Raw genomic sequence first — 144,179 nt, 5'->3', positions numbered from 1 at the left:
AAATTGTGTGCCTTTGTTTATTTATGGTGTATGCATCTAATTGAGTGATACATGAAAGTTTTGAAATGTTAAGAATCCACAACATTTTGAAGTGTCAATAATTGAAAGATACATTGCAAGAGAAAACATTGAATTTTGTACAAAGTACTTGTCAAAAGTGAGACATGTATGGCTTGCTAAGTATCGTCACTAAGGAAGACAAATAGGTAAGGGTACCTGAGGTAAAAATGTTAAGAGCATAGATTGAGAGGATTTGTTACAAAAACATTTATATTCTTCTATAATATTGATGATGTTCAACCTTGTTTATTTGCTTATAAAAACAGTCAAGCAAAAAAAAAAAAAAACCTCGAATGAACAAAAAATGATTGTTAAATGAGTACAAGACTTTCTTATTTGATATGATATGTTGAAACGAATACCACATGGTCAAAACTTTCAGATGATATGTTGGAGTGAATATAATATCAATAATTTTTACTTTTATACAAAGTTCCAAGATGATAAGAGTTCAATGCAAAATAGTGGTGTTATGAAAGTGATTGAGCCCATGCATTTTTATAATTCAAAAGATAAATATCTTGGAATGACATCCTTTTTCTTATTTTGGAGCAATTGAAGAGATTTGAAAGGCTAACTACACTAAATTTAGATTTTTCATTTTCAAATGTAACTGGGTTGACAATAGTAGTATTATTCAAACAAATGAATTAGTATTTACATTAGTCGATCTTAAGAAACTTAGTTATAAGAATAAACCATTTATCATGATAAGTCAAACAAAACAAGTTTTCTATGTCATTGATCTTGCTAACAATAGTTGATTAGCAATGCTTTATGGGAAATCAATCCCTGATATTGATAAGATTTAAGATTCAAATATTCAAGTATTTGAGAATCCTTTTTTTTTTTTTTTTAAATAAGCCCATTTCAAATTATGAAAATGAAGTAAGTGATGTATATGTCACATGTAATGATCATGAAGGGATATGAGACAATAATGAAAACTGACAAATTAAAAGTTAAATTTTATTATATTTTATTATTTAGATAATTAAATTGAGAATTTTTAAGTATATGGATGTAGTAAGGTCATTATTCTAACCAAGGAATAAGATGACTTAGAGATGCCTATAAATGATCAAATTTAGCAAAGTATCATGATATATATATTTGTTATTCCCTCTAACTTTTTTATTTAATTTGGAACTAAATAAAGTAAATTTATTATTCTTTGTTGTTGCTTATGTATAACTTTCTTAACATTGACTTCTTTAAGAGTAAGTGATAATCATTTGCAAGAAAACTTTCAAGGGTCTTTAAGACACAATTGACTTCCAAATATATTTTTGAAAGTAAAAAAGATGTGTCTCCTTGTCAAAAATATCAATTAATTGATAAGGAGCCATGACAAAAGTTTGTTGAGAGTGGACTTGATCTTGCATTTTAGGTTAGTTGAATTTTTAAAAAAGAAAACATCAGTGTTATTTTCTCTGTATGGTAATTCACTATTTTAAATAATTCATTTCACTTTATTTATCAATAATATGAGAAAAAGAAAAAAGAACAATCAATTCAAGTACAAAATTGCTACCTTTCATTAATTGTTTTGTAGAAGCTATAAGTTGCTTGAGGAGAGGATATTACAAAAGAAGGTCAAAGTACTTCAAGAGGCCTCTCATTCGTTATCTCTTTATTGTTGTTTCTCCTTTATCACCACTTACATGTCACAAGAAATGGAATAAAGTGTGTCTTAGGAAACTAGGAGAGTACAAATTAGATTAAAGTTGTGTTGTTGGTGACCAAATTATAATTATTTATTAAATAGTATTAAATAGTCTATTTAGTTTTATTTAATATTATTTTTTAATTGTTTATATTTTGTTCAATTCCTTAATAGAATAAAGTTCATAGGAAATCTTTACACTTGTTGGATGTCAGAACATTTTGTATACAACTATTGGATGACTCAAGCACACAAGTCATGTTCTTGATGCAGGATGGAGTGTGGACATTCAAGAATACTTTAGGTGAAGTACACCTGATGAATCATATTATGATAACATTTTAGTATTCTTAGCATTACGTCTTAACATTATTTCTATGATTACTTCACTGTTTTAGGCTAGATTAATTATTTGAGTCCAATTTGTGTTTTAATTAGTAATTCTACCTATTTCTTACATTTTAGTACTTTTGAGGCTTTTCTGCCTAAATGAGGTGATTTGAGAAACAAATTCTCAATATAAGATCATTAGAAAACAAATTACCTATTTGAGGTAGAAATAATTAAGTGTCATAAAAAGTATTGCTGACACATTTTAATTTGTTAGTGTCGGTTTAATAAATGGCGACACAAATTTTTTAAATACCAAAATAAGTGTTGGATAGATAAAAACTGACACTCCTCTTCTTGCTGCCTTATGTCACTTGTGTCGTCAAACAACAATACAACACACATAAGTGTTGGCTAATGTTAATTCAACACTTGTTTAGCAAAGCAGTGTACCAGCGTCCGAGTCCTATGATGTAGGAATTGCTTCATTCTTTTAATTGTGCGGATCGTTCTTAGAGAAATACCAATCACCGATCTTTGATTCCTTGATAAAAAATGCAACCACACAACAAATTTCAAAGAAGAAGTGGAAGAAGAATAAGATGGATATTGGCGCCATTATCAAAGGGAGATAAGCCATAAGATCTTCACCATGATGGAAGGATCCACCAATAAGAAGTAAACTTAAGGTCTCTACCAAGATCACTTGAGAGAAAAAGGAGTTTCTCAAAACTCACTAGATTTCTTCAAATCTAAAAAATGAACCAAAGTTACCAAAATACAAAGGGAAAGTGCCTTATATACGCAACAAGCTACACTAGCTATTGGGCTAGGCCCACTACACAAGAAAGCAAAAAGTCCAAAGTTACATAATACACTATGAAACCTAAGAATCATGAATAATACATGAGAAATGGGAATAAATCTTCAAAGTGTGGCCTTTGGGCTTGGGCCCAAGGTGACTCACTAGGCCCACAAGCTTGCCTAGGGCTTCTTTGGTCTTCTTAACCCTTGACCTAGTCATAGGGCCTTGAAGTCCCTCCAAAGCATCCTCCCCTTGGCTTAAGCTCTCCAAGGTAGTGAGGTCCTCATCATCCTAGGTGCTATAATGCTGAGCCAAGCAGTTCAGAATGTTTTCCTACTGGCTTCTTTGAAGCTCATATTTACCTCTAGGTATGACACCATTATGAGGATGTGGGACATGGAGGATGGGTTGTCAATTGCATTATCATGATCCCTTGGCTGCACCATTCGTGTCGTTGTAGCAAATAGAAAACTGCTTGTAACACCTTTTTAGTACTAACGCACTACACTACTAAGCATCATAAAGTACAACAACATTACACACACACACACACACACACACACACACACACACATATATATATATATATATATATATTAAGCCATCACCATAAGGACGCTATTTAACATGCTCGGTTTCTCCATTATAGAGGAATCATCTTCAGTTTCTCCATAACTTATAAACATAAACATATATAGGCACATTTTGAGAGGGTGTAAATACTATTTCTCTCTTTCTCATCTCAAAATTATTCATGTTAATTCAACATCAAACCCAATCAAAATAATTGGAGACCATCAATCAATATCAATATCAGCAATAAGGAAATAACAACTCAACATATAATCCTTTCAATCATTCCAGACACCTGAAATTCTCACTCATTTCAAATGAGTTTTTGCAATGTCTACTTCCCTTTTTCACATACCATTCCAAATATAAGGAGGAATATAAATTCGTATCAAAGGAGTAAAATAAAGCAACTATTATCACATGAATTTAAAATCGGAATCTGGATGCATAAACGTATAATTATAGAAAAAAAAAATAAGTGTATCATCCAAACTAACTGTTCCAGAAGTGAGTATAGTGACAAAACAACCCTAACATGTATGGTATTCCAAAATAAATAAAATAAGTTCGTCTTATGAGTAGTGTCAAACCATGACTATGCAAACAAGTCCATACATAAAATTCCAAGGGAAGAGAATCCTGGCTAGGGTCAGATTCCATCCCATCGAAAAAAGTTGAGTCGTTCACTGGCTGATGTCAAGGAGAAGGTGGTAGATCATCATCGTTGTTGTTAATCCATTCGATGGTAGGGGGTGGTGAAAGGTGTTGTGTAAAAGGTCTGGCTTCGCCTGAAAGGGGAATGAGAATTCTCAAAGAACAGCGGGGTACTGGTCAAATGGAGGGCTCAACAACTCTGATGTCCTTCCACTCAGGTTTAGGAGTAGAATCAGGGTGAGAGGTGGATGGAGGTTCAAACTGATAGGGGCTTTACCTTTATCAAGATTCTTGGGAGGTCTAAGAGGTGATGTTTGGCTTGGTGGTGTTGCTGGAGAAGTGGTAGGGGAAAGTATATGGTGATGCATCTATCATCTAGTAGGGGTACAGAGATGTCGGCAAAAAAAACAGTACCCCTAGTATGGCTTCTAGCCATCATCGATGATGAGTCCCATACTCAAGCTGCTTATTCCGTGAAAAGCAAAGCGACGAGTCAGTGGATCGCAAGTTCATGTCTCTTTCTCCTCGTGGTCCACTCCCCAAATCGTTGCTCGTTAAGGGTCCTCTGTCATACAATCATGCAGAACACACAAAAGAAATACAAGAGAAGAAAAACACAGCAAGAAGGGTGAGTCCATTACAAAAAAATAAATCATTAGCAAGGACAAAGATAAACGCAAGAAAAGAGTTAAAAAGAAATATTCATCCCAAGGTCATGCATTAAGATATCACACAAACATGTTGCAATTAATTTGTAAAGTCAACCAAATTCACTAAATGAAATATATATGCCACTCAGAAAATTTACACTCCCTCTTAGTTCCAATGTCCCTCTGATGAACCCACATTTTACAGATATTTTGTTTATTTTTTTATAGATTTCTAATAGAAAAATAGGCTTAGAAATTATAAATAGTATAAAAATCTCATTTAGGTCAAATATTATAGCATTCTTAATTTTTTTTTAATTTATGCTGATTTTTGTAAATATTTCTTGCAATTTTACTCATTTAAATAATTGTGCAGGAAATTCTAGACAAATTCTGTGAATTTTTGACTCTTTGGAAAATATAAAGCGAGAGTAATCACTCTCGTGAACCATAGTGATCACTCTAGAGAGCGAATTTCAAAGGACAGTCCAGAGTAACCGCTTTCAAAAGCAATAGTGATCACTCCAAAGCCAAAGGAAGCACCCAAATCTGCGCATGTTTACTCTCGTAAGTGATAGTAAACACTCCATATAGCTCTAGAGTTGAGGACCATGCGCGTGTTTACTCTTGTGAATGATAGTAATTATTATGCTCAAGAGTGTTTACTGTCGTGAACGAGAGTAATTACTCTGAAGGCATCAACTTTACTATTAGTATATTTTTACCATTTAGGATTAGGAACTTTTTGCAGAACCTTTTACTTTAGATTTTTTAGGATACTTTTGGAGAGTCTAGGTCGGCCTTGGGTGACAGTCAATGATCCAACGTAGGGTTTGAATTCCATTTCTTCTTCACTTTTCTTTAATTTTTCATCTTAATGTTATTGATTTCTCTTTACTTTCATTTTGTAGTTATGAGACCCATCCTCATGGAGGGCTAAACCTTTTGTAATATCTAGTGAGTTCACTTAGATTCTTGAATTCCTGGTTTTGAATATTAATATAATTCCTTTTCTTTCAAGAATATCTTCTTCCTAATCTATTAAATTGAATTAATGGTTGAATGAGGGAGACATTACTTAATTAACCCTAATTCATGTTAATGAGACTCTAAACTTGAATTGCTTAATTCTGGGTTTATTTCTAAGATTGTGTAATCTTGGGATGAGAGATTGGAGTCCATTGAATTGCTTAATTCGTATGGGAGCATAAAGTTGATTTTCGCTTGTTAAATTAACCTAATTTTGAGAGGAGAGGAAGAGTATTAAATCTTGAGAGGAATATGGATAGAATCTACATAAATGAACTAAGAGTTACTACATTTTATTGATTAAACTTTACAATTTAATTTTCTGCTTGAATCATTTGCACTCTAAATCATAAATCCCTTCTTTTTACTTACTTTCTAAATACATTGCACATTATATGTTTGATATTTGGTTACTCATCCAATGATTCATTAGAGACAACCTAAGTTAGCACCTTAGTATTACATTAATTTGTGTTTATATTTTGATGAGGATTCGCGACAAATCTTTTGATCATCACCCTCCAATCAAGGTAGTCAGAGATTCTCATTCCTTACTAACACAATATACCGTTCATATTCATTTAACCATTATTTTTCAGGAATGAGGCTACCATGATACTCAATAATGGGTGGTCGCGTCAAGATTAGGAAGGTTAGCTTGGCGACGTGACCTAGCCGAGGTGCGCTACTCCACGCCATTGGGTCATCCCTTCCTTCATTACCCCCAAGGCTCTTTCCTAAGCTTGGACACAGACATTTCTTAGTTGTGCCATACTGTTACCTTGACTTCCTTTTTTCCCTTCAATGCATGATGCACATGAATGATTAAATAGGTACATCCACAAACATTACTTATCATCAACTAAATTCATCATTCTCAAATTACAACATTCAGGTTTCAAACAGAACACAATGTTATGCAGTCATTGTTACAAGTTCGGTTAACACTTTCCTTTATAGATTATGAATTAGGTCCTAAACAAATAGGAAGCACATAACAGTTCTGTTACCCATATTAAAGGTGAAAACATTATGTAATTCTTGGTCTGAAATATATACACCTATGACATATTCAAAGATGGATGGCTATGCGTTTTACATAATTCTTATAAAAAGGAAAATAGTAATGAGACAATAAGGATGCACGTAATTACCGAACGAAAAATGCACATTTCAACTAGGTAATTATCAAAAATATCTACACAGGACAATCGTGTGTTCAACCCTACGTTTATTTGATTTTAACCAAAGGTAATGAAAATCAGCACCCAAGTACACAACAAAATATTTGAAAACTCAAGGTCTAAAGTAGAATTAATTTTAGAGGAACATATTATTCATTTTCGATAAAAAGGGGTTTAAAAGAAAACAAGTTCTCCCTCAGATTTTATCTAGTTACCCTAACATCATCATAGGACAGTAACTTCTTTATCAAGAAAGATTTTCACATTACAACCCATTGCTAACTTAATCAAACTAATCATCATGCATATTTATTAATTAAAAATTTGTGCTTTAGTCTCCAAGGCGTAAAATGAAAAGAAAATAAATGAGGTTCATGAAAAATAACATCCAACATGGTTCTGGTTACCCCTTACACCTAACAAGAAAACACGTTCACACAAGAAATACAAAAATAATAGGACATCAGTAACATGCAAATGAACTTCACCCATAATCACATTCATGCAAGTCATAAAATATCATTCAACGATTTTGTTTAGATAGAAATGTTAAAAAATGAAGAAAAAATAATTTTGCATGTAGTTTTTAACACATGGATGAAATAAAGAGGAAATAGCACATGCAACAACCAACAACACATATTCAAACACAAACACATGGACTCTTTTTACCTTAATAGATACGTGAATGAAAAAAAAAGTTGGAAAGTTGCCCTTGCTGCTTGAAATGGAATGTCCAAGGTGCAGGCCACAGTAGACGGTGTCACAATCGAAAATGAAAGGTGAGACTATGTAGCACAGAGGGGATTTTTTGTATCTCTTAGTTTCTTTAGTTTGCTCGTGGTAATGGTGTAGTGTTTGCGAAAGAATAGAAAACAAGAGAGGAGAGGGTTTATATATATGGGCGAGTAAAAGTGTAGGTGTGGGGGAGGATGAAAGGTGTCAGTCTGGGAGCATTCATAACCGTTCACTTCAACAAGGTGTCATAACCATAGCAGCCATCCATGAGGAGCTAATTCACACTCCTTCCTCCCTATCCACTAAGTGTTTAAATGTGCATGACCCTACGCTTGCCTTTGCTTTGCCTCCTAAGGGTTGTGCCTCCTTTTGCTATTTGTGCCATGCAGAGTGCCATTATCATGAGCATTAAATGTGGAGTAAATAGAAAAGGTTGGAAGGGCGAGAATAAAGGCTAAACATAAGTCTCCAAAAACAAATCACTCAGGAAAAATCTGAATGGTTGGCTCAGGCGTTTAGGGTGCTCATTAAATATAGGTCGGCTGGAATTGATTTATTTTAGGAGGGAAATCATTACGTGGCCCTTTGCAATTTTCTTGGAATTTGAATGTAGGTGGAAAGAAAATTAAGTGGAATTTAATGACAGGATTAATGGGGGCAATTGAAGGGTTTTTCGGTTAGGTGTATTAATGCATAGGTATTGGGGGCAATTTCAATAAATCACCACGTAAATGGTGTCAATTTATGGCAAAAATGGCTAATCATAATGGGGTGTCTAAGAACAAGTAAAATATGTATTTAATACAACATTTAATGTAGGCAATAAAGACCATAATTAAAATCATTAAGGCTGGCGTCTCTCCCTATCTAAGGTATAAATGCATTTTTGGCTGCAGCATTTAAGATGGTGTGAGGCAATAGTAATTTGTCTCTTGGGATTTCACATGCGAGGTATGATATGGAAAGGGAATAAATACCAAAGAAATAAATTGTTGGTAAGCCCAAAGGTCACGCTAAACCTAATGGTATTTGAAGGATTGGACTCCTAGTGTGCATGGAAAGTGTGAAAATGAAAAGATTCTAAATCATTATTACTAAACTTGAATGGGTTCACAAGACATTAATAATAGAAAGAGAATGTGAATAAATGCTAAGAGAGAAAGGCAAGAGTCACACATGCAAGTCCTTTTTAAATAATGAATAACCTCCCCTTTCTCTCCCTAGTCTTAGTTCCTATCAAGGTAATGGAAGTAGATAGGCCAAGATCATTACAATGTAATTTGTCTTACTCTTCTAGGTTTTCTTAGAAAATTTTCCCCCACGTGATTATGAAAAGTCATACATAAAGGAGAGAGAGCACACAAATATAAATAAGGCACAAAATTTTGTTCCTTTCTTAGGTGTACATAAAATATTATCATACCATTGTATAGAATCTAATTAACTTAAGACAACAAAAACTTTCTATTACAATCTAAGATGCAAACAAAAATCAATTTCAAAAGAAGGAAAATGAAATGATAAATAAGAAACACGCAAAAATAACACAACCTATAACAAGAATCAAATTAGGGTAAAAGAGAAATGGAAAAGAGACACAAATTAATGGTAGGTGATTTGCGAAAGCTGACTGAATTTGGGGATGTTATACTACTAGTTGTCAGTGGTACTAATATATTCATTCATTGTTGGAAGGCTGTTGAATGACTGTCCTATTTGAGCTTAAAGGCTCCTAAAACCAGAATACTGAGTCTAAACTTTGGGCATATGAAACTCCAATCACTTCACTTGCTTTAGATATTTAACTAGGATTTATAGTGGTTAAGATGTGTTTGTTTAGGAAACTAATAATGGAACTTTAAAAATCATTGTTCAAAATGTTCATGTTGGTAATACTTATGATTTGGCACAGAGAGATATGGAGACTTCCTTTTTACTGGAGGTGAAGACGGTGCAATACTCATATATAAGATTGTAAATATGGCTACAAAATCGCAGCTCTCCGTTTCAAGTTTTTTTCAATTTTTTAATTATACAAGTATCGTATTAATATTAACCGATTCTTATGTGTGTCGTGTTGTTGTTTGATGACACAATTGACACGGGGCAGTGAGAAGAAGAGTGTGAGTTTTTATTCATTCGACACTATTATTTTTATATTTAAAAAATTTGTGTCGCCACATGTTAACAAAAAATTAAAATGTGTTAGCAATACCTTTTACGACACTTATTTATTTTTACCCCAGGTAATTTGTTTTCCAATGATCTTATATTGAGAATTTGTTTCTCAAATCACTCTATTTAGGCCAAAAAAAAAAAAAAAGCCTACTTTTGACCTTCGCTTGCTATTTTGGTCATAACTTTTGATTCAAGTGGAGTGTTTCATTAATTCTTGTTATGTTAGAAAGCTAATTTAAAGAGTTTTGATTTGACTCCTTATTTGTCAATTTGGAGTTCTAAGCTGAAAATTATTGGTATTTGAAGTTTACCTCTAGATGGTGTTCGAGAATTATGAAAATTAAGTGTCTATTAGTAATTTGTAATTAGGATTTGGGTATAATTAGACTTTGTAACTCATTTTAATTTTTGAACTTATTAGCTTACTTATAGTTTAGGGTTAGTCTCTATAAAAGAAGAAGGAGTTAAAGGAATTACATATCTTTTTTACTTTCTTATTTTTTATGTTTTTGTCATTCTTTCAATTTGGGGTTAATTTGAGTTCTTTTTTGGTTTATTCACTCCTTTCTTGCAAGTTTGTTTTAGTTTTTCCGTTATCATTGCCCTTAAACTTGCAATTTTGTTTATAATTTTGATGGAGGAGTGCTTTCATAGATTGATCTATGAATTCGATCCAGAAAAGCGATGAGATAACATTTTCTATTTTAATCTATTTCAAAACTTTATTTCTGACCTTCTCAATTTTGTCACAAATACTTTTAATTTAGTTTCAGATTGCATTGATATGATTTCAAATAATTCTTGCATGTGAAATTCTTTACTCGTGCAATATTAAAATATTTGTTTACGTAGTTCAGATTAAGAAGAATCATATCATATTGATTGGAGATGCGTGTTCTTTAATTTGAGTTCACGAATTGAATTGAGATTTATTTTTGAACCAAGTTTATTTTACGAACTAGAAATTTTAGGTCAATTGCTTTTAATTTATTGAATTTTTTTATATTTTAGTTTCTTGATTGCATTGTTACTTGTATTTAAATTTTTACCTAATTTCATGTGTTTCATTTTTAGCATTTGTAACTGAGTTATTCGAGAGAATAACCTAGGTTTTTATTAGTTACTGCATTTTAATTGCTTTTTATTTGACCAAGTACAATATTGATCAACACTTCAAAAGAAAGGAGTAGTTACAAGGGAATATTTGAAAGACATTAGAGAAGAAATTAAATATTATTTGAGAGCTGAAATTAGATAAAAACTTCTCTCATTGGGTTTCTCTCAAGGGAACACAAATCCCTCTCCTTGTGTTTCCTAAACCTCTTATTCTAAAGAGCGTGTCAATATCAAAAGGAGTTGTACCCTTGTTGCGATGCTTCTGAGGATGATCCTAATTAGTGTAAATGGTATATAGAGGGTCCTATATGAGCTAATGACATATGACACAATACATAACTTGGGTCCAACCATACACCATTAGAAAATATATTATAGTTTGCTTATAGTAGTGGTTGAATCAATTAGAAATGTTATTGTTCTTGTCCCTTGTGCCAACTGAGGATGTTCAGACGGTATGAGGAGCCCTCAATCATTTTATTTTATGACCTAATCAACTTATTAATTTGCTAATAATTAGGTATACTTTACTCAAATGATGTTTTACATCTTAATTATATTTAATTTATATATTAATATTTCCAAATTATGTAGGATATTAGTGAAATTACAAAGAATGATACAGTACATAACTTGGGTCAAACCATACACCATTAAAAAATAGATAGTTTGCTTAGAGTAGTGGATCAGTTGAGGATGTTATTGTTCTTGTCCTTGTGCCAACTAAGGAGGTTCGGACAATGGGAAAAGTTCTGAATCATTTTATTTTATGCCCTAAACAACTTATTTAATTTCCTACTAATTAAGTACACTTTACTTTAGTGATGTATTACATGTCAATTATATTTAATTTAATATGTATTAATATTCTCAAATTATGTAAGATATTAGTGAAACTACAAAGGATGATACAATAAATAACTTGGATCTAACCATCCACCATTAGAAACTAGATAATGGTTTGCTTAGAGTAGTGGTTAATGAGTTGAAGATGTTATTGTTATTGTCCTTGTGCCATCTAAGGAGCTTCGGACAGTAGGAGAAACCTTCAATCATTTTATTTTTATAGCCTAAATAACTTATTTAATTTGTTATTGTTCAGGTACACTTTATTTCAATAATGTATTACATCTCAATTATATTTAATTTAATATGTATTAATATTCTCAAAATATGTTAGATACTAGTGAAATTATAAAGGATGCTCCTCATGAGTTAAAAGAGTCAGAAGCTGATGTACTTGAATGTTTATGTATATTGCCGATGAAACTAGATAAGACAACATTTGTAACTACAATTGGATGGTGAAATTCTAGGCAAGGAAAATCTAATTTCATTGTATTTGGCACAAAAGTTATAGAGCTTACAAAGGGTGGGGAGATGCTTTGTATTTCAGTACTTTCAATGTAAGTTTATTACTTTTTACAAATGAGTAAATTAAAAGTTCAAATATTGACACTTCATAATTCTTCATGAATGACGGACTATTGTAATCAATCAAAATATAAGAAATTAAAATATAGTACTAGGTAAAATCAACTTAGATTGTGCTCCTAGGAATCATTGATTAATTGATTTAATATCAAACACATGGTATGCACTATGTTCAGAACAGGGGGGTTGGTTGCGGTTTTAAGATTCTTGATTATTCAAAAAGTAGAAATTCAAAATTAGAAAAGTGAATTAACAAATTAGATCAATCCCTAATTCATCCACAATTGATTTATCAATACTTAACAAGAAACAAATCCTAATTCACTTAAATATTTGAGTTAATAAGAACAAGCATCAATTAACTTTTAATATCACATGCAAGATTAAGCAACTTCCAAGAACTCTAATCTTTGTCTATTGGAATTAAGCAAACTTTGAATCTGATTCAGAATTAAGCAAACTAAATCATGAATCATTTGTTAAGAAGAGAATATGAATTAAATTAAGTAAACAATCCTTATTCAAATCCAAACTCAAAATTGAAGAAATTAGGGAAAATATAATCTATGCAACAAGAAATTTGAATACACAATTGATGAATCCACATTTTACTAAATTTTTATACATCATTTATTACTTTTTATAGAAAAGAATAGACTTAGATAGTGTAAATAAGATGAATATTTCAATTAGGCTAAATAATAAGGTTTCTTAGTTTTTGGTTAATTTACATTGATTTATATAGTTTATTTTACATGTTTTGATCATTTGAATAATGTGGCAGGAATCCCCAAGCTTATTTTGAAGAATTATTGGATGTTGAGGAATTTGAGGTGAAAGTAACTACTTTCAAGATTGATAATGACAACTACAACAAGCCACTTCCAGCAAAGGGACCAAAGTGATCACTTTCAAAGCTTAAAGTGACAACTACAGCAGCCTAGAATCCACTAAACCTGCGCGTGGTTATAATGAAAGTTCATAGTAATCACTTTAGAGCATGCAGAATTAAAGGTGTTGTGCGTAGTTACTATCAAAGTTCATAGTGACAACTCCAGAGAGTCCAAAATGTCCCAGTGCTGCACGTGGTTACTATGAAATTTCATAGTAATCACTTCAGAAAGGCAAAATCCAACTGATGCTGCGCGTGTTTACTATGAAAGAATGAAAGTAATTACTTTGGAGGGCGCCAGCTTTAGTATAAATAGAATTTTACCAAATTAGGGTAGGGAGTTCTTACACTTTTTGAACCTTTTATCTTCTTTACTAAATTTAGGACATTTTCCATAACTTAGGGCAACCTTGGGTGACAGCCAAGGGTCCAACTTAGGGTTTGGTTTCTCATTTTTTCTTGCTTTTACATTAATGTTAATGAGTTTTTTGCATTTCCTAACTGTGTTTTTGACCCCCATTTCCATGGAGGGCTAAATTTTGTGTAATCCTTAGTAAGTTCACACGGATTCTTAAGTTCCTTGATTTTAATGATAATATAATTTCTTTCTTCTCATGAATTACTTCTTCCTTGTCTCTTGAATTGAATTAATTGTGAATGAGGGGGATATTGTTTAATTAACCCTAATTCATTTTAAGGAGATTCTAAACTAGGGATTGCTTAATCCTAGGTTTAATTCTAACGTTGCGTAACTTTGGGATGAGAGATTAGAGCCTAGCAAATTGCGTAATTTCATTAGGACAATAAGGTTGATTTTCACTTGTTAAATGAACCTAATTCGTGGCAGAGAGGATGAATGTTAAATCTTGAGTGGAATGAGGATAAAATCTTTGTGGATGAACTAAGGATTGTTGTTTTCTATTGTTTGAATTAATTAAACTTGTTTGCTCGTTGCTCTTTATGTTGATTTGAAACCACGAAACTCTCCATTTTAATGTTTGTTTAATTAATGCCTTCAACATGTTTAATGAAGATTAACAGCCAATGTTCACGGGAGACAATCTAGGGTAACCCTAGTACTACATTAATTTGTTTAAATTTTGATGAGGATTTGCGACAAATCTTTTAAACACAACATGAGAAAGCTCGATCATCAAATTGGCGCCGTTGACGGGGAACACTGGTGTTGATTTTTCATAAACATGTTATTTACTCTGTTTTCATTTTCATTTTCTGCATGTTTAGTGAATTCTCTTTTTCATAAACATGTTAAAGTAGAGATATCTTGCATTTAGGTACAACCAATTGTTGTTTTCTGCATTTTGTGAATTCTGATTTCTGCACTTTAGTTTGCTGCACTGCATTTTCGTTTGCTGCACTATACTTTATTTTTGCTGCATACTTCTGTAGAATTTGTGCTTGTGTGTTGCATATTTTTGTTCCATAGTTTGCAATTTCTTTTTGTTTTTGCTGTTTGGTATTAATGCTTTATTTTACTGCACTTAGATGTTAGTTTTTCTGCATAATTGTCATCTAAAATTTTCTGCATTTTTTTTACTGCTTCATTAGTTTACTTCTTTTCAATTTTCCATAGCTAATTTCTAATGAATGACCAGATTAAATTCGGGAGATTTATATCTTCCAGATACTGAAATTGATAGGACATTCCATAGGAATCGTAGGAACCTTAATAGACAAAACTCTGCACATACTGAGGAACCATCTTCACCATCTTCTCCATCTTCCATATATTATTCTCTGCATTCTTTAAATTATGAACATTTAGAAATGGCAGAAAATGACCTGACACTTAAGGAGCTTGTCGCGCCGGACGTGACTTACCAGACTTTGTGTATCCAATACCCGGATGTGGATGCCCCTTTTGTTCTTAAAACTGGCCTAATCCATCTTTTTCCTAAATTTCATGGTCTTGCAGGTGAAGATCCACATAAACACCTCAAGGAATTTCATATTGTTTGCTCTACAATGAGACCACAAGGTGTGCCTGAAGAGCATGTGAAATTGAAGGCTTTTCCGTTCTCTCTTATGGATTTGGCTAAAGATTGGCTGTATTATCTTCCACCCGGCTCTATTACAAGTTGGGACACCCTTAAGAGATTGTTTCTGGAAAACATTTTCCCTGCCTCAAGGGCTGCCTCAATAAGAAAGGAAATATGTGGTATTAGGCAGCTGGAAAGGGAAAGTTTGTATGACTATTGGGAGCGTTTCAAGAGACTTTGTGCTAGTTGCCCTATCATCAGATAAGTAACCAGCTCCTAATCCAATACTTCTATGAGGGCTTACACCCAATGGATAGGAGCATGATCGACACAGCTAGCGGAGGAGCCCTAGTTGAGAAGACTCCCGCTGGCGCTAGAAACCTCATTGAGAATATGGCAGCTAACTCTCAACAGTTTGCTACATGGCAAAACTCTATCATGTCTGGGAGTGTTAATGAAATTCAAACTTCAGATTCACACAAGCTGGAGCATAAGCTAGATGAGTTGGCTTCTATGGTAAAACAGTTAGCATCCATCCAAAAGAATTCTACTGCATATACACCTCCACCTCCATCCGTTCCAGCCATGCTTTGAGGGATTTGTTCATCTACGGATCACTTCATTAATAGTTGCCCCACATTGCAAGAAACTGAATCTTCGGAAGGTAATCCTCAAGCTTATGCTGCTAATATTTTTGCTAATAAATTTCCTTTTCAGCAGCCGCAGCAACAACAAAGTTGGGATTTATCTTCTAATAGATATAATCCCGGTTGGAGGAACCATCCTAACTTAAGGTGGGGAGGAAATGCACAGTATCAAGGCTCTAGCCAACCAACCAACAACCATTTCCAACCGCATCAAGTTGGACAAAGCAAGCCACATTCAGCCCAACAACATCACCATCCATCATCTTCATCTCAGCAGCACCATCAAGCATCTTCTTCACTAGCTCCTGCACCTCAAAAGAGTGAGTCATCCTTGGAAGACCTTGTGAAGCAACTCACTGTCAATAATCTCAATTTCCAGCAACAGAGTCAGGCTTTCCAACAATAGACTCAAGCAAGTACTAAGACCTTGGAGAATCAAATGGGTCAACTTGCTTCATCCCTGAATCAACTTCAATCTCAAGGTTCAGGCAATCTCCCTGCACAAACTGTAACAAACCCAAAGAATGTGAGTGCCATTACCTTGAGATCGGGTAAGGTGATGCAAGAGCCAGAAATGCCTAAGGAGAAGGATCCTAGTTGCATTCTAGCTGCAGAAGATGAAGGAGGAGAGGTTGAGAGCCAAGAGCAGCCTGCACCTATGCCTACACCATGTCAACCAAAAGTGGTAGACAAAGAAGAGAGGTCTATTCTTATTCCTTTCCCCCAAAGAATGGTTCAGCCCAGCAAGAAGCAAGAAGAGGTTGACAAAGAAATTTTGGATACTTTCAGAAAGGTTGAAGTTAATATCCCCTTGTTAGATGCTATCAAGCAAATCCCAAAGTACGCCAAATTGCTTAGGACTTGTGCACTCATAGAAGGCGGCTAAAGGATAATGAAAGAGTGAACATGGGGAGGAATGTATCAGCCCTCTTTGAGAGGCAGAAAACTTCCATGCCTGAGAAATGCAAAGATCCAGGGACGTTTACTATTCCCTGCATTATAGGCAACAATATGATAGATAATGCCATGCTTGATTTGGTGTAACTATTAATGTTATGCCTTTATCTATCTTCACATCTTTGTCTCTTGGACCATTGCAACCCATAGGTGTCATCATCCAGATAGTAAATAGGAGCACCACTAATCCAGCCGACCTTGTGAAGGATGTTCTAGTGAGAGTGAATGACTTGATCTTTCCTGCTGACTTCTACATCTTGGACATGCAAGAAGAAGAGTCAATAAAAGGAGCTGCACCAATCATCTTGGAGCGGCCATTCTTGAAGACGGCCAGGACCAAAATTGATGTGCAAGCTGGAACTCTCACTATGGAGTTTGGAGAGAGCGTAGTTCGCTTCAACATACTAGATGCTATGAAGCACTCACCTGAGGAGCATTCAGTTTTCCACATTGATGTTCTTGATAGCTTGATAGATGATAGTTTTGTTGAATTTTTAGGAGACTCTTTCTTTGATTTTTCTGATTGTGTAAATACCATAGATACTAAAATTTGTGAATATTGTACTAATTCATCTTTGTGTGATATTTGTATTGCTGATTTTCTGGATTTAGATTCTGTAACTTCTGACATTCATGACATTGAAAAATCAAAAGGGATAGAATGTGGTTCATTTAGTACAACAAGTATAATTGAGTCTAACCCTTATGGTTTAATTGTTGCAGAAATCATTTCAAATGAAAGTGCTAAAGCACTACCGTCAGTTGAGCAGCTTCCCACCTTGGAGCTTAAACCCTTGCTGGAGCATTTAAATACGCTTATTTGGAAGCAGGTGAGAAGCTCCTTGTGATCATATCCGCTGAGCATGATGAGGACCAAGAGTAGCAGTTGCTCGATGTGATTTGAAAGCATAGAAGGGCTATTGGATGGACCTTGGCTGACATCTCTGGAATCAGCCCTTCCCTGTGCATGCACTGGATTTTGTTGGAAGAAGGATCCAAGCCAGTGAGACAGCCCCAGAGGAGGGTAATTCTGATCATATTGGAGGTGGTGAAGAAGGAGATCACCAAGCTACTGCAGGCAGGCATCATTTACCCGATATCAGATAGCACAATCCAATGCAGGTGGTGTCCAAAAGGTCAGGGATTATAGTGGTGAAGACTCAGAAGGATGAGCTCTTGTCCACTAGAGTGCAGAACAACTAGAGAGTCTGCATTGATTATAGGAGGCTCAACCAGGCGACCAGGAAAGACCAATTTTCTCTACCTTTCATTGATCAGATGCTGGAGCGCCTGTTAGGTAAGTCTCACTATTGCTTCCTAAATGGATTCTCTGGTTATTTTCAAATATGCATAGCTCCTGAGGATCAGGAGAAGACCACTTCTACATGTTCATTCGGTACATTTGCATATAGGAGAATGTCACTCGGGCTTTGCAATGCTCCCGGTACATTTCAAAGATGCATGTTGAGCATATTTTCTAATTTGGTTGAGCATTGTATTGAAGTCTTCATGGATGACTTCACTGTATATGGGTCATCATTTTCTGCATATTTAGGAAACTTGGATAGAGTTTTACAAAGATGTATAAAGACTAACCTTGTTCTGAACTTTGAGAAATGCCATTTTATGGTTAGGTAGGGGGTAGTCTTAGGTCATATAATATCTGAGAAGGGAATTGAGGTAGATCCTGCTAAGCTTAATGTCATTTCACAGCTTTCTTACCCCTCTTGTGTGTTCGAGGTGCGTGCATTTCTTGGCCATGCAGGTTTCTACATACGCTTTATCAAGAATTTTTCCAAGATAGCCCTTCCTCTCTCCAAGTTACTGCAGAAAGATATTGATTTTGAGTTTGGAGCCAAGTGCAAAGAGGCGTTTGATTGCCTAAAGATAGCCTTGACCACAACCCCCATCATTCAGCCACCAAACTAGACACTTCCATTTGAGCTCATGTGTGATGCATCCAATTTTGCTATGGGTGTTGTCTTAGCACAGCGGTTTGGTAAGGATCCACATGTCATTTATTATGCATCTAGGACTTTGGATCCTGCACAGTGTAACTATACCACAACTGAAAAGGAACTATTGGTCATAGTATTTACTTTAGATAAATTTAGATCATATATGCTAGGGTCAAAAGTTGTGGTGTTTACTGATCATTCTGCTCTTAAGTTCCTTTTGAAAAAGACAGATTCAAAGCCAAGGCTAATAAGGTGGATGCTTCTACTTCAAGAATTTGATGTAGAGATAAAGGATAGAAGTGGAGCACAAAATTTGGTGGCAGATCATTTGAGCAGGATAGAGGGAGTCCCTGAACTCACTCCTCTAAAAGATGATTTCCCTGATGAGCAACTATTAGAGTTGTGTACTTCAAAGTTGCCTTGGTTTGCTAATATTGTAAACTTTTTAGTTGCAGGAGTTTTTCCAGCAAATGCACCAAGGAGTAAAAGGGAAAAGATCAAGAATGATGCCAAGCATTACCTCTGGAATGACCCCTTTTTGTGGAAGTTCTGTAGTGATCAAGTGATTAGGAGGTGCATTCCTGAGGAAGAAACTGCATCAGTTTTGCAATTCTGCCATGCATCCAAGGTAGGAGGCCACCTTGGCCCCCAAAGGACTGCAAGGAAAGTACTGGATGCGGGTTTTTATTGGCCTACAATCTTTAAGGACTCTTGGCAAGTGTGCTCTACATGTGAGAGATGCCAAAGAACTGGAAGGGTAATCATCTTGAAGCATGAAATGTCTCAACAATCCATTTTATAATGTGCTGTATTCGACGTTTGGGGTATAGACTTCATGGGTCCTTTCACTCCTTCCTTTGGTTTCTTATATATTTTGCTTGCTGTGGGCTATGTCTCTAAGTGGGTAGAGGCTAAGCCCACAAGAACTAATGATTCAAGAGTGGTTGCAAATTTTGTGCGTACTAATTTGTTTTGTAGGTTTGGAGTACCTTAAGCTTTGATCAGTGAACAGGTACCCACTTCTGCAATAGAACCATTAAGACTCTACTGAGAAAGTATAGAGTAGTGCACAAAGTATCTACACCTTATCACCCTCAAACCAATGGGCAGGCTGAGCTCTTCAACAGAGAAATTAAGAAGATTTTGGAAATGATTGTTCAGCCAAATAGGAAATATTAGAGCAAGTGTCTTGATGATGCTCTTTGGGATCGAACAACATACAAGGCTCCTTTGGGAATGTCACCTTACAGAATTGTCTATGGAAAAGCCTGCCACCTCCCAGTAGAAGTAGAACATCGTGCTTATTGGACAGTGCAAGCCTGCAATATGGACATAGACAAAGCTGGAGAACAAAGGAAATTGTACTTGCAAGAATTAGAAGAACTTTGCCTTGAATCATATGAAAACTCTAAAATTTATAAGGAGAAAACAAAGGCCTTTCATTATGGAAAAATAGCAAGGAAAGAGTTTTTCATAGGTCAAAAGGTTATGCTGTTCAATTCCCGTTTGAAACTCATGCCTAGAATACTAAGATCTAAGTGGATCGGACCTTTCATTGTGACTTCCATTTCTCCCTATGGAGCAGTGGAAGTAAAAAGTAAATCGACAAACAAGGTTTTTAAAGTAAATAGCCATTGCCTAAAGCCTTTCCATGGGAATCCTATACTTGAGGCTAATGTGGAGGAAGTTTTCCTAGAGCAACCTCCAGCTGTTCTTGATTCTTTAGTTATTTTGGAGTGAGAGCTCCATAAAACGTCAAGCTAGTGACGTTAAAGAAGCACTTTATGAGAGGCAACTCAGTTTTTATAGCACTTTCTAGTTTTCTTTTGATTTTAATAAGCATTCTTTTATTTGAGCTGTGTTACTAGTCATGTTGTTTAGTTCATGCTGCATAAACATTTTGTTCAACACTTGACTCATTATTTGATTGATGATTTGTTCATAATTTTTGTGGAGGAAAAATTGCTTTATTTGGATTCAATTTATGCATATATTCATGGAAGTCCAATTAGAGAGGGAGGAATAATCATTTCCATGGTACCAAGCATTCACTTTAGAAAGAATTTTGAAGTTTTCCATAAAGGTAATCACTTTCCCAAGCCATAGTGGTCACTTTCCACCAAGGTATGTGACTTTACTCTCTGTAGTTCTCACTTTCAATTTTCATAGTGACCACTTTGAAGGCTTTTAAATTCATTGGTTTGCGCATAACTACTATGAAAGTTCATAGTAGTCACGCGCAGCACTCTGGGAATTACACATGAAGGGCGCCTCTGTAGTGGTCACTTTGAACTTTCATAGTAACCACTACAGAAACTATTTTTGAACATTTGATGCGCGTAGTTACTATGAAAGTTCATAGTAACCACGCGCAACCTCTTTTGAAATAACTGAGAAAGGCGCCTCTGGAGTGATTATTATGATTCTTGAGAGTAACCACGCCCAACATTTTCATATAAATAGGGCTCCTTTCACATTCACTCTCACTCTTCATTTTTGAGAAATTTTCACTCTTCTTCAAATTTCCTGAGCACCTATTCCCTCGAATTTAATTCCTTGCATTTGAACGTTACTTTCCTGCACTTTTGCACTTGATTTGAACTCCAATCCAGGTAATTTCCTCTTCCTTACTCTCTGCGTTAGGGTTCTTCGTTTTTCAATTGGGGATTTTTTATTAGAACCAATTTTAGTTGAAATTACTGGTTAGAATCAGTTTCTGCAGGGATAATTATATGATTTTAAGTTAGTGGGGTAATTAATTTGATTCTGTGTGTGCAAATTGACATGCTTGAATCCTAGGGTAGCTACTTTCATAATTCGTAGTGATTACTTTGTATGTAATGCTGAAATTTTGTTTCCCCTAGGTTTGTTTTTGTCTGGAATGTGATTTCTATGCATTGAAATTCCAATTCTCATGATTAGAAATCAATTTTCATTTTTCTTTGTGAATTTGAAGTGTTTTTGCTCTAGAGTAGTCACTATCAACATTCATAGTAACCACTCTCTATGAATATATTGTGTTCTGTTCATTTCATACACTCATTGCTGATCTGATTCAGTTGCACTACCATCTAATTACATTTTCACTCACTCCTTGTTTTGAATTCTAGAAAGTGATTTGAAATTAGACCTATATTACTGCACATGCTTTTTACCTTAGCTGATCTAGTTGAATTCATCCTATGCATAGTTGTTCTCTACACATTACATGTCACAGATTGATTCAGAAGTTGGTAATTAGTTTGTTGGATCCAAATGCACTCTGTGTTTAAATTTTACATTAACTACTATCAAATGAACCTCTTTTTCAGACCATGATTCAATATATGACACATGCATTTTGGCATTTTAAACACATAAATTATAGATTTCATTTTGAAATTGTTTTTGCTGTCATAGTAATTACCTGCCAACACATAGTAATCACTTTGGGCTGAAAACTATTTTCTTCTACACTGGACCTAATTTGTTGCTTGAACTTGCAAGTGTTATGTGTCTACATGATATTTTCATGCTGCTAAGCTTCACTGAAATCATAGTGGCCACTTTTATCATTTCAATATTGCACAAACTGGCATAATTCACTTCATAGTGACCACTCTACATGTGCCTAACTGTCTGTTCTTTCACTGTCAGAGTAGTTACTATCAACTAGCTAGTAGTTACTTTTGTATGCAGAACTACTTTGATTTGCCTCAATTTTCTTTGATTCATGCACACTTGTTGTGAAATTATGCCCATTCCATTACCTCTGCATTCTGTCATACTTTATTGCCAAAGTAACTATTTTTATTCATCATAGTAGCTACTTTCTTCTGCAACAGTGCTGTAAATTACTTTCATTTTCTCTTTTTCATTTACAAATGGTGTGAAATTCTTGCTACATGGTTAATTCTGCACTTCACTCATTTATCCCTTTTTCTATGTGTAGATTAATGGCAAACACTCCTAGAAAGAATGCACCCAGGGCAAAGAGGGCCAAGACAGCAGCTGCTTCTTCCTCCAGGCCTCAGCATGCCCATGATCCCAGATTTAGGTCCCTGGATCACGAGAATTTCTTCAAAGAAAATATTCTTAGGTGACACATCGTGCAGGACAGGAATTTCGACCTGCAAAAAGGGACCTACCCCCAATTTGAGCAGGAAATCCAAAAAAAGGGGTGGGATTTGTTCACCACATGTGTTGGGTATGGGTGGAAGGACATCACCCAGGAGTTCTATGCCAATGCCTTCAGGGTTAAGGGAGATAATTTCCCCTACAGGCACTCCATGGTAAGAGGCAAGGTGATAGACTTCAACCTTGCCAACATCCAGAGGATCCTCAACATTCCTCTTCCTGAAAAAAGGCCTGGACAGCTGGACTACACTACTTTCAGCTACTTGGAGGAGAAGGACTACAAGCCAATCCTTCAAGCAATATGCAAGGCTAGAGAGAACTGGGAATTTGACATGAAGCTTCAGCCCAAGAATTTGACTACAAAGCACCTCCTTCCACCTGCCAAAGTCTGGAGCATCTTCATCCTGAGCTCCTTCATGCCAGTCATGCATTCATCTACCCTGATAGTGAAAAGAGCAGAGCTAGTTTATGCTATCATGACAGGGATGCGCATCCATGTTGGCGATGTTATTAGCAATGCCATCATGGAGATCCTAGCTAGGAAGAAAGATTATATGAGCTTTCCCTCCATCATCACTATGCTCTGCCAGGATGCTGGAGTTGACTTTGGGGAATATCCGCAGAAAATCAGAGCAGCTCCCTGCATCACTACAACTATGGTGAAGGAACTGTTTAAAGCTAAGATGAGCTCAGCCCTAGAGATGCCTCCCCAAGCTGCAAGAAAGAAAGGCTTCCCTTCCAACATGAAGGACCAGCTGAAGGAAATAGCTCTGCGACAAGATGCTATACATGCTGGTCAGAAGGCTGCTCTGACCCTCACAGAGACTATATTGGTCAACATAAGGAAGAAGGTGGGGATGACTGCTGAACAAATCTACTATGCCCCCACTTTCTCAGCCCTTTTATCTCAGAGAAGCTGTTCAGAATGATCTTCCGCCTTTCACCTACAGCAGAAGAGGAGGAGGAAGAGGAAGATAGCAGCTCAGAGGAGGAGCAAGTACCAGACCCAGCAGCAGCAGAGAAGGAGCAAGATGATAAGGACACCGACATTGATGCAGCTGATGATGACCTCTCTTCCAACTCTGATGAGGATGCAATTTAGCTTAAAATTTCTATTTTTGTTATTTATTTAACCTTCTCTTTCATTGTACATATTTTCTCTGCTAATTTCCCTGTAATTAGTACACTTTTCCATTTATTTTCCCTGCCTTTAATTTTCCTTATTGCTTCTACTCTAAACAACAACTTAAGTCTTTTATGTTGTATATATATATTATCTGAGTTTGAGTTATTTTGTTCTTCTGGTGCTGAATTTATTGTCTCTTTGTGCAGAGAATGCCCTCAGTTCCATCAAGAGGAGCATCAATTTTTTTTGCCCAATTAGTTAAGACACTATCATTCATGAAAGGGAAGGTGAAGTTCATTGCCTCTATTTTATATACTCTTAACCTCATTTTTCCTGCACCATTATACATCAAAATACAAAAATAATTCTTTGTTCTTTCTCTTGTTCATTGAATTTAATTCTGTAATTCCAATTCTAGACTCTTACTGCAATTTTCATTCAATTCATGAACACACTCTACTTTTGTAAATAATTTTCTCTCCATGCCATGCTGAATATCTTTTCTTGCAAGGTGAATTCTCCTCACATGATGTTAAGTAGTTATCACCATTTTAACCATGGTAGAGAATTGAGCTCCTAATTTCCTTTCTGTGTGTATATTCCATGTAATTTTGCATCCATCCTCTAGAACTTGCCCTGCTTCTTAGTTGAATATGCATTATGCAATTTTTATCTAGATGATTGAGGCCTCCTTTACACACACATACACTCATTGTTGCCCACCCTTGCTACTTATTGTATTACATCACTGTCTTTTGCCAAACTTAGTTTGCCAAAACATTTTTTTCTCCCATCAAGAACGTATTTCTTTTGAGTAACATCAAGAGTGAATGCAAATACTAAGTTAAGGGTGTTGATTTTGACGGTAGTTGCTTGAGGACAAGCAACCTCTCAAGTTTGGGGTGGTGGACATCATACATGTTATTAATACATGTAAAAAAAAAAAAGAATGGTTGCCAAAGTCCAAGAAATCATAAAAGAACGAATGAAAAAGAAAAATAAAATAAAACAGAGCAAGGCCCAAGAGATTGAAGAGATCTTCACATAATGAAAAATGATGAAAAACAAGGTAAAAAAAATGCTTGAACCTCTTAAGCTACCTCATTTGATGCATTTCATTCTAATTGTTGTATTCACTCACTCGAAAGGATTCCCCTATCTTGAAAACCCACTTGAGCTTTTGACCCTCCTTGATCAAATTGAACCTTACCTATCTCTATTTATGACCAACCAAGTCCTTTTGATAGGTAAATCATTGTATTCAGGCCAAGGAGATTGAGAATATGGGCAAGCATATGGTAAGGTAGAGCAATTTGCATGTATTGAGGGAAAATACCTAGCCTGCAACACTGATGAGTGAAGAGTGAAACACCACCTTGTGAGCTAGATAATTTCTTTGCATTGTGTAAAGTATGATGAACCTTGTTGAATTTTTGTTTCACTTGTATGGGACTTTGCATAAAATTAATTGATATGAGTGTGCTTTCTTTGTTGAATGACTCCATGATTTTGAAATGGAGGAAGTGTATATTAGAGTTGAAAGATTGGAACAGAAAAATTTTGAGAAATTTTTTTTGGATAAGTCCAGCTCTTTTTACTTAAGTCCTTGAATTTTGGTTTGCTTGAGGACAAGCAAAAGTTTAAGTTTGGGGTTGTGATGAATCCACATTTTACTAAATTTTTATACATCATTTATTACTTTTTATAGAAAAGAATAGACTTAGATAGTGTAAATAAGATGAATATTCTAATTAGGCTAAATAATATAGGTTTCTTAGTTTTTGGTTAATTTACATTTATTTATATAGTTTATTTTACATGTTTTGATCATTTGAATAATGTGGCAGGAATCCCCAAGCTTATTTTAAAGAATTATTGGATTTTGAGGAATTTAAGGTGAAAGTAACTACTTTCAAGATTGATAGTGACAAGTACAGCAAGTCACTTCCAGCAAAGGGATCACTTCACTTTCAAAGCTTAAAGTGACAACCACAGCAGCCCAAAATCCACTAAACCTGCGCATGGTTACTATGAAAGTTCATAGTAATCACTTCAGAGCATGTAGAATTAAAGGTGCTGCGCGTAGTCACTATCAAAGTTCATAGTGACAACTCCAGAGAGTCCAAAATGTCCCAGTGCTGCGCATGGTTACTATGAACTTTCATAGTAATCACTCCAGAAAGGCAAAACCCAACTGATGTTGCGTGTGTTTACTATGAAAGAATAAAAGTAATTACTTTGGAGGTCGCCAGCTTTAGTATAAATAGATTTTTACCAAATTAGGGTAGGGAGTTCTTACACTTTTTGAACCTTTTATCTTCTTTACTAAATTTAGGACATTTTCTAGAGATTAGGGCAACCTTGGGTGACAGCCAAGGGTCCAACCTAGGGTTTGGTTTCTCATTTTCTCTTGCTTTTACATTAATGTTAATGAGTTTTCTGCATTTCCTAACTGTGTTTTTGACCCTCATTTCCATGGAGGGCTAAATTTTGTATAATCCTTAGTAAGTTCACATGAATTCTTGAGTTTCTTGATTTTAATGATAATATAATTTCTTTCTTCTCATGAATTACTTCTTCTTTGTCTCTTGAATTGAATTAATAGTAAATGAGGGAGATATTGCTTAATTAACCCTAATTCATTTTAAGGAGGTTCTAAACTAGGGATTGCTTAATCCTAGGTTTAATTCTAAGGTTGCGTAACTTTAGGATGAGAGATTAGAGCCTAGCAAATTGTGTAATTTCGTTAGGACAATAAGGTTGATTTTCGCTTGTTAAATTAACCTAATTCATGGGAGAGAGGATGAATGTTAAATCTTAAGTGGAATGAGGATAGAATCTTTGTAGATGAACTAAGGATTGTTGTTTTCTATTGTTTGAATTAATTAAACTTGTTTACTCATTGCTCTTTATTTTGATTTGAAACCACGAAACCCCCCATTTTAATTGTTTGTTCAATTAATGTCTTCAACATGTTTAATGAAGATTAATAGCCAATGTTCACGGGAGACAATCTAAGGTAACCCTAGTACTACATTAATTTGTTTAAATTTTGATTAGTATTTGCGACAAATTTTTTAAACACAACATGAGAAAGCTTGATCATCAACAATATACCCGAAACTTCAAGAATCAATGTAGATTACACTGGGAATCAATCTCTGATTCTTAGCTTTCCATGGAGGTAGAATATGAAATTACAAAAAAAACAATATTCAAAAACCAAAAAAATAGAGAAGAGAAATGAAAAGAAATGAGAACCCTAAGATCGAGCCTTGGAAATCGCTCCCAAAGCACTTTATCTGGTCCTCTAAAAGTTTAGAAATGAAAATTATAAAAAATGACAAAAAGATCCCAAAATTCTGGTTGAAGATCTATTTATATTATTTTTCCACCTTTTTAGTGTTTTATCACTATCAGCATAGAAAGTAACCACGCGCACTCTGCATTGTTACTATCAGTGCAGAAAGGAGCCATAGCCATTTTTCGTGACAGGACTTTGCACTCTCACTTTGGATAGTGAAAGGAGCGAAGCGCACTGCGTATTATCACTATGAGTGATGAAAGTGATAACGTGCATCTTTACTCTTTGAAGGGTGTTTTTCAAACGCTCACTATAGACGTTGATAGTGCCAACACATAGTTACATTCAGTGGGAAGCTTTTTGGAATATTCATTATGGACATTGATAATGTCAACGCACAGCTACGTTCTTTCAAAAATGGCTTTAGAGTTATTATTTCCTATAAAAAAAAGTGATCATTTTCATTTAGCTCTTCTTGTGACAACTTTATTTCCATGAATTATTGCTCAAAATTCCCTACACAATCATTTTAATCAACAAAATTACAAAAGAGACCCATAAAATCTACACAATTTGAACTATTTTAAAGAAATTGAATCTATATGTAAAATTGACATTTTGATGGAATTCACACCTCTGTCTATTTTTTGGTCAAAAATTTGCTAAAAAGCTAACTAAAATATCAACAAAATATGGATTCGTCAGTGAGCATTTTACAGGTAACTAGATCAACTTTCCACTTTAAATAGAGTTGTTTATTTGTATAGATTCCTTGACCTTGTTCACATTTAGAGAATAAGCTTGTTTGTTATATCTCACAAGGAATAAGCTTGAAGTTATCTAGACATACATTAGAGAAGACTGTGTAAACATGGAAAGGAGTGCTACCTTGCACAATTTCATTATGTAAGTTTTTTCTTTGTAAATTTGGTTTCACTTTCCCTAACGGTCGAACCAATTTGTAGAAGCCATTAATAATTATTGATACTATGTGTGAGATATAACAAAGTCATTTTTCTCTGCTCGTTATAAAATAAACCTAAAAAAAATATAAAATGCATTATTGATGTGTAAGTAGTTTATTAATTTTTGTTATAAATTATTTTACCTATCATATGTATTAATTATTCACTTAACATGAATATTTCTCTTCATTATAAATGCATGTAATATCTTGGATGGTAAGCACTCAACATGAAAGAAGCATAAATAGATCTATCCACTTATATTTGTAACAGTCCAGTAACTTATTTGGGACTGACGACTGTCCCCACAAACCAACACGAGACTTTTTAGTGTGCTTTGTCCTCACTCGCACACTTCCCAGGAACTTCTCAGAAGGTCACCCATCCGATAATTGCTCCACGTTAAGCACGCTTAACTTTGGAGTTCTTAAGTGATAGGCCATCGAAAAGTAAATGTATTTTGTTAATATAGGTAGTCCTAATCAATTCCTTTAAGCTATCCTTAATTGTATACACAGTCTCTGGATCCCCCTCTCATTCCGATGTAAGTTCGATTCATTCATGTGCCCCTTACCGCTGGAAGCCTGCCAAGTAGTCACTCCTTGTCCGTGTCACATTGCACCGACGATCACTCCCTACCGTCGCCTAGTGTCTGGGTGTCACATACCCACCAGCTTCTGCCTGGTTCGTCCTCGAACCACACCGTACTGGGAGAGAGGCCTGCTCTGATACCATTATTGTAACACCTTAAATTTAATTTCAATTTAATAAGAATTTCACAAATTCAAATAACCAATTTTCATAAAATACTTCAAAATAAGGGAAGGGTTACAAATTAATATCAAATGACTGCTACAAGACTAGTTTAGTTACAACAAATTTTAAAATAAAAACTAAGTCCTATAACAGTCCATCCATCCCTTCACTGAGTCCGGTGCTGATCGTCTTGATTACCTGAAAAATGAATGTAAGGGTGAGTAATCTACACTACCTAAAATACACAATCAACATAGAGTCTCATCTCCAGAACCTTTCCAATACATTCAACAAACACAATCACAGGTAGCAACTCACATCCATAAGTACAAAACACAAATCCATGCATACGCATACCAACCACACTCACTATAGTACTATGATCACAGATTTACACCATGAATGGTCGTCAGTTACCCCGCCTCACGGACACCACGTGGGCAGTCACGGGTCGCTCAGCAAGGATAATGGTCAGAGGTCTACTCAGGAAGAGAGTGTGTGGCCCATGGTGCACCCGTTCCGCAGTCGGTGTCACCACCACTCCCTCTTCCCCAAGGTATTCCTACCGTCCTCATCTTCCAATTAATATTACAAAATTAGGGCAGTCTCGCTGCAGCGAGATTCTGTAGAAATCAGAGTGCAGTTTTCTCTGATTTTTTTGCTGTAGCGATAGGGCGTGTCGCTACAGCGAGATATCTCGCTGTAGCGAGAGTGTCGTGACCAAAAAAGGATTTGAAGGGATTAGGGTTTGGGGAGAGTTATTTCTCCCTCTCCCTTCGAAATTCCTTTGATCCTCTCGTTTCCAAAGCCCTATTTAACCGATTAATTGGCTCCAAAACCGTTTGGGAGCTTGATTGAAGGTTGAATTCGTGTGGGGAACGCTTGGAGGTAAGTTTTAATGGTTAGGGTTTTCTATTTTTCATCCCCTTTCTCTGTTTTCGTGGTTCCTCTGGTTCTTATGGAGTTTCTCCATGTGTTTAGGACAAAATTCGTAAAGGGAGCACTTCTTGGTGGATTTAGCGCGTGGAACGTCAATCCAAGGTAAAGGGGCTCTATCCTACTCTTTTGTGCAATGAATTGTTGTTATTTTGCTTAATATTGTGTTGTGGCTGAGTTAGGGGTAGAAAATTGCTGAGAAATGTAATGTGGGCCATGTGTCGTGATATGTGAACATTATGTATGTTGACTTGAACTTGATGGATGTGGATTGTATGTAAATGTTGCATGATAGATGAATATTGGCTATGTGCCATGTGATGTGAAATGAATATGGGCCTAGTGCCGTGTATTTGAACGCAATGTGGGCCGTGTGCCATGTGTAAGCATGATCATTGCATGCGTGAATGAAATATATGTGTGAAAGGGTGTATTAGTGCCATTGTTATGTGTTGTGAATGGTTCAGCGATACACTAAAGGTGTGGAAGATGAGGACGGTAGGAATACCTTGGGGAAGAGGGAGTGGTGGTGACACCGACTGCGGAACGGGTGCACCATGGGCCACACACTCTCTTCCTGACTAGACCTCTAACCACTATCCTCGCTGAGTGACCCGTGATTGTCCACGTGGTATCCATGAGGCAGGGATAACCGGCGACCATTCATGGTGTAAATTTGTGATCACAGTACAATAGTGAGTGTGGCTGGTATGCGTATGCATGGATTTGTGTTTTATACTTATGGATGTGAGTTGCTACCTGTGATTGTGTTTGTTGAATGTATTGGAAAGGTTCTAGAGGTGAGACTCTATGTTGATTGTGTGTTTTAGGTAGTGTAGATTACTCACCCTTACATTCATTTTTCAGGTAATCAAGACGATCAGCACCAGACTCAGTGAAGGGATGGATGGACTGTTATAGGACTTAGTTTTTATTTTAAAATTTGTTGTAACTAAACTAGTCTTGTAGCAGTCATTTGATATTAATTTGTAACCCTTCCCTTATTTTGAAGTATTTTATGAAAATTGGTTATTTGAATTTGTGAAATTCTTATTAAATTGAAATTAAATTTAAGGTGTTACAATAATGGTATCAGACCTCTCTCCCAATACGGTGTGGTTCGAGGACGAACCACGCAGAAGCTGGTGGGCATGTGATACCCAGGCGCTAGGCGAGGGCGGGGAGTGATCGTCGGTGCAATGTGGCACGGACAAGGAGCGGCTACTTGGCAGGCTTTCGGCAGTAAGGGGCACATGAATGAATCAAACTTACATCGGAATGAGAGGAGGATCTAGAGACTGTGGATACAGTTAAGGATAACTTAAAGGAATTGATTAGGACTACTTATACTAACAAAATGCATTTATTTTTCAGTGGCCTTCTGGGATGTTCTCGGGAAGTGTGCGAGTGAAGACAAAACACACTAAAAAGTTTCGTGTTGGTTTGTGAGGATAGTCCCAAATAAGTTGTCGGGTTATTACAATATGTGCTTTTAACTATAAATTCAATACTTAATATTTTTCTTTTTAAAGTACTTATTAGAATCTAATGTTCAATTTTTGTTATTTTTTTTTACTAGTCACACAAATCAAAGGGGAGTTGGGAGTGCAAATATTTAGTGATAAGCATATGCTCCTAGTCATCATAACAATCATTATTGATTCATGAACTTTAATACTTATATTATTATCACATATGTTGATATATATATATATATATATATATATATATATAAAGTTATAAATATTTAAAGATGTTGATCCATTATTTGAATAGGAATTTAGGACGTTCGAAGATGTTGAAAAAAAATTATTTTAGATATTACTTACTCTTGAAGTATTTTGGAATGTGCACAATATATTTACATGTATAAGATATAGTTAGTTATTTTTTTGCAAGATTTTTAGTTTTAAACTGCTTTTAGTATAAGACATAATTACAATAGGAATTTTTATTTTATTTTATACAAATTTTAAATATTTTTACAAGATTTTTGGTTATAAATTAATATTATATGTTCTAAACTATGTCTAAATGTCTCTGTCTTTATATCTCTATCTATGAAGGTTTGTTATAATGTAAAAAGAATCACATTAAAAAAAATTATAGCAATTATATTATAATTGATGTATAAAGTTACTTTTAAAATCAATTAAGAAAGAAATTAATCTAATATATAACTTACTACATCAGTTGTATGATAACCAATGTAAAAACATTGACTATTTAGATTGGTTATAATACAATAAATTATAAAACATACACTTTATATATTGGTTAAGTGTAGAGGTAATGTGAAAAATATACACTTTTTATATGGGTTTCATTGTCAATGATGTAAAAATTACTTTTTTAATACTTTTACATCACTTGTTTAACCAATGTAAAATATCTCAACTTATTATACTGCCTACATTTATATTGATTGGAGAATCAATGTAAAAAATTGTTTCTAAATATTGAAAAAGCCTTTTGTGCACCAGTGAAACTTGATTAATGAAATATATTTTTGGTTTAATTACATATTTTTATTTTTATACTTTAATATATGTATGATTTTAGTCTCTTTAATTTTAATTGCTCACATTTAGTCTTTTAATTTTTAAATATTTAAATTAAATGTACGTATGATATTTTGTTGATGTACAAATAAATAAAGAGAAATATACAAACTATTTTAATTAAAGTACAAAACAAATTAGAAAATATAATAAAAATTCTATTTTTAAGGTGAAAGGCTTAATTTGAGCATTTGAAAATTAGAAAAACTTACTAAATAGTTAAGATTAGAGGAATCAAAATTACACATACATTAAAGTATAAAAAAATAACTAAATTCATAATTTTTTAAAAGGAAGATGCTTATAAAAGTAAGACAATATAAAATAAATTTATAATTTTAAAAATCATTTTAAATAATGTGTTCATATGATGCATAAATATGTAAGTTGTAACATTTTAAGTTTACAATATTAAGGAAAAAAAAATCAATGAAATGAATTTAAATTTATATACTTGAATCTTAATCAAAGAGCCTTTGAATTTATTTTACATTATTTTTTTATGAATTGATTGTTGTTATGGTTATTAATGAAACTCTTTAAGTTTTAGTTTTACTGTTTTGTTTACAATGTTAGATTAATTTCTTGTAAAAATTATTTAATTAATAATTTTTTTAAAAGAATTATGAATATTGTATATCAAACAATTGAAGTTTGATTTTATTGTTTTTGATTTTTTTTTATGTGCTTAAGTTCCTGGCTTTTTACTGAGATAAAATATATAATTGTCATAAACTTTGTGAGTTAAAATTTATAAAAAAAATGTGTAAAATTGTTATAAACTCAAGTAAAGGTATTCTGTAGCATGCAGATGTTCTTGATATGTAACATGTTTGCCTACGGCCAAATAAGATGAAGAAAATATTTAAATTTAATTATTAAATAAATTAATATAATAAAAAATATTTATAAAAAAGTTAATAATAACCATACCACTTTCTTTTCATAAATTGTACTTGATGATTCTTTAATAAATCAATAACTTTTGTTATTCTGAGTCATTTAAATATTTTTCTTAAATCTTGACAAATTTTAATTATCTTAAATATTTTTCTTAGTTGTACTATGTGACTTAATTAGCAATACAAATGAATGAAAAGTTATGCAATAGTGAATACAAAGATTTAACCATAGATTTTGCTCTAAAATCAAAGTTTATCCTAAAAATCATAAAATACTTATAAGAAATTTGAGATGAAGAGAAATGAATGGTAAATCTAGATTCTAAGCTAAAGAAACTTATTTCGAATCGTCTAGAATGAACATACAATCTCATATCTGAAGAGAAATATAAGTTTAAGAGGGTTTAATATGAGAGAAAATGTTATTTAATAGCCTTGGGTCTCTCTAGAACCTTTGAAAAGTGTAAAGAATAAAAATTTCGTGCAAAATCCCCTATTATAGTCAAAATTTTGAAAAAAAAAAATTAGATATTGTTCACACCCGACTTTACTGTTTACATTTTTTTTAATAATTTCAAACTCTATCTAAATTTATTCCAATACCAAATAATCCTTCAATTAACATTTAATAAGTACAAAATATTAGACATTGCTCAAAAAGAGTTTTTTATAAAACTTTTGTTGGTCCCTTGGATTGTATCCTATTATGAGTTTATCAAAAACACATCGTTGTTTGTCCAATAAAATGTCCAAGGTGTTTTTACCAAAGGTAAACTTTGCAAGAGTATTTTTCAAATCATTTATTTCCTTTTTAGATTCATTAGACGATAAACATGAATAAATTTAAATAGCATTTTCATAAAATAAGCATTTAGTACATGATGAATTTGTATCAATTAATCATAGAGTTTCATTTTCAATTTTGAGTTCTTCTAGTTATTTATTTAATTTTGAAATTTCTTTTTCTAAGATTAAAATTGTTTTCTTGGAGAATGATACTAATTTTGCAAGTTCAATGGATTTTATGCAAATAATTGAATGCGTCTTGAAATTCATCAAAAGAAGGAGATGATTCATACTTAGAGGATGTTACCCCTTTATCGCTTTAATAATCTTTAGCCATGAGACTTAGATTTGTAATTTCATCTTTTGAATCATTCGATGAGTCCATATCATTTTCTTCCCATGTCACATATTTCTTCTTTGCTTTCTTATCTTTGAAGGATTTCTTGCCAAGTTTTTCCATTTTCTTTTTGTAGGTAGGGCAATCTATTTTCATGTGTCCTAGTTGATTACATTCATAGTATCTTGGGATTGAGGAAGATTCTTCGTACTTTTTGAAGTTTTTCTCAGGGATGAAATTTAACTTTCTTTGATTCCTTTTTTTCTTTAGAAATCCACTAAATCTTTTATAAAAAGGCTAAGGCCTCATCATTATCATCCATGCTTTCTTGTTCATCATTGTCTTCATCATCACTTTCTTTGTGTGTTGAAAAAGAGATTTTAAGGGTAGTTCCTTTCTTCTTTTTGTCATTCTCTTTGTGTTGATTGGGTATTGTAAGTTCCAATTCATATTCTTGAAGTTTTTTGAAGAGAGTAACAAGAGACATGTTGGCCAAATCTTTTGATTCTACAATAGCCATTACTTTTGGTTGCCATTGCCTGTTCAAACATCTCAAGACTTTGTTAATAATATCCTCATTTTGAATTTTTTTTTCCCAAAGAGGCAAGATGATTAATAATACGAGTAAATCTCTTCCGCATGTCTTAAATATTCTCATTATGATTCATCCTAAAGAGTTCGTATTCATGTGTGAGTGTGTTTAATCTAGATCTCTTGACTTCACTAGTTCTTTTATGAGTGACTTCTAAGGTATCCCACATTTCTTTTGCACTTTTACAGCTTGATACTCTAAAGTACTCATCAATCCCTAAAGCAAAGGTGATTATGTTTTTGGCTTTCAAGTTATATTGAACTCTCTTTTTATCATTATCACTTCACTCATTTCTAGGCTCATCAATTTTCTTATCCCCTACAATTTTTGTGGGAGTGAAAGAACCATTTTCTACAGCATCCCATATATCTATATCTATGGCTTCTATGAAGATTTGCATGTGAGTCTTCTAGTAATGATAACCATCACCATTAAATATAGGAGGCCTATTTATGGAGGTTCCTTTAGGAAAGAAAGAGTTTGATGAGACCATAATTTATTTTCTTAAAGCTTTTAAGCCTTGTAAAATAATCAAGCTCTAATACCACTTGTTATTCAAGTGGCCTCAATGAACTAAAGAGGGGAGGGGGTAAATTGAGTTTATAAACTTTTTCTTGAATTTCACAATCTAAAATATTTTCTTTTTAAAAATTTAACTCAAAAGCTTAACTTAATTGATGAAGATACAAGAGATATAAGAGTCTATTAATGTATATAAATAAAATATCAATGAAATAGATTTGTAACAAATTAGAGAGATAAGGGAAAAGAGATTGCAAACTTGATTTATATTAGTTCAGTCACCTCCTATGGCTTACGTCAAGTTTTCTAAAAGCAATCCACTTGAGAATTCTACTACTTCTTTTAATCTTTACAATCAAAGGGCTCTCTTTGTTTTTACAAGGGATTCCTCACCCTTTTTCATAACTTTGATAATAGTACAAGAAATTACTTTCTGAACAGAGCATATGATACAACTTGAAGTTCACAAGGTTTTCTCAACAATAAAAGAATTTGGCCAAGTTTTAAACAAGATGATTGATGGATGAGAATGATTGTTCAATTGATCTTTGCAGTGTTTTTTTTTATGTAAAAGTGTTAGAGAATGTTAACTATATTGAATAATTCGTATAGACAATTAGAGATTAATCCAAAATGATATATCTCTTCAAAATAAACCTCTATGCATATTCTCATCTTTGGTAATCAATTACATAGTTCAAACTTTTGAAACTGGCAATGGTCACTTTCTAGTAATTATACATGACTGTGTAATATATTACACAAATGAAATTTTGAATCATGGGTACAAGAACAACATGGTAATCAATTATTGTATATAATAATCGATTACAATAAACCTAGAAGTTGAAAGATTGAAGTTTTGTCACTTTTTAGATAGTTTTAAATCATCATTTATGCTTTCTTCATATCAAAACAATTATCTTAAAATTTATTTACATAAAACTTGATTAATTTAAAAATGGCCAAATAAACTTATTAAAGAAGACAAACTTTTCTAAAATCTAAATGTTCTAATCATTTATCTTTGTCATTTTGCTTATTCATCATCAAGGATCTTTATGCTATTGAGTTTCCTTCTTATTGTCTTTTTGACATCATTAAAACCTACAATATACATATTCCTAATTCTTTTCTCTTAACTAACATTTACAATGATCATGCAAGATATTAATTCAAGAAAGCATAAAACACTTATGAACTTGTTAATTTAATAATGATTGGAAGAGAAAGATTGATTTGGTCTATCCAATTTAATCCTTTGTCTCTTTTTATCATATAGATTCATTAATTAATCGAGGTACGGTCGCTTCACGATATAATTAATTAGGGTTATACAGTTATGCGCAATAGGATAAACACTAATCATAGACGAAAATCAAGCATAGATTCGAATTTCAAAATCTCATAAATTCATGAACAAGAATTTTCATAATCCTAACTATGGACTTAGTTACTCATGCTAAAGAAAAGAATTAAAACAATCATAAACAAAGCTATAGAGAAAAGCAAACTAGAATGAAATGAGTTCCCGGTCTTCAAGTACAGTCGTTCGAAGATCCAAGTCCTGCTAAGAGTATGTGATGTCTCTTTTTAATAAGGTTTGAAACCTTAAAAGTACTTTATAATTGAGCTTGCCGCAGATGAGCACGACTGTGCAAAGCCATTAGTATGATCATGCATAGTCTCGAAGCATTCTCGTGCTTCCTTCTAGGATTTTGACGTGCTGACTACTGCAAATATTTATTTTGCAACCAAATTGGGCCCAAAACGCGCCTTAACCCAATTATGGCCTTTTTATGCTAAACTGCAAAAATTAATATCTGAATCAATGCAAAACTCAAATAAAATAAAGTTCAAAACATAAATATATGGGCTATAAAAGTGGATCAAAATACGTACTTATCAACTTCCTTATACTTAAAATTTGCTTGCTCATAAGCAAAGTGCTAGCTAAGAAAATAATAGAATAACTTGAAACATATAACCACAATAAGGAAGTTGAGATAAATGAGATAAAAAAGACTATGGAGAGTAATATCATTGAGTATAAGCAATCAAAATGTTTCCCAATTAGAATCTTATATTCCCTAACTTTTCACTCAAACATCAAATTAAAATACTCAACTTTTCTTTCTTACTAAGTGTCTAGGGACAAAAGAGATATCACTTAGTTCCTCCAATGGAAAGTGTACTACTATATGTTTGACCATAAATTGACTCCCAACTAAATAAATTAAATGCAAGTAAAAATCATGAGTTTTTTTTTTCTTTCAGGTTGTAATGTGGCCAAACAGTTATAATGAAGTTTACAGTTTAAAAATTTAGTCCTTGAAATTAACCATAGTCAATCACCTTAGTTCTTGCAGTTAAGAGATGATAAATTAAATAATGACATGTTATGTTAAGTGACATGTCAAGAGACAATAATTTGAATAACAGAGTGATGACATGTCACTCTAAGTGACTTATAATAATCCATTCTGGATACAAAATGATATCGTTTTATAATATTTAAAAAAAATAATTTTTGTTATTGATTTATAAAATTTTTAGGCAATAAGGTTCTTCTTTCACTTTCTTCCAAGGCATCTTCTTCCTTTCCTCTAGCTGCCAATGCAATGATATTCCCTTCTTCCATAGCATTTGCTTTGCTTTCTTTCCACTATAGTAGTCTCACCCTTCCTCTCTTTCCATAATTCTTTCTTTCATTCAACTTAAGATTTCATCTTTTCTCTCCCAAATACAATCCAACAAGCTCAAGTTTTTATTAACTCAAACTTTATTTCTCAACCACTTGTTTCTTTCTCTATTGCTACACCTACCAAAACTACCTTCAAATCCAACCTCAAATAAATGAGCTTTATTGCGTGAATGCTATTGTAGCGATGATCAGAAGAGAAAGAAGAAGATATCATTGCCTAAAAATGTTAAAACTCAAAAACGAAAATGAACTATTTTTGAAATATTATAGAACGATATTATTTTGTATCAAGAATAGACCGTCGCGTACCACTTAACGACAAAGACTAATGTGATTGACGATTACTAATTTTAGAGACTATAAATTCAAATTCAAAATTTAAAGAATTGATTTGAACGACTTTGTATATTTTAGAAAAACATTAAAATTTATGCTAGTTATGTAGTTTTGCTACAAAATTATCCTTCAATGTAGACATCCTAGTTGTACATAATATAAATACACATAATTAGATCATCAATAGAATACCATTTTAAAATACATCATATCAAGATTCTAATAATAAAGTGTAGATAATACAAATATCTTATATTTCTAATGTTGTATGTTCCTAACAAGAATATACAATTATATAATAATAAAGTAATTATATAATACGAGGAGATTTGACCTTATCTAAACCCAGCAAAGTAAACAATTTTTCAATGTCTCAAAGGTCTCCCAGTTACAAGGAGAAATTCAAGAATAAAGGTTGCAAACATTGAATCACAACTTTAACGAGCTTTTCATTTTAATAAGCATAAAAACTATAAAACAAATTAAAGAAATAGTAATAAATTTAGTTTATAAAATGAATAAGAGGATTTAACAATTTCTAAAAGATGATCCCAAAGATACAAAAGAGAAAAATGTAATAAAATAAATAAAATTTAATGTTAAAATTTAAAATAAAAAGATTTAATAAATGCTTGAAGTTATTCTTTTTAATAAAAAAAGGACCTTAAAATAAATTTTTATTTTAATAAATCTTCTCACTTAAGACATCTTAATTTAATGCTGAAATTTAAAATAAAAAGTTGAACGCGCTTTTTTTGCTTTCATTCTCTGACTGACTCATCATGCATCACCACTGTTTTTTCTTTTCTCAATGAGAAAGGAAGGAAAAAAAAAGCAGCTACTCAAAATTCCAAATAACACATTTTTTGTATTTTTGCCTTGGCTAATTAGCTTTTTTACAATGTTCATAACTTTTATCCAACACTAAATAAAAAATATGAAATTTTGATTTAATTTTTCTATCAAGTAATTTGATCCATGTGCAATAGAAAATAAGAAATATATAATACTTGATAAATTTTTGCTCATAGTACGACATTAATGATGATATTAGTTTATTAATTTTTGCTTAAATTATTTAATTGTTTTAGGATAGTTGATTTTTTTTATAATATTCTAAACACAAGAAATAAAACGATATCATTTATATTAATAAAATTTTCTTTTATAACGTATCTCATAAAAAATATATAATACTTGATAAATTAGAAATAATAATTTAAATATTAAAAATTTATTAAATTACAAAATTTAGTATATTTTTAATTAATTTTCTGGATAAAAAATATTAAATTTGTGATTAAAAAATAACGTTAAAAATTAAAAGACTTAAAGAAATGTAACTAATTCTTTTTTGGTCGTTCTTGGTTAAAATTAAAGAACATAAGTATTATGTGGGGCATCTACAAATGGGTCGGGTTAAACTTTCACGGGACCCATTGGCGATTCCGTTTAGAGCAAAGAAGAGCACTGGTTGGGGTTGGGAGAAACAAAGTAGGTTGTTGTCTGAGACGCAGGCGAGAGGCATGGCGAAACGCGATGTCTGAGCCATTTTACCGTTCTAAACTTGAGTCTCTGTGGTGGTTCACTGTAACTAATTTAGGGCTTAGGTTAGTCTAGCCATAGTAATGGCAACCGCCTCTCAGTCCCACCGTTATATTGGTCCTCCCTCCGTCGGGCCGGGCGATGCTCTGAACCGCATCCTCGCGGACCTCTGCACCCGCGGCAACCCCAAGGTAATGCCACTTCCTTTCTCTATTCACTTGAATTGATATCACTTCACTGTTCATAGCTAATTCACTCGAACCACTACTCTATTTGGCCGCAGGAGGGTGCTTCGCTAGCTTTGAAGAAGCATCTCGAGGAAGAAGCTCGTGACCTTAGCGGCGAAGCCTTTTCTCGTTTCATGGATCAGTTGTATGATCGGATCTCTAGCCTCTTGGAGAGCAGTGACGTTGCTGAGAATCTGGGAGCTCTGAGGGCTATTGACGAGTTGATAGATGTGGCGCTTGGGGAAAATGCTTCTAAGGTCTCCAGATTCTCCAGTTACATGCGGACTGTCTTTGACGCCAAGCGTGATCCCGAGATTTTGGTTCTTGCTAGTAGGGTTCTTGGTCACCTCGCTAGGGCTGGCGGAGCCATGACTGCTGATGAAGTCGAACGCCAGGTTGCTCCACTCTCCTTTCCCTAATCCTCTTCTTCTCTCTTCCACTTCAGCGTGCTGAATTTTGCTCATTTCTTCTTCTTCAGGTTAAAATTGCTCTGGACTGGCTTCGAGGGAATAGAGTGGAGTATCGGCGATTTGCTGCTGTTTTAATCTTGAAAGTAAGTGCCATTATTGTTATTATTATTTTGGTGAGAATTGCTCTGGATTGGCTTCGAGGGAATAGAGGCTTTGACTGTGTTTTCATTTTCTAGTCTGGGAGTTCTTTTTTTTTTTTTTTTTTTTTTTTTTTGGAATTTATTTATCAACAAATTCTGTCAATGAGGAGGTTTGATTGTGTTTTCATGCTTGCACATCTTTGGAATCTCCCTATTCCTAAGATGTAGTATCTTTTGATTTTGGTCATCTCAGGAAATGGCAGAAAATGCTTCAACTGTTTTCAATGTCCATGTGCCGGAATTTGTTGATGCTATATGGGTTGCTTTGAGAGACCCAGCATTACCAGTTCGCGAGCGGGCTGTGGAGGCATTGCGTGCTTGTCTTCGTGTTATTGAAAAGCGTGAGACACGCTGGCGTGTGCAGTGGTTAGTTCTGAAGTTTTAAGTTGTAATGTTTAAGCCTATGGTAAACCTCAAGCTGGTAGTAATGCAATTTTGTCGCTATGTTACCTTGGTTTGACAGTAAATGTACTTGGACTGAATGAACTATATATAGTACAATTCTGTTTCGCTAAAAAGTTTGAACCATCATGGTTGATTGTGTAGTAAGATTATTCAACTGCTTGCCAGCTATAGTGAATTTGAGTAGAATCAATTAATGAATAGACTCTGAAGGCTGAACATCTTGTCCTAACTGTGAATAATTATGGCTGACATTTTAAAATCCTTTATCTCTATTTGATACTGTTAAATTACAATTTTATTCAGTTGATCATAGATTGTAGGATAAACTTAGCCTGCCACCAGAAGCTGTTTATGTATCATGTCAGAGCAAGGGAAGGGGTGCCTCAGTTTTTTCTGCCCAGCTTACTACTTGGTTGATTCTGTAGTAATAAATTGAACACAATTTGGTATTAATTCATTGGGTTGTTTTACTTTGTCTCACGTGTCCTCTGTGTTGGTAGTAAAAAATGTGGGCTGGGCCTGTTATAGAATTGGCTTGTGAATAATGAAAGAAAAATCCACATTGATGGTGTTGCAGTTTTGATACTGAGGGACAGAGCAGTGTTTTTTTGAAGGGTTTTGACTAAACTAAGTATGGCGTTGCCTTTTGATATTTGATTTATACCAAATTGAATCTTACAGCATGCTTATTGCTTTAATGATTTATTGCACATTTTGTCCCTATTAGGGAGTAAATCCTTTATTTTCCATATGATGGCAGGTACTATCGAATGTTTGAAGCAACACAAGATGGGTTGGGTAAAAATGCCCCTGTCCACAGCATACATGGTTCGCTGCTTGCTGTTGGAGAGCTTTTGAGGTTAATAGATTTTTAACATTTGCATTGTTGATTTGCACAAGTTTTGTAATTTTTTCAACAGCATTCTAGACAGATTGTGCTCATTTTTAGCGAGCATTAATATTGTTGTATGTTTGTGTTCATATAAAGCATATATTAATAAATATACATTCACAACATCTGAAATCTTGGAAATTGTTGCCTGGTTTATTTAAGCACTTGTATTAGACATAGCACATTGGTCAGCCAGAAAACGCTATAATGTGATGGCTGCTACTGTGAAATCATATGTACGAGATAAAAAATTGTATTATGCATGTACAAATGCTATCATTTTGATATTAATTTATGTCACTAATTATGGTTGGGCAGGAATACTGGGGAGTTCATGATGTCCAGATACCGAGAAGTTGCTGAAATTGTTCTCAGATACCTTGACCACCGGGATCGGCTTGTTCGCCTGAGCATAACTTCATTGCTGCCTCGAATTGCACATTTTCTGCGTGATCGTTTTGTTACTAACTACTTAACGGTGTGCTAACTTTGCCTTGTTATTTGATTATGCTTTTTAAACTGGGAGGAGAACCATTGGGAATAAAGACTTTTGGGTTAAAAACATATACTTATTTGAGTGCCTATGGTGGTGAAATTCCTTGCAGATATGCATGGATCATATTCTTTCTGTCTTGAAAACACCTCAAGATCGTGATAGTGGGTTCATTGCTCTTGGAGAGATGGCTGGAGCACTGGATGGGGAACTCATCCATTACTTGCCGACAATAACTAATCACTTACGTGAGGCGGTATGTTTAAGTAACTGTTGTTGGATGCTAGTCTTGTGCCATAATTTATTTATTTGTATGTTGTATCTTTTATTTAGAGGAGTGTTTGGTTATTTTTTGTTCTATCAAGGATATGATTTGACAGTTTAGACATTTATGAATGTAGATTGCTCCACGTAGGAGTAAACCTTCACTTGAGGCCTTGGCTTGTGTGGGAAGTATTGCTAAAGCAATGGGGCCAGGGATGGAATCACATGTACGTGGACTTCTGGATATTATGTTTTCTACTGGTCTTTCAACTGTACTTGTTGAAGCTCTTGAGCAAATAAGTACCAGGTATGGGCTTGACTCAGCAGACTCTTCCACCTTTCTGGTGATTAACTTTAAAAGGTATTTTGTATGTGTTGTTTGTTATCAGCATTCCATCTCTTCTGCCAACCATTCAAGATCGGTTACTGGACAGCATATCTATGGTTCTTTCTAAATCCCATTATCATCCGGGGAGGCCTGCACAAAGCGTGGGTAGAGGAACAATAATAAATGTACCTCATGTAGTCTCAGAGCTTAGTGGTTCTGCTCTTGTGCAACTTGCTTTGCAAACTCTTGCTCGTTTTAACTTTAAGGTTCTGTATACTTTTCTATAATGAACCCCATTTCACATTTAATAATAATGTTTACTTTGTTTTGTGTATTTAATATTTATAAGTTGTTGAAAAATTGCCAGAGGTTTAACCCCATTTTATTCTGTTCATATAGGGCCATGATCTACTTGAGTTTGCTAGAGAATCGGTTGTTGTCTATTTGGATGATGATGATGGAGCTACACGAAAAGATGCAGCTCTGTGTTGTTGCAGATTAATTGCTAGTTCTTTCTCCAGCATAGCTTGTGCACATTTTGGTTCTAGCAAGTTGACTCGATCCGGAGGGAAGCGCCGGCGCCTTGTTGAGGAGGTTTGGTGTTTGCTAAATTTTATTTGACACATTTCATATCTTTTGTTTAGTTTCCTTTTTTATAGATATATCTAGTAGTTCTTGAACATTTTTTTCCCGGGAACCACTCTCATGTTATGAAGCTTCTTAATGTGAGTCCTTGTTGTCTTTTCCTTGGTTCTGCCCACTGATTTCTAACTTTGATATGGTTTTGCCTGTAACACTTTTGGATTGCGATTTTCCAGTGTATGCTGAACCCATAGTTGTTAATTTCGGGTAGCGGATGACCCTCAACGCTATTGCGGGATAGTGCATAGCGGGGTTACCGCTATTTTAATGTTTTTTATATGGATATAAAATATATACATATGCAGATAATTATGCATATAGTGCTAAACAAATATGCATAAATAGCATAACATAACAGAGGCAGTACTATAGAATCATAGAATAAAGAGAAGAAAGGAAGTGGCTTTTGCTAGAGAAGTCATCCAAGATGAGTGACTCTGCTGGATTGGAGATTGTTGCAAAGCAGAACAGAGACAGAGATGGGAGGAGGGAGCGTTGAACAGAGAAAGGGGAGAACAAAAACAGTGTAGAAAAAGTGGGGGTTCATCATGTGTCTCTAGTTGCAAAGCAGAACACAATAGACATGAGAGGAAGGGGTGTCGAAGAGAGAGAGGAAGAAAAAAATGCAGGGAAAAGTGAGCTTAGGTCTGAAAGCTGAAAAGACTATTTTGCCCTTAAAAAACCTAAAGATTGTGTCATCATAAGGGCAAAAAGGAAAAATCAGCTTATTTCTTAAATATGAAAAAGTCTTTTTTACCCTTAAAAAAACCCTAAAGTTCCTTAATTTCGAGGGTAGAAAAGGAAAGTTAATATCTTTCCCTGTGATGGCGCTATTGTGCCATGAATGGCCATGTTTTGGGCCGCAAATACAGCTGCCATTGGTCATGATGGCCGTGACAGAAAAAACACGCTGCTATAGTGACCGAGGGCTGCTCCGCCACGCACCACCGCAATTGCATGCTGTTGACAACTATGGCTGAACCTACTCTCTATGTGTTAGGATGTGATTGATTTTTCATATTAAAAGCCAATTTTACCAAAAATCCCTAGAAAAAACTATTTATATTTGGGTTATGTTGCATAAAAAAAGCGTGAGTCCATGATTATTTTTCAATAATAAAGGTACTTTTCTTGAATAAGTGGAAAATTGAGCATTCTTGATTATAAATTTTCAGCTTATTTTCTAGTCAACTTTTATATTTTTTTATTTAATCCTTAATAATTGATTGTTTTAAATGCAAAACTATTGCATATAACTTTATATTGTTTTTTGTAATTTCACAATATAAAAGTGATTTTTTTAATACATTTCAAACAGAATAGATTGTATTAAAATATCTTTTCACCTAACATATCTTAACATGAACTTATTTTATATAACAATTATCACAATAATTGATTATGTAATATGTATATAATTGGTTGTTGAAATAATCTATTTTTTTCAGCTAATCCCAACACATTCTTAAGCTATCAGCAGTGTTGTTAAAAAACGGCCATGGCGGTGCCATGGCATTTGCGTTTTTGAAGGAAGTAGTTACAAGTATGGCGATGCGTGGCTGTTTTTCGTGGCAGCACTGTGGCGGCCGTTACATGCATGGTAGTAACAGCGGGTAAAGCAGAAATGGCAGAAATATGGCATTTTTCCAGAAAAATGGGTTTTTTGCAATGTTTGGGTTAGCCCGACCTAGTCCAGAGACAATCCGCGCCCAAAATCCCATGGTCTCTACCTCACTTGTGAATCTTCTTCAAAACCATTTTTCTCTCTTCTTCGATCTCTCTGTATGCTCTGATCTCTCTCTGCTCCGCACTCTCTCTGTGATCTCTCTCTTCTACGATCTCATTTTGGAAGTCTCTGATCTCCCTCTCTTCTCCAATTTTTGTTCTGTTGCGGTGCTTGGGTTTCTATTTTGCTGCATTTTTGTCTCCCTCTATTTTCGGCGACTCCTCTTCCATCTCTGGCGACTCCAACCTCTCTGGTAGCCTTTTTTTTTTTTTTCATTTTTCTCTTTCTCTTTCTGTTTTTTCTTTATTTTCCTCATTTTAGTTTTACCATTTCCATCCTTTAATTTTTACCTCTCCCACATCTCTGTTTTTTTTCTCAATTTTTTTTTATTTCAGCTTCTCTTAACATGACTCAACAAGAATCTTCATCAAATTTTTGACTCTTTTCATTATAGCTTATACTTTCAAAGCTTCTCACATTTGGCATCTCAAAGTTGTTTTGAGTCTTTTTATCCTTTTGATAGGTCTCGATCTCTTTTCTAACTTCTTCTGGACACTTGGGACAGGCTTCCATGTTACCCTTCTTTCCAATCAAATGTTGTTTCACTTTGGTAATTCCAACACTCATGACTTTTCCACAAAAGTTACTACAATATTGTTTGTATCTCCATCTTTTAGCGAATGAGCATATTTCCATCACCATTTCGGGTCAAAACAATTAGAAGCTCTTGAACAATTTGGTGAAGAATCTTGTTGAGTCATGTTAAGGGAAGCTGAAATAAAGAAATTTTTTTTGAGAAAAAACAGAGGTGTGGGAGAGGTAAAATTTGAAGGATGGAAATGGTAAAATTGAAATGAGGGAATTAAAGAAAAACTAAGAGAGAGAGAGGGAAAAATGAAAAAAAAATGGCCATCGAACAAAATGGGGTCGCTGGAGATGGAGGTCCAGTCGTCGGAAATGGTGGTTGGAGTCGCTAGAGTTGGAGGAGCAGTTGCTGAAAATGGAGGGAGACAAAAATGCAGCAGAACAAAAACCCAAGCACTCTAGCAGAACATGAATTGGAGAAGAGAGAGATCAGAGACTTCTAGAACGATATTGTAGAAGAGAGAGATTGGAGCAGCGAGAGAGAGTTCAGAGCACACAGAGAGATCGGAGAAGAAAGGAAAATAGTTTTGAAAGAGATTCACAAGTGAGGTAGAGAACTTGAGGTTTTGGGCGCGAGTTGTCTTTGGACTGGGTTGGGTTACTAGTTCAAACCTTGCAAAAAATCCATTTTTTTTGGGAAAAATATCATATTTTTGCCGTTTCTACCATGGTCGCCGTTACTAGCGTAATAGCTGCCATGACGCTGTCATGAAAAACCGCCACGCATTGCTATACCTGTAATGGCTTCCTTCAAAAACTCCACGCCATGACTCCAGCATGGCCGTTTTTTAACAATTCTCCATTTTAACCACTCAACTTGTATTCTTCATTAATTTTCCCATAATTTTATATAATCCATCCCAATTACTTGAAACTAAAAACTTGTGGTATAATTGATCTGCAATTTTAACTTTCAACTCATGATCCTCATCTTGTTTTTTTTTTCTAGACCTATATACTCTGTTTTACTTCTAATCAAGTGGAAATCTTAAGATTCTAAAGTCTCCTTTCATAACTCAAGTTTAACCTAACCTCTTTTTTCGAATCCTCAACCAACACTATATAATTTGCAAAGAGCATGCACTAGGAGATAATCTTTTGTATGTCATTTGTAAGCACATGTAAACAATATTTTAGAAATTAGTTGCATTCTTGCTAAAGTGAAGTCTTTCTTTCATGTTCCTTCTCTTATGAAGCTTGGTGCTTGACTTGGTTTCAGTTTCCAGTGTTAACTGTGACTTTTAATTATTTGCTCCTTTATTGGATTTTTCATGATCCACAATATTTTGTTAGAAGTCATATTCTTATTAGGTTCCATGTTGCTGACTAGGTCTGTTTTATATTATTTTTCTTAAGCTTTAACCTTTTTATTGTTCTCTGCGGATCTTACTTTTATGCAATGCTATGGGACATGCTTGTTGCTAACTGATCTTTGACTTTCTGCAGCTTGTGGAGAAGCTTCTCATTTCTGCTGTTGCAGATGCTGATGTTACTGTTAGACACTCTATCTTTACTTCTCTCCATGGGGATAGAGGTTTTGATGAGTATTTAGCTCAGGCTGACAACCTTAGTGCAGTATTTGCTACTTTAAATGATGAGGTAGAATTAGCCTTGACTTCATGTTTTATTGGGAATATGTTGCTATTTGGCATTTAGATTTTGATTTCATGTTGTTTAATCTTTCACAGTTGTGTACGATACACACACACACACACACACACATATATATATATATATAGGGCTTGTGAATTGATGATGGAATATTTGAAACAAGTTTTATTGGATAAGTAAAATAATTCAAACCCTTAATACATAGCCATCTTTGATCCAGGAACCTGTTAAGAATTATGTACTATCAATACCAGTTGTTATATACATTCATGTATATTTGTGCATGTGTATGTACACTTGCACACATATATGCAAGGGTGATAGTTGGGTCTTTTGGGGAATTATGTTTACTTTTCTGTTATAACTCAGAAAATCTTGCAAGAATATGCATTATGTTGGCATGTATGTAGCCTTATGCGAATATTGTTGGGTTTGTTGAGTACTTTGACGTGTTTGATGTTGAAATTATATTTTCCTTCTTTTTTAATTTATAATTGATTTTCCTAAATGTATACCTATGGGTATAATATGGTGAGAAAGTATTAAATACCATATTAATTGCTTTATATCACAAAAATAATCAAGCATTGAATGTTTTTGTTTTTTGATATAATAAATATTTTCTTTTTCGGTAAGAAGTAAGAACTTTCTATTTTTGTCTTCTTATCATGTGCCCAGGGCATTCATTGAAAAACCAAAATTACAATTTCAATGTGGTTGGCTTTTGGACAAAAATGGCATTATTCATTCATTCAATCATTTTCATTCATTGAAAAAGAGTATGCTCAGATTGGACATTCTACCTCCGTTCCCTTATAACATTGTGGTTATGATATATCCTCATATGCTCTTGTAGTATTGAGTAGGATCATATTTTCCGGCAATTAGTTCTTGGAACTCCATTTTTTACATCCTGTTGATATTGAAGAGTCTATTTCTGCAGGATTTTGATGTTAGAGAATATGCAATTTCTGTAGCTGGAAGATTATCAGAGAAAAATCCTGCATATGTTCTTCCAGCTCTTCGTCGTCATCTTATACAGTTGTTAACATACTTAGAGCAGAGGTAATGTTCAGTGTTTATTTTATGGGTAGATAATGCACATTTATGGAAATATTCATTGTCATGGAGTTGACTGGTAGAATAAAGAACTTCTCTACTCTGTCCATTTTATTCTCTTCCTGTGTCAGCAGTGCAGATAGCAAATGCAAAGAAGAAAGTGCAAAGTTGATTGGCTGTTTGATAAGGAATTGTGAAAGGCTAATACTTCCATACATTGCTCCAATTCATAAGGTTGAACTAGTTATGGCATTAATGATACATTCCTGTTTGATTTTTTTTTTTTTATATCCTAGTGATTTTTTGATTTTATCAGGCACTTGTGGCCAGACTTATTGATGTTAATGCCAATACTGGAATCATTAGTGGAGTTCTTGTAACCGTGGGGGATCTTGCTAGGGTGGTCAGTGAATTTCTCTCTTCTGGCATGCATGCTTTTATATTTATTGTTAACTTATTTGGACTGTGATTCTGTTTAGGGTGGGTTTGCAATGAGGCAATACATTCCCGAACTTATGCCTTTAATTGTTGAAGCTTTATTGGATGGAGCTGCTGTCTCCAAACGTGAAGTGGCTGTTGCTACACTAGGTCAAGTTGTACAGAGCACGGGGTATGCGCATGTTCGTTTTTGTTACTATATAAACATAATCATTTGCCTTTTGTGCATCTTTATGACCTTTTCTGAGATATTTTTCCACCAATAATATGTTAAGACTGTTAAACAAATGGTAAAAGCAGGTGCAGCCAATTGCAAATATTTACATTCAAATTTTTTTATTATTAAAATAGTTTATTTTTTATTTGTATATTATTTTCCACTAATATTTTAAAATTTTATAAAATAATTTATTTTTTAAATCATATTCCTTTTGTATGACCTTTTTGGGATTTTTCCCTCTAATAAAATGTTAAAACTAAAAAAAAGATATAAACTGGTGTAGCCATTTGTATATTGTTCTGATTTGTTTATGTATTATTTTGAAAAGTTGAGATCATACTCATATGAAGAATAAAATAAAGTTTGAATCAGGTATCAATGTCTTGTACAAATTTCTCTGTTTTGACGTTGCTCAAATTTGTTTGTTTTACTATTTTATTTTGTCAGGTATGTTATAACTCCATACAATGAGTATCCACAATTACTTGGGTTACTGTTAAAATTACTGAATGGTGAGCTAGTATGGTCTACCAGACGAGAAGTATTGAAGGTGATGATGAGAATCAATTCTTATTGATACGGGCCTGTACCTGTAATTAAATTGTACTTGGGTTTTGCCAGGTTCTTGGCATTATGGGTGCTCTGGATCCTCATTTACACAAACGAAATCAAAAAACCTTGCCAGGGCCTCATGGAGAAGTTACCCGCCCTGCTAGTGATTCAAGTCAACAGATTCAGTCTATGGATGAATTTCCAATGGACCTGTGGCCTTCTTTTGCTTCATCAGATGACTATTACTCCACGGTAGCATATTAACTTTCCTTCTTAGTTTTTTGACCTTTTCTCACTCGTTTAATATTTATGATATCTTCATTATGATCTCAGGTTGCGATTAATTCTCTCATGCGTATACTGAGGGATCCATCACTTGCTAGTTACCACTTAAAAGTGGTTGGGTCCCTAATGTTCATATTCAAGGTATGCAAGCATAAAAGAGGCATTATAGTGCTTTCTTTTTTCTTTCTTCCCTCTTGTTTTCTGTGCTTCCTTGGAAGGATTTATGATCCTCCTGATTAGTATTGATTTCTTAATGAATACTTTTATAAAAAGGAAAACAAGAAGAGAGGATGGTTGTCTCTTTTCTGTTTAGTTTACTTATCTCTCAACTCTGGTACATAAATGTAATTCAGTTATTTTGATGAAGTTGCTAGTGGACCTGAAATATTCAAGGGGGCAGTAGCTTGAACCTTCTTTGACCGAAACTGGAAACAGACATTAAATATAATGATGAAGTTAATTTCTTTCTCTATTCGCAACAAGTTACTGAAAACTTTCATGTTAATTTTTAATCTAAGTCCTCGGTAATTGAGAGCCCATCTCGCCATTACTGTCTAAAAGCCATTACAAGCAAGTTGTACTACTATATTATCTTAGTTATGTAGACATGTGCTCTACACTGTAATTCACTTTCAACAACGGTGATTACATGTTCAAGATTAAAAAAAAAATTTAAGATAATTCTGAGCCAATAAAAACATGTTCGTTTTTACTTTCAATGATTTCTCAGCAAGAGAGGGATAACCCAATCACAATTCATAAGGACACATGCACGCATAAAACGAATTGCAAATTTCTTTGTTGCAAAACACCATTTAATTGGTAAATACAATTTATAGTTTTTGCAAAAGTTGCATTAGGTGTATATGCCTTGTCCTTGCTTCAAGACCAAAGGGCCATTGTGCGATGGGGTGTGTGAGATAAACCATTCATAGCTTTCACTTTATATCATAAACTTTTGGGTTGTTTGGATGGTGAGAAATTGAAAATCAAGGTAATTTGTTCTGGATAGTTAAAACCTCTTTTTATGTCGGGTTTCTATATCTTTCTCCAACTTGGTCTTGTATTTTTTTTTCTTAAAATATAATTTTTATAGTTTGAGGATGATTCTTATAACAGCAGTAAGGTTGCTGCCTTGGACAGTGTGAACTAGAGGTCATAGGTTTGAATCCTAGAAATAGGCTCTCTGCATGCCTTGTTAGGGACCAAGTATATAAATGAAAAAGAAAAGAAAGATTCTATTGAATGGAATGGAAAGAACAGAAAATAGGAGAGTGAACTCTCCTTCAACGGTTTCCCCTTCACAAAGGATTTTTGCTTTCACAATGTAACTAACTAATCTCTTCCACTAACCAACTATTATAACTACCCTAACTTTCTTTCCTTTCTATCTCTCCTAACTCCTAACAGTAAGAAAGGGTACATCTACCCTTCCCTTAACACCACTTTGTAAGAATCTTGTGTACTGGGTCATTTGTTATAATTTTATTGTGTGCATGCATGTTTAGTGTGTGTTTTACTAATACTATCAACCTATCATGAGAAACACTTGTGTGAAACGTGAAAGTTATCTGATTCTTTGGGAATCTATTAGCCTCGGTGACACATGGCTTGTTATGACTCTCCCATATCTCTCCAATAAATCATATCTCCTGAAGTCTCAACCAAATAGTGGACTCATCAAAAGAATGCTGAGTTTGATAGTGATACCTAATCTTACATGGACAGTGCAAATTTAACTGACTGTAAACTCGTCGATTTTTCTAGTATGGCAAATTTAATAAAAGAAGCTTTGAATAGTAAAGTTCAATATTGTATTGTTGCATAAAACAGAATTGTGATGTGTGTGTGAATTCTTGCCCCACATTGATGAATGATGAATTGTGTTGCTATACTAATGTTTGATTTAAGGAACTTAATAGTTTTATTTCTTTATCTTGATACACGTTTTGAATCTGAAGGACATGTAAACTTCAATTTTCATTAGTTGTTGTTGTTGAAGACTTGAAGTGCAGTAGTTGTTTCATTTATTATTGATGCTGATATGATCTGTATATTTATTTGAGGTCAGTCGATGGGACTTGGCTGTGTTCCGTACTTGCCAAAGGTTAGTTCTTTGCCTCTCATTTGTAACAAACCTCACTTCCTATGCTTGTTATTTTGTATCTTGTTTGATGCCTTATTACTTATTTATGGCATTTGAATCATTGGTTTTCCTTGATTGTGTATGGCTTTGGCCTTCCCCGCTTGTAGGTTTTGCCTGATCTTTTTCATACTGTTCGCACATGTGAGGATAGTTTAAAGGACTTCATAACATGGAAGCTTGGAACTCTGGTGTCTATTGTGCGCCAGGTAGAGTTGATTGTCCTTAAAATATATCTTATATTTTTGTGATTATTACTCTATTGTGGTTCTTGCTCAAGTATGATGTGATTATGCAGCACATTCGTAAATACTTGCAAGATTTGCTATCTTTAATATCAGAATTTTGGTCAGCATTCACTCTTCCAGCACCAGCTCGTCCCACTCTTGGCTATCCAGTTAGTGTTGCTTCTCTAATTTAGGTAGAATAACTTAGGGAAATGTCATATGTTCTTGCAGTTTATGATTTTTATTTGTTATTTTTCTTGAATGTTGCAGGTTCTTCACCTGGTGGAACAGCTTTGCTTGGCTCTTAATGATGAGTTTAGAACATATCTTCCAGTTATTCTGCCTGGTTGTATTCAGGTCCTCAGTGATGCAGAACGGTGCAATGACTACACCTATGTTCTTGACATCCTCCACACTGTAGAAGTGTTTGGTGGTTAGTACTCTTTCCTCTAGCATACTGTGTATATTTTTGTTCAATTAAACAATACCCTGTCCACAAATGGTCATCTGCATCGTAGTCCTTGTGCTTCCAATTAAAGCAATCAACTTCCTAAACTTGTAAAATCATGTAAATATTGATGTGTTACTATTCTGTCTTAATTGCTAATGAAATGGTGCATGTGACATGCAAATAATGTTTGAAGTAGACCTGAAATTCAGAATAAAGAAATTTGTGGGTGCCTGTAATTGTAAAACAGGTTTTATATGTTCAGTTTTGTGGGAATAATATCAGATTAATTTGTTGTGCAAAATGAAATTATAGCACCAGTGATTGTTGAGGTTTGGAATGGCAAATTGTGAGAGTTTTATCTTGGTTGTGCAGGGACTTTGGATGAGCATATGCATCTACTTCTTCCTGCTCTTATACGATTGTTTAAAGTGGATGCCTCAGTAGATATAAGACGTGCTTCTATTAAAACTCTGATAAGATTGATTCCTCGTGTGCAGGTTGGCTACTGTGCTTACTTTTATTCACCCTCTATTTTTTGAAAATTGACTTGTTTATGCTGGATAATGTGATGCTTTTTACTTTCTTGTTTGGTCTTTTGAGTCTTACTGGTCTGTTATTTGATCCTCTTTCCTTTTATCATCAGGTCACTGGTCATATATCCTCTCTTGTGCATCACTTGAAGTTAGTTTTGGATGGGTGAGTGTGCAAATTATAAAATTTCAAAATTAATAGGTATCATCCCCTCCCCCTCTCCCTTTGTACAAGCAGGTCATGATATGATTATTGAGAGATTTATGTCAAAACTATTAGTGAACTTTGAAGCAATGGTTTAGAAATTCGTTGAATCATTTTCTATTCAATTCTAGTAGTTTAATCAAGTGGAGATTATGTTTAAGGTACTTTGAGAAACCTATATTTGTCATGTTATCTTTCTTAGGGATGGCAGCTTGTTATTGAATGCTGAATATTGAGAATTGAAATTGTTTCTTCCTTGTTCCTGTTATTAATCACTTGCTTATAATGGTCTTTGATTATAAAAATGTGTCATCTCTTTATTCTCTTTTTATGTGATTGATATTTTCCATTGAAGCCAACTATAATACTATTTTAGAATTCCGTGAATCATTTGAGTTGCTCTATTTTCTCATTTAATTCATTTTATTATCTTTGATGTTCTTCTTTGTTACCTGATCTGGTGATGCCTATCAAATTTTATAATTTTCAGGAAAAATGATGAGCTCCGAAAGGATGCTGTTGATGCACTTTGTTGTCTGGCTCATGCCCTTGGCGAGGATTTCACAATTTTTATTCCATCAACACACAAACTTCTACAGAAATATCGCTTGCGGGTCCTGAGTTTTCCCATGTTCTTATTTCACTTTTTCGTATAATGTGAGATTACATATTTTTTCTCATAAATTTCTAAAAGTAATATATTACTGCAGCACAAGGAATTTGAGGAAATAGAAGGGCGTTTACAGCGACGTGAACCACTAATTTTTGGTAGCTCAGCTTCCCAAAGACTGAACAGACGGCTTCCTGTTGAGGTCATTAGTGATCCGCTGGATGATGTGGAGGTTGATCCTTATGAAGATGGATCTGATGCTCACAAACTCAGAGGCCATCAGGTATGCTTGTGTGGTGTTGTAAAGCCTTTTGTCCTTTGATTCTTTCCCTGGGCTGCTGGGAAATTTAGATATTGAGCATGCTTTTTGTGACTTTTGAGTCAAAGTTCAAACTGAACAAAGAAAGTTTGGGCGTTGAACTGCTAAACTCCTGTTTACTGCATGTTAGGGTGACATAATATGATCTGGTGAACATTGCTTTACATCAGTCTGGACTTTATGACTTGGCTTGATAATTTTCATTTTATAAAATCAAACTGAAAAATAATTCAAGAACAAAATTTGTTTGTTTCTAAAAAAGACACTTTTAATTTAAAAGTATGGGCATACAGATATGAATTTTGAAATAATTAGATAATATTTTTTTTAAAAAGAAATATTCACCAAGTTTTACCTTTTTTTTTTTTTTTCAAAAGCTAAAATTAGTAGCTTCTGAAAACAGAAAAGCTATATCTGAAACTATTTTTCAGAGCTTATCCAAAGCGCCCTGAATAATTGAGTGGCATTTTTGTTTCCCCAATGTCATAATAACAGTAAACATGAAAATATCTCCAAAGAATTTAAATGTTCACATGTAATGCATCTTCAGAGTTCAGAGCATGGTTAATAGTTTAGTATTTTTCTCAAAGGCAAACGGCATTGTCTGTGATTGTACACTCAAGTTCCAAAAGCTATAACAACCTCCAATGCAAGCAAGTTGCTACATTGCAACTTAAGTAGGCACTACAAGAAACCTAAAGTTCCCACACCACTGAAGATTGATGCTGTCAATGTTTGTGTGTTATGCTCATTAAGAGGTACTGTGGTAGGAGGGATACACAATCTGTAACACCTTTTTCCCATTTTGGAACAAATATTGATGAGTGTGACAGAGAGGAAATTGAGAGTGTTTGAACCGTGGCAGAGGAACATATGATTGATGTCAATAGGAGACCTAAAGTGTGGAAGGTTTATTTTAGAAGGAAGGGTAGAAAAGAGTCAGCTTCTGAAGATAAAGATAAGGCTTAGCTAATGTTAGTTAGTTTGTAACAGATTGTATTAATAATGAGTTAGTTTCTTGACTGAGGGATTAGTGGTTCTGTTAATTGTTTCGCGAGAATTTCATTCTCTGTTCAGGAGCTGTTAGCTCGTGGGGATTCTTTTGTAATCCTATTTCTTTCTAAATAAAATCATCATTTTCTTCAATCCTTGCCTTGATTCTATCTCTGAACCTAACAGAGAGGAAGATATGGAATGTAAAATTCCCAGAGAAGGCTGGGTAGTAAAAAAACAGTAAACAGAATGAAGAAAAATTTTAGTTGAAGTGATAAGTAATGAAGTAATGGTGAGGTAAAAAAGGAGACACGCAATGTGTTAAGATGTCTCACATTGGTTAGGAATAGAACCAGACTACTCCTTATAAGGGTTAGGGTAGTCCTCCTCCTATGAGCTAGCTTTTGGGAGTGAGTTAGGCCCAAGTTTCTTAACACAATGATATAAAGCTTGCAGAAAAAGTTTAGAAGAAACAAATGGAATCATATGCTTTGGTCAGGTTCTGTTTCATTGAACTGTATATATCATGACTGAAATTGACAAATATTGTTAGGATTGGGTTTTTGCTGTTTTCAAATTTATGCTTACCCTAAGCTTTAGGACCATAGAGTTAAAGATTACATCCCTTAAACCTGGCAACAGAAAAATTACAATGCATTGGTTACTCTGCAGTCTGCACACCATATAAGAGCATCACACTCTTTACTCTTTACACAATTTTTATATGACATACAACAAAGTTCTCGAAACTCTTGATATATTTAACATTCACCTAGAAGCTAAACTGCAAATAACTTACAGTTACTGGTTGCTGTGGAAAAATATTTGGTTGCTAGTCTTATAATAAGAAATATACAACAAATTAGGAGAAAGCTTTGTTCTGTCTGTATACCTGCAAGTGTGCAACAAATCATTTGTCCTGATCCTACTAAGCACCATTGTCCTAATGATAAATGCTGTAGTTTTCATTTTTTCTATTGGGGGATTGAAAACTTCCATACAGGTTAACGATGGTCGATTACGGACAGCTGGAGAGGCTTCTCAGCGAAGTACTAAGGAAGATTGGGCAGAATGGATGAGGCATTTTAGCATTCAACTTCTAAAGGAATCACCTTCTCCAGCCTTACGAACCTGTGCTAGGCTTGCACAATTGCAGGTTTTGTTGGCTATTGATATGATTCCTTAAGGCATTAGTGGTTTCCTATCTGACTTTCACTCTGTCTCTGGTTTTACAGCCTTTTGTTGGGAGAGAATTGTTTGCAGCTGGATTTGTCAGCTGTTGGGCACAGCTGAATGAGACGAGCCAGAAACAGCTGGTTAGGAATCTTGAGATGGCCTTTTCATCTCCAAATATTCCTCCAGAAATTTTGGCAACACTTCTTAACTTGGTATATTTTCTGATACTGGTGAATATATTGAATCTGTGAATGTGAACTTTGACATCTCTTTTATATTTGCTTCCTAAAGAAAGTTGATTAGGTACGTCTTGTTAAAAAATGCCAAAGATGATAGTTTACTTGATGATATGTAACTCTAGTGCATTTGGACAGCAAGGAATTTTAGATAATTTTAATGGTGATCTCATTGTAAGTGTGTAACTACTTGTTGCTTTTGATTTTGCAATTCTAATCATATACTCTTGCCATATACTTTTGTTGATTTTGTGTTAATTAATGTAATTTCTTTTCCAATTTTGTTTACATCAACCCTTAGAATTAATTTTAAGCAACTGAAAATAGAAAGCTTTTGTCGAGAAAAAAGCATTGGTTACACTTTTATATTTATGATGTAATTAATGATTTCTTCACATTAAAATTTTTTCACCTTTACTGCTGAAAATAAGTTGTAAGCCTTTGTTGGATGAAAGAACAAAAAACAAGGAAGGATAGAAAATTTTGAAATGTAGAGAAAACTTGAGAGGGAGAATTTGTAAAATATTGAGCCTGTTTGATTATGATTTTTTTTTTTATAGAAACTATTCTATTAAATTGATTTTAAGACTATTTTTAAAAAGAAAAGAAAAAAATGTTTTTCTTAAGAAACTTGGGTCTAACTCACTTTCAAAAGCTAGTACATAGGAAGAGGACTACCTAAGCTCTTACAAGAAGTATTTTTGTCTCTATTTTTAGCCAATATGGGACATCTTAACACCCCCCTCATGCCCATGACTGGACATCTGGTGTATGAAGTTTTCTGTGGGTGGCTTAACAGGATTAGGAAAGAATGTGTTTGAGTGAAAGTAAGGGTAGTGCCTATTGAGGAAGAGATTGTAGTATCTTCCCTGAAGATGATTCGGTAGGCCCAGTAGACAGTGGATCAGAAAGAGGGTAGCTCTATAGCTATAAACCATAGAAAAAAAAGACTTAGATCTAAGTGAACTTGTAAAGGATTTAGTTGATGTTCAAGTACAAAGGCATTGCTTGATTCATTTAGCTGATCCCAACTTATGGAAATTGGTTGGGTGGCTTCTTTCTCTTTTTTTAAATGACTTCAGTTTAGAAAAGGAATTCAAGATTTTGGTTATTGATGGATCTTTTTCTATTAGTTATTACACCAAACTTGCTGTCACCGGGAAAATATTTTCCTGTTAAGTTTGGTTTCTTTGAAAACAAGGGTGAAGGGATTGACCTCGTCCTTAATTTAATTTTATTGATTTTAAAGATGCATGGAAACAGATAAAACTGACTTTTGCTACTATTGGGATTTAACTCTTGTTTTGTTTAACTGAATCTGCAGGCTGAGTTCATGGAACATGATGAAAAACCTCTCCCTATTGACATACGCCTTCTTGGTGCTCTTGCTGAGAAGGTCCTTCTCTTTTCTTATTTTTTGTATTTGGTGGTGCATATGCACACGCATATGCATGCGTGTCCTTTTACAATGCATGTTGCTCTTTTAAGCAATTTTTATACTCTAATTGAATTGTTCCCTGACTTTCCGTTATACTTTTCATGTATTTCTTTTCTATGATACACAGTGTCGTGCATTTGCAAAAGCCTTGCACTATAAAGAAATGGAGTTTGAAGGGGCACATTCTAAGAAGATGGATGCTAACCCAGTTGCTGTAGTTGAAGCTCTTATTCATATAAACAACCAATTACACCAACATGAGGTTGATTTGAGTAGATATGATATGTCATCAAAGTTTATCATTTCACTGCTGCTCTCATAGTTTGTAACTTTGTTATCTGATTTCTCTGTATTTGAATAAAACTTTTACTTTTGTAGGCAGCAGTTGGAATACTGACCTATGCTCAACAGAGTCTAGATTTTCAACTTAAGGAATCATGGTAATGGTTGTTTCCTTTGTTGTCCATATTCATACCCTTTTTCTATATCTCTGGCAACCCTTCGAAAAGATTCAAGACTGATAGTAAATATCCTTCAGGTATGAGAAATTGCAGCGATGGGACGATGCCCTCAAGGCTTATACTGTAAAGGCCTCTCAAGCAATAAGTCCACTTCTTGTCTTGGAAGCCACTTTAGGTCTGTAATGATGACTTAAACTTTATTTATAACTTCATTGTTTTGAGTTACTTGAATGTGCGTCAACACTACCAATTCTGGCATGGTATGGTACCTGATACATGATGGGTATGGGGATGCTGCAATTCAGGATAATGTAATCCCGTAGTTATGAATCCTGGATAATAGTGTGGAGTGGCTGACCCTGAAACCACTAATTGGATTCTATATAGCAGGATGGCTTCTATTCTAGAGATTATAAAAAATTCAATACAACTTAAATATTTTATAATTAAACAATAGAAGTCAAAGAATGTAGAAGGGAAAAAAAAATCAGAACAGATACTTCTCTAGAATTAGAAAAAGTGATCTTGGGGAAATATGTTGGGACTGCTCAAAATTAAAACAACACAACACATGGGTCTCTTCCTCTCTGAACACAACACAGGAATAAAAAACTGAGCGGGGAAAAAACAATGCAGTGATGCTGATAGAAAAAAGAAATACTAAAAAAGGAGAGAGATTTGTGAAATATGTGAGGATGTGGACAGAACAAAGGCCAAATGAGAGTTCTGCTATGATGCATGAAATGCGACTTGGCTGGAGACAATGTGGCAGTGCTGTGGATTCTCTAGACACACCACCATAGACAGTGCCTGTAAAGGCGGAGATGATCCTTTGTTGTGTTTTCTGGTCTTGCCTTTCAATAGTTTGTGAAAGAAAGGTGCATGTAATCACAAATTGGAAAGGCAGTTTTTTTTTTTTTATGGGAAACATTGGGAAATTGCAAACATCTCCCAAAAATGGCTTCAATGACCCACAATACAGGTGGGTATATAGAAATCAAAATAGCCAAACCTTCCTTTTATCGGAAAGAAGTGTCTTATGTGGAAAATAAGCTCTCCAATTGAGATATTGACCTTACCATTTTGTTTTAAACATGGTCCTTCAGTAGTACCATCATCCAAGTGCAGTCTATTTAGATATCTTGTCAAAGCCTTTTATCTTTTTTCTCCAAAGGTTATCAAACTGTTACTCATGCAATATGTATATTGTAGCTCTGAATGACTGTATTGTAATTTTTCCTTTTATGTTTTGCACTTTTTATCCCCTTTTAACAAAAAACAAGAGGCTTTTGGTCTGAAAACTGTTAGGGTAATACTCGTGTTGATTACTGGGTGCATACAAAGGTACATAAACCGTCATGCCCTAGAATGGCTGAATTTTTTTTTCCTTTAATCAAATATGGCATCACTTTCTTGTTCTCTTTCTATTGTTTTCTTACTACAGTAACTACTTAATGTGCTTTTACATTTGAATTTCATGCTATTATCCTGCTAGTTTGACTTTACACTTTTTTAGGACTTCCTATCATCTCTAAAATTCTTTGAGCCTGGGGTTTGGAATTACAGGTAGAATGAGATGCCTTGCTGCATTGGCTCGATGGGAAGAGTTGAATAACCTGTGTAAAGAATATTGGACTCCAGCTGAGCCAGCTGCTCGTCTTGAAATGGCACCAATGGTTGGTTTTATACTCTTGTCATGCGTGATGGACATTTTCCCCTGCCCATGCTTATGGTGTTAATGTTTTATTAGGCTGCAAGTGCTGCTTGGAACATGGGAGAATGGGACCAGATGGCAGAATATGTGTCTCGGTTAGATGATGGTGATGAAACAAAACTTCGAGGCTTGGGGAATACTGCTTCCAGTGGTGATGGAAGTAGTAGTGGTACTTTCTTCAGGGCTGTTCTATTAGTTCGTAGAGGAAAGGTACTTGTTTTCCTGAAACATCTACTGCACTTAGTTTTCATTTTATTGAATTTTACTTAATGATTTCAATATATTGGGCTGTTGGCAGTATGATGAAGCGCGAGAGTATGTTGAAAGAGCTAGAAAATGTCTGGCAACTGAACTTGCTGCTCTGGTGAGTATGCTTTGTCAACTATTCTTGCTGGTCTTAGCCTTTAGCATCGATTAATTTAAATTTACTAATTGAATTGAATTGTATTGGAGAGAATGCCTTAATCAGGCAGTGCATTATTATTGGTTGCAAGAAATTTAACCAATATGAAGTTATAGCATTATGTTTTTGGGAAAGGGGTGGGGAATTTTTGCAATTACTTTCCATGCTGTACCAGTATTTAACCATGTGCTTGGATGTTCACCATGTGCATGTAACAATAGTTGTTATTCTTCATCTTCATATTTTCTACATTTATGTGATCTCACCTTGAAAATGCATTTACTAGTAGTATTTTAAAACCATTCTTGCATTTGATATTGATTAGTGGTATTGATAAAAAGTAAAATCCCTTCCCGAGCCATCTACTCGCAACTTAAGCTTTTGACATGTGTACATAAGCCTTATGCAATAGTTTGACTTTCATGGTGATATCTTTATTATTTGAATAATGTTGTCTTGTATGCTATAAATATTACTGATTTCCTTGAAACATTGATTGATACAGCCTTCTATACAACTACCTCTAAACTCAATTTTTCGCATACTGTCATATTCTTGTAGTTTCCAGGTGTATTTTGTATTATGTAATTGTTACTCTTATTTTATTTGCTTTCAAATAAATTTGTTCTCATTTTTTTTCCCTTCCAGGTGTTGGAGAGTTATGAGCGTGCTTACAGCAATATGGTTCGGGTTCAGCAACTTGCAGAACTAGAAGAGGTTCGCACTAATATGTTCAGAAGTCTTACTTTCAGTTGCTATCCTTTAGTCAGTGTTATTGTCATAAATATAAATTGGGGAAATGTTCTCTTCTACCAGGTGATTGATTATCGCACACTTCCTATTGGAGACCGAGTAGCTGAAGAGCGGCGGGCTCTTATTCGCAATATGTGGACTCAGCGTATACAAGGAGCTAAAAGCAATGTTGAGGTAAACTTCACTCAAAATGCATATATTTGCTTAAACATTATGATTATTTTATGAAATTTCAGAGGAATGTTATTAGATTCTTTTCAGACTTTTGACTGGATGCATACTGATAAGATGAGAGAAAACGAGAAGGCATGAGCTGAATTTCGTGTCTCAACTATACCATGAGATATATATTTATATTAACAACGGTAATCATAATCATGGCCATGTACTTAAGGACAAATATACGGTTACTTTATTACTATAATTACATAGATAGTGTTTTCCTAAATAATATATTTAACACTCCCTTAAGCTGGAGCATATAAATCATATGCATCGAGCTTGTCACATATGTACTTAATAAGAAGGACCCTTTATAGACTTCGTGAATACATCTGCTAATTGATCATTTGAATTGACAAAACTTGGGGCAATAACTCCAGTTAAGATCTTTTCATGAAAGAAGTGACAATCAATCTAAATATGCTTCGTTTGTCGTGAAAGACTGTATTCGAGGCAGTGTATAAGGCTGTTTGGTTATCACAAATGAGTATCATTTGTGTGTCTTCACCAAATCTTAATTCTTTAAGTAGTTGTTTCAATCATATAAGTTTAGATGTGGTTGAAGCCATGACTCGATATTCTGCTTCTGCACTAGAGAGAGAAATCACATTTTGCTTCTTGCTCTTCTAGGAAATCAAATTACTTCCAATCAAAACACAATAGCCAGAAATGGACCTCCTATCATGAGAGCCTGTATAACCTACTTAAGAATTTCCAACAATCTAATCATGACCCTTGTCCTTGTATAAAAGACCTTTTCTTGAAGCTCCTTTGATATATTTCAAGATGCAAATCAATGCGTCCTAATGTCCTTCATAGGGAGCTTTGAGGAACTAACTTCGCACACTAATAACAAAAGAGATGTCAAGTCGAGTAATCATGAGGTAATTTAGTTTACTAACCAATCTTCTATTCTTTTCTGGATCAGTAAGAGGCTTTCTTTGGTAGAAGTTTAGAAATAAGATCCATAGGTATATCCATAGATTTGGCCCCCATCGAACCTGTTCCTTCTAATATATGCAATGCATACTTTCTTTGGAAAACTACAATACCATGCTTGGTTAGACTACCTTTGTTCCCAAGAAATATTGAAGTTTATCAAGGTCTTTTGTCTGAAAATGGTGACATTAGTTGTTCTTCAACTGTGTAATGCATGATAGTCACTGCCAATGATAACAATATCGTCCACGTACACAATCAAGCAAATGCATCCTGTGGTTGATTGGTGATAAAAGATTGAGTGATCAACTTCACTCTAAATCATCCTAAACTGTTGAACAATGATGTTAAATCTACCAAACCAAGCACTTGGAGACTGTTTAAATACAAGGATTTCTAAAGACAACAAGCTAATCCTGAAGACTCCCCTTGAGTAACAAATTTAGGAGGTTGCTCCATATAAACTTACTCAGCAAGGTTGTCATGAAGGAATGCATTCTTAATGTCAAATTGGTGAAAGTTATAATGGCGCATGATAGCCATGGACAAGTTCAAGTGAACATAAGTCATTTTAGCTATTGAAGAGAATGTGTCACCATAATCCAAGCCAAAGATTTGAGTATAACTTTTTGCCACAAGTCCAGCTTTAAGGCGATCCACTTGACCATCAGGACTCACTTTGACACTGTATATTCACTTGCAACCCATAACAAATATACCTGAATGCAGAGGAACGAGGTCCCAAGTGCCACTGCTGTGAAACACACATTTTATCAAACATTGCTTGACACTGAGCAGGATGTGAGAGAACTTTTGCTGTATTCTTAGGAATAGAAACATAATGAGAAGGGTTACAAGTGGAATGTATACCTTTTTGAAGTGAATGGGGAGATCAATGTTAGGTGATAGGACTAGAGGAGGCACATGCGTTGGAGCTGGCGGTGGAGGGTCACATAGTATTTCAATGATGAGCGAAGGAGTTGGTGGCCGACGATGGTACACCTGCAACAAACATAGAGGAGGGTCATCTAGAGGAGGTGAGACCTTTGGTAGGTGAAAAACAATTGAAGTTGGTGAATAAGGCATGACAGACTCTAGTTTTGACTCAGACACTGGTTGACGAACTAAAAAGGGAATAAACTCAAAGAAAATAACATCAGTAAATATAAAATAACACTTAAGATTTGGAGAGTAACATTTATAACCCTTTTGAGGACGACTATAACCAATAAAAACACCTTTGTGGGCACGACGAGAAAGTCTGTCATTACTTAGACTAAGATTATGGGCAAAGCATGTGGATCCAAACAAACTAGGAGGGAAAGGATGCAACGACTATTTAGGAAATAAGATAAAGTGTGGTACCGGTTATGGAGAATAGAAGGAGGCAACCGATTGATAAGGTAACAAGCTGTCAATACAGCATCTTTCCAAAAACGATGTGGGGCACAACTATGCAAGATTAGAGTGCGAGTAGTTTAAATAAGGTGTTTGTTTTTTGTTTCAACCACCTCATTTTGTTGAGGAGTATGAGCACAAGAAGTTTGATGAAGTATGATAAGGCCCAAGTTCACCATGGATCACTAGAACCACTGGCTCATGAAGGAAAAAGGGACCCAAAACCATGGATTGTGTATGAGCATAGGAAGAAGAATGTTGACAAGGCATGAGGGTTTTTCGGGTTTGCTAGAGGAGGGAGAGAATATTTAGTTATATAGAGAATCTCGCTTTATGGGAGGGGGGTATTCTGTTATTACCTTTTATTTGTTTTTGGATAGAGAACCTTTACGGTGTCCCTATTAGGAGCTTGGCTCTTGGCAGAGGAGATATCCCTCTTCTGAGTTTCTTTTCTTTACGTATTCCTTAAATACAATATCCGTCTTTTAATCACATAAATTGTTCTCTTCCTTTACTGATTGTTATCTATTTGTTTGGGTTTCTATTAAGTGGTTTGACCTACTGGATATTATCATCGTGATTTTGAATGCCACCGAGGAAGAAAGGGAACCAATTGAAACTAGAGGAACTAGCGATTGAAGAAGATATGGAAGCTCGTGTGGGACTGGTGGAGAGTGAAATAGCTCGGTTGTGAGTGTCGTTGGAGGAATTTCAGGAGACGATGAGACAAAAAGTGAAGGAAACCCAGTCGGAGCTCATTGAGCTTTTGACTCGTAACTCCAGCAAGAACTCCGATGATGAGGGAGAGGGTTTGGTTAGAAGAAAGGATCGCTTAGTGGGGGAAAGAAATCTGGAATGGGCATCGAGATGAAACCTCTGGAGAGTGAAGCTCTCGATGAGTTTCGCCAATCGGTGAAGAAGATCGAACTTCCTTCGTTTAATGGGGAAGACCCAGCTGGGAGGATATCCAGGTCAGAGGTTTATTTCAAGGTACAAGAAACTAGCGAAGCGGTGCGTGTGAATCTCGCTCAATTGTGTATGGAGGGTGGAACAATCTACTTTTTCAATGCTTTATTGAATGACTACGATGAGCTTATGTGGGACGATTTGGAGGAGTTATTGGTCAGGTATGGTGGTTTGGATGAGGGAAGTGTGTTTGATCAGCTCATGTCGCTAAAACAGGCTGGAAACATTGACGAGTATATCCAGACGTTTGAGAAGTTGGTAGCACAGGTGCCCAAATTACATGATGATCAATATTTTTCTTATTCACCCATAGGTTGCGTGAAGAAACTTGAGCTCACCTTAGGAGCTTGCACGTGGTGGTGCCTCTAGCAAGGGGAAAGCTGATGAACGCTGCTAGAGCAGTAGAGTCAGAGATCGGGAATGAAAAATAGAGAATGGCAGAAAAAAGGGGAGACGCGTGTGGTAGGGACAGGTCAAACTGGATTCAAAAGTTACTCCACTACTTTGGGTCAAATCATCGCGAAGCAGCATGGAACTAGTGGAAGAGTAAATGGGCTAGGCCCAAATTCCAAAAATGACGCAGGGGATAAAAACAAACAGGGGCCTCGTGACAAAGGGGCCAAACACATGGCCTATTAGGAGTTATTAGACAGAAGGCAAAAGGGCCTTTGCTTCAAATATGGGGGCACTTATGGCCCAATGCATCAATGCCCTATTAAACAATTAAGGGTTATCATGATGGACAATGAATTACTTGTGGAGTGTGATGAAGAGAAAGCAAAGGAGCTTACGAGGATGTGGAGGAAGGAGGCGAGGGGGAATGTAGTGTTATTAGTCTCTTTGATTTGAGCCTGGAACGACATAACCCTCTATGAACACTCAAGCTGAAAGGGAAAATTAACGAGGTGCCTCTCTTCTTACTTGTAGATAGTGGGGCAACTCACAATTTCATTTCGAAGCGTTTGGTAGAGGCTATGGGATGGGATTGGCATTCCACCAAGAGCATGCGTATTTTGATGGGTGGTGGTTATAAGGCTGAAACTCAAGGAGTTTGTCGTGGAATCGAAATTGAAGTCGATGCTGAGAAATTTAAGGTGGATGCAGTGCTTTTTGATTTGAAAGATATTGACATGATATTGGGGATGACATGGTTAGCGTCATTGGGCGAAATGATGGTCGATTAGGGAAATCATACTGAGGATTTTCACATACCAGGGCACTAAAATGTTGAAAGGGATGAATTGTGAAGAATCATTAGCTGCATCTCTCCAAGGAATAATTGGAGATAACGTGAAAATTCAAAACAAAATGTTGTCAGAGAAACAATGTGGTGAGTTAGAATCAATATTGAAGGGTTTTGAGGATGTATTTGCTGAACCAAGAGGTTTGCCTCCAATGCATTCCAAGGAGCATCAAATCATACTAAGGCCAGGACAAGAGCCCATAAATGTCAAGCCATATCGCTACCCCTACCACCAGAAGAATGAAATAGAGAAACAAGTCCAAGAGTTGATGAAAATTGGACACATAAGGCACAGCCATAGTGCTTATTCTAGTCCTGTGATTTTGGTCAAAAAGAAAGACAAAAAATAGAGGATGTGTGGATTATAGGGCCCTTAATAAAGCCACAATTCCGGATAAATTCCTTATCCCAGTAATAGAGGAATTATTGGATGAATTACATAAAGCAAGGTTTTTTTCCAAGCTAAACCTCAAATCCGGCTACCATCATGTTCAAATGGAGGAGGAGGACATCCTAAAGACAGCATTTAGAAGCCATGAAGGACATTACGAATATCTTGTAATGCCTTTTGGTCTCATGAATCCCCATCTACGTTTCAGGCGTTAATGAATGAGGTATTTCGTAATTTACTTAGAAAAGGAGTATTGGTGTTCTTTGATGATATACTCGTTCATAATGTGAGTTGGGAGGAACATTTGGCTCAATTGAGGACAGTTCTGAGAATTTTAAGACAATAGAAACTATATGCAAACAAGGAAAAGTATAGCTTTATTCAGATTAGAGAAGCTTGAAACAGTTACTTCAGCAAAGAATGACAAATGGGCTTGGAAAACAAGGGGGCGGACGCTTTATCAAGAAGCTTTGAAGAAGGTGAGTTGAAGACTATGATGTCCATGCCAATCTGGCTTGATTGCCAAAATGTCGTAGAAGAGGTTCACAAGGATGAAAAATGGAAGAGGGTGATTGAAGACTTGCAGCAAGATAGTGAGTCTCATCTAGGATTCACTTATCAGCATGGTATTCTTTTTTTTTTAAGAACCGAATCGTGATTCCAGCAAAGTCTCCTTGGATTCCTAAATTAATAAGTTTCACTCAGCTCCTCAAGGACGCCACTCCGGGTTTCTAAGAAAATATAGATGTGTGGCTGCAAATCTATATTGGCAAGGAATGAAGACTGATATCATGAAGTATGTGCAATCTTGTGATACCTGCCAATGTCAAAAGTACACTACTACTGCCCCAGGAGGTTTGCTGCAACTGTTGGCCATTCCGGAGAGAATTTGGGATGATATTTTATCCTGATTTTATCATAGGGTTGCCAAGGTCAAAGGGCTTTAAAGCAATATTGGTTGTTGTGGATCACTTATCAGCATGGTATTCTTTTTTTTAAGAACCGAATCGTGATTCCAGCAAAGTCTCCTTGGATTCCTAAATTAATAAGTTTCACTCAACTCCTCAAGGAGGCCACTTCGGGTTTCTAAGAAAATATAGACGTGTGGCTGCAAATCTATATTGGCAAGGAATGAAGACTGATATCATGAAGTATGTGCAATCTTGTGATACCCGCCAATGTCAAAAGTACACTACTACTGCCTCAGGAGGTTCGCTGCAACTGTTGGCCATTCCGGAGAGAATTTGGGACGATATTTATCTTGATTTTATCATAGGGTTGCCAAGGTCAAAGGGTTTTAAAGCAATATTGGTTGTTGTGGATCATTTATCCAAATACAGCCATTTCATTGCTTTGAAACATCCATACACAGTAAAAATAGCAGAAGTATTTGTTAAGGAAGTGGTTAGACTTCATGGGGTGCCCAATTCAGTGATTAGTGATAGGGATCCTTTGTTTATGACTCTTTTTTGGAAAGAGTTTTTCAAGATACAAGGTATGAAGCTGCTCATGAGTACTGCATACCATCCGCAAATGGATGGACAAACAGAGGTAACAAACCGTTGCTTAGAGACATATCTCAGGTGTTTCATTACTGATCAGCCTAAGGGATGGGCTCTATAGCTTCCCTGGGCAGAATATTGGTTTAATACAACTTATCATGTGTCTACGGGAACTACTCCATTTGAAGCGGTGTATGGCTGTGCTCCTCCTATGTTGGTGAGAGGGATTCAAGGTGAAATTAGTGTAGAAGGAAATCAATGAGCGTGATGAGGCTCTTAGACAGTTAAAAAAGCACTTGATTAGGATCCAAGATCAAAAGAAGACACAGGCAGATAAGCACAAACAAGAGAGGAGTTTTGTTGTAGGTGACATGGTGTTTTTGAAGCTCAAACAGCATAGACAACATTCAGTAGCAGCCAGAATAAGTCTCAAGCTCCGTGCTCGTTATTATGGACCTTTTGAAGTATAGGAGAGGATTGGGACAATTGCTTATCGTTTGAAATTACCTCCGAAGGCAAAGATTCATCCAGTGTTCCATGTGTCACTATTAAAAAAGGCAATTGGAGATTAAAAGGCAGAGACCATGATTCCTTCTGGTTTGGAAGATAAGAGAGCTGAATTATTGGAGCTTGAAACAGTATTGGCATCGCGTAGCTTGTTGAAAGGGAGAGAACGAACCAACCAATGGCTGGTGAAGTGGAAGGGAAAGACAGTAGAGGAGGCTTCATGGGAGGATGAACTTATCTTGAGGAGTCAATTTCCTAAGCTCAGTCTTGAGGACAAGACTGATATTATAGGAAGGAGTAATGATAAGGCCTAAGTTCACCATGAATCACTAGAACCACTGGCCCATGAAGGAAAAAGGGGCCCAAAACCATGGATTGTGTATGAGCGTAGGAAGAAGAAGAATGTTGATAAGGGTTTTTCGGGTTTGTTAGAGGAGGGAGAGAGAATATTTACTTATATAGAGAATCTCAGTTTATAGGAGAGGGGTATTCTGTTATTACCTTTATTTGTTTTTGGATAGAGAACCTTTACGGTGTCCCTATTAGGAGCTTGGCTCTTGGTGGAGGAGATATCCCTCTCCTGAGTTTCTTTTCTTTACATGTTCCTTAAATACAGTATCCGTCATTTAATCACATTAAATTGTTCTCTTTCTTTACAGATTGTTAGCTGTTTGTTTGAGTGTATTAAAGTATGCCATTGGGCGCCATGAAATTTTAAAAAGAATGTGACACGTACTCCTTAATATTATCACTATGCAAAATGTGAATGACGAGACCAAATTGAACTTTAATTTCATGAAAAAACTTTCAAAAATAGAAAATAACTACATACAACAGGAATAATCATCAATAAAAGTGACAAAATACCGAAAACTTAAAGTAAAGACAATACGACTAGGACCGCCAACATCAGAATGAACCAAACTAAAAGATGTCACTTGCTTATTTTCATGGCTCAGAAATGAACTACAGACATGTTTTCCTAGTTGACACGACTCACAAGAAAGTGTAGATAACTAAGAGAGACTTGGCAACAATAGTTGGAGTTTTGAAAACTTGGATGACCTAATCTAGCATGTGAAAGAAGAGGGGAATCTATTGCTGAACCAGCATGTGTGATTGGTTGGAGTTGATAAAGTCCATGTGATTTAGTTGGTGCCAATCATTTGTCTCGTCATCTGGTCCTGGAGAAAAATAGAATATTTAGTATAAGAAACAACACAATTTGGTGTGCCAGTAAAATCACTTATAGATAAAAGATTAAGAAGAGACATATAAGACATTGTCAATAGATAATGATGGAAGAGGAGAGACAGTGCCCACACCTGGAGAATGAGTTTGAGATCATAGAACAGAAGGTAAGTACCTAGACATAGAGAGGGAAGAAAAGAGGGATTTGTTATTGGTAATATGATCAATGACACCTGATTAAGCACCTATGGACCAAGAGATGGGGAATGAGAAATACCAACAAAAGAATTACCTGTGTGCACAACAAAAGTAGTGGAATCAAAGGCTTGACGATTCCCATATCAACGAAGGAAATCATTGAAGAATGTTGATGAGATGTTGGGAGTAAAAGCAGATTCAAGAGGAGTAGACTACACCACATTGATTGTTCTAGGTCGACCATGTAGAGCATAAAATCGATGAATAGTGTTGCCAATTTTGTGGCAGTAGTCACACTTAAACTGTGTGCAACTATCACCGGTAGTCTTACGAGATTGACCACGATCACCTTCCTTTGAGATCAAGACAAAAGAGTCAAAAGGAGTAGATGACATAGGAGCCAGAAGAATGTATAAGGTAGTGGTGGCTTTGGTAGGAATGCAGAGCAAAGAGGACCAAGCACTAGCCATAGTGGGAGCATAAATGTAGCCTAAAATTTGATCGCAGACTTGGGAGTACTCTGCAAGTAATCCATACAAAGTTAGTAACATAAAAAATATTTGATTGTTTTCCAATTCCATGGTAGTAGTTGTAGTGGGAGGCAAAAGTTCATTGAAATCATGAAGAAGACCACTCATACGGCCCAAATAGGTCGACATAGTACCATCAAGTTTACGAGCTATAACAACATCCATGAGAGTTTAACATAGTTTATATAGACTTTGTATGTCATTAATGTAAAGCAACTTAGCTTGTGAGCAAACCAATTCACATGTATCATGAGAGCAAAAAAACTGCTTCACAGAATGATGAATAATGGACTTTGTTAAGATCTCCCATATTCCATATTGGTTAGGAATAGAGTTAGAGTACTCTTTATAAGAGTTAGGGTAATCCTCCTCTTATGAGCTAACTTTTCGGAGTTAGACTCAAGTTTCTTAACAGACTTGATGACACTGCAAAGCTGAGCATTAATCTTACTCCAGTTAGCATATTCAATCGCAACCGCGATTTCTTCTTTTGTAGTGAGATGGTCAAGATAATCTTGATCCTTGAGCCAAAGTTTGATATCAGAGTCCCAAGAATCATAGTTATTGCCATTCAGCTTGTTAGTAGACAGTGAAGTAGTGAAAGTTGGTAAAAATGGAAGCTTTGGGTTTAGGTAGGTAGAGCTGGAGTTGTCATGGGTCAGTCTAGAAGAGAGAGAGAAACAACCAAACAGTAGCAAAACGGGCAAACAGCAGCGTTTGACACTCAAAAGGAGAAAAGGACCACATATCTAGAACCGTCTCGAAAATGCGAGTCTAGTTGGCAAAGGAGGCCGAAAGGTCGCCACACGCGTTGTCACACGCAGCGGAGAGAGAAAGTCACCAAAGAAAGAGGTGGCGTGTGGGACCTCCGTTCGAGATGCGGTGACAAGGTTGTGTTGCGCACAATGGGGTGACACTGGTGGTGGTGAGAAGTCGGGCAAAAAAGCTTGTCGGAAAAGTCACCGGTGGTGAACAATGGCAGCTGGTGGAGGAGACTGCCAGGGAAAAAAAAAAAAAAAAACCAGAAACCAGAGACATGTTTTTTAAAAATTTTACACCTATGAGTAGTGGGTCACAAGGAAAGGATGGATTAGGGTTTCCTCTTTGGTAGGTTCTTGATACTATGTTAAGATGAGAGAAAACTAGAAGGCAATAGATGAATTCCGTGTGTCTCAACTACACCACGGGATGTATATTTATATTAACAATGGTAGTCATAATCATAGCTACGTAATTGAGGACAAATATACGACTATCTAATTACTATAATTACAAAAATACTGTTTCTCTAAATAACATATTTACCTGTATTTAACACACATTGTCATATTAGGTTTCTTCAAAAACAGTGGGAAGTGTTTGTGCTAGGGCCATAATCCTTTTTTTGGGGGGTGGGGGTGGGGTTGCTAATGTAATTTGTAATTCAACCTGTGAAGGGCAGTATTGGTCGATATGACCTTGCATAGGTCCAAACTTATTTGCAATGGTGCAGAAAGTGGCGTGAGAAAAGAAACTATTTTGAAACAATTCATGTTAATGTTCAGTTCATCTTAAGAACCAAACATATTTGGCACATCATTTGGTAATAGTTAAGCTAAGTAACTTGATGCTGAGGTTCTTTCGGCTTTTGATTACAATATCAAATTCACAGAGTTGGCACTACAAACAATGGTTGCGCTATTCAACTGATACTTGTTAACCGGGCCTTCCTTGGATGAAACCAAAACAGGGATTGGAACTTACATTTATGAGGACAGAAGGGTACGGCATCCTTATAACTGAGGGTTTTTTAAAGAAAGAGCAGAGGTTGCTTACCCCAACAATTGGTCAGTGTGTGATGGGTGTTGGGAGACCAAAAACCACCTTATCAGTGGAGGCAGGTAGATTTAAGTGTGGGTTTAAGTGATTGTGAAATAGATTTCAGATGAATCTAAGAGAGGAAGAAAGATATTTCACTTAAAAAAATAAGAGTTCTATTTTGAATCATTGTTGCTAGAAAAACTGCTATAGCACCTTTAAATTGGAAATGTGATGTTACAGAAATTCTGGAGTAAATGAGGGCCACTATGCAATGCTCCACTTTCATGCTGCTGCTATTTTTTGTGATTGACAACTGTGGATGTCCCATATTCAGTTTTTAACCTCTTGACAAAAGTTTATAATGAGCTCTTGCAATGTGAAGTTTATCCTTGTAATTAACATCTTGCAAAATTAGGCTTGAATTTTTTTCCTAACTTTATGGTGCATGTTTGTAGGTTTGGCAGGCACTTTTGGTTGTTAGAGCGCTTGTGCTACCTCCTGTGGAAGACATTGAAACTTGGCTCAAATTTGCTTCTCTTTGCAGAAAAAGCGGGCGCATTAGCCAAGCTAGATCTACTTTAGTTAAACTTCTTCAGGTTTGTACTGTATACCTGGTCTAAGAAGGTTGCTGTCTCATGTTAAATATCAGTCTTGTGTACCCAACTCATTATTTTTCTTTCTATCAGTATGACCCTGAAATATCACCTGAAAATGTACGATACCATGGCCCTCCTCAAGTTATGCTGGCGTACTTGAAGTACCAATGGTCACTTGGAGAGGATACAAAACGTAGGGAAGCATTTATTAGGCTGCAGGTATTATATGTCTTCCTCTGGTATAGGGGGCACTTATCTGAACTTGAATATTTGTAAACTATAACCAATCATCTTCCTGCTCTACTTGGCCTAGAATTTGGCTATGGAACTTTCAAGTGCACCCAGCATTCAACCAGTTACACCATCGGGCTTTACTAGTGGTTTGAATCCTAGTGTTCCTCTTCTTGCTCGAGTTTATCTGAATCTTGGGTCCTGGCAGTGGTCACTTTCTCCTGGGCTGGTTGATGAGTCCATAACAGGTTCTTAGCTGTCAATAGTTGGTTACATTTTGAAGATAAAATGATGTTGATCAATTTTGTTATTTTAAATTTAATTTCAACATTTGTAGATATACTTAATGCATTCACAAAAGCTACTCAGTATGCAAACAAATGGGCCAAAGCTTGGCATAAATGGGCATTGTTCAACACAGCAGTGATGTCTCATTACACAATGAGAGGGTTCCCTGATGTTGCAGCACAGTTTGTAGTTGCAGCTGTTACTGGATACTTTCATTCTATAGCATGTGCAGCAAATTCTAAAGGTGTTGATGACAGTTTACAGGTAAGCTGCAATTTCTTTTATAACATGAAACCATCCACACATGTATCCATCAATTCGGATAACACTGACAATTATGAATAAAATATCTGTTCAGTAATTATTTTTTGCACCGACCATAGTAGTCAATAGGGGTGGAGGAGCAGAGTGGCTCCCTGCTGTGATTCTGGGGCCATCGTGCAACAGTTCAGTGTAGTGGCTGTTGTGCCTTTGTGGTCGTGAGAGGGGAAAATCGTGGCCATCATGGCTGCTATGTCAAACAGGGGCAAAAGGGTAAGTTTGCCCTCCCTTTTTTAAAGTTGGAATGCTTTTTAAGAGGGAAATCTTGGGATTTTGCCTCCCCCACCTTTTATATCATGATGCTCTGTGCTTCTTTTTCTTCGCAAGTCAAGATTGAACCATACCTCCATCTCTTGTTCTATTGCTTTCTCCTCCATCTCTGGGGTCACTTTCTGGTGCAAATTACCATTTCTGATCGAGTTCCAGTCATTTTCTTCATCTTCGGTGAAACCCACCTTATTTCTAACGTGAGCAAAGATGTTTTCCGGTTGTCTTCTTCATCTCTGGTGAAACCCAAGATATTACCGATTAGATGTAGACATTTTCCGGCAAGACCATCTGCATTAGACATTTTTCTGGTGACTGACCACTCTTTGATCTGTTTTCCTTCTCTGTTTTGATTGTCTTCAGAATAACAGTCATCCTGCTATTTGCTATCCTGTTATAGCATTTTTTGAGTTGGCCACTCTGTGCTTCTCTCTGGAATTGATTACTATGGCACTGACTAAAGGGCAAAGTGGTCTACTATTAATTAATGCATTCAAAATATTGGAAAGCTCTTGTGTTTTCATAGTTATTTCTTGATTTTTATTTTTGGCAATGCTTTCTTCTTGGCTTAGCTGTAATCACCATTTTTTGAATTCATTGTTTAGATTACTCAGAAAACTTTGAAGAGCCATCCACTGACAGTTTATAGTTCTTAAATGGAGCAGCATATTTTTTAGTGCAAATAATTGATGGTTAAAATCTTACAGTCTGATGGGGATCATGCCCATTGACTGGTTTATATTCTTTGTGATCCTGACTTCTGTGGACAGAATTTTTATGAAGCACTATCAGTGTGACAATTGAATATTATGCTCTTTTGGATTCTGATGTGCCTCATAGATTACTTTCCAAATTATGCTTCTTGTTTCACGATAAATTTGTCCAAGTAGCCATACAATATTTAAGAAACTTGGAATCTTTATTAGGAAGACGGGGGAAGAACTCTACAATTCACTGAACAGAACACACGCACACTGCAGAATTTTGTCGGTCAGCACCTCCCAATGTGAAAAGGCCCTAATTTCCTCTCAAATTACATGATCCCCTCTCTCTCAACCTCTATTATTTATAAGCAAACTGCAATAATTTTTGTGTCAGCCCACAAACTAACAAATATCAACAACTAATTAACACTCTCAACTTCAAATAATAATACCTCTAACTAACTATTAGGGTTACTGATGTGTCCCTCAATGGCAAATTGGGAATAATTGGACCTTTAGGGTTTGGACCTTGCGGAAATTCAAAATTCTGGAAGAATTGAGGAAGAATTGTTCACGGTAATTGAGTCTTTGATTGATTAGGATTAATTTGAAAAGAAAAAAATGCAAAATTGAGTTATCAAAAGGAAAAATTTGAGTTTCTTTATTAGGGTGAACGAAAATGGAAAGAAAATGATGTTGTGATGATAATTAAGGAAATGAAATGCAGAATTTATAAAAATTAGAAAGTTTAGGTTTCCTTTCTAGTTGAAATTTGAATTTGGAAAAATAGGGGAATTAGGGTTCAATATTAGGGTTCAATCACGTGGTAATTGGGGATATTGGGAATTAGGGTTCAATCACGTGGTAATTTGAGAAATTGGGAATGGAATGAAAGAATCACTCTTTCACCAGGTTAGGCATGCACACAAAGGGGTTGAATATTCTTTGATAAACTTAGGTTCTTGAATCACTCAAGAAATCTAGAGAATCACTCTCTAAGTTTGCAAAGGCTGAATTTTCATTCAAATTGATCATCCCTACAACCTTGTGCCAACCACCCTTAAGCAATGAGTTAGTGACTGAAATTATTACAGCAATAATGTTCATTCAAAGTCCCATTAAGCTCCATGCATCAAGCTTCACTTAATGACCATTTTGTAACCGAAATGGTCAACTAAAAGCACCACTCTCTCTCTCTCAATATTTCAGCCAATCAACAGATGGTCCACCTAGGAATTATTCAACTCACAATTAATTAAAATAATAACCCTCAATGGCTGTTTTTGGCACTCCTAGTTCAGCCACAAACTTAAAGGAATGGGACCACTTAACATATTAGCCCATTATTACAAAAAAAAAAAAAAAAAACCAAGTTCCGAAACAAAAACATGTGCATGCCAAAAATAGGCATTGGACCTTCCTTGCATACTTTAAGCCATCACTCTTCTAACTCTTGAATGCAATTCACCATCTTGGACCTCTCTTGATTCATGTTGGGCTCCTCTCCAAATAATGTGATCATGGCTTGTTGAAAGGCCTCCTTAATCTTTTTGGTTCTTGCTTTTGTTATTGGGCTTCCAAGTCCTTGAAATGTATTGGGCTCACCGGGCTCCTTGTCCTTTGACTCTTGTTCATGATCTCTCAAGGCTTGGTCTCCATTAGTTACCCATCACAATATTTCTGGTCCTTACAGACTTTGGATTTAATAAAATGGAATGTTTTCAAGGTGATGTAGTTTTCCTTACAATTTTATTTCATATTTGGCAGGGAAAGCATTTCTACTTTTTTAAGCAGCGATTTACTCCATTTTTGCTTCTATGACACATCATTATTTATTCTTTGCTTTCCTATGGTAAAGCCAGTGGTTATTTTGGAGGGTTTTGATTGGTTTCATCAGTAGAACTTTATCTTGTATTTATTTTTGGCTTTTGATTTCTGCTTTTGGTTTTATTTTTGTGTTGAAAGTGGAACTTATATATTTATAAACTTTTTTCTACCATTTTTTCTTCTTCCTCTTTAATACAACCTTCCTTTATCGAAAAATAAAATAATAATCTGCTTTCTACCTGGTTGGTCGGCATTTGGTAGGCATAGGGTCCTTTTGTTTTGAAATAACTAAATATTGTCTCTTTTTTAAAGCAACTAGCAGCAAATAGGCAGAAAGTACATCAATAGTTTTGAGGAACACATTTGAACAAAAAGTGGACTTTCAATGGAGCTACTCTTAGAAAATTATCATTTGCAATATACTTCTTTATAACTGTGCTTTCAACATATCCTTGTTGCATATAATCCAATTGGAATATGCTAGTACTTTTTCCTTTGTATCATAAACTAGCTGTGGCATTGGCTGCAGGATATTCTTCGACTTCTGACATTATGGTTCAACCATGGAGCTACAGCAGAAGTACAAATGGCCCTAAAGAAAGGATTTTCCCTAGTTAATATTAATACTTGGCTGGTAGTTCTGCCTCAAATAATTGCCAGGATACACTCAAATAACCATGCTGTGAGAGAGTTGATACAATCACTTTTGGTTCGAATTGGGCAAAATCATCCACAGGTATGTGGCTGATATTGTTGAACTTTGACTTGTTTCCATGTTGAATTTTCTTTTGCATGTATCACTCTGTAGTTCACTTCTGAGAACGGAATATATTGCAAACCCGTGGAAGCAGCATGTACTTCTGTTTGATTGAATTTTAGCTTTTGTTGGCTATTTTGTATATGAATTTGTTTTTTTTCCGGGTTAGACTTGAGTAAAGGAGTTACTTGATTCCATTATAGGTTTGTTGCGTGTATTGCTGCAAATATATATTGTTTCATATGATTGCAAGTTTAATAATCTAAAATATTTAAATTTTCCTATTTGAGAATCATTTCCTTTTTTGCTTAGTCTAAATTGTGTCTATAGGGAGTGTGATTTTGCTAAACTCAGTTCTGCAATAATTAGTGAATGAAGCACTCTTCTATGGCATGATTCTGTCAGGTTCCTTTTTTGTCAGCTTTACTAGATTGTCTAAAATTAGGTTGCTTCTGATTTGTGGAGGAGAGAACTTAAATGACTTACTGAATGCTTCTTATTGTATTATTGGCTCTGTTATTTTAATTTGGATGCCAATTTTGTTATTAACTTTGGACTATTTGTGTTTTATTTCTTCTGTAGGCTCTCATGTATCCTTTGCTTGTGGCCTGTAAATCAATAAGCAACTTACGCAAAGCTGCAGCTCAGGAAGTTGTTGACAAGGTTCGGCAGCATAGTGGTGTACTAGTGGACCAGGTTAGATAATAATATGACTTTAAGTTTATTTTTGTTTGGCTTCTGTCATTTTAACCATAAGTTGGTTTTGTCTACAGGCACAACTTGTATCAAAAGAACTGATCAGAGTTGCTATTCTTTGGCATGAACTGTGGCATGAAGCACTGGAAGAAGCTAGCCGATTGTATTTTGGTGAACATAATATTGAAGGGATGCTAAAGGTGTTGGAGCCATTGCATGAAATGCTTGAAGAAGGAGCCATGAAAAACAATGTTACCATAAAGGAGAGAGTATTTATTGAGGTGTGTTATAATCTCCTTGTCTTGGTTGTTTGTTTAATTCATTATGTTGCCCATCTCTGAAACACTGTAATATTATCATAATTTTTTACCTTGATGTTATCACTTTATTTCTTTTATAAAAATCTGTCAATACCTTGTTATTTCAGGCCTATCGCCAGGAATTATTAGAGGCTTATGAATGCTGTATGAATTATAAGAGAACTGGGAAAGATGCCGAGCTAACCCAGGTATGAAAATTTGGACATTTAAAAAATTGTAGCAAATTACTTGCTGTGAAGGTCATGTGGACGTGTTAATGTATTGGGACATAATCTGTTATAAATCTCAGTCATCCTATTCATGGTAAAAAAACACTTCCTTAAAAGTGGAACCCAAGAGACGTACCACCAAGACAAAAATCCTCATTATTTTATTAAATCTCTCCAAGTCCCTTGCATATCGATCAGGTCACTCTGTTTGTCCCTTAAATTGTCTATTTACTGAGCACCAGTGGACATGACAACCACTAAAGTAGATTTTGTAGAGATTTGTTGGCAGAAAAAGAAAATTGAATTCATCTTCAGAGAAATACTCCAATTGAATCCTATTATATCTATCAATAAGAAATGTTCCAAATTCGGGAAATTTACTATAAATGAATAGTTGTTTCTGAAGTAGAATGAAACGCAACATATATGTATATATAGAAAGACCTAATCTTAGAAGGTGCTTTAGATATTCAAATAAACTATGTCAAGAAGACTCCTGACTTTGTTAGAGGATTGAATTAGAAATTATAATTTGGTACTAGGAGTTATGTGGCTGACAAGAGCCTAAGCCCTCCAAACTGCTAAGGTAATTAAAAAGATTCGAGCAAAAGCAAAAGGGACAATATTCCTCTGTCATACTGGTTTCTGAAAAATGGAAGTAACCAAGAAATTTTGCAATCTTGACTAATATGGAATGCTGGATTTCAAAAAATTAAATCAATTAATTGTCATTTTCCCTTCCTGGAGTTAGTTTTCTAATAATTTCTTAGTCAGGCATGGGATATCTATTATCATGTATTCAGAAAGATAGACAAGCAACTTCAAAGTCTGACAACTTTAGACTTGGAGGTAAGAGTGATGCTTAGACATTATTAATTTGTTTTTGTCATTGTTATGGGCCTTAAGTTTTATGTGTTTTTTTTGTAGTCTGTTTCTCCAGAATTGCTAGAATGCCGCAATTTGGAGCTTGCTGTTCCTGGGACATACCGTGCTGGTAAATTAGTTTTATTACTTCTTCGATGCTTAATTATCTCTAGTCCTTAATCCAAAACTTCCATATCCTTATTTCAGATGCACCAGTTGTTACAATTGCATCATTTGCACGCCAGCTTGTTGTCATAACATCTAAGCAACGACCCAGGAAGTTAACCATTCATGGGAGTGATGGTGATGATTATGCCTTTTTATTGAAGGGACACGAGGATTTACGCCAGGACGAACGAGTCATGCAGGTAGTTATTCTACTGGCTGTTTCATGCTGTTTGTATATATTTGGTACCTGTTAAATTTTCTCTAGGTTTGTTCGTCTTGACAAATTAATAAGCATTATATCACTATTTTTGCTAGCTTTTTGGTTTGGTGAATACCCTGCTCGAAAATTCTCCTAATACAGCAGAGAAAGATCTGTCTATTGAACGATATGCTGTGATCCCTTTATCTCCAAACAGTGGTTTAATTGAATGGGTCCCAAATTGTGATACCTTGCATCATCTTATTCGGGAGTACAGAGATGCTAGAAAGGTCAGTTAGCATCCCCCTGGCAGTTTCTTCTATCCATTGTTCTCTATAGTCCCTGTTGCTTGCACTTACTAATGATTGGATTTAAATGATAATAATTGACTCATTGATGTGATAATTTTTTATGATTTAAGTTGCATATTTTTTTTTTACTCTTGTTGTACAGATCACCTTGAATCAGGAACACAAATGCATGCTCAGTTTTGCACCTGATTATGATCATTTGCCACTTATAGCTAAGGTGGAGGTGTTTGAACATGCTTTGCACAATACTGAAGGAAATGACCTAGCAAGGGTGTGTGATGTTTGTATAAATTTTACTTAGTATATGGTTTTCTATAACATTTACTTATCTCAAGTTTCACAACATTCCTACTCTTAGGTGCTTTGGTTGAAAAGTCGAACATCTGAGATATGGCTTGAGAGGAGGACAAATTATACCAGGAGTTTGGCAGTTATGAGCATGGTGCGTTCTTATTATGCATGTGTTGTGATCTTGTATGTACCTGACACATTTTATATATACTTTATAAACCTTCGACATGACAATTCAGCCAGGAAAGGTGGCCATGTTTTTTGTATGCCAGTGAAAAATTTGACCATCAAATGATGGCCTTCTACTGGCTCCCTGTAAGTTTTTAAGCTGGTTATAACTGCCACTATGAACATATTTTTTACTCCCCAATTGTCGGCATGATCTTGCAGTTTTTGCACAAGTTTCCTACCATTGAAGTTGACGACTTCTAAAATTTTAACATGCCTTGCAAATGATTATCTATTTAATTTATTCATCCCTCGACAAGTAACATAAATTGGATTGCAAGTTGCAATTTGTGGTAACTTTTGTCCATTGTTTAACATTTTCCATCTCATTTCCTAGCAGTAGTATCCTTGTTGCCATCTGCAATTTTACTTACCTGTTCTTGCTCTTGTTTATTTTATTGTTGTTTAATATGAGCTTAACTAGGGGTTTGGTTTTGCCAGGTTGGTTACCTTCTTGGTTTAGGTGATCGCCATCCAAGCAATCTTATGTTACACCGGTTTAGGTAGTCTATGATAAAGAAATTTTGCTATATTGACACTGCTTTATAATTTTCAAGCATCTAATATTTGTGATGTGTTGTAGTGGAAAGATTTTACACATAGATTTTGGAGACTGTTTTGAAGCATCAATGAACCGTGAGAAGTTTCCAGAGAAGGTGGACTCAAGAACTAATTATTCCTGATTTTGAATGGTGGCGATTATGGATATTTATTGTATCTCATCATTTAAGTTCCATTTTAGGTTCCATTTCGTTTGACAAGAATGCTTGTGAAAGCCATGGAAGTTAGCGGTATTGAGGGAAACTTCCGCTCAACTTGTGAAAATGTTATGCAAGTTTTGCGAACAAATAAAGACAGTGTTATGGCCATGATGGAGGTATAGATACTTGGATTCACCTACTCCTCTCTCTAGTTACCCTATGTGAAGTTCTAAATGATAAAAGTAGTTTTGGTAATGGAAGAATTTCAAATTCTACATTGAAATTTAGAACTAATTTGTTTTGGGAGTACATTTTGGTTTAGTAATACTACCTGTTCCATATATTGTACAAAAATTCTTGTCAAATCTGATGTAGCAGTCCAGGTCAGCATTGCCGTATCATTAAATATAATGCCATGGAAGTAAAATGCATATAAAATATTGCCCTATTTTTTAATTTTATAATTTGATTTATAAGATTAAACTGAGATTAAACTGTCACAGCATTTGGTAACAAGTCTTGGGATGTGTAGCATTACTTTGTTTTTTTTAGATAGTTAATGTGGGTTCCAGGTAATAGATAATTGACTGAAATTATTAAAATTTGTTTAGTGTGTTGAAAATTATTAAGGAAAATGTTGTAACATATGTTTAATGTATTTATTTACCTCTTACCAAGTGCTTAATATGCTGTATCGGATTAAGTGTTTCCTTATTTCCATAATTATTGTTATTGGGCTTGATTTGTCACCCATAATTTTGGCATAAATTTTATGACTATAGCTTTACAAATAGGTTCATTCTGTACACTGTAAATAACAGAAAATCCATTCATTCTTTCTCTTCTTTCGAGTGAAGACTATAAAGGTTATTAGTATGGCTTGATTTTTCGCACAGACACAGTTGTAGGTGAGAAGCAAAGTATGTTTCTACATGAAGTCTTTTTACGTTTCTTTCCTCTCACCTTCAAGCCTAATCTAACTATATGTAAAGGTTAAGAAAGAATTAGGGCAAGATGATCAGTTAAGAAGAAAGATTGGTTAAAGTTTAAGAAAGACTTGTAAACAATCATTATGTTGTTCCTCTTGAAAGAACACTTCTCTAACTGCAGATGTGAAATTGGGTCACATGTGAGGATTATCCCTCTAAATCATATTTTTCAGCTCCAAAATATTTGAATAAGTTGATTATTTGTTCTTCCTTCATTCAGGCCTTTGTACATGATCCTCTCATAAATTGGCGTCTTTTTAACTTCAATGAAGTTCCACAAATGTCTATGCTTACCAGCAATCATGTACCTCCTGTTGTAAATACTGAAGAATCTGCCCCAAATAGAGAACTTCCTCATCCTCAGCGTGGTGCCCGGGAAAGGGAACTTCTACAGGTATCTTCAATTCTTCATATTATATTATTCTGTTGCTTGCTTTTGAATAACGATGCTTATTTTATCTACCTGAACTAATAGGCTGTTAACCAACTTGGCGATGCTAATGAGGTTCTGAATGAGCGTGCTGTGGTTGTCATGGCTCGCATGAGTAATAAGCTTACAGGTCGGGATTTTTCAACTTGTTCAATATCAAACAGCCCCCTTCCACATGCTGTGGACCATAGCAGCTTAATTTCTGGAGACACTCGTGAGGTTGATCATGCTTTATCTGTAAAATTGCAAGTTCAAAAATTAATTATCCAAGCTACCTCGCATGAAAATTTGTGCCAAAATTACGTGGGGTATGCTCTCTTAACTCCAGTAGTTTTTTTAGTAAACATAACATTTCACACACAATGTGATATATGGACTTTGCAGTTTTCTGTCTCCTTAATTTTTCTTTTTGTTGAGATAAAAAGCACATATTTTTAATTTGATTTGATCATGCTAGAAATATGATATAAGACCATTTATGTGTCTTCGCCTCACAACTTACATCCTTGGTATAGTGGGTTCATGATATGGTATCAGAGCCTCTGTAACAAAGTGGTCCTACAGTTCAACTCTTGATTCTCCCATCCCTTTGATAAAAAAATTCAATTATAGCACAGGGTAGGTGGACTTGTGCATTGTCCACACTTCAAGCCCAAAGTAGTCCTGTGCGGCAGGAAGTGTTAGAAAAAATACAAAATCATTCATGTGTCTCCACCTAACAACTTCAACTTTTGGAAAACTTATTTCATGATAGATAATGAATCTGTTGTTAGCGAATTATGACTTCAATTTCTGTTTTCTCTCCATTTTTTAGGTGGTGCCCTTTCTGGTAATTCCCAAGTGAGAAGTAAATATTGTATATAATCTGTACATAGTGAAGACTTGCCATGGATCCAAGTTCATTTTGCCTCCTCCGTTCTCTTTCCCCTCCTTGCTTTTACCATCTTTTATTTGTGTATGATATGTACAGCCATGTCTCGACATTGCAGTGTAAAAACTGAAGCATAACACATGCTTGGTCCTTGTAATTCCGACCACAGTTTAACCGGATCTTTGTAAGTATTATATTTCCATTGGGGTGTGTTTTGTAATATACGTCGGTTAACAGCCCAACAAGATAGACATGGAACTACGTCACGGGCATGACAATTGACTAGGTATGTTTTTAACCTGATGTTTGATATCAGATGGGACAGGCATGAATAGCTACTGTGGATTAAAATACAAAGCAGAAACACCACGCGTGAATGATGATTGCACTACTCAATCTGATCATGAAGCAATTTGTGGATTTTAAGTTTGAATTTCTCTCTAAAGAATCTCCATGTTCTTCTATTGTACATATTGTGAACGAAAGTCAACATTTATCAGGAACAGTGAAATACAAGGCAGATACGCTTCGTTTAGCTTCCTTAAATGATTTCGGTGTACGCTGCGTGAAATTTGAAGCATGTTATAGGCGATATTTGCATAGGCCTATCCTTCGTTTAGTTTACGTTATTCATGTGTACTTCTACAATGTCGTCATTGCATAGTGTGTTTAACACCTGACAGTATATTTATGTTGTACATGTTTATGGTTAATTTCAATTAAATTTTTAATCATTATTTAGTTGAGTTATAATTTTAATGAGATTCGTTTCCCATGTGGGCAAACTTGGCTATTCACCAGAATATTGATTAATCATTAAATTATGATAACAATACGTTGATTATCTATATTAAATTTTCAAAATAATTTTTTGACGATTTCCTTCTGTTGAAGAGGTTTGTAGGTTAAAAACTGAAAATTAAGGTTCGCTTTGGCAAAGGTTCTAAAGAACAAAATTAGCATTGAAACTACGCATTTTTTAAAATGTTTCAAAACATCATTTTGATACTTTTTTCTTGGTTTAATTATGTTTTTGATTTATTGAATTTTTTGTGATTAATCTTTATAATTTTTTTTTTTTAAATTTAGTTTTTAAAAAGTTAAAAATTTATGATTTAGTCTTTGTTAATTTTATTTTTTTTTAGTTAAGTATTGAGTTAATTGATGAAGAGTTAGTTTAGCAATTTCACGTAACATTTTAGCATGGCATTTAATTTATTTATTCTTTTATATTTTTTATTATTTAAAAGTATATAATTATAAATAAATCTTGAAATATATTTTATATAATTGTATAAAAAAAAAATTTAACTTTTTTCCTTTCTTTTTCTTATACTATTTTCCTTCTCTATGCTCTTTTCAACACTCATTCTTCCTTCTCTTTTCACACCTCTTTTCTTTTCTTTTTTTAATTTCACTCTCTTTCTTAAATAAGTTGACTAAATGGAGAGTCAGCTTAGTAGTATTATGTGGCATATTATGTTATTTTTTATTATTATTTAAAATTATATAATTATAAATAAGTCTTGAAATATATTTTACATAATTGTATAAAAAAAATTTAACTTTTTTTCTCCTTCTCACACCTTTTAACCTTCCTCATGCCCCTTCCAGCACTCCCTCCTCTTTCTCTCCCCCTTTCTCCAATCTCATTCCCATCCTAATGTCATTCTCGCCCTCAACTCCAAACTTTTTCCGTAACCTCTCCTCATCCTCTTTCCCCCACTCCCGCCTCCAACTCCACTCCTTCACATCACACTCTTAACCCTAAACCTCTATTGTAACTCTTCCTTCCACCGCCTCTACTCTCAACCTCAAACCTCTCTTGTAACCCCTCCCTTACCCCACACCCGTAACCTCTCAACCTCAAATCTCTCCCGTAACTCCTCTTTTGTAACCCTTCTCCCTCTCCTTCCCCAACCTCACCTCACACCTCTAACTCCACATTTTCTCTTGCATCTAATATTACATTTTTCTTCACTCTGAACCTAATCTCGCACTCTCCTCCATCTCATTCTCTACTCTCCTACTCGACACCTCAACTCCTAACCCAAACTTCGCATCCAACTACATCAATTGAAAGAAAGTCAAAAATCTCATATCTTGACCTATAATTTGGTGAATCCTTATCATTGGTGTATAGTTGTGAGTTATGGCTTCTTTATTAGTAACATATATTTAATAAATAAAATTTATAATTTTTTTACTTGCTTCGCACGTTATCTTCATGTTTTGAACAAGAGGGCTCAATGCTTATGACTTGGAGGAAGAGGTGTCGAAAGGAGTTGTGGAGAAGGGAGTGAGAGTAAGAGTGAGAGTAGAGGTTGGGGGTTACGGGGATGGGGATGGGGAGTGAGTGGGGATGGGGCTAAGGGAGGAAGAAGACTTTCCTTGCAAATATGTAAATATGTTCAAGGATTTTTTTTGTAAATATTTATTTTAAATAATAAAATATTATAAAACAAATGATATAGCATGACACTGTGGCAATGCTGAGCTAACTTTTTTTCTACTAGTTCAACACTCAACAAAAGAAAGTTGATGGCTAAGACTAAACCCTAAGATCTTAACATTTCAGGGAATAAATTCTAACAAAAATTTTTGTAGGAACTTATAAGGATAAAAATATATATAAATATAAATTTTAAATCAATATTAAATTTGAAAAAACTTATATTAATGTAGGAAAAGTTGTGTGACACTAAAATAAAGAATACTAACATCTAAAAACACTCATTTAAAATTATAACTTATAAAATATATAATATATAGATCATACATTAAAATAAATTGTTAATGAAGTGTCAACTAGTTTTTAAATTATATAAATTTTTGTAAATTTAATTAATTTAATCTAATATTTTAATTAATAAAATATAATATTAATTAAAAATTATTAAACAAATTAATTTTGACATAATTTAATTATATATATATATGATCCATTGACACCAGGTAGAAGTCTTTTAGACTTACACTAAATTTCAACTGTAGAAATCAATAATCTAACGGTTAAAAAATTATCTCTTTTTACGCGCTTGTACTTTATTACTTTGATAATTTTTCAACCGTTAGATTATTTATTTGTATAGTTGAGATTTAGTGTAAGTCTTTTAGACTACTACCCGGTGCCAATGGATCCTAACCCATATATATATATATAGAGAGAGAGAGAGAGTGTTTGTGTGTGTGTGAGTATATGTGTGAAAATTTAATGATATCATATGTCAAATGTTAATATTTATATTTCTTAATAATTTTCTATAGAATGCAAGATTAACCAATTCAACTGTTAATTTGAAAATTTTTATTAACTAAATAGAATAACTTTACAAAATTTTAATAAAATATAAATATTTTATTCCAATATTTTACTTTAACGTGTAATATATTTTTAAAATAAAAATTAATATTAACTTTTAGATAAACTACTTACAAATGTCTAAATATATAAAATTTGATATATATTATTATCGCTATAATATAAAGGATTTAATAGTTTAAATTCGTCAATTTTACATTATTTGAAAAGTTGTTAAAAAGAGTAAAAGGATAATATTTAATTGCTTATGTAATAGCCTCAATTTTATTGCCAATGTTTTTTTAAAATAGAAATTTTAGTGCAGGGATTCTCGCTCAAGCGAAAAAGGATAATATCACTGCAACTATCCTCTCGTCTAGAAGGGTCTCGTTCAGGCGAAGTCGCAAAAAAAATTTGAAAATTCTCTGAATTCATTCTCGCTCGAGCAAGAATATTAGAAAACTGAGTAAAACTATTGTCTAATTTTTTCGTTTAGGCAAAAAAGAGCTCGCTCAAACAAGAACCCGCTTGCTTAAGTAAGAAATCGCGAGTTTTGAGGAGTATTTAAGGGACTTCACATTGAGAAATTTCATTATTTTTCAAACCACATTTCCCTCTCATTCTCTCTGTTCTTTCCATCTTTCTTCTTAGAGAAAACCTCCTTTAATTCTGAATTTCTCTCTGATTTGAAATCGAATGCTTATTCCACTTGAATTCAAGTAACTTTCTAGAGCCTAACTCTTCCATCTCACTCCTATTTTTCTATTCTCTCTTTTCATAATAGTACTCTACTTTGTGATGTTAGGAAGAACTCTGATTTTTGGTTAGCATCTCTGGTTAAAACATTAAGCTTTCCTCTAAATCTCATGAAAAACTTAGTTTTAAAAACCTATTTCTAGGTAAGGGAAGTTGATCCTAAACTCTAAGTTCTATTTTTATACTTTAACTTGAAAAATCCATAATACCCCATTTTTAATAATAGATGTGAAGTATTTTTTTTAAAAGTATAATGTTAAAAGTAGATTTTTTGCCATGAAAACTTATAGTTTGATTTAAGAACCACCTAAATTAGAATTTTATGATAACAATTATGAACAAGCAATGTTTTAAGAAGTTTTTATAGGCAAGTTACTCATTATATTTATATATATGTATTGCTGACATTGTAAACTATTTTTTTTTTAATAATATATGTGTTAGATGATGAAAAAATAAGAAATGTTAAACTTTAGGCTAGAAGACTTTATTAAAATCGAGAGAGTGTGATCTATGATAATATACGTATGAATTGTGTGATTGGTTAAGTCTAAAGGTATTCAACCTTCGATACATTGTATTGAATTATATGACGATATGTTTCTTTATTTCATCAATATGTGCTTAAATGAGATGTTTGACTGTTATAAAAAGTTGATGATGCATGATTGATTGATCTAGCATGACCAAAATGTTTTCTTCAATATATGTAATGTCGACTAAGTCTGAGTGTGTTTGAATTTAGACATGATTCATTGAAATAAATGAGGAAACAAGAGATAAATGAAATTGATATAAATATCTGTGAATTGCTGAGAAAATGTAAGTAAAAGAAAAAGAGTAATTAATACGTGTGTCATAAAAACACCGGTTGATGTTATTATAATATGTGTTATAATACATCGACAAATGAGATTATAACACATATTGTAACATATTGATTAGTTAAATATTTCGAAAAGAAGTATATCTTTAAAAATATAAATAATGGGATTGTTTTAATAGAAAATAGAAGAAGAAAAAACTTGCAAAATTAATTTGGCTCCAGAAAGAAAAATCTTGCATTGTGCAAGTTTATGCCTAGTACTCAAAGCAAACTTTAAGCATAAGAAGGAAAAAACACAAAAAATGTATTCTCATATGAAATTCTAAACAAACCAATATAAATACATAAGTTAAAGATTTTTATAATGTTATTGTATAGTGTTTCTACCATTATACACTTTAAACCGTTAAAATTTTTATGTGACTTTACCTTAAGTTGTATGCAATATAAATTTATCAAATGAAGTTTTAATCTTTTTATTAACAAAATTTTCTTTAAACAATTCAAATATATTTATTCCTTTTATTAAATGAAATTAATTTCATATTTTAAATTTTCTTAACTCATATCTCTAACTTTGATAAATTAAATAACTAAATACTTAATTACTTAATTTTATTTCTTCCTTTTTTTATACACTTTTTTACAACATCGATATGTAATATATATTGACTTTAGTTGTCCAATAAATTATAAGAGATTTATATATAACTTACACTATCTTAAATCTCTTTCAACATGAATCATAATTCAAATATAAATTCAAATAATTTATTTATAAATAAAAATATTTTTAAATGATTTGCAATATGTTTGTGTGATCTCCTTTTACTTACTATATTTTTTATCCTAGGATGTATGTATAATAGCGTTATCTTATATCCTAAATATTACAATCTTATCAAAATAATTTTAATCACAAAATAAAATTTCTTTTATTAAACTTAATTTTAATTAATCAACTTCATAAAATATTTTTTTCCTTTCCTAAAGATACCAATTAATATTTCAATAAATAATTTTTTCCTTTAAAAAAATAATATCTTTTGTTTAAGGGTTAAATAAATATTTTTTAAAATTAAAATAAATTTGCATAATTAATTTAAGATAATTGTTATTTAAACAGATGTTATATGGTGCTAATACCTTCTCTACATGTAAACAAGTCTGAACTCATTTTTTGTTTCAAAGATCGTTTTTAAAAATTTTCTCAATGTTTTCTTTAATAAACTTTGGTAACAACTCCTTTGATTTTTGTAGAAAACATTTTATTCAAAAAAAGTATTTTTTTAAGACGTTTTTGCTGTACCATTGCAACTCTCGGTGCAACAATTAGTGTGATTTAACATATATATTAGGACAATATTGATTTCTATAAACAATATGATTTTAATGTGCCATTGTTAAATTTTCGTATGAATAGTTCAGAGATACACTGGAGGTATAGAGTCTAGAAGTGATTTGAGAAATATGAGAAAAATGAGAGTGATGAATGCTAATAGCAGATGTGTACATAATTAATAGTGAAAGCATTCACATGCCTCACACTTATTTCCTCATTAAACCCTTAACTATACCTTTGATATGAATGCAGTATAACGCACACATTGTATCCGTGTGTGGTGGCTGACCGACGACTATACATACTAGCATAAGTCCTAAAAACTAGGAATAGTATGTTAGCAGCGATGTAGGAGCCCGTGAATACCTAAAGTATCATTATTTGATAAATCTTTCAGAATTGAAATGTACAAAGTGACGAGTTCAAGGATTGAGTGATTGTAATTGATTAAATATGAAATGATGTGTATGAATAACTTTTGTCTGTTAGAATTGTAAAAATAAATTATTTCTATTTTGATGTAAGATGTATTAGAAAATATTTTCTACATTACTTTGATTGTATTATGAAATGAAAATTTAATAAGGCAGATGATGCTCACCCTTTAAACATTTTCAGGTAATGAAGAGATAAAAAAAGATTGATTCGTTTTAAGATTATACTCACGTTGAACTGTAAAGAAAAAAACTACTCTATGAAGATTTAAATTATTTTAAAAGAATATAATAATATTGGTTAAGTTTTCATTTAGATATAACGTAGAAATATAAATATTTCAAATGTTAATTTTAAATTTATAATATTTTAATCAACCTTATTATAAATAATAATTTAAAGTGTATGTATAATATTTAGTAGTTAATTACTTTAAATTTCAATTTATACTCAGCTTTAGAGATCTAATTTGCTTAAAGACAAATTTGTTTATATTATAATCCTATATTATATAAATATATAACATGAAATTTCAGCTTTTACTCCATTTAAGAAATTGAATTGTAAAAATTACATTTTCATTTATGTTATCAACGAGATTTATATATATAATTTTTACCAAAAATTTTCTATACCATTTTCTATTTCAATCTAGTTTTATTAAGAATTACATGTTTAATAAAGAAAAATATTTAAATTATAAATAAGGCGTTACATGTATAATGTGATTGATGCACCACTTATTTGGTACTTTTTTGAGGATATAATAATCATAATTTATATTGATAATTAGAATTGCATTAAGAAATGCTTCAAGTAAAAGTGTAAAGATTTGTTTGATGGTCAAGACAAGAGTGGATAGATTAGAATAACAATCATATTTGTTCTTAATTAATTGTTTGTTGAGCCATAAAAATTAAATTAATTTATCTTGTTACCTATCCTATTATATTGAATTAGTGTAATTGTTGTTCTCATAATATAATTGAACTAGAAGAGAAAAGAAAGAATATCAATTATTTTCTCAAAATATCTTTAATTTATTATATTACCCCCCTCTCTCTCTCTCTTCTCTCTATTTTTAAATATTTTTAAAAATATATTAATAATTAAAAAATATATTAATTATTTTTATATATTAATTATTTTTATATATTTTTTAAATTAAATTTTTTTTAAATAATTAATATATTTTCTATGAATTAAAAATAAATAAATTAGAAAAATAAAAAATAATAAAAAAATAATAAAAAATTAATTTAATAAATATAAACAAGATGGTGATTTTGTCATTTTTTACATATTTTTGTCATTTTTTTATCATGTCAGCATTAAACACTGGGTATAATAAAAATTTATCGTGCTAATACCATATCCTATTCCTGTTCAACCCTGTTATCCTATCATATCCACCAAATGGACCCTAAAGTTTTTCCTCCTTTCCTTAATTCAATTTGTCTTTAAAGAGAATAATTGGTCTTAATAATGACTAGTTTGTGCATTTCTTCAGAATGATTCAACGAACTAAAGTTACAGGCTGCACACCATTCCATGCATTGTTGTCTACATCAAGTTCTTCCATTTTTTGGTGTTGGCTGTCTTGTAAAAGACTAACACCAGACCATATTCCACGGATTAATAAGATGCTTACAAACATTACACTTCAAGTGTGCATACTACCTGCATTGAACTATACTAAATGCATCAATACCAAAATGTTTAAGGTAGAACAAATGCAGAAGAAATCAGTAAGTGTTTTGCTATATCCCCTGAAATATTCTCTTCATAATCCTCTTCCTACTTTATAAATTATTAAATGAAAAGTGTGTACATTTGTTGTCATGAAAACGTGAAAAGCACTTAATAGTTTTTCCATTTAATAATTAAGAAAATTTATAGGCATATAAGGTAGGAAATTTAGAATTATTCAATCCGTATATAGAAGCCCCAGGTAGCTCTAAAAGCCAAAATCCTGAGCAACTAAGAGTCCAGTACAAGAATTCATCTACTTTACACTCACTGCCAAAAAATCAACTGGCAAAATCAGAACCGTTGCATCCTAACATATACTGCCTGGTCTGCATAACCTTGTGCCACATTTTATACATCACTTTTGCAGTGAGATCATTGACCGTATATATCTCACCTTATTTTTTCTAAAATTAAAATAATGTTAATGAAAACAATCTACGAACGTGAAAGCTTTGACAAAGTCAAACTCTTGGATTATGAATTTTCATGATACCATTGTTTATGATTTCTCATGTTTTGTATATGGTGCTTTGAGCAGCAGTAGCCCAAAAATCAGGTAGAATCCTTTTCTGGTCAGTAATAAAAGCTTGGAAAACAAATGTAGAAAAGGTAAACTCACAAAAATGCTATCGTATCAAATGTAACAATCTCAAAACTACAATGTCGAAAATCACCACGATCATCATTAAATACCCAAAAGAAATACCCCTATGCTAAGCAGAAAATATGTCAAAAGGTCAAAATTCCACAAATGGCATTCAATAATGATGTTAACAATGTTCATGGCCATTTTAAATGAATGAAAACAATACCTCAAGAAATGCCTTCGAAACCCACAAGAACGCCAGCACCAGGACCCCGTTAACAGAAAATCCCACCGGCATCAAAAGCGATGTTGAATCTTCGAGATAAAAAATCCACACTTGCACATTTTCTATTAATGTGGAGATAGGCATAATCATAACTTGCAACTATGAATAAACAAAGCTGGAAATTTTAAAGCAAACTAACTAAATATGGCGCTATTAATAAATTGACTTCAACAGGTGCATATATATTTTTGAAGCAGAACATCAAGAGTAAATATCCAACGTACAGACAGAATATAGCTAAATTTGTCTGAGCATGTGGAATGAAAATCACATCACAAAAAAAAACATGCAAAAAGCGACAAGAAGTGAAAATCTCACTCCAACAGGGATAGTCCTACCAATTGTGCTGAGATGGGGAAAGGGAGAACGGATCCAACTGCTTTCCTTTTGCTCTCTTTGAGACTTTCAACACATTCTGAACGAACCTCCCCAACAGATCCAAACTCCGTTCCTCATCGTTTTCATCGTCGCACGTGCGCGGAACATGCGCCAAATTCTTTCTTCCCTGAAACAAACTGGATTTCAATCACAATAGAATCTCGCATAAAGGAAGATCGAATTCATGAAAATTGTGATGTAGGACCCTGTAAAGAATAAGATAGGAGCCGTTGAAATTCTGTTGTAACTAACCTGTTATAAATAACAGGTTCAGCTAGGATCCATTCATTCAGTTTTGTAAATCATTTCTTGTAACATCATTCTTTCAATAAAAAAATCAGTTCGGTTGCCATTCTTCCATTGGAGACCCTACAATTCTTAGCTTTCCTTCGTGTTCTGAGTATCACCTAGATTAGCTACAACAATTGGTATCAGATTTTACCTTCCAACCACAATTCCGCAATGGCCGACAACACTCGTGCACAATCCCTTGTTCGCGAAGCTGAAGAACGCATCAATGCAAAGCTTGGAGATCACGACCTTCATCTAAATGTGAAAATTGATACGTCGGATGCGAAGATCGATGGCATGGAGGAACGTCTCAGGACTGCAATCGAAGAACAAATCATGGCGTTAGGAGCAGCTTTACGGGCGCCACCTAGGGATTCTCCTCGACATTCTTTTTCTGCTAATCTGGGTAACAATTCTCGACCCTATTCATGCAATACTAGACTAGCACGCTTAGATTTCCCAAGATTCAATGGCGATGGAATCAAGAATTGGATTATTCAATGTGAAACGTTCTTCTCTATTGATCATACTCCTGTTGAATACAAAGTTCGATTAGCGGTGGTTCACTTCGAGGGAAAAGCCCTTCTTTGGTATAGTGCTTATGTTAAGAACATTGGCCTCGAGAATCTGCCTCTCTGGGAAGATTTCACCGACGTTCTGATAAATCGTTTCAGAGATGTGTGTGAAGACCCAATGGCTGAGCTAATGCAGCTAAGACAAAAAGGATCAGTTGCAGATTATCATGAGGAGTTTGATGGAATAGTTTCCAGGGTGAAATTATCGGAACCTAATCAACTCAGTTGTTTTTTAGGGGGCTTAAAACAGGATATCCAAATGATGGTGAGGATGTTTCAACCCACATCTGTTATGAAAGCCTTTTCTTTGGCTAAAATGTATGAAAATGCTCACTCAGCCCCTTCTCAACAGAAATCATTTTCCAAACCATTTAAGCCAACACTTACCCAAAAACCACAATTATTACCTACACCCTTAAAACCAGCAGAACATACTAAGCCAAAAACACACACCACCAGAAACTTGACACCTGCATTTATGGCTGACAGAAGAAGTAAAGGGCTGTGTTACTTCTGTGATGAACCGTTCACCCCAGCTCATGGCTTGACACATAAGACATTGCAGATACATGTGATGGAAGTAGAGGATGAAGGCTTACCTGATGTAGATTCACTGGATACTGTTGATGATAGTATAGAAGAGCAAATAGATCCACTGATTTCTGTTAATGCATTGACTGGCCTGTCCAATTTTAGAACTATGAGGGTGACAGGACAGTATAGGAAGAAACCCTTGCATATCTTGGTTGATAGCGGTAGTACACATAATTTCCTGGATGTGCATGTTGCTAGGAAATTGGGATGCAAGATTGAAGGTATGGAGGCTGTGAGTGTGACAGTAGCTGATGGAACCAAAGTTCAAGTTGCTTCAGTAGTCAGAAACTTTAGATGGTACCTGCAGAACAGTTCCTTTTGTTGTGACATGATGCTTCTACCACTCGGCTGCTGTGACATGGTCTTAGGTGTGGAATGGTTAGTTAGTCTAGGAGATATTGTGTGGAATTTTGATAAGCTGACTATGGAATTTGGAGTCCTAGGAAAAAGACATGTGTTGAGGGGCTCTACTTCTTATGGTCTTAAGACAATTAGGAAGCAGCAGTTCCATAAGACCTTGTCTTCTGGAGTTCACTTATCCATGCTGCACTTGTACAACACCCAGGAGGATATACTACTGCATTCCCTATCCACTCATTCTGAGTCACTTGAAGTCCCTACCAGTATTGAGGAGCTCCTGCAGCATTTTTCTGATCTGTTTGAAGAGCCTACAAGCTTACCACCTAGAAGAGCAGAACATGATCACAGAATTCCTTTGGCTCAAGGTACAAATCCTATCAATAAAAGACCTTATAGGTATGCCAAACAGCAGAAGGACATCATAGAAGCATTGATCAAGGAATATATTAGGTCTGGGATGATTCAGAACAGTAGCAGTCCTTACTCAAGTCCTGTGGTTCTAGTAGGAAAAAAGGATGGTAGTTGGAGGTTGTGTGTTGACTATAGGGATTTGAATAAAGCTACTGTCAAGAACAGATTTCCCATACCCCTTGTAGATGATTTGTTGGATGAGCTTCATGGGTCAACAATCTTTTCCAAGATTAACTTAAGGGCTGGTTACAACCAAGTGAGAATGGCAGATGAGGATGTCTTTAAAACTGCTTTTAGGACACATTCAGGGCACTATGAGTACTTAGTCATGCCCTTCGGTTTAACTAATGCCCCTGCAACTTTTCAGGGCTTAATGAATGCTGTCTTCAAAGACTACTTACGGAAGTTTCTGTTGGTCTTTTTTGATGACATACTGATTTATAGCAAAAAGTTAGAGGCTCACTTGGTTCACTTACACACTGTTTTGGAGACCATGAGAGCGAATGCCTTGTTTGCCAAGAGGTCAAAATGTTACTTTAGAGTTACAAGGGTGGAATATTTGGGACATTTCATTACTGGAGAAGGAGTCTCCACTGACCCAGCTAAGGTAGCAGCAGTCAGAAATTGGCCACTGCCTCAGTCCATTAAGCAGTTGAGAGGATTTTTGGGCTTAGCGGGATATTATAGAAGGTTTGTGAAGAGGTATAGCACCATAGCCAAGCCACTTACAGATATGTTAAAGAAAGATAGTTTCTGTTGGAGTGAAGAAGCTAAGGTTGCATTCCAGTGTCTCAAAGACCAGCTGAGTCAAGCTCCAATATTGGCATTACCAGATTTTGAGAAGGCCTTTGTCGTGGAGGCTGATGCTTCAGGTATATGGGTGGGAGCTGTGCTCATGCAAGATCACCATCCAATAGCATTTGTGAGTAGGAATTTGAACAAACAGCAACAAAGCTTGTCCACTTATGAAAAGGAACTATTGGCAGTAGTATTTGCAGTTCAAAAGTGGAGGCATTATCTGCTTCCTAAGCAGTTTGTGATCAAAACTGATCATAGAAGCCTTAAGTATATATTGGACCAGAAATTATCAACAGCCTTCCAGCAGAAATGGTTGATAAAGTTAATGGAATTTGATTTTATCATTGAGTACAAGCAGGGCAGTGATAATATAGCTGCAGATGCACTCTCCAGAGTAGAATGTGCTGCTATCACTACCATGGAACCTGATTCTGGTCTCTTGGAGAAAATCAAGATCTCATGGCAGGAGGATGTGGATTTACATAAATTAATTGCTGAGATACAAAAGGATCCTGCTACTCACAAGCAATTTTCTTGGTCAAGAGGGGAATTAAGAAGGAAGGGCAGGCTGGTTATTGGCAAGAATGCTGAATTGAGAAGGCAGATACTGGAATGGATGCATTCATCTTCTTGTGGTGGTCATTCAGGGAGGGATGCCACTTACCAAAGAATCAAGGCAGTAGTCTATTGGAAGGGTTTGTCTAAAGATGTTAGGAGGTTTATCCATCAGTGTGTCACTTGTCAGCAATGTAAGTATGATAAAGCTGCTTCTCCTGGGTTACTTCAGCCTCTCCCTGTACCTGATTTGATTTGGCAGCACATTACCATGGATTTTATAGAGGGACTCCCTAATTCTTATGGGAAGCAGGTGATTTTTGTAGTTGTAGACAGATTGAGCAAGGCTGCTCATTTTATGGCACTGCAGCATCCTTACACAGCAGCTAATGTAGCTCAATGCTTCATTGACAATGTCTTTAAGCTTCATGGGTGGCCAGCTTCCATCACAAGTGACAGAGATCCTGTTTTTACTAGCCAATTCTGGAGAGATTTCATGTCATATCAAGGGATTCAGGTTCAGTTGTCTACAGCATACCACCCACAAACTGATGGACAGTCAGAGGTGGTAAATAGGTGTATAGAAACTTATCTGAGGTGTATGTGTGCAGATGATCCGAAGCAATGGTCAAAATGGCTACCATTGGCTGAATGGTGGTATAATTCAACTTACCACAGTACCATTAAAGCCAGTCCTTATGAAATTGTGTATGGACAATTGCCTCCAGCCTATCTCCCTTACTTACCAGGGGAATCAAAGATTGAATTGGTTGATAGGAGCTTGCAGAAGAGGGAAGAACAGTTGAAGTTGGTAAAGTTTCACATGAAGAGGGCACAAGAGCGAATGAAACAGCTAGCTGACAAAAAGAGGTCTGATAGGTCCTTTAAAATTGGGGATTTGGTTTTTATTAAACTACATCCCTACAGACAGATTTCAGTTGCTTATAGGAGTAACACCAAATTATCTCCTAAATACTATGGACCCTACTCTATCCTAGATAAGATAGGAGTTGTGGCCTACAGGATCCAATTACCAGCAGGAACTTCAATCCACAATGTTTTCCATGTCTCCCAGTTAAGGAAGTTTGTGGGTGATGCTAATACTTCAGTTCAGTGTCCAGCTACCGATGAAGAAACTATGATTAAAGAACCTGAAGCAATATTAGACAGGATGACAGTGAAGAGAGGGAACCAAGGGGTGACTAAGGTGTTGGTCAAATGGAAACATTCACTGCCCGAAGATGCGACATGGGCATTCCTTTTTGATTTGAAGAAGAAGTATCCTCAATTCAATCCTTGAGGTCAAGGATTTGTTTAAGAGGGGAGGATTGATGTAGGACCCTGTAAAGAATAAGATAGGAGCCGTTGAAATTCTGTTGTAACTAACCTGTTATAAATAACAGGTTCAGCTAGGATCCATTCATTCAGTTTTGTAAATCATTTCTTGTAACATCATTCTTTCAATAAAAAATCAGTTCGATTGCCATTCTTCCATTGGAGACCCTACAATTCTTAGCTTTCCTTCGTGTTCTGAGTATCACCTAGATTAGCTACAACAAATTGCACCTTAGACACACACAAATTGGAGTCGTGTTGACTACAACTAGACGCATGTTGGGTAGGAAAAGCTATTCGGTAAGCACGAAAGAACAGAAAACGAGAATTATGGGTAAAGGAGCGAAACAAAGGAAGAGTAGATGATTTAACTGTCACTGCGAATGACATAATTTCATCCCCCTCAAACATAAACAAAATTAACGCAAGTAAAATATTTATATGGAATATGCTTATAGTAACGTATTTTTGTGCATAAGTTTTCGTACCGCATTCTATACTCATGCCATAAACTATGTTCTCCCATTATTTAAATAAAATGTGATCACTCATTAAAATAGTAATATGCATTCTTATTTTCTCAAGTGGAGGAGGGGCAAGAAATGCTTGGGGAGAGCTTGTGATTTCCACTATAGTTTCTACGTTTAGGAAACACAGCTATGATTACAATGAATTCTTGATTGTTATGATTACATTATGACACGGAAACACAGCTCTATCTTCACGTGAGAAGCGAAGGGGATATTCTAGTTCTAGTGAAAAGACGTAAAATGAAAATACATAATTATAGATACCTAGTGAGATGTGAAATACATGTACATCATGATCATGATCATGTGCAAACACATCATTTACATTTACATTTCACCCCTGAAAAATGGAGCACTGAGGAATGAAGTGGAGAATGTCCCTCCGCTATTAGGGAAAAGTGTGAGAAAACAGATGAGGCCAAGGACAACGCCCCAAGCAAATCTGCTTTCCCCAATAGGGGTGATCTCATCTTTTGCGGGTATTTCTTCGCCGCCCCGAAAGAAGGTTGCAAACAATCCCCATGCCAAGCACAGGACACTACCACTGAGGCCACCAATACCAAGTAACAACGAAGTGGCAAAAGATAAGAGCGTAGCAGTGCTTCTGCCAAACATGGCTTGAGCAATGCGACCACCTTCTAGCCTCCCACATGGCAACAAGTTCAAAGAAGTCACCACCATTCCTGCATCAGCATCAAATTGTTTGGGCATCTTACATCCATAATTGGGTCAATTTCTCACCCAATAAAATATAATATAGAATCAAAATATGCTACTATCATTATTCACCTACAAGTTTAGGCCAAGGCAATGGCTAAAATTTGGCAAGGAAAAACTTGTAAAAAGTCAATGGTGTTACTTATACACTGGCAACAGAAGCGTTCTAGATGGTAAGGTTACAAATAATTGCTAGTTTCCTACAAGTGAAAACTGATGAATAATTGCTAATTTTAACAATTGCCATAACTTGTATCAAATTCAGCTTCAGTCAAACAAGTAATATGGATTTTTTAAAAATTATTAGATGATTTTTTTCATTTTTCAGAAAGGAGGGACAAAGTCAGGAAATCTAAACAAACCCACCTAAAAGCCCAGCAAATGCAAGCGGGTCAACAGGAACTCCAACACCTTCCACAGCATAAGGCAATACATTTCCAAGATCATCCGCGTAAGGCCCAATAACTAATTGGATGAAAGAAAGCAAGGGATTGTTGTAGAAAAATTGAGGTCGTATGTACCTGCAAAAGGAATAAGTAGTACAAGGTGATGATCACGAGAAATGATGTCCATCCAGCATTTAACCCTTATTATGTTCACGTAAATATTAATCAAGCTTACTTTCCTTTACTTTTCTTTTTGACAAAAGAAACACACACACACACATTAATAGGAAAGAGTAGTGCTTCTCAAGGAGGTATTATATACAGCACTTACAATGCATTATCGCCCCCATTAAAGCTTCCATCAGCCACAAATGCAGCAACAACAAGCACTAATGAAGTTAAATATGCACTAGCAGTACGGGCTACAGGAATATCAAAAAGAGCTTTCTTGCTTGGAAGGAGTGATTCATAATTATTCATCACTCCTAAGCACCCTGTCCAATTAGATGGCACCAGGAAAGAAGGGCTGAGTTTGACACCATAACGAGCTGCCGTTAACCTGGTGGCTATCTGCACAATCAAAAGAGTACAGCCATATAACAAAATGTTAACCCGGTGGCTGTCTGTACGAAATGAGCATGATACAAACAACAAACAACAAACAACAACCACCAACATGGATCACACAATCATGCGTATAATACAGTCGCAAAAACAGTGTCCACAAAAGTTTATGAGATAATTGGCATGAATACGCAAACATAAACACATACACCAGTCTGTTGTTTGGAGATTTGTCTTTTTAGAGAATGTTTGTTTATTTTTAAAAAGAGTTTTCTCTTTTTAAAAACAAAAAAATATACTAATTTTTTATTTTTCTTTAAAATTCTTTTTAAAAATAAAACAAATATGCTCTTAAATCACTAAAAACCCCAAACATAGGAAATTGTGCAACTGCTATTCTGCCTCTTAAAGATGACAAGGGCTGAATTTTCTATAAAATTGCAATAAAACTTTTTCAGATTATCATTAAGGGCACGCAAATCAGAACTTATAATATGGAATAGACTGCCATATATGGTAGGAATATTGAAATTTAACTTACCTCAGAAACTCCCAGAATAGATAAGAATCCACCAAATAGAGGCACAACATTAGCTAGATAGTCGTCAAATGTAGCATCAGGTTTCCGGAAGAAGCCACTCATCAAAGCAACTGTTCCAAAGGTAGTAACGGCTAATGCAATTGCACTAAAATAGCCCAAAGGATTACTCAACTTAGTTGACTCAAATTGGAGATCCATTTCTGCTTTGGGTTGCACCACACAAGCCTGAATAAAGATACATTAATGATTCACAAAAGTGGAAGACTGAGCAAAGCACTCAAAGCATGTTCCTCCGCAGACCCTTTCATTGCTTAAATTAAGAGATTTAAGTGATCCAATGCAGTTGGCTCAATTTTGTAATTTTGCCGTTTTATAGAAGTGGAAAACTGACATAGAAACCAAGAATTTAGATATTGATGTGGTGAGTGCTAGATATGATCTGAAATGGATAGGGACGTACCTGTTTGGTAATGTCATTCGTTTTTTCTTCCATGAACCAGACCACAACCTCCCGGCCAGCTGCATCAGAGAGTTTCTTCTCCAACTTGGGAATGACTTCATCAATGGGTCTCCTGAGATTGCCAATGAAAATGCCTCCATCTCCAAATCTCCGAACATCCGTTGCGAAGAAGGTGTCAAACCCAAAGCAACTCTTTAACTGAAGGAATAAGGCCAAAGTATTGAAGTCCAACAAAAGAATAGGAGCATAAAATTAATAGAAATATTGAAACGACATGATAAAGGAAGTGACCTTGTTGAGATCAAGAGCCTTGAAAGTTTCCTCAGCCTTTTGCAGCCTCTCCTTTTCCCTGAGCAAGTTATCACGCGCTAAGTTGTTGAAAAGAGCGAAGAAGGGGTTGCTGTTGTTGGTTTCCCTGTCGAGGTCCTTGAGCTTCCGATCAGCTCTCTTCTTCTCGAGTTTGATGGCGGCTTCGATAGAAGGGTTGCCCATGAACTTCTTGAACTCCTCGTCCGTCTTCCAATCCACTTCCTGTTGGGCCTCAGAATCAGAATCGTCATTGTTGGGATTCTCAGGAGGAGGGGTAGTAGCAGTAGGAGAGGAGTGAGTTTCTTGGTCGTCTTTGAGGGAGGAACTGCACCTCAGGGAAGCGCGTTTGGAACAGAGAGAAAAAGAGAGGGTGTGGTAGTTTGAAATTGAATGAAGCGGGAATAGGAAGTTAGTGGTCTTTCTGTCAGTGTTGAGAAAAGCAGTGAATGAGGAAAGAGCGGAAAGAGTTGCCATTGCCATTGGAAGATACCATGATGGAAATGGAATGGAACGAGAGAGAGAGAGTATTGATGTTGAAGAAGGGAAATCCAGAAGGTTTGAGAAGTTAACAGTGTCCAAGTGAAAGTGACAGACCCCACCTCACACTCCCATCGTCCGCCGTGTGGTTTTCGGATTCCGATGGAGACGCTCCATACGTTGTTTTTCGATTCCGGATAAGGTGCTTTTTATTGCTGCCAGCTGCCCTCCTTCTTTTCTTATTTTCCTTCGTTTAAACATTTTTTTTTCTTCTTTCTCACTCTTTTTTTTCAACCAAACAAATCATAAAAATAATCCTCGTGTTAATAATCCAAATTGCATGTATTAGGTATTTCAATTTTTTAATTTGTTTAGGGTTTTAAAGACTAAATTAAAAAAAAATCTATTACACTAATGAACTATTGTCGAAAAAAATGTTATTGGGATAGATAAAAATAGGAAGAAGAAAATAAAAGTAAAAACTTTTTTACTTGTTTTTATAAGTAAAAATTATTTATAATAATAATAAACTTATTTTAACTCAAAAAAATTGTTATAATGTATTTTATTAATAAAAAAATTTTAAAAAATGTTTACTTGTTCCCTTCTCTCACTTTCTTTTAAATTGGATTTTTAATTGGACCCCACGTGCTATAATAATTCCCTCTTTTATGTATATGTGTGTATGTATACGTATATATTCCTACTTCTAAACACAGGTTTCAACCGTTCCCCTTATTTTTTTTCCCCACCATCCAAGTAGACTTTAAGTTATTTGAGGTCCAAATTATTTTGACCTCAATGCTTCAATCGAGTGTGACCACCTCTCAATGTTTATACCATTAATAGAATTAAAAACATAGATATACGTTCATGCATTTACATACTTTGTTTAGCATGTTTTATTGTGATAAAAATATTAAATTAGTGGTTATCTATTTTAAAATTCAATTATAAACAATTGAATTAAATTAATTTTAAGTCATCAAATATAACCGAAATATGCTTATAGATTAATTTAAATTATGTGTTTATGTTTAAATATGCATTTTTGTCAAAAACTGATAAAATTAATTTTTTTAACCGTCAATAGTTATGGAGCTATGAACACACTGTGCATGGTCCTCAAAACATAAAGCATAGTACAATGTGCTATACATTAAGATTGTGTAAATTCTTGAGCTGATCAAACCTCGATTCAACTAATTTAACAATCCAAGTAAGAACGGGTGTAGAGTGAAATTGAAGTTAAAATTTTTGTCTATATATCCGGCTGAAATAGAACCTTGATTAAACCATCCCAACTCAACCCATGAACTCCATAACATGAAAATCAACATGAGTCAAAGTCTGAGACTTTTCTAAAGGATTATCAAAATGAGGTACCTGTGAAGCTTAAATCTCTTAAGTGTCAGTTAGGCTAGAGACAAAATCCTTAATTATTTTGAATGCTTATACATTCAACGGTGGTGTTAATTGAATAAGCCTGATTATGTAAACCAAGCTTCATAAGAGAGTGTGCTTTCTATGAACATGGGCTAGTTAAAATAAATCAATTGTTTCCATGAGAATGTCATCCATTATTGAATCTCCTATCTCCATGTGTATCTCGCAATTTACAAAGTGGAAGCTTTTCCAGTCTTCTGATAAGATACAGGATTCTGTAGGCAACAGACGGGTGATCTATTTAACTTTTCTATATTGTTTCTCCAAGAAGCTAAAATGCTCATGTATGATGCTTTGAAGGTCTTCAGACTCCGAAACTGCTTTGGTTGATAGACTTTTACCTTCATTTTTATGAAACTTTCTGTCTTTTTCTACGTAGTCAAACGATACTTGCTTTCTCATCCATAGGGTCCTTCTATTTCTTCGGCACAAAGAAGTCGTCTCAACTATCCCTTGTAGTGTGGCTTTTTTCGCACGTCTAAATCTCATAACATTTGAGTTCACCAGTAGCTTTCTCATATAGTCTCTAACAAGTTTTTGGGACAAAGTCAGAAGAGGTGTTACCTGGCCTTTTCGACTTTTTAGGCGACACACTGTTCCATCAAATAAAATAATGCTAATTAAAATACACGCTGATTTTTTTAAAAGGTGAATACATTATATTTTTTTTAGATATATATAATTTAAGGAATTTTTCTAAGTAATATTGTACAAGATGAAAATTTATATAAAGTAAACTTTCATAAAAAATGGTAGTATTTAATATTATAAACTTATTATATATAACCTTTTATCCTTTTGCAATATTGCACAGGTTAACTTACACTTTCTTCTCTTCTTAAATATAAATGTGACGCACTTACACTTTAATTCTTTTTAATATAAAATAGACTTCTTAATGGGAGTGAAGAATTATAAACCTATGAATATTTTAAATATATACTTTTTTCTTAAAATAAAAAGAAAAACTATAATTTAAGCATCTTGAGGAAATAAAATGTAATTTAATACTTTTTCCCTTTCTGATCTCAGTGAAAATTTTGAACCTGCATTGGTTAATGGTTGTTGCCATTCTGATCCTCTGCTGTACTGCTGCCTGTTCTCTTTTGAGCTTATCAAATATGGTTTGGTTCCTGTATCAACCTGTTAGCTTAATGAGAGAGCTTGCTTAATTTATAGATGATAATGAAATTGTTGTTGCATATATTATACACTAACACTAATGTGATATGAGTACGAATTTGCTGCTGTTGTTTCCAAAATGTATTGTGGTTGCATAAAGGAATCCCTTACCTTTGATCTTCTCAATCTGGGGAGTGTGAATGTCTGAAGCATGTCCACAAGAGTTGAGCTGTGGCTTTCAAACGGTAAAACCTTGTCCCCAACATCATGGTTAGTAAAATGATCAGGCACAGCTACTGTTTTCAGTGAATCATTTTGTTGAGTTGCCTGTGTCCCTGCAGTTATTTCATGCACATAATATCGATCACTGTTATGCTCTTCGTCCCAGCTTGAGAACTCGTGGTTATCATCTGTGGGAATGAACTTGTATAATAGCGATCTTAGGACCCCTGTAGCATGTAAGAATCTTTTCCTTATCTTGTGTAAATCACATTTGATCGACCACTTTAGATTCTTTGCTGAATAAAGGTGGGGAATGCTGCTACTGTCAGAGCTGAAGTTCTTGAACATGTAACTTCTTTCAGTGAGGTAATTTTGCAATGAAAAAGGTTCTTGATTGTGTTGGAGATGTTCTTTTAGCTGTTTTGCAGATGGTCGCTTGTAAGTATCCATTGGAAAGACCAAAAAGTGGTAAAAGAGAAAAGATGTTTAAACCGTGAATATGTGACTTTTTGAAGAAAGATGAAGAGCACGAGTGGAAACTAATGGAACATTCGTGTCTTTGACAATGGGCTCACAGTAGAGTTGGAGTGCCAATAAATTTGAAATGGTGGAAGGGTGGAGCGTAAGAGGGAGGGTAAAGCAAAGGGTTGGTAGAGTGGGAAGAGACATTCATATACAGCAAATATTTTATTTGACCGGTAAACAGAAAGCTAAAGGTTGGCTTCATGGTAATCGATTGGTGGTGCCAACATGTTTGATGTATGCAATCTCTTTTATTGCACTTTGTTCCTTCCAGCTTATGAGCTGCATATACTACAGGACATTCTAATTCTAATGGCTTTCCCTTTTCACTTTTGGATGTTGTGTCAATCTTTTCGTATTTGGTTTCGTAGATGAGGAAGGCCCTTTTATTATTCTGCCATGTCCTTTTCTATTTCCTTTTCTAAAATCAGAAAATAAATATGGAATTGATCATGTGGGTGGGTCTTTGACTGGGCAATAGTCATATAACTTTTTTACTTTATTCCTTTGGCAAAAGCAAGAATGATATAAGTTATAGGCATGGGGAAGTCATGTTTAGGCATCCAATACATTGTTTCCTGACTTGTTAAGGAGAGTTTAGGTTTAGCCTTCAAAGGCGGGCAAAGTGCATTATTTTAAAAACTAAAAAAATGGCACATTCCCAAACCTCTTTATCATAAATCATAATAGTGTTCTTGGTAAGCAATTATTATTTCGGAAAAAAGTTGATAGGTACATTGCTGTGTCAGTACAAGCAAGCTCACGTCAACAAATAGCCCAATTCAGCTTTTTTAAAATATAATAATAAAGTTATTTGAAGTTCCGGAAAAAAAATATATCTGAAAATCGCCTTTGGTAACCTTTTTGCTGCTAGAGGTACCATTTTGCGTTAGCCTTAAGATAATGCTTGTCCTTCTATGCAGTTGAATACATCTCAGTATTCAGCTGCTTCTGACATCTGAAGCTGAAACTATAATCATTCACTACAACCTGAATTGGCTGTTTTATGGTACAGTCATTGGCATGCCCGACCCTCATCTTCTCCTCTAATTCTGTGTTCATTTCTGTCATAAAAGATAATCACTATCTATTCGTCTTCATCATTTTAGTATATGTTTAGTTCACCAGTAATCACTCATGACAGATTATGCTTTTAACCAGTTGAAGTCCCTTTAAGAATATATTATTAATCAAAGCTAAACTATATCAAATGGGATTAATGGTACATAATAGAGAGTCCATCATGTCCAAGAGTTTTCTAGTGAAATTGAGCACATTAATTTTTGTTTAAAGTTTCAGCTCAAGAGCATCTCAATTTTGTTCATGGGGAATCATCTCATGGTTCTACCACTTTTCTTGTGGTATCTTTCATCATTATCTAACTGGTTTGTACAATTAGTCTTTTTTTTGCACTTACATGTATCATTCCTGATTCTTAACAGCAATAAGTGTCTGATATTCTTATTCATAATGAGATGGAACTGCAATCACAGGAAGTGCACAGCAATGCACAGAAATTATCACAAAGTTTCGTACTATTGGATATTAGTTTGCCAATTGCCACGAACTCTACTAGTAACTCGTGATCATTTACAGTCGCCACAGCCTGTGATCAAAAGATTCAAAACGCAAAGCAATAATGAGAAATTGAGTACCTCTGCGTGCCCAATGAGATGCAAACTTCAAACAACAAAGGGAATTCAGAATTAAGTATTGGGAGCCACGGTACTTATGGCATGTTTGTAGCATATGAATCTTATTCTCATCGCTAGTTTGACTGAAAGTATATATTTTTTCCTTTCTTTCACTAAAATATATATAATACTCCTAACAAATGTGCTGTTAAGAAAAAACACTGAACTGATATAAGAAATTTTGATTCTTTTAGAAAAATGCTAATTCAAATCTCATGAAACAGTTTAGATTATATAATTTCAACAAAAAATCAAAAGATAAAATTCAGAACTGATAAACATAACAAAAATTATAACGATAAAACACAATTTTTAGATAATAAAATAAGTATAATAATTTTATAAATAGATACTTATATGATTGGTACGATAATTTTATAAGGTTATAGATGTGTATACAATATTAGTTTTTAAATTAAATTAATTTTTAAATTAATTTTAAATTTAATAAAAAATTATTTTATCTTTCTTGCTTAGAAATATCCTCCTTAAAAAAGGTTAAGATGTATGTATTTGTTGAGAGTAAAGTAAAATTATTTTAAAATAATATTTCTTTTACAAGATAATATTTTAGAGTAAATTCAACTTAAATTTTTTATTTGTCGTTGAGATTTGACACTTAAAATGAAGATAAGTTAAGATAAAATAACATTTTCGTTCATCTATGTGCAGATAGTAAAGATTTTTATTTTTCAGTTTTATTATTTTAATTTTTTAATTCAATTTGATGTAATTAGCTTATTAAATGACATGTCCAACTCTCGACCCCTTGGCCCATAATAACGGTAAGCCACAGTATATGCCGAAAGTCTTTACAAAATGCACTGTAAATTATTGTCCAAAATAGCTGCACCGTATGTTTATAAAATTAAGGAAATTTATAAGTCAATTGAGTATGATAAATATTCTTAAAATTTTTACAAAATATTTATTTGTTAAAAGTCGTATGGTTTAAGTGCACTAAGGAACTGTGTATGTGTCTTTTTTAAAGAGTACTTTTTTTATTTAAAAAATATGTTCATAAAATTTATAATAATTATGTAAGTTATTTTTAAGAAAAATCATTTACTTGTTGTTTCTTTACATGTTAAAAATAATTTTTGAAAAAAATATAAAAATTACATCATAAGATTATTTTTTATTTACGATTGAACAACCATGTTTTTTTTTTTTTTAATTCTTTTAATTTTCTCAAAAATTAACAAAAAATATTTTTTCTATTGGTAATCTAATCAAACAATTGCTGAGATCCCATCTTCCCTTTACAAATATGAACATTGACTTTAATTTTTCATATCAGATACCAAGTTTTAACGTTATTTTTTTATGATAATTATGTAATTTTTTATAAATACTTTAAATACATTAACAATTTAATTAAAATATATTAACAATGAAACAAAATTTTCTATTATTAGTTTATCATATAATATTATAAAATTAAAAAACTAATTTTTATAATAATTATTTCAAAATTATATTTATAATATTTTTTAAATTAACTATGTTTATATTCTTAAATAAATGCATTCTTATATTATAAATTAAATTTTATCTTAACTAATAATTCTTTTTTATAAATTATTCATTTTATGATTGAGTGATTTTTTTTATGAATATTTTATTGTATTATTTCCCCTATATTAGGCTATAAAGTTGCTTATTATTTTTTATAAAATTATATGATTGAATATAATTATAAATTATTGCCTTATAATAGTTACTTTAAATAAATCATATCTAAATGAAAATATTTAATTAATTAAAATTTTTAAAATGTTTCTTAAATTATAAATAGTGGAATAATGTTAAATAATTGTAGTGGATAAAATATTTTATATGTGTAAAACAAAAATTAAAAAATTATATTTTGGATATATATATTAGTTTGTTTGGTTGCAATTGATTAGTAATAAACAATACTACTAAGTAATATTTAACTTTTATTCAATTTATTTATCAATATATTAATTTAGTAATATTCTCTAACTAAAAATATGATAAATATTTTTATCAATTAAAATTAATTTTTACTCAAAATTAATATACAAATTTACTTAACATATTATCATTTATTTAAATTTAACTTAACTAATTAAATAAAGTATAATTAATTCAGAAATATAAAACAATTAAAATTTATTTAAATAAATTTAACTAAAATAAATAATTAAATATATTTTATATTCTTATTAAAATTATCAAATTAAATTTATTTAGATATTTTAAAATAATAAATATTAAAAAATTTCATAAAAAATATTACTAACTTAATAAGTTCTCTCATATTTTTTTTCAAATGATATTTCAAATATTCTAAAATAATTTTTTACATATGCATCTCAACCACTATTTATATACAAATTTTGTTTGGATAAAATAAAGTAGCTTCATCAATTTCAATTTATTTAGAGTATAATCATATGTCAGAATCTCATAACCACTTTTATCCTTATAATATACAAAATTTACAAAGATAATAGCACGTGACATAATAGAGAATTTTATTTATATAAGAGACAAATAGTTTTATATAACGTGACAAAAGAATAAGTTTCATTTCATATGTTAAGATAAAACTCTATAGAGTTATGACATGTATTATCTTTTGAAATTTCATATGTGGTAGAGATAAAAATTTATTTCAAAAATAATAAAATTTCACATTTATCAAGTATAAACTTGTGACATGATAAAATAATTTTAAACAAAAATAATTATTTTTAAAAACATTAATTTAATATTTTATTTTTTAAAAATATTAAAAAAAACACTTCAAACTTTTATAGCTATTATCACTTTTAAATTTCAATCAAATTATGACTTCTAAATTTCCAGCAATACTGTCACTTCTTTATTATTACTCAAATCAACATTACTTTTCTAAAAAAAAGGGATTTAATTTTACTCTTTACAAACGTGAATTGTAAGTTTTCAACCTTCAAAATTTTATATCAACAATAATATAGGTAAGCAAAATCACTATATTTATCATGGAAGATTTTTTTAGCACATTTCAAAATCTATATTCTTGAATTTAATGAACCAATTAATTTCTTTTTCTTAAGTGACTTCCATCAAATTTAGAAGCATTACTGGTTTTTTCAATAAGCTCAAGGAGACCATTATTGAGAGAGAAGTGAGGATTGAATTTTTTTAAAATAATGTAAGAAAAATAAAATTTTTCTAGGTTATAATTATACTGAATTTGAATAAAGAAATTTTTATATGATTAAGATGAATTTTACCTTTTTTCGCTTGAAAAATATAAGAGAAAAGTTCAATATTTCTTCTTAAAAAATTTTCATTCTTGTATATTTTGGGTGATTTCATGATCCTTCCTTCTTTTATAAAAAGTTAAATAAAAATATCTTTTTCAGAAGCTTTTAAATATTATGGACCATTGATCAAAATTGGATGGTTAAAAATAAAATACTATAAACCAGTGATACAAGTTACATTTAAGAAAGGATATATTGGTATTTCTCTTCATCGTTATGTTCCTATTCTTCATCGTCTTCTTTTTATCTTCTTGCTTTCCTTTTTCAACATTAATAATAAAACTTTTTATCCAAAAAAACTATGAAAAAACACTAAAAACAATTGAAAAATGTAGGAATTTTAGAATCTAATTTTTTCAAACTTCGTTCGAGATTTAAGTTGAACAGATCTCAAAAAGTTATATAAAATAAACATATAATTTGCATAAATCTAAGTTTTATGTCAAAAATTATGCACTTTCAAAGTTTATGACGTTAAAAACAACACCATTAAAAAATTTTCGCTATTTTTTACATTGGTTTTGTGATGGAACTAATGTAAAAAGTAGTTCTTTTAAAAAAAAACTTTCTACATTGATTTTTTGAAACAACCGATGTAAAAAGTAATATTTTTTATTTTGCTACTTTTTACATTAGTTCTCTAAAATAACATATGTAGAAAGTATATTTAATAAAAAAAAAATACTACTTTCTACATTATTTTCTCATATAACCAATGTAAAAAATAATGTTTAAAAAACAAAAATTTTCTACATCAATTCTACGAGAGAACTAATGTAGAAAATTTTTATTTTTATGTCTTCTCCATTCTTCATCTTCTCTTCTTTGATGGTTATGGGTGAAAATCGATATACATAGAGTCATTCAAATTGCAAACTAATAGTTGATGAACAGAGACGAAACAAGAATGACGTAGCAAGTTAAAGTATGATACAAAGTAGCATTTCTTCTCTAATGTCTATATTTTTCAAATGACTTTTCATTTTCTCTAAGCAGAATAAATAAGACAGGATGAATAATGTTGGTTATTAATGTTTTGGAATGCCATGAAACCAAGAACTTGCATTACTTCGAAAGGGAGGACCATAGAATATAAAAGTTTACAATTTACTGTTTTACCCTTTATGACTAACAACAGAAGCAAGTTATTCATTTGGTTTTTTTCTTTTTTCTATTTCAATCCTAGCCATCGATTTAATGTACAATATAATCAATGGTCTTAATTCTTTTAAAATTTGCTTATACAATAGTTTTACTTTTACAATTTTACTAATTTTACAAATAAAGGAAGGACGGTAGAATCACCCATATATTTTGACTAAAATTAGTGTGATTATAAGATTCTACTTTTTTGACAAGTTTTTGTGAAATATAAGAGAACTAAAAAAATACTAGTTTTAGAAAGAAAAAAAATAACATTTGAGGAGATTTGATAGATTTTACACTTAAAAGTGTCAAAATTGGTTGAAAAGAGAGGTGAATTTTAATATTCTTTCTTTTTTTGCAAAAAGTAAAAATAATATTTTTTAATAAAGTAAAATTAACTTTGAACTGTCGATATTTGTAAATAAAAAATAAATTGCTAAAATTTATTGGTGAAAAGGTTAAAAATCAAGAGTAGTAGATGACTATATTGGGTAATAAGATATTAACGAAGGGTAAATAAGTAAATTATTACTTCTCATTCGTCTCTTTCCTCTTTGTCTCAATGCAACTCTTCTATTTTCATTTCTCTTCATTCCTTTCAACCTCCTCCATTTCTAATTTTTTTCCTTATTGAAACTTTGAAATTGGTTGGATAAAATTAACTAAGGTTTGATAGTGATATAGATTTTTTTGAAAAAAAAAAAAACTCTGAAATTAGATGAAATCTCACTCGAAAATGAGTTTTCCTAATTATCATTGTCCACTTCATTAGATATTTCTTTATCTTCCTTCTTTATCCTGCTCCCAACAATGATTTTGTTCAGTTTGTTTATTTATTCTGCAATTTGGTTACGAAACTTTGTTTTTTTTGGAGAAGAAGAAAGCTTTTGTTGCTAATGCCAAAATTGGAACTCAACATATGGCCTTTCCTCGTTCTCCTCCGTGGGTTCCTCCACAATTTTCTTTGAATCACATACACTGCCTTATCAATTGAAACTGGATTTCAATCTATATAGCAAAAAAACACACTGAGATATGGCCGAAAAAATCTCAGTGAAAAGGGAAAGACCTCCGACAAAGTCAAGAAGAAGATGAAACGTGGTTGAGAAAAAGTAAAAATAGAGAAAACATAAAAATATATATATTTTTAAAAATGCAATTTTCTATACTAGTTCTCTCAGAAAACTTATGCAGAAAGTATTTAAAAAAAAAATACTTTATACATTAGTTATATGGAGAGAACTGATGTAGAAAGTTATTTTTTTTACACAGTTATTTCTACATCGATTCTCTTAGAAAAATGATGCAGAATGTATTTTTTTTAAATACAACTTTCTACATTAGTTTTTTAGAGAGAACTAATATAGAAAATTATTATTTTTTTGCATAACTATTTCTACATCGATTCTCTTAGTTCTTTTTTTTTTTTAAATATACTTTCTAAATTGGTCTAACTCAAATGATGGTCAAAGTAATACCCAGAAATGCACGATCAAATTTTGATACTCCCTCCAGTTTTTTCTTATAAAAAATAAAATAAAATATTTTTTTGTCTTTATTATAAAAAATAAATAATAAATTCAAGATGTATTAACTATTATATTTTTAATATTTTTTATTAATAATTAAATATATAAATTATTAACTATATCACTTAATATTATAAATATTTTTAGAATAAAATTTATATTTATAAAAAACATAATTAATTTAATTACTTTCCTTAATCTTAATAATTTAGTCTTTTATTTTTTTTTTTTATAGGCAAAACAAATCTTATTAAAAAGAGTTCAAGGGGAACTCAAAACTCATATACACAAAAAATTACTTACTTAGAAAAATAAAAAGTAAAAATATACTTATGCAAAATTAAGACAGATGCAATTTAGTCTTTTATTTTTTATAAAAAAATGAAAAATAATAATTTATAATATACTTTTACAATTATACATGATCTGATCCACGTTTATGATAATCTTTATGATGACCTTTGAGCCCAAACAATCAAGAAATGTTATAAATGCATTTTTAACTTCATTTATTGAAAATTTGAAATAAATGTGAAAGATAAGGGAGGTATATAAGATGGGTACATAAATTTGAAGGCTTTGTTGTTCCGTTTTTTTAATTATTATTTACAAAAACCTATTAGACTACAATATCTGCCCTATGTATGAAAAAATGCAAACATTGTAAGATTTTATTTTATTTTTTGAGTTTGAAGCGTTATATATTAACATGGGTGGGGAATTTCAATTAATGTTAGTATTTATTGCGTGAATGATAAAATAGTTAAAATTATCTGTGACCAATCCCAATTAAAGGTGGAGGAACCATCATCTTTTGAAGAAGATAAGAGAAAGTAAAGTTGAATTTGACAGAAAAATTCTTTCTCTTTAAATTGAATAATATATCGTGGATACTTTGCAGAATGATTCTTGTTTTATTGCCATTGGATATTATAAAGGGAATGTAAAAGTAACTTTTCATTTATATTGTTATTTCAATCCCACAAAAAAGCAACGAAGAAAAGGAGGCACCAAAAATTCAAAATTGTTTAGATTTGTTAGAGCACTGAACAGTGTTTATGTCAAAAACTAGTAACAGTAGAACAAGCCATAATATACAACAATACTGTTGTTGTCTTAGTAGAACTGATGCGAAATTGTTATTATTTTTTTAATGTTATTATTTTTAATATAGTAAACTTTGAAGTGCATATACAAAGGAATTTTCTAATTTTTAACACAGAAATTATAGATAAGTTTTAATTGTCTATTTCTAATAAAATTGGAAGTTGTTCCAATATGTTAAATATAACAGTGACTTGGTACCTATAAAGTAACTCTTACAAATGATTAATAAACAATGTATAGAATAGAAGACATTCCATACATAAATATTAAATTAGATTAAATAGAAAGTGAAAGAAAACATGTCGTTTTATTAGTTTAAATTTATAATTTTTCTGTGTTAAAAATTTATCATTAATAAATCTTTAATAGTGTTAATGAGATGACAATAAAAGAGGAAGAAAAGGAAGAAGACGATGAAGGAGAAACATAAACAAGATTTTAAAATTCTAATATTTTATAAATTTTTGTGTTATATTTTTTTGGGTAAAGATTCTATCATTTGTAAATTCTTTACGCGATAATAATGAAAGAGGGAGAAAAACAAATAAAAAGAAAAAGAGAATGATAAGGACAAAGAAGAAAAAAAAAATCAAGAAATTGAAAACTGATATTCAAAAGAACCGATTGCATAATTATTATATTATTGATTTCGGAATATGTATATTTTGTGGTAACTGTATTGAGTATTGTCTAATAAATTATATATGAATGACTAATGAAAAATATAAACTTTCAACTTATAATTGTCATGAATTGAAAAGGAAGAAGAATATGAAATTATCAATGTATCTTTTCATAAATCTAACTTAAATAACTGATTTTCTGTAATACATTTTTAACCATCCGATTAAAATTAACGGTTTATAATATTTGATAACTTTTTAAAAGTTATCTTTACCTTACTTTTTACAAAAAAAAAAAATAAAGGATATTAGAATCCACTTAAAAGAGATATTTTAACATGCTTTCTTAAATATTTGTCAAAAATTAATTTACTTCAAAGAAAGTTAAAGTATTTCAATTACAAAAGAATTTAAATTTAAGTGATAAAGACGATTGAAAAGATGACAAATTTATGTCAAAAAATTCAAATGCATTTGGAATAGTTACCGATAGTTATTACAGCAAAAAATCAAGATACGGTAAAAAGATTGTAAATGACATACAAGAACAGTTATAAAAAAATGTGTTTTGAGCAATTATAATTTAAATTTACAATTTTTTTAGGCATATCATGTAATTATAAATCAAATTTTATTTTATTGTTTAAAGGTTACAACACATAAATACTTGCATTTATTAAAACATCTAAAATACTAAAATTCTACGCACTAATTAGATTCGGTCACTATGAGATCAACGAGATCAACATATTAGCGTTAATTGTCTTTAGAAATCACATGTTCAAGTTTGTATTTCGGCAATTTATTTATGTATATCTTTTAGTCCTACAAGTCTTATCGAATTACAGAACTTTCTGGTCTTCTAAAGGCTTGGTTGGTTCAACCATAACATTAATGATGGATATATTGCCAGGAAACAAGTCCATACTTTATATGGGATGAGAGGGCTTAGGGAAGGAAGAGTGAACTAATTTTGACTCCAGAAATTAATATAATGTTTTCTAACTTAGCCACTTTCTCATGCATCTTTTCACAAGCAACAAACCCCAACTGCATTCATAATCATAAAAATCGTATTAATTCCTTGTAAGAAGAAACGCGTGAATATACAAAGGGGATACTGAGTTAGACTGCACTTGCTAGAGAAGCAAAAACCGAATAATAAATGAAAAGCTTTTTCCATTTCCAGATGCCATGCTGACCCTTAACTTTTCTCTTTCCATCTTTAAACCATCGAACCCCACCAGCAGCAACCATCTACTCAATGCGAAAAGAACTGTCCCCCATTTGGGTCCTCTCATTGCTTCAAGCTGCTAATATTGGCCTTCACTTATTGGAGAAAAAGATAACCATGATTATTGTCAAATCTTATCAATTTAAGGCTCATATACAATCCCCACGCCTTAGTGCCAACGGCATTGCCTCGTGTGAGTATGGCCTTCCTCTTTAAGCATGCCAATGCTTATCATTTCATTAGCCACATCAAAATCATTGTGACATATTTTGCATTACTTATTTGCTAGTTGCTACCACAAGTTGGTGCATTTCATGATTGTTAATAAAATAAGAGGCAGTCACGGAGACACTTAACAAATCCTATTCTTTAAAGAAATATGGATCGATCAAAAATTGCACAGGAAGTTATGAGTTATGACCCGCATATGTAAAAGTCGTGTATCTATTCCACTAACAGATACCATGTTTTTGCACTCGAACCTACTTTTGTACCCATTGTAGTTTGACAAATCCCAAGCAACTTTATTAGATCCCAAGAGTGTTCCTGATCCTACAAACGGTCACATTCAAAATTATCGTGTTTTGTCCAATATTATGGTAATTTAGCATCGCAAACATTTCAACCCTAAATTTGGATAGGGTATGATTGGGAAGGGATTTTTGAAAGAGAAAGAAAGAAACATTAATTTTAAATTAAAAAATTATTAATTATTTATTTTTTATAATAATAAATATAAAATTAATATGTTAATATATGAATTTATATTTTTTTATTTTAAAAATATTAATTTTAAATATATTTAAATATAAATTTTACTCTCTCTTCTCTTTTTCAATCTCTTTTCCAAACAACCCCTAAAAAAATCTGGATTAGTGGTAAATTTAACAAATTAAATTGAAGAATCTAGGTAATGTTAGAATGCGAACTGCAAAATGTGCTATAAAAGTGTACATTGGATTGTTAAATTCAACGAATTGAAACACATCAATTAAATCAAATTTTTAATATAATTATGTCTAATTTTGCAATCGAATACACACATACAGAATTTGAAAAAACTTCTCTACTTATCCAATATAACTGATATTTTGAATTCAGAGGGTGTTATTAATTTTCTTATGATAAATTTATGAATGTTTTTCATAATTTTTAAATCATGTTTTCAAAACGGAAATGACTAAATCAATAATTCGAACAGAATCGATTTAATTTAAATTTGTTAAATAAAATCTGAATTTAACCAAATGCGACTAACCCATTTATATACATCCTTATATATTACATAGCCATAGGTCTTACATGTGTTAGTATACTTTAAATATTGAATTATGTATATTAATCTAAAACTTAAATTATTTTACTTTCTTTATATATATATATATATATATATATATATATATATATATATATAACTGTTTACGGTGAATTTTTAATAAATAAATAAATTTTAAAATAATTTGAGATTGAATTTTAAATCTTCTTTTATTGAATTTTTTTTATAATGTGTTAATAATGATATGGTTAAATTAATGTCTTAATAAAGGCAAAATTACAGAACTAAACACAAAACTTTAAACAGTAATCAACATAAAATTGTTGATCTATTGATAATTAGGTCTAACTAATGTAAAATTTTAGAGATGCAAAGATTTTGAGTGCAAGTATTTTAATGTAAAAGTCGTAATTTAAAACTATGAAATGAAATACTATTTTTATAAACAAAACAATATAACTGCCTAAAAATACATTGTTATCCAACGTAATTGTTTAAAAAAGTCTTATTGTAATCACTATCACGTTTCATCTATAATTGATAAGCTTATATTTTGCAGTATTTTTATAAATTATTTTTATACGTTTGACCATTATTTGATGAGGCTTTTGCACTGATTTATTTATTATTTGCCTCATGGGGTGCTTCAATGACATGCACGGCCGTGCATGGCTATGCTTCATATTTGGTGATTCAGATTTAAATATTTTTTAGAATTTTGAGAATTATATCTAAGGAGCAAGTGAACTTGCAAAAAAGGAGAATATTGGCTAGGCTGACTTATGATAACTCTTAGAGCCATTTGAGAGTAGAGATCACAAGATAAGATGTAGGATACCTCTCTAGAGTCTGAGCAAGTGATTGAGAGCGCTTTTTGGAAATAATAACCCATCTCATCTCTTTTTTCATTATGATTCCTCTAGTTTGCTTGTATATTTTGAATGAACATAAATTTCTTTACATTTGCTTACTTTGTTCATATTATTATGAGTTGTTAAATTTATGACTAGGCTATGGTAGATCTTTTGCAAAAATTTATGTGAATTTTATGTTTAATAAAAATTTCAGTTTTCTTTTCTTAATTAGTTTTTATTCTAGCAAGTTTATGCCTAAATGTTCAGAATTGATGACTCTTAACATATCATAATTAATTACATTATAAGCGATCATATTACATATAGTTAATTGAATTATAGGATAAAGTAAGATAAAGAACTAAGTGAATCAAGCTTAGTTTTTCTTTTTCAATCGGTTATTAAATTAACAAACTTATAGGCTTTTTATGTTTTTCCTACTTTTTTATCTTGCATGACCATTGGGAGTAATACAATAGGAAAAAGATTATTAGCATTGCATGACCATTCAGTGTTAGTAATATTAGTATGAGTGATTGACGATTATAAGAAAATCAAAATTAAAATTAAACTAAAAATAAATATAAAGAAGTGAAAAGGTAAAATCACAAGTCCTAAATTTATCTTGAATATTTTTTAGTTAAATGTTACATTGTTTTCTTCTCTTATTTTTTAAATTGAATCTTTCATAATTCCTTTTATTTTATTACACACTATTTAAATTCAAACAATTAAATCAACATAATTTTAGTACGTGAAACAATTCTTGTAGAATTATATTATAAGAATTTAATTTAAAAACTCTTTATTAATATTTGAAAGATACATGTGCCCATAAACAACGATCTTTGTCATGTGTCTTTATATATAATTGCTCATAATATACTTGAGATTCTTCATTTAGAAATAGTTTGATCTAATTTCGTGAAGTATTCTTTGAATAATGCTTGACCAAAATTAACAAAGGCAATATTTTCTAAAAGCATATTGAAACATCATTTTTTCGACTAAATTTTGACATTTATGTACCACCGTAATTTTATTTGCAAACCATCCATGAACCTCCCCAAACTTGTCAAAAAAACAATTTTTTTGACTAAAAAAAAATCATGTTTTCATGGTCACTTCATTCTTATGACAATTACTTAAAAATATCTCTTCATTTCAAGTAAAACTTTATGTCCTTTCTCTACAACTAAAAACTTCATGTTTTCTTTGACCATAATCTTTTTATGAAAACTCTTCAATATGTCTCTTCATTTAAGTAAAACACTGTATTTCTCCTTTGTCATAATTTATCTAAAAACTTGTAAAAAATTTCATTTCTTTTTCAATTGAAAATCAATGTTTTCTTTGGCCAAATCTTTTCATGAAAACTTGTTAAAAAAAGTCACTTTCCTTTTGACTAAAAATTTATGCTTCTTAGGCCACCAATTTCTTATGAAACTCATCAAAATGAACAGTCATTTTGATTTTAAAAAAACATATTTTTCTTTCACCATAATTTATCTAAAAACTTGTCAAAAAGGTCATTTTTTATTAAAATCCTTACTAAGGCATATTATACAAAACTTTGTCAAAATATCTATTTCGAATGAAAATCAAGACCACGAAATCAATTAGCTCAACAAGATTTTTTGAAAAAAATTAGAAAACTTTGAGTTTATATTTTGGCATACCTTTTACATTATATATATATACACACACACACACACATGTGTGTGTGTGTGCATTATTTCATTCAAATTTTGCACTAATTCTTATAAGAATTATGCAGTTTAACAACAGAAGATCACAATTGAGTTTTGGGTGTATTTCGGTCCCAAATTAGATGAAAATAGAGCTTCACTGCAGCTAACATGCTCATCCCCTAACAGCCAGTACAGGGGTGCTTCATGTCACATGCATGACCATGATTATGGTTATGCACAACTGTGCTTACTTGTGAGAAGCCAATCTTTGAAGAAACATCTTGGTTTTTAAAACCCTATAAGAGGAACATCGCAGGTAGCAACAAGGCATCTTTTGACACCCTAATTTGGACATTGACAATCTTTGGAGCTATTGAGATCAGAGATAATTGGCAAAGACGAAGAAAGTCCTCTTTGGAACAAGTGATTGAGAGCGTGTTTGAAAAAAGAAACACTTTTCATCCCTTTCCCTTGAGGGATTTTTCTAATTTGCATTATGTTTTCATGTCTATGGAATTATTTACAGTTGTTTTGATTGTTTACTTTACGATGAGTAACTAAATTTATAACTAAGAGTATGGTGAATCATTTGTATGACTTTATATGATTTTTACATTTAATAATAATTTTAGTTTCTGTCTGTGATTGGTTTTTATTATAGTGCATATAATTATATGTTGGGTGGGAATTGACCACTTCTAGTATATCATAATTAATTACATAGTAGGTGACCATATCACATATATCTAATTGACTTATAAGATAAAATGAGACAAGTGAAAACTTAATTTTTCTCTTCCAATTGTTATTAAATTAACAAGCTCGTATGTGTTTCATGCTTTCTCTTCTTTTATTTTGTATGACCATTACAGGTAATCGTTTAGAAAAAAGACTGTTAACATTATATGACCATTGAATATTAATAAAATTTGTATAATTGATTGAAAATTATAAGAAAACTAAAATTGAAATTATATTAAAAGTAAATATAGAAAAGTGTAAAGATGAACCTGTATGCTCTAAATTTTTTCCAATAGTCTAATAGAAAGTGCATGTTTTATTACTTTAAATCACTTGTTTTATTCTCAATTTAATTATCACGCATCTCTTAAGTTCAAACAAATAAATTAAGACTCCATTGATAATTGGAAACAATATTTGTGAGACGATATTTTAAAAACTTATTTTAGAACTCCTTTATTAGTTTTCGACGAGTATACTTGCCTCACAAACATAAACATTGACTATCATAAATTATCTTTTCAAACAAATTTACAACTTGAAAAATTTTCATTTCTCTCAAACAATAACACTCTTTAAAAACATTAACACAATGTGAATAAAATTCAATATTAAATATTGTTATTTGTTCATCATATATATCCATTACTCTCAAGATAAAAAATTATTTTTCTAATTTCTATCTTCTTCACTTTTTAGAAGGACTCGTTAGAAGAATTGAAAAGTCTCATATTAAAGATTAAAAATATTTTTTTAATTAATATTTATGATATTTTTAATAAAAATATCTTTTTAATTTATAGGTTAGTAATTATTTCTGAGATTCAAATATTCTCCTATTATGGTGAAATTAGACGTTCAGTTCTATTTTCATTTAAATGAAAATAGACTTGGTTAAACAAAAATAAAAAAAAATAACTAAAAATTTTTTTAAACAAAATTCACTTAAAAGAGTTTGGTGTAGGAGGAAGAAGGAGTTGGAGATTAAAAAAAAAAAAAACTAGAAGTTTGGTATAGAATAAGAGATGAAAAAAGAACAAGTTAGAAAAGAAAAAATAGTTAAATACAAGAGAAGAAGGAAAGCAGAAAGTTAAAAACAAAAAAGAGATATTCTTAAAAGCAAACTAAATTTGTTTAAGTTAAGTTTATATAATTTTTTAATAATTTTTCTATTTTTACTTAAAAAAATTATTTTAAAATGAATCTAACATGTTCTTAATGATTTTGGTAAAGATTTTATTCAAAAAGAAAATTACTTGTTTCCAGAATGCCTTGCGACCGAATGTCCCACACAACATTTGACTATCAACAGAATCACTAAATTTTCCAATGACTGCACCGAATATTGTCATGCCAGTCTGCAATTGATCGTTATCTAATCTTGAACATTCCTTTTCCTTTTAATAAATGAAACTTTATTCGCCAATTGATTAAATTATATTTTATTATTATTACTTTTGTGCAATCCTGTAATACTGAAATTACAGTCCTGCCCCTTGTTATTCGACAACTTTCTATAAATTGATTCCCCGCAGACACAATACTTGGCACTTTGGCTGTTGTACAAAGCAGAGCATGAAAATGGTGTCTAAGGTCAGCGTTTGCATGGAAGCCTTCTTCTTCTTCCTCTTTTTAAACCTCACATATGCAGGAAGAACTGGCCCTTCTTCCTACGTTATTCTGAACAATATTCAACATGGGGTTAGTTAATTTCGTCAATTTATATACAAATATTCTCTTCAAAATTGCTGCAATCACATCACATAATGCAATTTTCTTCTATCTTGTTCAATTACGAATCGTCTGCTCTTGTATATTTGAAGGTTTTGGAAGAGGAAATAACCAACGTAGAAGAAACTTGTCAGGGCATTGGCAAAGAAGAATGCTTGATGCGGAGAACACTTGCAGCCCATACAGACTATATTTATACACAGAAGCAAAATCCATGAGATCAATTCTTGGACCTCTCTTGAAATCCAATGTTACCCCTGTAGTAGTTTTATACTTGAGCAGTACCCTCCATATGGGGCTTTTGACAGGAGCTACTTTAGTCATGAATCTGTCACTTACAGTTGCACACAAGAGGTCTTCATTTCCCTTTTTATTTTATTTTTTCCTTTTATCCATGTCGAATACCGATAGATGCATTTTTTTTTAATTTCATATTGTAAACCAATGTTGTATATTGAGTTTGGTAGGGATAAATTTGGACATTTAATTTTAGTAATTCACAACTTCAGTGCCATAATCTTGAGATTGGGAGTTCAGATACTACGATACATTTGGAACACTGATGGGATGATGACATTTGATTTGTTAAAGTCAAATAGAATGGATTCTTGCAAGGTGAAGCTAAGCATCAGCTGTAAAGTTTTCAACTTGTTTGGCATAAAACCTACAAAATGAACCGAAAGTCACTTTGATTTCCAAAGTGAATATTAACTTTTGCGGGGAGGAATAGACAGAGAAGTTTAAAATTTTTGAATTTTTAAGTTTGTTAGTTTACAATCAACCTCGAAGGTTAAATACATTTGATGTTCATAGCTATTCAACGAAACTAAAATATTCTTGCACTCATTCATCAAGTTTTCGTAAATGATCATGATGTGATTATTCTTTTAAAAAAATTCTAAATTCCTCCGATTATATTTTTCCTAACTTCTAGATTGTGAAGATCAGAAAGAAATTCGGTAACTACTTTAATTAAAATAAACTAGTTCACCCCAGATCTAAACATGGGGATTTTGTAACTTAAGTTGTCGCAGTAATCTTTCTGTGTATCTAATTTTGTATATTTTACATCTTAAATGCCAGGGTCTAGGAAACACGGGTCTAAAACCACACTCTTTTAGCAATCCAACATGGTGATCAGCATATTGTATTCATTAAAAGCGGAGCATTAATTTAACGTTTAGAATATTTGAGACACATCATATTGACCATGAAATATCAAAATACTTAAATTTTGATACACTATAGCGTATCGATAATTAAATAGTGTAAAAATTATTGTTGACATAATAACAATATATAATTAGATACTAATGCAAACTTTTACATTTTAACAGTTTAAAAATTTTTATATAGTAAAATAATTGGAATATACATTAAATATTATTTTAAATTATTTGTTATAAAAATTAATAATTTATAAAAAATTATATTATATTATTTTTATTTTTCAAAAATTATTGTTACCAACTCTATTTTGTTTTTAAGACTAAAATACTATTTTAGTCAATAACTAAACAATGTTTTGAATGTGTCTAAAATCATACAACAAAAAATTAATAAGTAATTCTTTATTAAAAATTATTCATTTAATATTTTTATATTTTATGATTCTTTAATTTCAAATAAATATTTATTAATATAATTTTTTATTAAATATAATTTTATTATATACTCTAAATTTATATTAAAAATTGACTAATAAAATAAGACTTAAAATTATGTTTTCGGTCTTTATGTTTTTGTAAGATTTTAGATTTAATTTTTTGTTTAATTTTAGTTTCTACTTTTTCTTTATTCATCACTTTTGTTTTTGAATAAGTAGACTTTACAAAAAAATTGATATACAATAGCCTCTTAATTAGTTATATTGGCGTTAAAGACTAAAATATAAAATTTAAAAAATCAAAAATTTAAATCAAATAAAAAAATAAATATACTAAAATTGAAATTTAATAAAAATATAAGAAGTAAAAATGCATTTAAAATTAAAATAAATTTATCTTCTATCAATTTCATTTCATGTTATAAATGTGGCCCGTGAAAAATGAAAAAAGAAAAAAAAAATAAAAACGTGCTATTTTTTAATGTATTTTTTAATTAAAGGAATATATAAAATAAAATTTATCTTATAACGTATTTTACGGTTCTTTTAGAAGAAATTTTACATTTATCTATGGATGTGTATATTTAGGAGTGTTCTTCTTACGTGGAACTTGGAAGTGGGAATTGTGGGGCCCAGATTATTAAAGTGGAAGCGGCGAGGGAGAGAGTGAAATAAGAGTGTGAATTTGGAGGGAATTTGAATAACGGAGAGAGATGGGAAAGGAGAAAAAGTATCTTCTGAAAACAGAACCATCGGAGTGGTCGTGGGAGGACCAAGCAGCTAACGGAGGCGTAAGCAAATGGGATGGCGTTAAGAATAAACAGGCCCACAAATATCTCAAGTCCATGGCCCTCCACGATCTCTGCTTCTTCTACCATTCCGGCCCCAAGGCCCGCCGCATCGTCGGTGTTGTCTCCGTCTTCCGCGAGTGGTACCCCGACGGAGACGGCGGTGCCGTTGACGTCAAGGCCGTTGGGGAAATGAGGAGGCCCGTAGACTTAAAAGAGATGAAACATTTCAAAGATTTCGCTCTGTTGAAGCAGCCAAGGCTTTCTGTTGTCCCCGTTCCCGATCACATTTGGGATAATATCTGCGCTTTGGGAGGTGGCTATGACGGTGATGGTAAACCATCTCACCCTAACCCTTTTACTTTTGCTATGAATTAATGTCTGTTAACAATTCATAACCCTAACCTAACAAAGAAAGTATGCCTCCCCCAACTGTTGTTGGGCCTGTAGAACTTGGCCCTTTACCTTATTTGGGCTTGTGCTTCTTTCTCGAGCCTTGCCCTCGAAGAAACAATACTTTCGACAAAAAGAAAAATACCAATTTGGCATTGTAAGAACCTTTTTCATTTGACCAAAAAACAAAGAACATTTTTCTTTGGACTGGATTCCTTTTTTCGGTCTTAATGAAGTTTCTTACTTTCTTCTTACTAAATGAACGAATTGAACTAATATTTTTTTTATGCGCTGAGGCAATTTCTTCCTACAAAGTACACCCTCGGCTCCCCATTGTGCATTTTTAATTTAAGTTATAGGTTTTTATTCTAAAATGTAGCATTAAATTATAAAATATTTAATATTTATCGTAATATTACTTTTTAAAATAATAATAAAAAGTTAAATCATATTTATGGATGGATATTAGTCATATATATTTTTTCTGATTTTCCGATGGTGTTTCTAATGATACTTGGCGTAGGTGATAGGTCAGTATCGTCTATGTCACCACATGAGGACAAAATTGATGGGTAGGCCTCCTTGATCTCTTGGATCTGGTTTTGCATGATTTTGCGGGCGCTAGTGGGGTGACATGTTTTGTTAAAGGATCTTCAGTTCAGTTCAATTTCCGAGCACAATTTAGCACTAAACTTTTATTTGTAATCACCTCAGTAGTATTATCTATTAACATATATTTGACGACTTTTATTTCTCTCTTTCTTTCTTCTTGTCATGTTTATCACTTTTCTTCTAATCTTATTTATCTCAATGGAAAAAGCCCAATGGATAGGAATGAAGCATTTTTCTTTAGCAATCTCCCAGGCTTCTGCAGCAATATTTAAACCAGAACTATCTTAACTTAGTCTCTTAAATTATGAATATTGATAAATTAAGATTTTAAATAAAAAATTTAAATTAAGAGTAAGAATTTTTAGATTTATACTTGTGTCTTTTAAAATTATTAAAATATTTTATTTATTTTAAAAAATATTAGATATCAATCATTTCATTCTGCACTCATAGACTTAAAAAATTAAAATAGTTATCTTTCAATAATATTGAAAGAGATAAATAATCATTTAATCACGTTATAAGACATCTTTTTTTTATTTTAGTCTCAGTAGATAAAAATTTGTATATTAGTCTTTATATACAAATTTATTTTTAATTTTATTCTTGTCATTATGATATGTTATAATGATGTTAATATTTTATTACGTAGTAAATAATTATTCAATATATTAGGTTTAAATTATTTTTTACTCCCTATCAATACTTTTTTTTTTTTATAATTTAGTCTCTATAAATAAATAAAATTATATATCAGTTTTTATATAATTTTTTTAAAAAATTTGTTTACGTCATTATGATGACATTTTCATAACAGAGTCATCAAGTGATATTTTTTTTTTATTTTAGAAAATTACTCTGAATTTTTATATTTTGTTTTATACATTTTTAATTTATGATGAAGACATCAATTATACAAGCTATAGCTTTTTTTTTTTCTTTAAACTTGTGTATGAATCATATTGAGAAAATTTTATATTTTAAATTATCTCTGTATGAATATTAACTTTAATATTTTTATCTTAAATATTATTACTTGTATGCTCCATTATATTTTGATAGTAATCCTCATTTTTTATCTATCATATTTATCTCAGTATTTTCTTTATATAGTTAATTTGTAGTTACAGAAATAAATAAAAATGATAATAGTAATAATGATTTAAAGAATGATTATGATTTTCTTATAAATGTACCAATGATAAAAAAAAAAGTTATTTGAATTTGGACATAACTTATAAAGATATATCCAAGATTTAAACCTATTACATTACATGGTTGTTTGTTATGTATAAAAAAAATCTAATGTCTAAAAATAGTAGGAGTGAAATTAAAAAAAAAAATTTATGTAGGAATTAATATATAAATTTTTTATTTACAAAGACTAAATTAAAAGAAAAAAGAAAGTTCTTGGGTAGGAACTAAAATATTATTTATCTCATATTAAAATTTAAAATAGTTATTATTTGATTATTTTAAGGATTAAAATAATATTTTTTGAGATTAGAAATTAAAATAAACTGTACTTATAAATTAATTTGATATATTATTTCATTGTTTTAATTTTTGCACCTGTCATTCTGTGAGAGATTGAGAATCCATTCTTCCGCACGCCGCTATTTTCATTACTTTAACTGCGTGAACCGTGTGGTCTTTTTCCCCACTTAAGTGGTATCTTCATATTTTTCTATCAGGAACAAGGTTTTGCACATGGGACTTTTCATAGGCATTGTTCAGTTGTTATATTATCAAGTCTCCACACATGTCCCTCTGCAATTGAATTTAAGCACGATCGTACTAGTGGATAAATTTTGTTTGAATCTGGATTCTCTCCGTTTGCACGAAACAAGATGTCTATTCTAATTTTTGTTTGAGCAAAATTTTAAAAATTAAAAAAAATGATAAAAAAAATTTACACAAAATTCGTTTAAACAATTTTTTTTTAATTTAAGTGAATTTTTATAAAATTAGCTTAAATAAATTTTATAGCTTAAGTGTATTTTATATTTTTTCCTCTTAATTTTCTGCTCTCTTTCTTTTTATTTATTAATACTTCTTCTTCAAAATCTATTTTCAACTTTCTTTATTTTTCTCTCATATTCGACTTTTTTCATTCTCTCTCAACTCTTTCTTTCCTTACTTCACTTTCATCTTATACTCAACTTTCTTCTTTTTCTTTTTCTCATTCTCATACTCACATTTTTCTCTTTTTTCTATACCTACCTTATTTTATGAAAAGAATGTTCTTTTTCATGATTTTCAAATTGTAAATAGAATTGGTCCCAAATAATATTTTAGGATTTGTGTGCTAAATGCTCTGATTGGATCCTTTTTCATTATTAAAAAAATTTCAAATGTTTTACATGCATAATAATGACATTTATGTAGTTGGAGCTTGACAATAAAGGACATCTATTTTAATGGAACAAGGAGATGAAGAGGAAGCTGAGAGAAAAAGAGAAGAGTTGAATATGAGAGGAGGATGAAGAGAGTTGAATATGAGTGTTCGAGAAGAAACATTAAGCATGGAGGAGTAGATGCAAGGTAGAAGATTGAGAGAATAAAACGTAAAATTCGTTGAAGTTAAAAAAAATTCACGTAAGCGAATTTTATGTAAAATTTTTTTGTTGTTTTTTCAATTTTCGCTTAAACAAGTGAAATTTTATTTAAGAAACAATTGAAGTGAACGTCTTATTTTCGTGTAAACTAGAGAGAATTCGGATCATACTTGTTAGATCTTTGTTAAGTCAGTTTTAAATAAATTTATATTTTTTTATGACTATTCATATATATTTATGAGAAAATAAGAGATTTTAAACATCATTGTATGAGAAAATAAGAGATTTATATATAACATTAATATTTGAAAAAATTAGAAAAATTAAAGTTACAAAAATAACATCATATTTTATTCTAACACCAGTAGCATAATATTAACAAAAATTAGGTTAGTTATTTTATTTTTTTTACTTATCAAATCAAAAAGTCGTTGGTCTATCTTCCATGTCTTATGCTGTAATTTCTTATCTTACAATCTTTTCTCAATTTTATAATTTTATTTTCCTCAATGATGTGTTGTAGCCTCTAGGCAATATACGAGGATGGTCGTTTCTTGGGGAGGTTTCTTTGGTGGAGAAATCGAATTTGTAATCTGTGATCATAAAGTTTCAAAATTACATAAACTTGATCGAGAAAAGAATTTAAAAGCAAGAAAAATAAGAATAATAGAAAAAATAATTTTGGCTATGTTCCGTAATACGGCAGTTGTCTTGTTTCCACTCCTAATAGGTTGAAGATTCAAGTCGCCAACTCCAAGCTTGAACATTCAAACTAATGCCCACAATCAAAAGCATTTTCGAATTTTGCCATCCTTTTCACATACAGCGTTTGCTAAGCAGGCTAGAACAAAGAAAATTGTGTAGAATAGTTCGACGACGATACATATTTCACCACAAAATCTCTCCTTTTCACTTATTATTTATTTTAATTTTATCACAAAGTTTGATTAGATATAATATAATAGAAAAAATCAGGTTGATATCTACAATGGCTTTTCAAGTTGTGAAAGGTGCTATGCTAATTTATTTTCGTGAACACGATTAAGAGAAATGTTTGGGATAGTTTTTGAATAAATATTTTAAGACAACAATTATATTTTCATAATTTAAGTTGAAATGAATAAATACTAGTTAGTTACTTTATTTTTCTTATTTTCTAAATTATAAGTATTTTTCAGTAAAAATTAATCATGTTCGAGTTAGATAGATTTTTTCTGAAATTTTTATTTTATTTTAAAAGAAATATTTACTTTTATTTATATGTATAAGTAAAATTTTAAGATAATATACTTTTAATTATGCTTTTATGATTCTTAAATCGTTTCACATTTATCACAAATAAGAAAGATGTATCATATTAAAGAGTTCACCAATTTTTTTTTACATAAATAAAGATGTTAATCATGTTTTTCTAATTTGTATCTTTTTAAGTGGATAAACAAAAAGAGCAAAATAAAAATTTCTTTTCCTCAAGATGTCTATTTTTATTCCAATGAAATGCAGATATGCATGATTTAAAAAATTAAAATAAATTGAATAACAGCATTTCAAATCAAGGCAATCGATAATATAAATTAAAAAAAAATGTTTAAGAAACAATATTTCAAATTATAAGGAGGTATATACAAATTAATCCAGGCATGATTTAAACCCAAATGAAAGATATTTCAATTATAACACAATATGGACTTAATTAACTCAAAATAATTTAAGTTAAAAATAAAATATTTTTTTTAAAGAAATAAGATATAGAGATAAATTATTTCAAAATAAAATCTATAATTTAAAAATAAATATACACTTAAAATTTGTGGATGTTATTACCAATGCTTTTTTACATGTATTCGTAAACATGTTCTTTAAGAAATTAAAAAAATGAAAATTATTTATTATTTTAAAGGTATAAAATAGTCTAATATATTTTAAAAAATAATTTTAAATATTTAATAGAAGTCTTACTAATAAATATCAGTTGAATATTGATTAAAAATTTAATAAATAGAAAGCTTTCATTAGAAATCACAGTAAAAAAATAGTAAAATTATAATACATGTTTTTTTTTTTTACTTTTAAAATTTAATTACTGATATTTTTGAATATAGCATTTAAAATGGTATAAAACAACGGGACAATGACAATCGAATAGTATATCGCGGTGAAGCATTAAAAACGTTTAATTGCACCAAACCTTCTCACGACAATTGACTCATTTACAGTTACGATGAGTTACTTTATATCAACACAGAACAATTCTGTAAAGTTAGAAAAAAGATATCCATTGTTTTGTAAGATTTAAATAATTTATAAACCCAATTATTTTTAAATTAATCATAGATAATATTTATTTAAATATAAAAGAAATTAATTTTAATTTTAAAAATAAATATAATCATTTAATAATAATAAATTTTTATTAGAAACATTTATTAAATTAATATTTTTTAATAAAAATTTATTTTTATCAATTATTTAAACTTAATTTTAAAAATTGAAATTAATGTTTCTTATGTTTATGATTTTGTACAAAAATAAAAAAAAAACGACTGACATTCTACTTTTCAATAAAAGATTATTCAATTTTCTGTTATGTTATTTTGGAAAAGAAAAACTTTAAGCAATTATATATTTATTAATAAGCATAAAATAATTATTCTTTAATTTCATAAAATAAAAAATAAAAAATTTAAGATGTAAAGAAAATGAAAAACTATTTAATTTTCCATTATATACTTCATTTTCTATATTAATTAATACCTCTTTTATTTGATATCGTTTACTAAACACTTATTATCTCTATTATTTAATTAATTATTCATTAATTTTATAAAATAACAATAAAAATAAAATAAATTTGTTAAAGCTTAGAAAAGTAAAAAGAATTATATTTTATTTTTTAATCAAAGATAAAAGACTCCTTAAAATTATTCTAAAGATAGATACTTGGAAAATGCATCATCCATGAACCATGCGCACCATAAGTTCTGACCCCATCAACTTCATGTCAAAGGAGTAATATTTGGGTACGGGGAAAGTGCGCCATACCATACCATAACATGTGTTAAGTGTTTTAGTGGGACACTAACACATGCAAGAACCTCACCGACGCCGGTCCAATCTATTCGACGACTAATCAATCAAAATTTAATTTTCTCACAGTATTCGATATCGCAAGATAATGTTCGTTGACATTAACATTGGAAGCCAAAACGTAAACGAAAAATGAGGATGCGCGTCAAAAATTCTACAGTGTTTTCAATGTTTTTGAAAAAGAAAAATATTTGAGGTTGATTTAATAATTAACTTTATTAAAAATATAGTGAAATATTTTTTTTAAAATTTTGGATATTTAAAGTTTCTTTAGAGACTAAAGTTAATAAAAATTGATAAATGCAATAATATTGGCTATATATATATATATATACATAAATTTAAATCGATACTAATTTAAAATTTAAAATTTGATTAATATATTTGATGGGTCATTAATTAAGGACAAGTGATGGCGAATGGTGAAAGTGATTGAGCGAAATTATAGCAACATAATAGGCGAAAGGTCAAGGGGTAAGGGAAAATAAAAGTCAAAGAAAACGGTGAATGGCAAAAGGTGGCAATTAATTGCACTATGGAGGGCATTGGGTTAGGGAAGCAAGGGTGGGACTGGTATGGAGTATATATATTAGCTTTGATGGTGTGATTAGTGATTGAAACGGTAATGTAATGTGCGAAACGAGACGAATGCGATGCGGGAATAGTGGGTAGTGGCGGTTGCAGGTAGAGAAAGATATCATATGGCGAATCAGTTGGGGAATCTGGTGGAGTCAATAAAGTCAAAGGTGAGGTCCCTGAAGAAGGGAAAGAAGCCATACATTAAGATGGACAAGAGTGCCAGCGTCAAGGTTGAGATTCGCAGCAGAAAAGCTCGCAAGTTAATAGAGAAGACCTTGAAAGCTGCTGATACTCCCACCATGCGCCCCCTCTCATGACCAACATCCATCCAAATTACCCCTTTATTTCTTCATTAATATCCATTTCAATACCCTTATTTTACTTCGTTCCAATCTCAATCAACTTGTATATCTAAATCTCCTCAACATGTATATACTAGATTCGGTCTACGAGTTCATAGATTTTTATTTTTGTCTTTTCTGCATCTCTCGTTAGTTTTATTAGATTTATGTGAACTTCTTAAGTGTTTTGTTTTATAAGTAATCGGTATCTTCACCCGTTGTGCGTTCAAACCTGATTCCCGGTACGGATTAATGTGCCTTTCTGAATTATGTTGATTTCAAAGTGAAATAATTTTAAACTTTTCACTTTTTTTTATCTTTCCTGCATTCATTCTTTTTATTTTTACATTTTCCATATTATTTCACTTTCACCCTTCATTAGATGTTAAACAATATATTTGAAAAAAATGAAATAATTAATCACAAACCTTTTCTTTCCTTTATTTATTTATATTTGTGGATTTCTTAAAATTTAATCTGATAGTTGGGAGAAAATAACGAGGTATGGTAGTTGATGGTTAGTTGGGGTTCGAATGGACACTATGTAGGACATATAATGATCGTTAGGTTGCTGAATTTATATAGTACACATTGAATCTCTAATTTTATTTCCTGCTATTAAATGAAGAGGGTGCTTGTAAACAATGTTACTTAAAATTAATATGCAAGTAATATTATTGAGTAATGTTTCTAATATGAATAATTCTAATTTTTATCTTTTATTTTTTTTAAGATAGGGATAAAATAAATTTTAAAAAAAATGACACTTAGTTTTAATCAAACATATTGTATTTAAAAATTGAGTAATTTATGAGTTATGACAAAAGCTAACGAGCTTTTAAGTAGCTTGGAAGTAGGAGTGTCTATTAGATAGGTTAAACCTGTGAACTTGGTTATTCAAATTGATTCAAACCAAAAAATGATCTAAACCGACATTTGACAATTCTGATCTGATCCAAACTGAGTGGATAACAAGTTGACATAGTACTAACCTGCAGATCCTAACGACATACTCGATTAACTCGTTGACTTGCATTTACTTTTTTTTTTTTCATAAAAAAAACACACCTTCACATGCAATGAAGTGTGTTGTGACTTATTTTGAATTTTCTTGTTTTGAATTGAGACTTGTTTTGAATTTGTATTGGAATGTTGTATAATTATATTGACATTATGTGTCAAAAATTATTCGAATGAAAAAAAAGACTTTTTTTATTATTTTTTTTATATTTTTTTTATTTTAGGTTATTTAATAGCACAATCCGATGATTCAAATTGAAGCAACTCATTCATGTTTGGTTTAGATTTTCAAATTTTTTGTCACTAAGTCTGAATCAAACCAAACCAATTCATTTTGATCGATTCAGATTTTTAAATTTTTTTGCACAAATCCAAACTAAACTAATTCATTTTGATCGGTTTGGATTATTTCTTTTCCTCAAATCTGAACCAAATCAGCGTATGGACACCCCTGCTTGGAGGAGTCCCATGCATCATGCAACATGTATTTGTATGTTCATCAAAATCAACTTTGTATTTTGTTTGGCATTACTGTTATAAAAATCAACTTTGGATTCCTAAAGAGAAAGCAAAGCATGTTTAAGAGCTACAAAACGTTGGTGAAAAAGAGAGAGAGAGTTTTTCAGAACATTTTCGATCAGTAATATAGAGAACAAAACGAGAGCTATTATGCATAAACAAAGGCAATGAATAGTGGGTTATAAATATAATAGAATCAAAATGAAGTATCAAACTGAAGTAAGAAAGATGGAGAAAATTGACGAGAATAAAGCTTGTTATTTTTAGGAAGATAAAAATGCTTCCAATTCTAACACCAATGTATTGTATCTCTAGGGTCAATCAGGTATGGCACATGCTAAGGTGATTCACTCTAAGCTATCTTCATAACCTTGTAACAATTTTCTTATTTATAGTTCTAACTTTTTCTACTTTCCTTCCATAATTTAATTTACATTGTATTTGCAGAATATTACTCTTAGGTATATATTATCAGTGAAAATGTGACCATCATCTTGGATCAAAATTTTCATTTTGATTCTTAATTTTAAGATAATGTGGTTGAATAAAAATTACATGTTATATTATTGTAGATCATGCTGATTTGATAATTTTTGAAGGCTTAAACTTGTATTTGACAACTAAAAGAATAAATAATTATAGTATATTTGTTCATTTTTACTTTTAATATAAAATGTAATTTTTAAAACAAAAATAAAAAATAAATAGAAAATAGAATAAAAATATTAAATTTACAAAGACAAAATATATTTAAAATGAATTTGAAATTTAAAAAAGGAGGATTTATGCATCTTTCCATTTTTTTTTAAAATCCCTTCTTTTCAATGTTTACTTTTGTCACAACCTTTTTTTTTTTTTTTAAAAGGATGCATGACATATTGATAAAAATTTTTCTTACGAGAAATTTCCTTAATTTGGAAAATTCAAGAATTATTTCACAATTATTGGCAGAATAAAACTCATAGTTTCAATACTAAAATAGAACCTCAAGGCGTTATCACAACATTCAATACACACACACACACACACACACACACACACACACACACATATATATATATATATATATATATATATATATTCGTAATATTCTGTAATATTATATACATCAGAGTTGCTCAATCTAGAGCTTAAAATACATATTATAAACAAAATTACATGTCTCTAATTTTGGCTAAGTAGCCTAAACTACAAGTCTTCCAAAAGGCATGTTAAACTCCAAATATTCCTTAGCTAGATCGTCCAGCATGAGGAGTAGATGCATCACTTATCATTTTTGCTCGCGTACCATAGTATGATCATTACAGCACATATATCAACATAACAAAAATGCAAGGGTGTGATTATATAAATAATAATCATAATTGTAGAGTATGAATATATTAAAAATTATTTATATAACTCATGCAATTCACACCAATTGGCACATCAGTCTCAATCAATTAAGCAATGTCAGGCTAACATATTTATAAATGGATAATTCTTATTAATTCATAATACATATATTTGGACAGTATGAAATTTCATATGCCGGAATGTGAGTAGGTGATGAGAATTTCCCTAAGCCTCTTGAATTTTGGACCTACTAGGACTAGGACGTATCTCGAGCTACAAAACTCGAAAATGGGTGATTCAAAAACGAGAGGAATATTCACGTTGTTAACCTTAATTTTGACTCAAGAATCACTTAATTTGGATTTGTATAACGCAAGATATGGATAAAAGTTATTCTGGGCTTAATTTGGGGTTTGTTTGGAAGAGAATGCTATGAACCTTAAAATTCAGAATTGGGAAAAAAAATTGAAATTCATACCTTGTAAAGAGAATAAAAGGAAGGAAATATGATAGGGAAGACGCCACAAAAAAAGATGTTTGATAAGCCAACAAGATCGCCACAAGAACGGATGAATTCTTGATAAGATCGGAGGTTGCAAGGAAGAACCCTAGCAGAGAATAATTTCCACTATAATCTGATTTCAATCATGTATATCCTCAAAATAATTTCCAAGTGTTTTAGTACAATTCAGTTTTGGAGTTTGTCCACACGGACTCGACATATAAAAACAAAAACTAATCCCTTTAGCACAGACATGATGTATATGTTCTAGTTGTTAAGTGAGCATATTACATCCTAAGGTGCAAGGGTTCAAATCCTTTGATAGACAATAAAGCATAATAACATGTTTTTACACAAAGTACCAAAATAAATAAATAGTCTTCTAAAATGAATAAAAAGTCTTCAAAATTCAGATTGAAACTTTGGACTCTTCCTTCATTGTAAGTGGGCTATGCATGTGTACACTTTAAAATTCAAGTGTTGGACTTCATCTGGGTGTTGGGCCTCACATTGGGGTTGGGCTTCTAGCATGGCGCTTAGCATGTGTACACTTTAGAATTCAAGTGTTAGACTTCATCTGGGTGTTGGGCCTCACATTGGGGTTGGGCTTCTAGCATGGTGCTTAGCATGTGTTGTAGAGCTTCTTGGGCCTTCCTTGATCTAGCTCTTGTCATGGGCCCTCCTAAGCCTTGTAATGGATCTTGGACTGCTTAGGCCTGCGGTTGGTCTTGAACTTGGGTTTGGGCCTCGGCTTCACTTCTTATGTCCACATCATTCCCTCCTTCTTTAAAAGCATTTGTCCTCAAATATGTTAATTCTTCATTACCTGCATCAAACAAAGACAAGTCAGCCACATTAAAGGTAGCACTCACACCATACTCACTTGGTAGGTCAACTTTGTAAGCATTATCGTTGATTTTGGCCAGCACTTGGAAGGGTCCATCTCCTCTAGGCATCAACTTTGATTTTCTCTGTGATGGAAATCTTTCCTTCCTAAAGTGTAGCCATACCCAATCACCTGGTTCAAATGTTACCCTTCTCCTTCCTTTGTTAGCATGTTTGACATACCCTTCCATTTTCTTCTCAATTTGAGTCCTGACCTTTTCATGCAATTTCTTGACATACTCAGATTTTTCTTGTCTAGATTTATCCTTCAAATGAGAAATATTAGGCAAAGATAACAAATCCAAAGGTGTCAAAGGATTAAAACCATAAACAATTTCAAATGGAGAGCAATTTGTAGTGCTATGAACAGCCCTATTGTATGCAAACTCTACATGAGGTAAACAGTCCTCCCATGACTTAATATTTTTCTTTATGATAGCCCTAAGGAGAGTAGACAAAGTCCTATTAACAACCTCAGTTTGCCCATTTGTTTGGGGATGACAAGTAGTAGAAAACAATAGTTTAGTACCAATCTTACCCTATAAAGTTCTCCAAAAATGACTTAGGAACTTAGAGTCTCTATCACTTACAATGCTTCTTGGTAACCCATGAAGTCTTACCACTTCCTTGAAGAATAGATCAGCCACGTGACATGCATCATCTACTTTCTTGCAAGGTATGAAGTGAGCCATCTTAGAAAACTTGTCAACAACCACAAATATTGAGTCCTTTCCTCCCTTGGACCGAGGCAAACCTAGAACAAAATCCATAGAAATATCAATCCAAGGATAATCAAGAATAGGCAAAGGAGTATACAAACCATGTGACATGACTCTAGATTTAGCTTTCTTACATATTAGACACTTTTCACACAACTTATGGACATCATGCTTCATATGTGGCCAATAAAAATGCTCATGCAAAATGTCCAAAGTCTTTTGAACACCAAAGTGTCCCATTAAACCCCCTTCATGTGCCTCTTTTACAAGCATGTCCCTAATTGAACTTTTAGGCACACAAAGTGTCTTACCCTTGATTAAGTAACCATCATGCTTAAAATAGCCATCATGAGCAGTGTGTAAACATGAATGAAAAATATGAGAAAAATTAGCATCATTCTCATACAAGTCTTTTATATGATCAAATCCAATGAATTTAGTTTCAAGGATAGAAAACAAAGCATACCTTCGCGACAATGCATCAGCAACCACATTGGACTTACCTTTCTTGTGCTTGATTGTATAGGGAAATTGTTCAAGAAATTCCACCCACTTAGCATGTCTCTTGTTTGGTTTACCCTGCCCTTTCAAATACTTCAAAGATTCATGGTCACTATGAATGACAAATTCTTTAGGCAGAAGATAATCTTGCCAAGTTTGCAAAGCCTGAATTAATGCATACAGTTCCTTATCATATGTAGGGTAATTAAGGGCAGCCCCACTTAATTTCTCACTAAAATATGCAATTGGGTGTCCTTCTTGCATTAGAACAGCTCCTATCCCTACTCCAGAGGCATCACATTCAAGTTCAAAGGATTTGGCAAAATTAGGCAATGAAAGTATGGGTGCATGCGTTAATTTTTCTTTTAGGATAGCAAATGCTTTCTCTTGTTTCTCTCCCCATTTAAATTCTACATGCTTCTTAACTAGTTCATTTAGAGGGGCAGCAATGGTACTAAAATCCTTTACAAACCTCCTATAAAAACTAGCAAGCCCATGGAAACTTCTTACCTCTCTCACACTCTTAGGAGTTGGCCATTCTTGAATTGCTTTTATTTTCTCTTTATCTACATGCACTCCACTAGAATTAACCACAAATCCTAAGAAAACAACATGGTCCTTACAAAATGTGCACTTTTCCAATTTAGCATACAATTTTTCTTTTCTAAGTACATGTAAAACAGATTTCAAATGATGCAAATGCTCATCCAAATTTTTGCTATATACAAGAATATCATCAAAGTAGACAACCACAAATTTTCCTAGAAACTCTTTCAAAACATGGTTCATCAATCTTATGAAAGTACTAGGGGCATTTGTCAAACCAAATGACATTACTTTCCACTCATACAAGCCATATTTGGTTTTAAAGGCTGTTTTCCACTCATCACCTTCTCTAATCCTAATTTGATTATATCCACTTTTCAAATCAATTTTAGAGAAATAACAAGATCCATACAACTCATCAAGAAGATCATCTAACCTGGGAATGGGATGTCTATACTTGATAGTGATGTTGTTAATTGCTTTACAGTCAGAACACATCCTCCAACTTCCATTCTTTTTGGGCACTAAAATAACAGGAATAACACAAGGGCTCAAACTCTCCACAACCCAACCTTTGTTCATCAAGTCAGAAACTTGCTTTTGAATTTCTTGGGTGTCTTGGGGATTACTCCTATATGCCGGTCTGTTAGGTAACACAGCTCCTAGAATCAAATCAATCTGGTGCTCAATACCTCTCAAAGGTGGTAGTCCTGATGGTATTTCTCCTGGAAAAATATCTTGAAACTCCTGCAAAATAGATTTAACTCTACTAGGAAGTTCAAGATCAGAATCAAATTTAGCAATCTCTTTATTATAAAGTATATACATAGACTTTCTTGCTATTAGAGCTTTTCTCACCTCACCACTCTTTACAAACAAAATATTTTTCCTTTCTTTCTCTTTATTTTTAAGCTCTTGACCTCTCTCTTTATTTTTGCTCTCTTTTTCTATTTCTTTCTTTTCTTTTCTCTCTTGCTCTCTTTTTTCTTTCATGATATTTTGATCATCACAAACCTCTTTTGGAGACAGTCGAACAAGAGTAACCTTGCGGTTATCAGGGTGGAAAGTGTATTTATTTGTGTGACCATCATGGTGAGCTTTTCTATCAAATTGCCATGGTCTTCCAAGAAGCAAATGACTAGCTTCCATTGGAACAACATCACATAGAACTTGATCCTTATATTTTTCAATAGAAAATTCAATCTCCACTTGCTTATCCACCTTCAATTCTTCTTCTGCACTTAACCATTGCAACTTGTATGGCCTAGTATGGGGTTTGGTATCCAAATTCATTTTTGTGACCAACCTAGTGCTAACAACATTGGTGCAACTCCTGCCATCTATGATCAATGAGCACAACTTCCCTTGGATAAGGCACCTAGTATGGAATATGTTTTCTCTTTGGCTTCCTTCATCTTCCTTGGCTATCCCTCCTAACATCCTTCTCACAATGAATAAGTCTCCTTCAAGAATCTCCTCTACTTCTTCACTCTCTTCTCCACTAGATGGTTCTGATTCGGAACTCTCACTAATAATCTCTCCATTATCTTTTAACACCATAACCTTCTTAGTTGGACACTCAGCAGCTATGTGTCCTCTACCCAAACACTTAAAACACTTTATATCTCTAGATCGAGACTTGTTATCCACTTCTTTACCTTTGTTTTGGGTAGGTTGTGGTGCTGCCATAGGTACCCTAGAAGATGAAGTTCCCTCCTTCTTAAACCTCTCCTTCCACCTAGAATTATCAAAATTAGAGGAACTTTTTCTCACACTTTTTCTTTTTAATTGTTGTTCCACTTTCATCCCATGGTGAACTAGGTCTTCCATCTCTACATAATTTTGAAGCTCAACAACATCCCTTATGTCTCCATTCAGCCCATCAAGAAACCTAGCCATGGTAACTTCTCTTTCCTCCTCAACATTGGCTCGAATTATAGCTATTTCTAACTCCTTATGATATTTATCCACACTCCTACTACCTTGGGTAAGCCTTTTCAGCCTATTATGCAACTCTCTATGGTAATGGGATGACACATACCTCTTCCTCAAAACTCTTTTCAGCTCTTCCCAAGTCTCCAACATAGGCTCTCTATACCTCATTCTTTCCTTTTGGAATTGATCTCACCATACTAAAGCATAATCAGTGAATTCTAAGGTGGCTAACTTAATCTTTCTCTCATCACTTAGGGTATGGCATGAAAAGATTTGTTCAACTTTCAACTCCCACTCCATATAGGCTTCAGGATCACTCTTTCCCCTAAAAGGTGGTATATTCACTCTAAATCCCTCATTTCTGTCCACCCTAGGTTCCTCCTCATTTTCTCTCCTTCTTCTCCTTTCTTGTCTCTCATCCCTTCTTCTATCTCCATTTTGTTCTTCCTCTCTATTTTGGTTTTGATTTTCTATATTATCAAGCCTCTCATAAATCTCTTCAGTATGCTCCCTCATTATCTGATTCATCTTTTGAGTTAACGCATCTAGTAGCAACCTATGTTCTCTAGGAGCTGATTCCTCTCTTTCAGCCATACTTCTAATTTTATGATAAAATAAGATCCTCACCAAAGTGTTTCACTCTAAGTGTTTCACACAATAGGCTTTTAAGCAAATGTATCGCTCTTGCCCTTTTCCACTCTTCCTCTAGCCTAAGGTTCTTACAAGCTTCTCTAATCAATTACCAAGAAGGAAAAGACAAGTAACTATCAAGAAAGGCTCTAAATTCAGATTATGGCACCACACAAAGAAGTAGTAAAGAACAATTCTACTACCTAACAAACACAAAAAAAGACAAGCATGCAAGGAATTATTTGGACAAAATTGAGACAAGAAAGAACAACACAAGCAAAGGAAAGGGATTAAGAATAAAGGCACAATATAACTAAGAATTTGAGTGACTTAGTTCCTTATAGGTCTTACACTTCAAAAGCTTAAGCACAAGCTTCAACTCTTCTAAAATTCAACAAACCACACTTTCAAAGTCAATTGTAAGTTTCAGCCACACTACAAGCCACCAAACAACCACTTCACACTTGAATTTAAGTCTCAAACAACAAACTCAAACACTCTCCTTTTTTTTTTTATAGACAATTTCATTTTTTTTAATTTAATTTTTTTCCAGCAAAACAGTCACAAAGAACTAGGTAATTTGCAATCAACAAACTTTAATTTTCTCCTTTGCAAGTACCCAAATTCAGCATACAATTCCAACAACTTAAGTGTACAAATGGAATTTTAATTTCACCCACAAAGTTCCAAAACACAATCACAACTTGTAGTAATTAGAATACCTACTTGGTCGCCAAGTGAAGCATTAGAGCAAACACCTCATGAGCGCAATTTGCTGTCTCCAATTCAGCCTCTTCCATAAGTACAATTTTTGTTCTCCTTGTTCCAATTGCTGCACAAACCCAAACACAACCACACACACACACACACACACAACCAGTAGCAAACACTTCCAATTTCAACTCAAAACTAGACCTAGTTAACAAGCTCTAATACCAAATGATGAGGATTTTTCTAAGCCTCTTGAATTTTGGACCTACTAGGACTAGGACGTATCTCGAGCTACAAAACTCAAAATGGGTGATTCAAAAACGAGAGGAATATTCACGTTGTGAACCTTAATTTTGACTCAAGAATCACTTAATTTGGATTTGTATAACGCAAGATATGGATAAAAGTTATTCTGGGCTTAATTTGGGGTTTGTTTGGAAGAGAATGCTATGAACCTTAAAATTCAGAATTGGGAAAAAAAATTGAAATTAATACCTTGTAAAGAGAATAAAAGGAAGGAAATATGATAGGGAAGGCGCCACAAACAAGGATGTTTGATAAGCCAACAAGATCGCCACAAGAACGGATGAATTCTTGATAAGATCGGAGGTTGCAAGGAAGAACCCTAGCAGAGAATAATTTCCACTATAATTTGATTTCAATCATGTATATCCTCAAAATGATTTCCAATTGTTTTAGTACAATTCAGTTTTGGAGTTTGTCCACATGGACTCGACATATAAAAACAAAAACTAATCCCTTTAGCACAAACATGATGTATATGTTCTAGAGCATATTACATCCTAAGGTGCAAGGGTTCAAATCCTATAATAGACAATAAAGCATAATAACATGTTTTTACACAACGTACCGAAATAAATAAAAAGTCTTCCACTCTTCCTTCACTGTAAGTGGGTTATGCATGTGTACACTTCAGAATTCAAGTGTTGGACTTCATCTGGGTGTTGGACCTCACATTGGGGTTGGGCTTCTAGCATGGTGCTTAGCATGTGTTGTAGAGATTCTTGGGCCTTCCTTGATCTAGCTCTTGTCATGGGCCCTCCTAAGCCTTGTAATGGATCTTGGACTGCTTGGGCCTGCGGTTGGTCTTGGACTTGGGTTTGGGCCTGGGCTTCACTTCTTATGTCCACATTAGTAGGTAAGCTGTGTAGTTATCGGATGAAAGTTTTGAGTTGTAGTGCCGTTTGGTGGATCATTAAGTAAAACTAGTAGCGTGGAATTTGATTAGATATCAAACAATTATATATATAGAAGCATTATTCCTTTTAAATAGTGTTGTATATGCTTGGATATGAGAGAGTTGTATAATTGCTAGACAGAGAGTAGTGTATTTGCAGTGAGGTATGATGGTGTTGTTGAAAGTGGTTAACTGTGTGGGTTATGGATTGAGTGTTAAGTATGTTGTGCGTGTGATTACTTAATAATTATAGCTAAGGACTTGTGTTGGTTCATTTTAGGAAGAATTGAGAGTTTGGGATGCTGAGTGTCTCGCCCAAGCGAGGTATTTCTCGCTCAAGCAAGACTGAGTCGTGTAGAA

General features: G+C 33.1%; 6 protein-coding genes across 8 annotated transcripts; 4 read left to right on the top strand and 2 right to left on the bottom strand.

Moving 5' to 3' along the window:
* The first annotated feature begins 40,442 nt into the window (after positions 1-40,442).
* Positions 40,443-85,326, top strand: LOC113869948 (serine/threonine-protein kinase TOR). 2 transcript variants are annotated; one of them, XM_027506503.1, is made up of 57 exons: positions 40,443-40,550; positions 40,643-40,981; positions 41,065-41,139; positions 41,390-41,562; positions 42,362-42,460; positions 42,812-42,971; positions 43,099-43,242; positions 43,388-43,557; positions 43,640-43,844; positions 43,978-44,172; positions 48,038-48,190; positions 49,146-49,267; positions 49,396-49,495; positions 49,578-49,664; positions 49,741-49,871; positions 50,367-50,469; positions 50,541-50,723; positions 50,805-50,897; positions 52,828-52,863; positions 53,010-53,108; positions 53,198-53,296; positions 53,397-53,559; positions 53,950-54,074; positions 54,221-54,273; positions 54,803-54,926; positions 55,023-55,205; positions 57,238-57,390; positions 57,470-57,622; positions 58,971-59,042; positions 59,212-59,346; positions 59,463-59,524; positions 59,623-59,720; positions 61,112-61,221; positions 61,296-61,469; positions 61,558-61,623; positions 62,311-62,379; positions 62,479-62,589; positions 73,758-73,898; positions 73,989-74,117; positions 74,212-74,377; positions 74,467-74,681; positions 78,066-78,272; positions 78,876-78,989; positions 79,067-79,270; positions 79,417-79,497; positions 80,293-80,367; positions 80,446-80,512; positions 80,590-80,750; positions 80,866-81,039; positions 81,203-81,331; positions 81,419-81,502; positions 82,021-82,082; positions 82,163-82,235; positions 82,322-82,456; positions 83,490-83,663; positions 83,745-84,007; positions 84,514-85,326. In XM_027506503.1, exons 1-57 carry the CDS (start codon positions 40,443-40,445, stop codon positions 84,530-84,532), a joined length of 7,398 nt encoding a protein of 2,465 aa, XP_027362304.1. In that variant the 3' UTR covers positions 84,533-85,326. The 2 variants fall into 2 exon arrangements, with proteins under 2 accessions (XP_027362304.1, XP_027362305.1); XM_027506504.1 differs by having other exon boundaries at positions 62,560-62,589; positions 84,514-85,302.
* Positions 85,327-92,691: 7,365 nt separating this feature from the next.
* On the bottom strand, positions 92,692-94,593 carry LOC113870118 (protein SHORT HYPOCOTYL IN WHITE LIGHT 1). The gene is given in 5 exon segments (XM_027506717.1): positions 92,692-92,906; positions 93,790-93,861; positions 94,194-94,240; positions 94,243-94,369; positions 94,583-94,593. Coding segments are annotated over 5 exon segments (417 nt in total). The 3' UTR covers positions 92,692-92,746.
* A 5,112-nt stretch (positions 94,594-99,705) lies between these two features.
* On the bottom strand, positions 99,706-103,339 carry LOC113869354 (probable zinc metallopeptidase EGY3, chloroplastic). Of its 2 annotated transcripts, XR_003505475.1 has the most exons (7): positions 102,641-103,168; positions 102,350-102,547; positions 101,890-102,114; positions 101,116-101,354; positions 100,765-100,919; positions 99,946-100,364; positions 99,889-99,903 (listed from the first exon to the last, which is right to left on the bottom strand). XR_003505475.1 is itself a non-coding variant. In XM_027505644.1 (6 exons), exons 1-6 carry the CDS (start codon positions 103,136-103,138, stop codon positions 100,009-100,011), a joined length of 1,671 nt encoding a protein of 556 aa, XP_027361445.1. In that variant the 5' UTR covers positions 103,139-103,339; the 3' UTR covers positions 99,706-100,008. The 2 variants fall into 2 exon arrangements, 1 of the variants encoding a protein (XP_027361445.1); XM_027505644.1 differs by having other exon boundaries at positions 99,706-100,364; positions 102,641-103,339.
* A 19,851-nt stretch (positions 103,340-123,190) lies between these two features.
* LOC113869957 (phytosulfokines 3-like) lies at positions 123,191-123,667 on the top strand. The gene is made up of 2 exons (XM_027506527.1): positions 123,191-123,324; positions 123,447-123,667. Exons 1-2 carry the CDS (start codon positions 123,199-123,201, stop codon positions 123,570-123,572), a joined length of 252 nt encoding a protein of 83 aa, XP_027362328.1. The 5' UTR covers positions 123,191-123,198; the 3' UTR covers positions 123,573-123,667.
* A 2,006-nt stretch (positions 123,668-125,673) lies between these two features.
* LOC113870117 (thymocyte nuclear protein 1) lies at positions 125,674-126,126 on the top strand. The gene has a single exon (XM_027506716.1). The coding sequence runs from the start codon at positions 125,674-125,676 to the stop codon at positions 126,124-126,126; it is 453 nt and encodes a 150-aa protein (XP_027362517.1).
* A 6,908-nt stretch (positions 126,127-133,034) lies between these two features.
* On the top strand, positions 133,035-133,363 carry LOC113869926. The gene has a single exon (XM_027506455.1). The coding sequence runs from the start codon at positions 133,100-133,102 to the stop codon at positions 133,292-133,294; it is 195 nt and encodes a 64-aa protein (XP_027362256.1). The 5' UTR covers positions 133,035-133,099; the 3' UTR covers positions 133,295-133,363.
* Positions 133,364-144,179: the final 10,816 nt, after the last annotated feature.

This window comes from Abrus precatorius, unplaced genomic scaffold, assembly GCF_003935025.1.
Source record: "Abrus precatorius isolate BTA unplaced genomic scaffold, Abrus_2018 Scaffold6, whole genome shotgun sequence".
In the NCBI taxonomy this organism is placed as follows: domain Eukaryota; kingdom Viridiplantae; phylum Streptophyta; class Magnoliopsida; order Fabales; family Fabaceae; genus Abrus; species Abrus precatorius.
The sequence above is the reverse complement of the archived record's forward strand: the minus strand, read 5'-3'. Positions and strand labels throughout refer to the sequence as shown.

Excerpts from the sequence above, each read along its gene's own strand:
- LOC113869957 (XM_027506527.1), top strand. The coding sequence starts at position 123,199 with ATGAAAATGGTGTCTAAGGTCAGCGTTTGCATGGAAGCCTTCTTCTTC. Across the intron at positions 123,325-123,446 it reads TGAACAATATTCAACATGGG|GTTTTGGAAGAGGAAATAAC; the intron begins GTTAGTTAATTT and ends GTATATTTGAAG.
- LOC113869926 (XM_027506455.1), top strand. The coding sequence starts at position 133,100 with ATGGCGAATCAGTTGGGGAATCTGGTGGAGTCAATAAAGTCAAAGGTG.
- LOC113870117 (XM_027506716.1), top strand. The coding sequence starts at position 125,674 with ATGGGAAAGGAGAAAAAGTATCTTCTGAAAACAGAACCATCGGAGTGG.
- LOC113869948 (XM_027506503.1), top strand. The coding sequence starts at position 40,443 with ATGGCAACCGCCTCTCAGTCCCACCGTTATATTGGTCCTCCCTCCGTC. Across the intron at positions 79,271-79,416 it reads AGGAGAGAGTATTTATTGAG|GCCTATCGCCAGGAATTATT; the intron begins GTGTGTTATAAT and ends TTGTTATTTCAG. Across the intron at positions 80,751-80,865 it reads AGGACGAACGAGTCATGCAG|CTTTTTGGTTTGGTGAATAC; the intron begins GTAGTTATTCTA and ends TATTTTTGCTAG.
- LOC113869354 (XM_027505644.1), bottom strand. The coding sequence starts at position 103,138 with ATGGCAATGGCAACTCTTTCCGCTCTTTCCTCATTCACTGCTTTTCTC. Across the intron at positions 102,548-102,640 it reads AGGCTCTTGATCTCAACAAG|TTAAAGAGTTGCTTTGGGTT; the intron begins GTCACTTCCTTT and ends TTATTCCTTCAG. Across the intron at positions 102,115-102,349 it reads CGAATGACATTACCAAACAG|GCTTGTGTGGTGCAACCCAA; the intron begins GTACGTCCCTAT and ends ATCTTTATTCAG.